This window comes from Momordica charantia (assembly GCF_013281855.1).
Source record: "Momordica charantia cultivar OHB3-1 chromosome 1 unlocalized genomic scaffold, Mcharantia_2.0 BLBB01000001.1, whole genome shotgun sequence".
Taxonomy (NCBI): Eukaryota; Viridiplantae; Streptophyta; class Magnoliopsida; order Cucurbitales; family Cucurbitaceae; genus Momordica; species Momordica charantia.
This window is the reverse complement of record NW_028275157.1, coordinates 14,892,219-15,023,353: the sequence shown is the minus strand read 5'-3', so window position 1 is coordinate 15,023,353 and position 131,135 is coordinate 14,892,219. Positions and strand designations below refer to the sequence as shown.

Genomic DNA, 131,135 nt, shown 5'->3' with positions numbered 1-131,135 from the left:
TTAAAATATACTCCAAATTACTGTTTACATTATACTAGATATCCGACTGTACTTGAAGGGTACAGTAATGCAAGTTGGATAACTAGTATGAAAAATTCAAAGTCAATAAGTGGATATACCTTTACACTCGGAAGTGGAGCTATATCCTAGAAATCTTCCAAGTAAACGTGTATAGCAAGGTCAACTATGGAATATGAATTCATAGCTTTGGACAAAACAGGGGAAGAAGCCGAATGGTTACGGAACTTTTTGGAAGATATTCCTAATTGGACGAAACCTGTACCTCCAATATGTATACATTGTGATAGTCAAGCCGCTATTGGAAGAGTGCAAAACTTAATGTATAATGGTAAGTCTCGACATATACATTGACGACATAATACCATAAGACAATTGCTCTATAATGGAATTATATCAATTGATTATGTGAAATCAAAGGATAACATTGTAGATCCGCTTACGAAAGCTTTGGCAAGAGAGCAAGTGAAATTGTCTTCAATAGAAATGGGTTTGAAGCCTATAATATAAGAGTTAACATAATGGTAACCCAACCTAGCTGACTGGAGATCCCAAGATCTAGGTTCAAAAGGGAAACAAATTTATGTATACAACTCAGAGGAGCACTAAGAAAATGAATTATAAATTCCTAACCGTTCTTATTATAAAAATTAGTGCTAACCTAGAAACGGATGAGGTTATGATATGCTTTTAATGATTCTTTAGCTCTTTTATAAAGGTGGGGTATTGCTACGATAATCTTTAAAAAAGTCATCTATGTAGGTGTGAAAGGGTCGCTTCTATGAGAATTTTCAAGGCTTAATTCTCTAAAAATACTCATGAAACCAGGCGGTATTCAGGGCCAAAATGAATACAAACATGAGAACCATTAGTATTTCGAAGAATATCTATGTAATTATTATGGACTTGATTTACTCTTAAAAAATTGACAGTTAAAAGTTTTTTAACTACTAATCGACTATGTAAACTCCATAGTTTTACTAAGGAAAGTTCAAAGTCTTAGACTACTTATCTTGATGTAGTTATTCTTTATGAGTAATCGTACACGTTTTTAAAAATAAATTTTATTCATGTGGGGGATTGTTGAAATTTTTTGAATAAAATTATTTTTGTTAAAATTGAAGAATCACAACTTTTCATGAACTAGTACCTCTTTAGATACGTGATTCTTCTCAGTTTTGCAACACAGAAAACTATCCCTCAAAATTCTCTCATTTCTCCTCTGTACGAGTACTTAAATACTTTTAGTTCGTTGAGTCCTGTGTATGGAGTGCTGCATTCACAGGTTGGTATATCCGTCCTATCCTGGAAGACAATTATTCATAAAACCTTGAACACCGTAGATGAAATGAAATTGTCTTAAGGAAACAACGCTACGTTGGGTTCGGATTATTTTATTTCATGTTTTCTTAAGTTTTCTATGCATATTTCTCCAACAGAAATTTAAACCTCTAATTTTTTGGACGAAAATATATGTCTAAACCAATCGAACTATGCATTATAGAGGTTCATATAAAAGCATGATCTATTTCTTTCTCATAAAGAATTGCTATGCATGAAAACTTATAGTTTAAATTTATTTTTTAGAACGGTAATAAAAAAAAAAATTCACCTCTTTCCATAACATCGTATTTATATTTTAGAAGAATAAAGGGACAAAACATTAAAAAAAAGAATTTGTTGTTCAAATATTTTTGGTAATATGGTATAATGATAGTGATGTTACAAAAGAAAAGGACTTTTTTGTTAGAAGGTTTTCCAGATTTTTAATTTTAAAATGCGAAATAGATAATAATTGAAAGGTAATATAAAATCTTCCTTTACCAGCTTTTGATTTTGTTGGATTTTTTTTGGTGTAAGTTGAACAAAATTAAAAAACTACACAAAAGTTTTACAGAGTACTAATTTTTGGCTATTTGAACAGCGCTCTTGATTTGATAATTTATTTATTTATTTAATTAAGATTTCGTGTTTGTCTATAATTTAGAAATACTTTTTAAAAAATCAAAATTACTCACACTAGTTTCTTCACCACACCAATGAATCTTTTACTCATCTATTTAAGGATCTCAATCTTAAAATGTTTTTTTGTTCTCTCTAAGTTTTTATTAAATTTTGTTTTGGTCTTTAGTTTTTATATTTAATATAAACTTAAATGACTTATTTCCTGATCTGAACTTATATATGTCAATGTGATTTAAAATATATATATGTTAAATGTACTGCATGGTAAAGATCAAAATGAGTTCATACACCATTAAAGTCGTGTCAAGACAGAAGATGGTAGAATATTTGAGATTTTTTATGTTAAAATAAAATTCAAACTTTTTTATTTATTTCCCGTTATTCGTTTACCCACTACCCATACATGAGAGGATGAAAAACCCTTTATTTAGTAGGGTGTCATTAATTTGTGGGCTATGAAGAGTTACTCTAGTTCACATGGTCTAAACTTGTAAAATCATAAATACATCATAGATCATGGATGTTTCTTTGATCTGGTTGAATTCTCGCCATCAATCGCTCTTCTAGGAAATTAAATTATTGCTCATAAACTTTCTAATAATTGTGTGAGTGAAATTGAATTTCAATATCATAAGATGAAAATGAGTTACGCGTTATAGGTAACAGGTAAACTTATTAAAAAAATAGACGTACGACACACTCACAACGATACGTACCAACTGAACGCTCTGAATGGAAGAGTAAGAAATAGACAACACGCATAATGTCTAACACCGGCCCATACACCCATTAGTTAAAAAGTAGACTCAAGCACATAGATAAGGTCGGTTCGATGAAAACCCATTTGATATAATCAATCGAGCAGTTAAAAAAGTTTCTTACTTTTCTAACATGATAGGGTCGGGTTCAACGTACGTCGATTTTTGTATGGAACATGATCCATCGATGAAGTAGGCCAATTTTTATATCAAACATGGTCCATCCAACCTTTTTAACCTTTTTCTTACATGGATGAAAGAGAAATCCCACAAAGAGAGGAACAAGAAAAAGAAAAAAAAAGCTCATCATTGTACTGTGAAAGCCCGTAAATTGTACAAGTTGGCCACGATAGGCTTAAATTTTTTTTTTTCATCGGAAACTTCTTGTTTCTTCGGGTGGGGTAACTACTGAGTTCAAATTTACGACTTTTTTATTGGAGTTACCTGTCTTTAACTAATTGAGCTATGTTCAGGTTGATTAGGTAACTATTGAATCACATCCTTGAAATTTTAATTCTAAAAAAGTGATAATAACATACATTTATTATACCAAGCTACATTTCGTTTACTCAAAGTAAATATATTGGTTATTTAATGGAAGTATTCGCAAATAAATTTGTTTCACTTTTAGGTTAAATGATAAGTTTTGCCCGTAAACTTTAAAAGTTATGTTCTAAATTTCTAATAGTTTTAACTTTCAGTTTTGTATTTAATAAGTTTCTGCATACAAAATTAAAAATTTAAAACTTATTAGACACTTTTTAAAGTTTAGATCTTTAGAGTACACATTTGAGTGGTTGGTAATTAAACATTTTTTTAATAATAATTATTATTAAATATTATTCTAAAAATAACAATAATTATTACGACTAAATATAGTGGTTTAGAAGTCACCAAAATTGTTCTTAGAACCACTTCCAGCTAAAGTAAGAAAATGAATTGAAAACTAAGACGTCACCACCTAATTGTAAATAAAAATTTGTTTTAATAGTTAAAAAATAAAGTCTAATATTTTATTTATTTATTTACAGGGATACAAGTGGAGCCAGGAGATTAAAAAATAATATAAAAAAATAGAAGCCAGTTGAGTAAAATTAACTAAAAAAATTAACTTATTTAAGTATGAATGGATACTTCAAATTAATCGATTCAATCATCAGTTAAATCTCAAAATAATTAAAAATTAAAAATTTTTATTATTACCATTATAAAACATATTTGTTCTCACGAAATTTTGACAAGTTACATTACACTAGCTAAAAAAAATACGAAGTTGAGTATAGTTTTAAAAACATTATTTTAATAACAACTTCTCCTATAAACTTTTTCTTTCATTATTTTCTATTATTACATTTTTACTCACGAATGGTATATCTACTTCGCTATGCTTGAATCGGCAGAGCATATAATTAATTGGCAAGACTTCAAGCACCGACAACATTAGATGTATTCCGTATTTTGAGGAGAGAAAACGGGTTATTATTACCGTCCATTAATTCGATGGTCAAAGGGCGAAAAGAAAATTTCTATATAGAAGTGTCAAAAGGTTGGTTGAAGTCTCTCCTTGGTTAACTGATTCACCATTTTAGGTACCAACACTATGAAAAGTTTGAGCTTGTATCATTTCAATTTCAATAGATCTAAAGTTGACACTATTTGTGAATAGGTAAATACAATTCTTTTTCTTTTCTTTTTTCTAGTCTTACATCATCACACTATTTGTAGAAACATTTATATAAATAATATAAAATAAATATATATTTTTAAATATAATATAGAGTTCAAAATTTTTTACATAAATAATATACAGATCAAACTCAAATGACTTACAATGTTACAAATGTTTTGTTGATCAAAATAATTATGAATAAGTGCTCTGAATAATAACGGTCAAAGAACCTAACATACCTAAGTTTAGGGATAGAGATAATTGAGCATGCTATGATACTCTTAGGCTAAGTGATTTACCACCAAGTACTTAAAAGTCGCTATCAATATCATTAATACAATTGGATAATATTATTACCAGGCTAATAAGGCCAATTTGACAATAGTGCAACATAAAACATATAATAGATAATGTATTAAATTTTCATCAATATGTCGATATTTCCATCGATATTTTTATATGTTTATAAATTCGATGTCCACATTTTGCCATTTTTCAAAAATAAAATTGAAATCTCAACATCTCCAAATATCAACTGGAACAAAGCAAATAGAGTTAAAACGTTTTCTCTAGGGCCAAAAGATCGAACTTTTTAGCCATGATCAACCAATTTACTTTCTTATATATATCAAGAGTATTAACGACACAATGAAATTCAAAAGTTAAGAATATAATTGAAAAATATGAAGAAAGTAAATGACCAATTTTTAAATATTAGAAATCAAATTAGAGAAAGAAAATTCAAAAAAATTCAAAAAAAAAAAGGAACCTGCAGGCTAAATGGGAAAAAAAATTCCACTTAAATTATATTAGACTACACCTCCCGACAAAGCCCAATCATCAGGTGATTGCCATGTGTTCTCATATATCAGCCGGCAGCGTACTTTTCCAACCCCAATAAAAATTTGATAACTCTTTATCTTTATCTTAAATAAAAAAGTGTATTTCTTTTCCTACACATTTTCAATCTTATTTGTCAAAAAAAGAAAGGCAAAAAATAGGTGCTGACGGAATAAAATACACTATTATTGATCTCAAAATATCTTCCCGTCACGCCCCTCAATTTTCCCTTCGCCGCCGCTCGATCAGCTGTTCCATCCCCCCACATCCCTCTAAACGACGACGTACATCCTACATCGTACCATCACCGTCGGTTTTTTACTCTTTATTAATTATTATTATTATTATTAATTTCCAAATTCCAGGCTGGCCCCACGGTCTGCACCGGGCGGCGCGGTCAAGTGGCCGAGCTGCCCGTGATCTGACGAGCGACGGACGACGTCGTATCGGCCGAATTAGCCTCCGGTGGGCCCGCCCCTTCCCGCTGTCTCTTCTCATACGCTTCGAAGAACTCCTTGTTCTCCTTCTCCAGCTCCTTCCACACTGGCAAATAAATATTTCAAAATCCCAAAAAAAAAAAAGAAAAGAAAAAAGGAGAGGAGTCCGTGCATGTCACGTGAGATGAAACGAAACGAACCAGTGGAGGTGATGAGGGGTCTGATATTTGCATGTTTGGACAGAGCTTCCATGCACTCTTCTTTGGTCATGTTGAAGATTATGCACTCCTCGATCAGGTGGTGCACCTACACGGTAACAATCATGCACCCGCACATCAGAAAGTCAAAGAAAATGTTAGAGATAGAGAGAGTACCATGTGGATGTATGAAGCGGCGGGGTCGTCGTCCATGGGGGGTGTTTGGCTGGCGAGAAAACGAGAGAAAGTGAGAGAGAAAATGTTGGGATCAGTGGGAAAGTGGAGGGGGCGGGGGGGATTTATGTTGTATATAATATTAAGGATGCGGTGGCTGGGCTTGATGGGGGAAGATTAAATTAATAGGAAAAAAAGGAAGAGCGAGAGAGAGAAGGGAGGGACGGCGTTGTATTGGGTTGGGGCCCACTGCCCACGTGGGAGGGCGGCGAGGATTGGTGGAGAGAGGATTAGAAGGGATTGTTTTTAGTAAACCAAAATCCTCCCTCCCATGTGTTTGTCGCTTACGTGGCTACAGTGTTGAACGTCCACGTGACACGTGGGGACGGATCATTCAGACCCCACATGGTCCCTTTTCGTGTGGGGCCCACTCCGATTGCACCCTGCCGTGGGTGGATGTGCCGCCCAGACTGCCACCTCTGCAAACGCCTCCATCCGACGATCATCTGCCGTTCTTTCCACGTCATACCATTTTCTTTTTATCATTTTCAGAACACTACAGTTCTTTTTTTTTTTTTGGTAGAGATTTATTTTGGACAAAACAAAACTCCTTTCTGTATTTTTACAGAATATAATAATTTAAATTTTAACCAGAAGTAAATACTTTTTTTTCTTTTTTTCTTTCGGGTTAAATTGGTATTTTCTTTGGTCCATTTTGACTTATTCTGTCTTTATTTTAGTTATTGTAATTACAAAACATTCATTTTAACTCTTGCATTTTAAAAGTAATTGTTTTAGGACTTTTTTTTCAATTATTGTTATAATAAATTTCTTTAAATACTATTATATTTTTTTATCAAAAGATAAGAATTTTGCAAATTATGACCCATAAATTGGTACCTCCTAAAAATATAAAATATATAAATTAAAATTGATATTTTGAAACTATATGAATCAAAATAGACAAAAGTTCACAGGACCACTATAAAATTTAAACAATTTTTTTAATTTTTAAATGTCCTATCTTTTTTTCAACTAGATGAAATTGTTACTCCTTTAGAATTAGGAATATTTGAAATTTCAGTAGAAAATATAATGAGCCTTTATAAGTTATCTTTTTTTTTCTCTTTTTAATAACTCTCTTGAATATTGTTTTAGAACATTCTTCAAATTCAAAAAGCTAGGAATTGTTTCGAAGGCAGGTTCAAAAGCAACATCCAATGATTGAAAGTAATTTTTGTAGAAAAAGTCTTTTTTTCTGTAGAAATTTTATTTAATAAATTAATTTTCAAAACCAATTTTCACAAAATAAATAAGAACCATGTTTATCTACTTTATTTTTTAATGAAGTAATTATTAATTTTAAATTTCCAATGAATAATAATTTAAAAAGCTACACAAAAAAATCAAAAGAATCCAGGAAAAAAAAAGTGGAAAGTGAACTGGACCTACCGACAACATTAATGTCTTATATTTCCCTAGCCACAAAATTATTATTGAAATTAAAAGGAAAAAAAAGAAAAAAAAAATCCAACAGGAAAAAGCCATTTTACTTTAAGATTTTACACCTGATTTTATTGGCATTTTCCTGTCATACTTTTTTCTTTTTTGTTAATACGTACGGTTTCATTTCCTCCAAGTTCTAGGAAAAAAAAACATTGCCTATTAGATTATAATTAAGTGTTAAATATATGCATAAAACACACGTTTCAAATATATATTTAGTGGTACCTCGAGTTTGATATTGACTTGTCTGCACATTTAAATATTATATTTTCTAGTCATTATCATTTTTTTTTATAACAATCCTTAGGTAAAAACGCTAGAAATATTTTACCGTATATATTACTCTTAGTTAAGTCATTTACTCCATTAAAATGACTTTCAATCCTGAGTTTAGTAACTACTTATTTAAAATGTTAAAATTTTGATAATTTCCTAACAATCTAGTATTTAAATAACTAGGCAATTTTCAAAAATCTCCCCCAATCTTAGCTCTATATACTTTTTGTGGTAACAAAATATAAATTAAGTACTATGATCTTTCTCTCTCTTTTGTTTAATTTAATTCTCCTACATTTTTTGATATCTAGTTTATGATGCTATTAGAGTACTCCGTGGTAGAAATGAATTATCTTCTCTTTTTAATATTATTTAATCTATTTTTTAACGTAATAAACGAGGTATAATCTATGCTTCGATCATAAATGACGAAACAATGATAATGACATTTGTCAAATTATATCCAGAGAATTGACATCTTCGTGTTACATTTTCCTATCGGACTGTTCTGGATAGAATTGACATATCGAAACAAAGTTACTTTCTATTTACCTATTTTTAGGTATCAAAATAGAGCTTACTTTCTATTTACCTATTTGATTCCACAAACTTCATGATTTGTATCGATAGAATACAATGCTCAATTATTAATGTTACTTTTGTTTTTAATATTGAGATGACAATGATTAAATCTCCACAATATTTTGTGTTTCTTTTTCTCGTGAGAATGATAAAAGTTTTTACCTTTCTTCGCAACTAATAATAATCATATTAACACCACATTATTTTTTCATTGTGCTTAACATCACTCAACAACAGTGTATTGCGAGAATTCATAACTTTTAAACTATATGCTAAAAAAATAATTAATAAGTTTAAGTATAAGTTGAAATAATATGCCAGAGTTATGAAAGATATAGTTTTTATTTCATATGATTGCCTTGCTAAAAATTATTTGCTAGATAGTTTTCAAATATATGTGTGTTATCGAAAGTGACAAACTTATAATAGTCCAACAAAAATATAATCATTCTGCCGAGTGTATCCCAATAAAGTGAGATTTGATTTTATTGATCCGTTGAATAAGGAATATAAAGCTTTTTGTCTTAAACTATTAATCCACTTTACATCACTTTCTTTTATGAAACCCTATTTGGGAAATTAGGAATTAGATGTACTCCAATAGGAGTTTGAATTTTCTTTCCCTTGCAACTGCTTAATTGCTCTAGACTCAATCATATCTCTTCTGAAATTTATTTATAACGTTTCCCGTTTGAGTTCAGGTGATGACGTTGTTGATGTTCATTTTAGATCTCGATCATAGATGAGATTTGCTTGTAATTTATTTTCATAATTAGGATGTTATTTTTTTTCTCGTTTTAGCGTAAGTTGTGTTTATTAGGTTATTTTAATTTTTTACTTTAGTTATATTGTTGTCTTTCTTATTACCTTGATTTCAAGTGATGAGATTTCATCTTTCTTCAATAATATACTTTTACCTTTGCAGGGAGGAAAAGGAAGAAAAAAAAAGTCTTTGGTTTATCAAAATCATAATCTTCACAATTGATCTTCAATCATAAATGTGGAAGTCATGGGAATTGGAATTAGAAAAATATGGAAAGGAGAGAATTTTATGTTAATTATTGATGTTTGATTGAGATTCAAATTTAAAACGACATGGGCCAATAGAAAAAGTAAATAGAAAAGAGGAAAAAAAATAGTGATGAAACCCATTAAAATGGAAGATGATAAATCCTACACTATATTACTAAATCTAATTTAGTAATTTTAGTACATTTAATAAACAATTATAATACAGACGGGAACGTTTGGCACCTCGATGTCGCCTCCTCTCCCGACTCAATACATGTAACGAAGCTTGAAACTTTTATAGGCATGACAATGTCAAGGAAAATGAGTTTGTTTTCGGTAAGAGTGAGCAGAAGGAGAACTGCTGTTGGTATTGGAAAATGTCGATCCCACAACTAAGATTGTCGCGCGCTAGAGGTTTTCAATACCCCTTTGTTCTAAATTCTCAGAGTCACTTGTCTTTATAATTTACCAAGTTGTCAATAGTATATATTTTCATTTATGAGTCTGAAAGGAGGTTGAAATCTTCACTCTCTTTCAAGTGCTCAACAAAGAATCTCATGGCAGAATAGATTTCATCCTTTTGGTGGTGATTCCTATCACCAGTCACAAAGACATTAACTTTGCTTCTGATCTCAATCCAACTGCAACCAGGAACCCTCTTCATCCCCTTCTCCTTCATTTCCCTTCTTAACGTCGATACACTTTGCCATTTCCCGGCAGCAGAATGCGCATTTGACATCATTACATACGACGAAACATCGCCCGGATCCAAAGCTAAAATTCTTTGAGCTGCAAGCTCACCAAGTTCCACGTTTGAGTGAATTTGGCAACCCCCGAGCAAAGCTTTCCAGAACCCGATCCCTGGATCGAAGGGTAGGTCGCGAATAAATTCCTCTGCTCGTCTGAATTGACCTGAACGTGAGAGTAAATCGACCAGACAAGCATAATGCTCCGGTTTCAGCATGTTGGGGTTGTCAAGTCTCGCTTGATTGAAATATGAATAACCTTCATCGACGAGCCCGGCGTGATTACAAGCCCATAACAAGCTAAGAAGTGTCACACCATTCGGTTTGACGCCTGCAGAACTCATCCTTTCATAGAAACCTATGGCTTCCTTTCCCCTGCCATTTTGAGCATAACCACATAGCACAGCATTCCATGAAACTATGTTCCTTTCAACAAGTTTATTGAAAATCACCAAACTATCTTCCATGCTTCCACATTTTGCGTAAAAGCTAATAAGGGAATTATTAACGAACACGTCGAGCTTGCCCAAGAACTTGACCGCACAAGCATGAAAACTCCTCCCTATCCCAAGTGATGCAATATTAGCAGCAGCACAAATAGCAGAAGGGAAAGTAGATTGGGTGGGCAAGAACCCTTCTCTAAGCATATCAATAAACAGATGCACAGCATCCTCATTGTGTCCCTTCTGGCTTAACCCACCAATCATTGCATTCCATGACACGATGTTTCGCTCGGGCATTTCATCGAACACCTGGAGAGCATCTTGAATCCTCTCCATTTTCAGGTACCCAGAAATCAAACTAGTGTAAGAAACCACATTTGGGATCTTGATGTCATCAAAAGCTCTTTGGACCTCCTCAATGACACTCAACTTAGCATACAAATCTAAAAGTGCACTGCCAACAAACACATTAGAGTGAAGGCCAATCTTCTTGGCACAAGCATGGATTTCCTTGCCAATATCAATGTCTCTAACCGCAGTTGCAGAGTGAATCACAGTTCCAAAAGTGAACTCGTTGGGCCTCAAATTTAACACAAACATTGCAGAAAAGAGGCATAATACCTCTTCGTGCTGGTTCTTCCTTGCGTGGCGCCCAATTACGGCGGTTGCTGAGACCACGTTTAACTGAGGCATTTTGTCGAACATTTGACTGGCATATAATTTACCGCGAGGAAATGGTACGTTACTGGATTTAAGAGGTAACGTTTCGATGGCGCCATGGCCATTGATCAATTGCCTACAGGATGAGGAGTAAGATTTTCTCCATATTGTTGTGGGTTTCATGTGGTAAACCGAAAGCACTTGGGTTCTGAACTTGACGGCCGAGCTCGTATCGCATATTATTTAGCGGCAAGGAGATTGGAGCTACTGTAAATTCTGAAGCTTAGATTAATGGGTCTTCCCTATCCCGTAATCGACTAAAGGATTCAGAAGATTCATGGCCTTCTATACCCCATTAATGGTGTTCATCGTTTCTTTGACGCTCAGATGAATGACCAGCAAATGAAAAGGGGTTTATTTTATCGTAATTAAATTATAAAAAATGCACATAAAGTTGTAAGGTGGGTTATAAAAACACTCTTAAAACTTTTAAAAATTCCATTTTCTCTTAAACTTTAAATTTAGTTTTAAATTTCCATTAAGAAAAAGTTTTAAGTTACTATTTCGTCAACTGTTAGGTGGTCGTGAAGTGACTTGTAAAATAGTGGTACATGTTAAAAGTTACCGATTTTATTAATGTTTGTGAACTTTAGGATATACTTCAATTATTTCTTAACCATGATTCAATGATTGGAGCTACCTATCCTTGGTGTAGGTAGTGATTATCAATTTTTTTATTTCTTAACCATATTTTCATGATCTCATGATCCCTCTCATTTAGATGTAGTACCGTTTTATTTGATCAGAAAAATAATCAAGCACGGAATCCTACTAGATCGAAACGAGAAGGACGATCTCGCTTACATTCCCGAAGAACCTGCAAAATAAGGTTAGCACTCCAACGAACAAGTCACTAGAAGTCCGATCTAAAGTGCAAATGGATTATGTACCTTGTATAAAGGACATGCATTCTTATTTATAAGGATGATTTCCAACAGGGGCCTCCCAACAACATAACGGCCATCTGACCGCCAGCAAAAAAAGCGACATGTTGTCGAGAATCGCACATTGTTTACACATTTGCGTTATGTTGGACAGGTTGGCTCATACTTGTTGGGTCAGTCGAATAAAGTGACGAATAGGGTCCGTTCGAACGTTACACTCTGAATTGGTGAAACTTGGATGAAAGTCATGGTTGTTTTAGATAGACTTGTCTCCTTAATTATTTGGCACGTGGCAGGCAGTGAATAGCCTCCAACACGGTTTGTCCATATACTCCTACCCTCTATTCGAACATCACAATTATGCTAGGGCATTTCTACCTCATTAATCTAGGTTCAAATTATCACCTCATATTTATGATATACTTTTATAAACAATTTTAAATTTTAATTATGCTATTTGGATATTTTTAATTTAATAAAATTAGAATTATCTAAAATTAAAATCATCAAACTATTTTCCCTCTAACTTTACACATCATCACCACCTAGGTTTGAAAGGATTTTTTCCATTCATTTTAATACATATTTAAAAAATAATGTAGGAAGAGAATGCCACTATACACCGATTGAAAAGAAAAAAAAAATGACGTCTACTCGAGTATCTTATCCTTTTTAAGAGATAATTTATAATAAAAAAAATACCCAAGATCGTATTTGTAAGAGATAATTTATGATAAAAAATGTTATAGATGGAACAAAAGACTGCCACGTGAACCACTCTTCTGCAAATAACCTCAACTCACACAGGTAGAATCATCTTTCACCAATTCTATAAAAGCTCGGCTTGGTAACTTAGAAAATACATTTGCCATTAGTGAAAGCACACTCCCAAAGCTTCCTTATAAAAGGCGGAGAACATCCTCTTTTAAGGATATGCAATTTCTTTGCAATTTAGTTTAAGCTTAGCTCAACACCAATTCGAACTGTGCACTAAAAGCTTTGGAGTACTCATATATGCGGTCAAGTGACAAGGTTTTGTTCACAAGTCATCATATCTGTTGACTAGACTCTTATTTTAGATTCAAAGTCGATTCGATACCCCGTCCAGAATCCTACATCAACCAAAGATATAAATAATTTTGTAAAGGAGGCAGAGTTTACTTTACATTTGGAACTAAAATTAACATTGAAACAAAAACCCCCTCATAGACAGAAACCCTGCCCACAAAATCTACAATATAGAACAAACACATTGTCAAATTTTTTTGCCAATTATTATGGAAGGATCATGATCATGGGACCAACGTTGTTTTTGAAGGACAAGATTGATACAAAGGAAGGATAATAATTCTTTTTCTTTTAAGTCTAGTACTTTCTAAATATTTATTTTGATTCTGGTACTATTTTGATCTCTTAATTTTACTTTTAGCATCATTTTTTCCATGCAATAACACTTTATATTAAAGGTTTCCATTATAGAATTTGTGTTAAATTTTGAAAATATGAATCAAAATAGTCACTTTTCAAAAAGTACCAGAATCAAAACCAACATTTTGAGAGTATAGAAATTGAAATAACAAAAATTAAAATATATAGATTAAAATAAACCTTTAAAAAATACAAAAAGACCAAAATGAACAAAAATTAAAAATACACCACTTTATTTTAACCATAAACGGTTTTCATATCAAATCTGCTCAGGCTGCCAGAAGTTGGGCCTAGAGGAGCAGGCCCAAATCGGGTCCAGTTTTCGGTCCAGGTCTTGTCTTTTGCGATTTGGGCCTGGCCATTTGCCACGCGCCGCCTCCTGAACAAGTACAATATTCCGGCCGTCTGGTTGCTTCGGCTTTACAGAGACCGAAGCGGGAAGTTTGTACTCTGACCACAGCGCAGCCATGGCCATAGCCGCCACCATTTCTCTTCCTCTTACCTCTCCATCTCGACGCTCTCTCGCCTCTATTCCTTCTCTTCGATCTTCTTTTTCTTCCAGAGTTCAACTGGATTTCCTTGGAAACAATCCCGCGCGGAGGAGAAGCCCTAGGCTATCCGTATCCGCCTCCTCCGCTGGCCTTGAAGTTACGGAGAAATCGTCGTCATTGTCTTTTCTCGACCGGAGGGAGAGTGGCCTCCTCCACTTCGTTAAGTACCACGGTCTCGGCAATGACTTCATCTTGGTAATGTTTCTCTTAGTTTACTGTAAATGAGTCTTGTTGTCTAAATCTGATCCGTTGGAGCTTTGGATTTGGAAGTTTGAAATCGGACCTTGTTATCACAACTTTGCATCGTTGACTGCAGTTGTTTTATTGGTAGATAACGATACGGCATATAGTGAGAAACTAATTTGAAAACAAAATTGCGCCAGTTATCTCTCCGTGCAGGAAAATAGTTTAATTTATTCTCAGCTAATCAGTCTGCATTTGGCTCTTAGGCTGATATTTATTGCAAGTGAGCTTGAATAGGTTGATAATCGCGACTCATCAGAGCCTAGGGTGACTCCAGAGCAAGCTGTGAAGTTATGTGATCGGAACTTTGGAATTGGTGCTGACGGAGTGATCTTTGCTATGCCCGGCGTTAATGGTACTGATTATACCATGAGAATATTCAATTCCGATGGCAGTGAACCGGAGGTAATTGTTTTTTCAGAAAGAATATCCTGTTCTTGAATTGTTCCTGTCAACTAGGTTTGATTCTGAATTTTCTTGTTTTTATATCTTATAGATGTGTGGTAATGGAGTACGATGCTTTGCCAGATTTATTGCGGAGCTTGAGAATTTGCAGGGAAGACATAGGTATGGTCTTGTTACTGTTTTATCTTGTGTGGCCATTTGTGCATATTTTCTTGCTGGATTACAGAGTAGTATTAGTATAGTCCTTTCAGCCAGGACACGTTTAAAATTAACCTTGCGCATTAATATTTCAGAGATGAAGGTTGCCTTATATTCGTGGTCCTGGGCTTAGAAAATCGGTTTCCATTTGTAGATGACTTTTAAAACTAATTAAACTACAAGAGCTTTGATTTTTTTTCTTCATGGTTATTTACTCATTAAAATTTCTGAACGGAGTGCATGTTTTCGATTCGTATGCTTGCAGTTTCACTGTTCATACTGGTGCTGGTCTTATTATTCCAGAACTTCAGGATGACGGACAGGTATATTTTAACTATGCTCAATTGGATATGTTGATGTGGCTTAATAAGAGCAGATGCTTCCGAAGTTTATATTACTTGATTTATGAAAGCTTTCCTAATCTACAGTCAATTTCTGTTTCAATTGTCAGAATTTGTGACATCCATTTCACGTTTTTACCATTTATTTTTAGCAGATTCAAGCTGTGCTCCTAGGAATCTGTGTCTTCTTTTTTTCTCATTTTCAAATGCAATGTGAGCTTCTAGCTTTCAGAGCCCATCTTAACATGCATGCAAATTCAGGTAAAAGTAGATATGGGTGAGCCAATTCTTAAAGCATCAGGCGTACCTACCAGATTGGCCCCAAATACAGATCAAGCTGTTGTTAAGTCAGACATAGAAGTAGATGAAGTTACATGGAGCGTGACCTGCGTCAGTATGGGAAACCCCCACTGTGTAACTTTTGGTAACAAAACCGAGCAGGTATCTATTTAGAAGAATAATTGCAACATGTCATTTAGTCTCCTAAATCTCCATAGAATTTCCGTAGTGGATTACTATGCCTTGCACTTTTGTTTTCTTTTCTATTACTTAAATATAATCCAGTTAGCAAGTTATACATGTGTACATGATGTAGTAGATTAGAGGCAATAAGCTACCCTCTAATATTTAGTAAATAATTTCTTTGAGTAATTTGTAGTCGTAGATACTAGGCTGCATAAGTACATAAATTGCATTTTTCGTAATTTTGTTTGATTGATTGAGATGTCTTTAATCCTGTAATGATGCATATTAGTGCATTTATAAACAAGGAGTACAATAATTATAAATTTTGTATATTTGTAAGTTATCCATTTTTACATTCCTTGAACTGTAGTTTCTGTTTGCCTTTTTTTTGTTAAATGAAAAAAAAAGTAATTTTTTCTTTTTAAAGAAGAAATACTAAGCTGTGAGGAAACCTCCAGTGATGGCTAAACTCCTCTGTCATTTAAATCGTTTCTTTTCTCCTTTTACCTCAAATAGATTGCAGCAGTTTAAGCTTCTTATAGTCTTGAGGCCTGAGGGTAATGCAACTTCTTAGAGTCTTGAGTTACATTTGAGTTCCTATAGTCATTCCATTGGAGTACCACTTTACCGTTCATTTACTATTTGTGCTAATTTTAGCATGGTCATGAACAGAGTCTGCAGGTCGATGATATAAATTTAGCTGCAATTGGTCCAAAATTTGAGCATCATGAGATGTTTCCAGCACGAACAAATACAGGTTAGTTTTTTAGGAAGTTTGGAGTCCCAACCTTTTCTGGTTGTAAGCAAATGTGATTCTTTTTAACCCTTCAAACGGTCTTCCATTACTTCCTTAAGAATGCTAATTATTGACTCTAATGTTCATTGAGATACATTTTTTACTCCGCTCATGCCTGTTTTCTTGATGTCATTGACAGAATTTGTACAAGTCGTTTCCCGTTCACACCTTAAAATGCGTGTTTGGGAGCGTGGTGCAGGTTTGAATTCAATATAATTTAAGATAACTTAAAGTCGTAAGTGCGTGAATAGTGAATCACTTCATAACTAACCTGCTGGCTGTACTTGTCAATAACACTGCAGGCGCCACACTTGCTTGTGGAACTGGAGCTTGTGCGGTTGTTGTTGCAGCAGTTCTTGAGGGTCGTGCTGGGCGGGTAAGCACACCGCGTCTGTCCTAAAAACAAGTGCTATAATTTGTTACTCTTATCAAAGTACATTAACAAAATTTCATGCAATTTGTAATCTTCTAACGCTGGATTCAAATGTCTTGAGACAGAGTTGCACCGTTGATCTGCCTGGAGGACCATTGCAGATAGAGTGGAGTGAGCAAGACAACCACGTATACATGACTGGACCAGCCGAAGTAGTGTTCTATGGATCGGTTCCCCTACAGTAAAATCAACATTTTCTGCTTCTTGGAGACCACCACCACTCCAAAGGATTCCGGGCGAAGCAATTATAAAATTTTGGCCTCTCAGACGCCATGGCTCCTCTAGCCCATCTCTTGCCATGATTGATATATAAAACCTCCAGATGGTAACTTATGAAATATATTGATGCTGCTTGTATCTTCTGTCTGTACTTTCATTACTTTGTATGCACAACATCTGTTTTGTATGAATTAATTGATGTGACTAACTGAAAACTTCCTTGCGATTGTAGTAGTAGAAATCTTTTCGTATGTATTCTGATGGATTGCCCCCATTATGGTGGCATGGAGCATCAAGTTTTCTGCACCACTGAGTTCCTGGTATGTTAATGAGTTTAATGGCCAGATTTCTCTATTCTTTGGCTTGTCAACGATTGTCCAGTGTAGAGGGCAGGTGAATCGCATATTTCTTGTCCAATCCCTCTTGGGTTGAAAGTTATATGGCTTAATTAGGCTGTATTTGAGACTGATTTTTACATACTTTTGCTATTTTCCTAAATTATTGGTATATTATTGTCAACTTGTAAGCAATTTTGGCTGGATCAAAATCATGATATTGTAATGTTGGACAATGATACGAGTGATTTTAGAAAATGACAAAAGTAATTTTTGCTAAGTTAAAATCACTCTCAACCATGTTTCCTTTAATCGTGCATTTGGGAGTGATTTTTAAAATTACTTTTGTCATTGCGAAAATTACTTCCATGGCAAATTAAAAATTGATTTTAAGAAAGTTTAAAATTATTTGAAGTCAGGTATCTTTTTTTTTTTAAATCACTCATCTTATGTCATTTTCAAATACACCTTAGGGCTAAGGATGCATGGGAGTGAATTCTAGGATGTATACGGGAGTGATAATGGTAGAATGAGTGATTTTGAAAAAATAGATTTAAGTATAATTGATTTTTCAATATCACAATTTAAATAATGCATTAAAAATTTTCCTAAAATTAATTTTCAAATTTACTGGAATGGAAAATAAATTTGACAATGAAAATAAATTTCATTATAAGTTCTCTTAGAAGATGACATTTTTCTTGGTTACTATACAAATAATTTCTTAGATTTCTATAATTTCTCGAATTTAGGTAGACAACCCATTCAGAAAATACACATGGACATGGGTTAAGTTATCTTATCAATTCTCAACATAGTACAATAAGAATCGAAACAAAAATGATTCCATGACATTTTGGTTCATATATTTCATCACCTACTAAAGTTGTCATGTTTCTCTAAAATCTAATTGTCAAAATGTCCATCTAATTTTAACCTTGAAAGTCAAATTAGGTGACCATCTCGATAGAGGTTTTGATCACCATTAAAAAGTAGTTTATTTTTCGAGATTCACCAAAATTTATCCACACCCCATTCTTTTTAAATTGGGGCATCAAATTCATATGACCTACAGGGGCAGGTCTCCACTGTAACAGGGAAGAAATATATTATTCGCCACACATTTTGCTACATAACAGTTTGTTTTTGTACTATATTTTGTTAATACATTCTCCTACAAATTGATCATGTTATGCCAAAAATACCGCTCTTCCAGCTTAATATTCTTATCAATTTTAAATTGGTGCAGTAACAATCGATTAATAAGATTTCCAAGATCCAATTATCGACCTTTAAAAATAATAGGTATTTTATCATTTAAAAATTTCAGAAATTAAATAGTTGTAATTGATAATTTATCCCAAAAAAGCAGCCCTTTTTTCCTCTCTTTTTCCCATGTGGGAAAGCATTAAAAAAAAAAGGAAAGAAAGAAAGAAAAAACTCAGGAAGCTTTTCGGAAATAAATCCCACCAATTGCAATTGCAGGCTCCGGGGGAGCCCCAGACATGATTTTTTGAATTCTTTCCCCGAGTGGGGCCCCCACCTTTCATTCAAATTTTATGAATCTAACGGCTACTTCGCCCTATATGTACTAGCACTGGACAGTAGCCGGTGACGCACGGACAACAAAAACGCCTCCTCCTTCTCCAATTCAATCAATCTTATCGAACAACAACACAATCTCAGCGCATCTTCAATTAAAGGTTTTTTTTTTTTTCTATTTTCTTCTTCCTTTTCCATTTCTGATTTTTGTCTCTTCGTTTCAAAGAGGGGGAATATAGTGAAAATGGAATCTGTTGTTAGGAGTTGTTTCGGTCCTGTTTAATTACAATATGTGATGATTTTCTGCTGATTTTTGTGCTCCGCGCATTTGATTTTAGAATCTGTGAAGCAAGAAAACAATGGTGCCGTTGACGCCTGATCAGTCTAAGAAGGCCGGAGTCGGGGTGACGGCATCTCCAGCTCCATTTCTGACTCCGCGTCCGGAACGGCGGCGCACTGATTCGAGAGGCTCTGATTCGAGTTCTAGCCATCATAATAGGGATAAAGAAGTTAGTGTACAGGTTGTGTTGAGATGCAGGTGAGTTTTCTTGTTTGTTACAGAAATAGTTAGGGAGTTAAGAGTGTTGGAGGTAGATCCACTGATTCTTTACATCCTTTGTTCCCAATTGCTTTGTTACAGGTTAATTAAGGCTTTCTCCTGCTTAGATTTTTATCTGAAATGGCTTTGAGAAGTATATACAAAGTAATAGGGTTTTTTGGACCATCTTTTACTGGAGTTCGCTCTGTTGTACTCTATTTGGTGAATTTCATGTGCCATCCTCAAGAAACTTGGATTTATTTCAAAATTATGTTTCTTTTGATGTCTGTATTGCTTATATAACCCAGCTTGGCGGATATACAGAAGTATTGGTGACTTCATTTCCTGGATTTCTACTTGTATTACCATGGCATTTTTGATGATCTAATATCTAGAAATGGAGTGATGATGATGACTTGCACAGTAGAATTTACCTCTACATTATCAGATTAATTATTAAGTGTGAAGAAGTATATGCATTTCTCTAAAATGGAACCATTATGTTGTATTTCAATGTTAGGCCATTAAATGATGATGAACAGCGATCACCACAAGTGATATCATGTAATGAACTAAGAAGAGAAGTTAGTGTCTTGCAAAGTGTGGCCAATAAGCAAGTAGATAGAATCTTCTCCTTTGACAAGGTATGTTTCTGAAACGTTAGCTTGATTAATTTCAGGACGTAGATAGTTTTATTTGGTTGTTTTAACTGACTATGAATAGTTTTAAGGTGTTCGGTCCGAAAGCGCAGCAAAGATCGATTTATGAACAAGCCATTGCCCCTATTGTTAGTGAAGTCCTTGAGGGATTCAACTGCACCGTCTTTGCCTATGGGCAAACAGGCACTGGTAAAACATATACAATGGAAGGTGGGATGAAAAACAAGGTACAGAGATGGTTAAACGATCCCTATTTTCTACTCTTAAGTTAATTTATTCTCGGTTTTCGACATAACTTTTACTTACCATCACGTGCAAATAGGGAAAGGATCTGCCTGCTGAGGCTGGTGTTATTCCGCGGGCTGTTCGTCAAATTTTCGACACGCTTGAAGAGCAAAATGTAGACTATAGCATGAAAGTGACATTCTTGGAGCTCTACAATGAAGAAATTACTGATTTGTTGGCTCAGGAAGATCAATCACGGTCAGTAGAAGAGAAGCAAAAGAAACCTATTTCCTTGATGGAGGATGGAAAGGGCGCAGTGGTTGTAAGGGGTCTTGAAGAAGAAGCAGTATATAGTTTAAATGAGATATACACTCTTTTGGAACGGGGATCGGCCAAACGACGTACATCAGAAACCTTGTTAAACAAGCGTAGCAGGTAAATTTTATAATATTATGTTCATGAAAAGATTCGAGTATTGGGAAAAAAGAATGGAAATCTCACATGTTTCATCCAATTTGATCTACTATTTGCAGCCGCTCTCATTCTATCTTTTCCATTACTCTCCACATTAAAGAATCGTCCGTTGGTGATGAGGAGCTGATCAAATGTGGAAAGCTTAATCTTGTTGATTTAGCGGGATCGGAGAATATATCTCGGTCAGGTGCACGAGAGGTAACAAATTTTGTGTATGCATAAACAAATTTGTAAACAGTTAATTGTGTTCATCATGTTATAACTTTTTATTTCCCCATCCAGTCAATTACATGATCTGCTAATTAAGTTCTATAAGATAGTGTCTGATCAGTATTGTATAAAAATGGAGCCAAAAGCCTTTTAGTTCAGCAGATATTTTGGTCAGATTTGAATCAATATACTACTTTTAACTTTCAGGCTCGAGCAAGAGAAGCAGGGGAAATTAATAAGAGCTTACTTACCCTGGGTCGTGTTATAAATGCATTGGTTGAACATTCTACTCATATACCTTACAGGTATATTCTGAAATCTAACAATCTTACAAGCTTTGTTTCTGTATCACTTTTTTTTAAACTATTATTTTTCTACTACTATTTTTTGTGGCTCATTTTGTCATGGAAAATTCTGTGCAGAGATAGTAAGCTTACGAGACTGTTGAGAGATTCTTTGGGAGGGAAGACAAAAACTTGTGTCATTGCCACAATTTCTCCTTCTGCTAATTGTTTGGAAGAGACTCTTAGTACTCTAGACTATGCCCATCGTGCTAAACATATCAAAAACAAACCTGAGGTTTACTCCTATGAACCTGTTCATCCTATTTAATTTTTACAGTTTTTCCCCAATGCTGACAAAGAAGTTTCATGACAGGCGAACCAAAAAATATCCAAAGCTGTGCTCCTCAAAGATTTGTATCTAGAAATAGAGAAGATGAAAGAAGGTTGGATTGCATTATTTAGTATATCTAGATTGACGTGTGTATTAATAATAGAGAAGTGAGTATCTTTTTTGCTTAGTATCTGTAAAAAAATGTTGCAGATATTCGAGCTGCAAGGGAAAAAAATGGTGTCTATATTCCACGTGAGAGATATGCTCAAGATGAAGCTGAAAAGAAGGTTGGTTGTTTTCTGTTAAAAATAATAAAATGTCTTAAAATTTTTCTCTCTTTTATGATTTTGTTTCTTACAGAGCATTAGTTTTGAAAACTAAGCATCATTTTCTTTCTAACCACATATTTTCGTTGCTAAGTAGTTGTGATGTGGAAGCCCTGAAAATTGGCTTAAACCTGAAAATCTCATACGGTAATTTTGTATCTCTAATTAGCTCCATCATATCTGCTCCACAGGCAAGATCTGAGAGGATTGAACAACTTGAAAATGATCTCAACCTTAGCGAGAAGGTCAGTTTTGCTCAACATTTAGGTTTGTTCTTTTCCATCTACATTCTTTATAATACTCTCCAATGTTGGCTTTTCTTAAAGCAAGTTGAAAGCTTCCGTGAGCTCTATCTGACTGAACAAAAAATGAAACTGGACGTGGAACAAGAGCTCAAGGATTGTATGGTATAAACCCATATGCACTTCAAGATTATTGTTGTTTCTTGTCTATCTCTATGTACAATGTCCTGATATATTGCTTCTTCTATACACGTTCGTTCAGGTAAATCTCAAAAGCCGGAACAAGGCATTGTCTGATCTACAGGATGAACATGGGTTAGCCATTTCAGCCTTGAAAGAGAAGGAGTCCATCATCTCCCAGCTGAAAACCTCAGGTTTGTTACTCAGTTATAAGATTTGTTCAAACGTTATGATAAACTCGAATAAAGTGGATAACTTTGGTACAAACAGAGAACTCTTTACTTCAACGTGCAAAGTCGTTGCGCATGGACTTGCAGAATGCCTCGGAGGATATAAGTTTATTATTTGAAAAGATAGGTATGAGATTGTGCAATTATGTTCATTGAAATGACATCATTGTCGACCACAACGTAGTTATATTATCTTAATGATTAATTTGGTTTCACCCTCCACAGATCAGAAAGACAGAATGGAAGCAGAAAATCAGAGCAGGGTCTTAACATTTGGTTCTAAGCTTGATCAGAACTTAAAAGATCTGCACAAGATCATCTTAGGATCTGTTACTCAACATCAAGAACAGCTAAGATACATGGAAGAACATGCACACACTTATCTTGCTAGTAAATCTGATGTAAGGAAAAGAAAGAGTTGTTGTTACCAAGTTTTTGTGCATCTGGGGCTTACATCTGATTAATTTCACATTCTTCTCATTTTCAGGCAACTCAAGTCCTGGAGACAAAAGTAGAGAAAATGGCTCAGACATACTCTTCAGGAGTAGCTGCCTTAAGACAGTTAATCAAGACACTGCAACAGAATGTTTCCACAGACCTTGAACAGATGAATGACACAGTTTCAACACAAGCAATCAGCGTCGAAAACGTATGAACTGAACAATGATTTTTTTTTCTATTCGTCTCAATCCAGAAAAGTTAGATTTGAAAATAGTTTGAGATTTTCGAGGTTTCTTGGGTTCCTCATAGGGATTGGAGGGCTATGGTGGAGGAAGTGTTTTTGTTTCCTCCTTTCCGAGAGAAAGGGAGGTTTTGTGGCAGGCTTGCTTCTTTGCAATTTTGTGGGGATTTGGTTGGGGAAGAACAACATAATTTTTAGCGGGGTGGAGAGAGATAGAGAGTTAGTTTGAGATCTCATTAGATTTAATGTGAGTTAGTTTGGGATCTCTTTATGGGGTTCTGTTTTGAGGGTGTAATCTACCCAGTTAGGTTCTATTATTTTGGATTGGAAGCCCTTTCTGCTACGCTTTTATTTTTGTATGCCATTTATATGTTTTCTGTTTTCATTTGTCTCACTGAATAGTTCAGTTTCATATAAAAAATGAAATACTGACAATTCAACGGGTGAAACTTTGTCCAGTTTTTGGTTAATGCAGTATTGGAAGCCAAGGAGGTTGTCAAGGAGATCCAGAGTTCTCTTGATGATCAAAAACAACTTCTTGCTCTCTCTATTCAACGCCAAGAGGAGGTAATGGGGTCATTATTTTGAGTACTACTGGCTCTGATGATTAGGAGTTTTAATAATACTTCTATTCTGTCAAGTTCAATCAATTTAATCCTTGGAAAAAACATATCAGGGATTGCAACATAGTTTGGTTTCGGCACGGAACATATCAAATGCAAGTATCAACTTTTTCAATGAACTTCATTCCCATGCATCCAAAGTCATGACGCTGCTCGAAGAAGGTCAAATCAAGAGGTCGAACCAATTAGTGAATTTTGAGAAGATGTTCAAGGTAGCTATTAAACCATGTTATTAGCAGCATTATCAAGGTAGTTGAAGTTTTTCATGGTTAACTGTCAATTTGACTTGTTTCCATTTGTTTGTGAAACAGGAGCAGGCAGAGAAAGAGGAGAAACAGGCTCTAGAGAGCATTGCAGCAATTATAGCAAATTTGACATCTAAGAAGGCTGATATGGTTGGTCAATAATGTGTTCTTTAATGTCATTGGCATTTTTAAAGACTTAAAAGAAGATATAATGTGGCTTGAATATTCAATATAGGTATCAGATGCTTCAAAGAACATTCAGGAGCTGAACCTACAAAGCAACAAAATATTGCAGCAAGAGATGTCCTGTATGCAGCAAGTATCAAATTGTGCCAAGAAGGGCATGAGCAAATATGTCGAAAATGCGGAATCTCATTTCACAGAAAGCATGATTTCAGCAAATGAATCAAAGACTGTATTCGAGAACCACATCGAGGAATGGTAAGTTTTATTTGAATCATCTGTTGTACTTGAAAAATAACCAATCACACAAATTGGATAAATGTAAAGTTATGACAAATAGTTTAGTATAAAGTTATTTTCTTGTGATATGCAGCTCAAAGAGGTTGGATCACTCTCAGAAACAATGGGAAGATGCGCAATTGTCGGTAATAAAATTGAGCAAGAATGGCGCTACAGAGATCGAATCTTCTGTAAAGTGAGTTTTTTTGGTTTCTTTCTCTGTAGATTGTTTGCTTTTTCTTTAGTTTTTCATTGACCTATAACTGCTTTTTCATTTTCATAAACAGGGCTAGTATTTGCAAAAATCATTTTGCACAAGAAGAATTTGCAACTGTTTCTTCAGCACTGGATGCTGATTTTGATGCTGAAATCAGTGGTGTATTGGCTGCAGTTAATGGTAATTCTAGATACCTTAAAATGTGTTTTCTTTTTCAAGAAATGCTTTGTTTCTCTGTGCTTACTTTGGGAAACTGCATGGCAGATTCTCTGAGATTAGACCAGGAAAATAAAAAGGAGTTGGACTCAATTTCGACCTCGTGCTCGGAAGAGCTCAAATCCACGCAAAATAACCATGGAAGAACCGTATCGAAAATCCGAGACCAAGCAGAGCAGTGCCTCATAAAAGATTATCTGGTTCACTTTTTTGCTTGACTGACTGATCATATTTAATGAGGCTTACATATTATCATCTATGCATAAATTTATATGACAATAACTTTTTGTTTCAATTTCAAACAGGTCGACCAGCACACGGACTCGACACCGAAGAAAAGAGTAATAGCTGTGCCAAGTTTAGCATCCATTGAGGAGTTGAGAACCCCTGCACATCATCTGAAAGAAGGCATTTCAACAGAAAACAAGTTGAAATGGGGTTTGTTAGAAGGCAAAACTCAAGATGCTAATGGAGCAGTGCTACCAATGAGAGCTCCCTTTACAAATGTCAACTGAAAAGAGAAGAGCACAATGGAAATGTCTAAAAAAGCTGTACTCTCCATGCTTGTGGAGCTGTGAAAAGGAAACAAAAAAAAGTGTTCATCTATCGATGGCCATCCTTTCATTTCATCCCGAGATCTCATTAAGGTCAATTTGATTAATGAAGATAGCCAAATGATGATGAAATTTACTCATCTTCTTCTTCACTATCTGTATGTATTGTTTTAGATTTAGTTTTCTTAAAGATGGATCAGATATTCTTCATTGAGCTGATTATATATATAATATTTTTAGTTTTCTTAAAGATGGACCAGACACTTTAGTTCGGGTAACGTGTTCGTGTTTGACACATTATTAGTCTTTTTAGACTGCTGTTCAAATCTCTTTCCAGCTTCTCCTCTTACTTACCTCTTCGACATCTATAAAAAAGCCTTGTTTTTTGAAGTTCCAAAATGTTGTCTTTGGATTTCCAACAAAGGAAAGTCCCTTTTTTTTTTAATGAGAGTTCCATGCTACTCACCACTCCTCGAGGTCAAAGACGGGATTGAGCCATCATTCCAAGATTTGTAGTCTGATATATTTCTGTTCAACTATAAATCAACCATAGTCATACTAATTGAATTCTCGAACATGCAGAATAGGATAAAAATGATAAGATTTGAGTGAAATTGATCAAAAGATTTTACTTGTATTAAAAATTGTATTTAATAGCGCGCATGTGATAGATTTTCAAAAAATAATGTGCTACGGTCCGTATCTACGTGTCCGTGCTTGTTTGTTTCTTCTTTCATTAGCTTGGTTTCTAAGTCGACACTTGAACAATTGTCCTTGAATTGAAACCAGTAGTGCCGGTTGGCGGTGCCCATTTATTCAAAGCCCAAAAGTGATGGAGAAGTTTCGGCCTCTTGAGACTCGAAAGTACCTTTTTCAGTGATTAGGAACCTTCTGTTGTTTTTTCCTTTGATATGTTTTCTCATATTCTTAAGTTCTTCTAGAATAACCTGAAAATTAATTCAAAAGAAAAATAATTTGAAAATTTTAAGGATGTATACTTAATTATTGAGTGGTAATTGTATATATAGCAACCTAAGTTCAATTAAATATGTAGACAATGTTATGGATTTGTAAATATAACAATTATTTATCATAGTTTACACCATTGATATAGTCTACAGTACTAAACGTCGATCAGTGATATAGTTTAATAAGTGATATACAAGGAATTACGTAAAAATATTTAAAAAGATAGGCAAAAAAATATAAAAATTTTATTATATTTACAAAATCATAATTCCGTATATTTGTAGATATCACACTTTGAATTCCTACCTTTGAACTCTCTAATTTACCCTTTAAAATTTTCAAAATTGAAAGGTTATATATTATTTAAAAAGTTAGAAGGTAAACATGTTTTGAATTACGTCAAAATTTCATATTCACATATCCTATATTAAATGTCATGAGAAAAATGTGATCCTCGTTATCCCCTACAAAATGAAAAAAAATTATTTAACCCATATTGATGGCTAATAATTAGATTTTAGTTTTGGTTTTTGAAAATTAAGTCTATAAAAAATATTTTCACCTACGAGTTTCTTCCCTTAATTTGTTTAAGAATTCGAACCTTTCTTTACATAATTAAAGAAATTGCGACTAAGCTAGCATAATTTTGGAAAATAAAAATGGTTATGTTAGTTATTTCAGTTTGATATAATTATATTGCAAAAGGGTATTGCATACACATATATTCAAAAATTTAGGTCAATGCTAAACTTGGACTAGAAAAAATTTGTTGCACTAATTTGAATGTTGGAAGATAAGTTAAGAAGAGGACGGCCAGCTGCCAACTCCTTTTTTTTTGTAGTTGATCTAAAAAGTGGTTGATTTGATTCATGAATCAACATCTTGATTAGGCCCCTTAATCTTTTTATTAAAAAAATCATACCCAATTATACAAATTTAATTGATATATGGTTAAATTATCCACATGGTTTAAACTTAATTTTTAATTATGATTTTATGAATTTATAAGATTTTATTTGGTTTTTGTGATATGAATTTAGTTTCCATTGATTTATATGGTTCGGTTAAATTACCTCTTTATTGTGTTGTCACATATTTATTTAATATAGTAATATTTTGCATCAACCTGACAGTTTGTAAAATTTAACCATATTATAAGGATCAAATTTAAAATTTTAAAAATATAGGGACTAAATTTAAACTAAGCCTAGATCATGAAGATCAAATTGAATCTTTTAAAATTATTAAGATCAATTAGAAATTTAACCTAAAAATAAACGGTACTCGTAAGGTTTATATTGAACCTTTTAAAACTACACGAAACAAATTGGAAAAACGTCTAAATTATAGGCACCAAATTGAAAGAGTTTAATCCATAAAGAGTTACGACGAAATTGAAACTAACCCAAAATTTATAATTCAATTTAAATAGTATCTATTCAAGTTTTTTAAAAAAGGAAAAGAAAAACATTTATTTTCAAAAAGTCAAATAGTATAGTAGCTTATAAAAACATGATTATTGAGGGGGTTTGTTTTTTTTTTCAATATACAAAAATCATGTTTCCATTATACACACGTGTGAAAAATACCCTATTTTGTCTTCCAACAATTCCTTTGGCAGTGTCTTCTGAAACTCAAACACTTCAATAATTAATCTTATAAACCCCAAAAAAGGGGAAAGTTTTTTTGTGAAAATATATGTAGAAAGTCAAATGTTGTCTACTTGTAATGTTGATTAGTTTATAAAGGATGGTTTGGATTTGAAGGTTCCATGGAAGGTGAGTCATTGCCAAATCTAGCTCGCCATACATGACCATTTATTTTTCCTACTTCCATCACCAACTTCACTTATTTTACACACCATTCATATTATGTCATCATTTTTTTTTTTTTGGATAAGGATTGTTGTAAGACATGTTGGATAAAAATTATCATAAATATTAGGTTCTTATAAAATTCAAAATTTTAGTTATATAAGATAGAAGGTTATTATTCGGTTTTGATCGTAAGTTAGAAATCCACTTGAGAATTGGGTTGTTAAGTAACTTCTTACTATGATTAATCTCGTTCTAGTAATTGAATTTTAAATTCTATTGGTCGGAGGTATATGTCAATTATCTCTGACACTTTGACACCATTTTAGTTTTTATTATTTATTTTTATTTTAAACTGTTTAATGGGATGTAGCTTCAAATATGCATGTTAACATGTCAACGTGAGCATCTACTCAAACCAAACCCTGTGAAAAACAAATATTTAGAAGAATAGTTATTTTTAGAATTTAGAAACTAAAATAAATATTTTAAAAGTCGAAGTAGAGTATTTATTTTAAAAATTCTAGACTGAAATGAGTAGTAAGATTTAAATATTAAAAAAGTAAATAAATAAAAACAGTGGGTAGTAGTTGCCTATTTGGATGAGATCCATGTCTCTCGTACGGCACGCCTTCCTTTTTCAATGCAAATAATTAATCAAAGTGAGCTTTTTCAATCACATGCCCAAATTACAAAGTCCAAATTTTGTAAACAAATCACAGCAGCCAAACAAACCAACAAAATTAAAATTAAAACTAAAAATTAACAACTCTGATTTTTCTTGGTCAAACGAAACGAATCAAACCCAACTCAGAATTCACCCATTAAATACTTCACCAATGCCTTCCAATTTCCAAATCCCATCTTTCAGCTCCCTTTTGAATTTTCCATTTTCCATTTTCCTCTGAAAATTCCCATAAAAAAAAAAACAGAGCTCTCAAAAATCTTGTTCTTGTTTTTCTTGTTAATCAATGGCGGCTAAGAGAATCAGAGAAGAATCCGAAGCCTCGGACATGGCCAAATCTCTAATGCTTCTCTCATACGGAATTGAGACGGCGAAGCCCAAAATTCAGGGCCAAAACGCCGCCGTTTTCGGGTGCAAGACCTGCAACCGGCAGTTCCCGTCGTTCCAGGCCCTCGGCGGCCACCGCGCCAGCCACAAGCGGCCGCGGACGGCGGCCGAGGAGCCCAAGGACCCGGCGGAGGTCGGAAGAGATCAGCTCAAGCAGAAAATGCACGAGTGCGCCACGTGCGGGCTGGAGTTCTCGTCCGGGCAGGCTCTCGGCGGCCACATGAGGCGGCACCGGGTGACGGTGAGCGGCGGCGGGTTTTCTCCGATGACGGCGGCGGAGAAGATTCCGGTGCTGAAGAGGTCTGGGAGTAACAGAGTTATGTGTTTGGACCTCAATTTGACGCCATTGGAGAATGATTTGAAGCTGCTGTTTGGAAAAATGCCTCCCAGAGTTGATCTTGTTCTTTGATTTTCAGTTCTTGCAAAAATATTGTTTTTTTTTTACTCTTACAAATTCTTTGATTTGTTCTCATGTATAATCACTTCTCATTTGTTTTCAATTATTTCTAAAGATAATTCGGATTAAATCAACAATTTTTATATTGGTTTCGGTTGCAACTATGGTTGCTTGTAATTCTATTGCTCTTTAATATTTATCCTTTTAGAGGATATTAAGTTGGGTGTCAGAAATATTTTCACATGATGTGGCATTTAGAGACTTTTAAAACGCTGTATCACGTTGTTTTGAGAGAGTTCGATTTAATTTAATGAATGGATTTTAACTTCTGAAATTTTCTTGTCAAATTAGTCGAGAACTACCACGGAATATATTGGTAACACACCACATAATACTTCATCCTCGTATCTTTCATGGTCCTCCACTTGTTTAGTTAGTCACCCTGAGCTCTCCACAATCATATAGTCAATGGAGTTTATAAGGTTGTAGATGGACTTTAGTATCTAGGCTCAATCGCCATATGGAGCTAAAACTTACTACAAATTCGTACCGCTCCCGCCTCCCACTATCAATCAACACCACTATTGGAACCACCCCTACATCTTGTATTTAAAAAAAAAAAACACCACTATTGGAGTATGGTTTGAACAAGGCAACATGTATGAAATAGGTACTCCTTTGATCCTCCAAGTTGTCCTACTTAGTGTATACTTAAAGCCCTCCCGATGACTAAGGATAAAAAACATGCAGTATTCTTCACTTCTGCCTCACTCTTCGAGTCACTCATGGACTCGTCTTCCTCTTCATCTTCATCACTCGTCTCTATTACTATCCTCCACCCTCAGGATCATGGTTCTCCTATTATGGCATTCTCGACTTATGTGTCTCATCCCATAGCATTTCCATATCCATCCACATTTCTTAATTAATATTTTCTCTAAACATTCACCTATTTCAAACTTATAAAATTCGTCAAAACAAATCATTCAACGAAAGCAGAAGCTGGTCCTCCTCAGGTTAATCGTTATCTTTGCATAACATTACAACATTCTTAACCTCCAACCCCAAAAACAAAAGAAAGAAAAAAACCAATGTTGTAATATTAGACAAAAATATGGAAAATTTGAAACCCAAGAAGTGTTTGTTACACTTGGTAGAGTACATTAGAGAGACATTGAAGGATGGGAAATTATTTAGAAAACTTTCAAAATATGCTTTCATTAATTATTTTTGCTCATTTTGTAGAGCAGAGGAATTAGATGCCTCAATTGTTAAACTTTCCATCTTATTGGCTTCAATTTCTCTTGTTTGTTTGGTGGGCAATTTCAGTTCTTCACTTGAGGAATTCCCATCTTTGTTTTTCCCCCAAACTACAAGGTACAGCCCCACAATTATCACACCAGCTCCAAGTATTCTGCAAAAAAAAAAAAAAAACATTAAAATGGAATGTAAAAGTTATTTAATATATTTTTTTAATACAACGTGGGAATAATGGAAAATTGAACTCACAAATTGGGGATATATGTCAGTTATGCTGAACTAGACTCATTTTGACAATAATTTCATATGTTGGACTCATATTTTTACAATATTTTAATATTAAGCATCGATTAAATCTAATTACCTTCCAAAATAAAGACGCTCGCCGAGAATGAACGAACTCATAATAGCCACGATAACCATACTCAATGGGCTAAAGGCAGTCACAAACACAGGTCCTTTGTCTTTCATAACAAGTCCTTGGATGTAATAAGCAAGTCCTGAACAGAATATCCCCTGCAAAAATTCCAAATTATTATTAATCTCTCTAAGTTTTTTTTTCTTTGGATTTTGAAATTGGAAAATAAATTTATATGTTTCAAGATCGCTAAAATAAATACCTTAATTAGATTTTAATTCTGACGTAATCATGATTAGAGCTAGAAATTTCACGATTTTATGTCTAAATCTTTTATATATACGATCTTTCAATTTTAAAAATTTACAGGATAAATTTCAAAATTTCCGACTTATATCTTAAATAAAAAAAAATTATAGTGTGATAATATTCTTTTCATATAAAAAAAAGTATTATCGCCTTCAACTCTATGATATTCTCTAATATCCAGTTTTATATCGCATATTAAAGATAATAGAATTATTTTCATTGGTCTAATTTTCAGGTGGGGTATTTTATTTTATTTTTCTCCAAAAAAAGGGCCATGTCCAAAAATTAGAGCATCTTTCAAATTATTACAACTAATTTCATATCTTAAAATTACTCTATATTAATATTAACACACCTTTACAAATATATATTAAAATAAAATATGTTACTGTGGTTATAAATATTTAAGTAATACTCTTAGATTCATTAAAATATTCAGGGTGGGGTTTTTTTAACAAAATAAAATTAAATTCAGGGATCTTATCTTATCCCCCAAGAATTTTTATCATCCTTAATTAAGTAACCTATAATTTGTATTGAAAATAAAATGAAACCAAAATTTAAAGAACAAATCAAAATAAACATAAAATTTTAAGAATCAAATAATAAAAGAAAAGAGAGTTCTTAGTTCTTAGTGTTCTTATTTTCCAAAAAATTAAAAAAATAAAAAAAAAATCTTAGTTCTTACACTATAAACAGCGGCGAGCAATTTAGTTCCCCAAGTAATGGACCAAACCGCGGCATTTCCCCTTTCCATCACCAAAGCCAACACGGTTCCCTCCGCGGTTCCCAGCAGGCAAATCCAAGCCGTAAGAGAAAGCTCAGCCGGGTAAGCTTTCAAAGTAATTGCCTGAAAATCCCAAATGATTGTTCAATTTTTTTTTTGTTAATTGAAGAATCCCAATATTTTCTTTCCCCAAAAGTGGTAGAAAAAGTCGATTCTGTCGTTTCTTTTTCTGTTAATTTCCACATGTTATTAAACTGAGTGATGGGAATAAAATCTTCTGATGGGGAATGAGCAAAAGGTTCCGTTATCAAAAAGGGTGGTATTGGGAATCTTTGTGAATTGCGAGGGAGGGAAAAGGGCACCTGAAGAATCATGAAGCAGGCCCAGCTGAAGCAGCCAATTGTGATCATAATGGAGCCTTTGATTGTATGTTGAAGGCTGATTTCACCCCTTTGTTGTTGATGGTTGGCTCTCTCTTTTACCCAAAATAGTTCCAAAATTGGGCCTTTTATTAGGGTCATTATCATGGCTCCTCCTACTGTTGCTATGGTTCCCACCAACTTGGCTTGGCTTCTGATGCTTTTGATTTTTACCTTCTCAAGCCTGAAAAATTATTTGTTGATTTATAGGAACTTCAGTTTATGTTGTTAAGAGAGATTTGGGCTTGGACTATATGGTTTGGTGACCAAAAAGGGATGTTCTTATGGACTATACCTGAGGATCCAAGCCATTACAAAGGTAATTGCAGGTAGAATATTGCACATGGCAGCTGCAAATGTTGCTGTTGTGTACTTCATTCCCAAGAAATACAAGTTCTGATCAATTACAGGCCTGCCAAAAAGGGAAGATATAAAATGTTATGTTGGTGGAAAGATTTACAAGGAGAAAGAGAAACCATTTGGGAAGAAGTTTTTGGGGGGGGCATACTCTAGCAAGCTGAGCACCATTAACTTGGCAAAGATTGGGATTGTCATCTTTGGTCTGACTTTCCTGGGAAAAGGAGAAACCTCAAATTTTAATATGTTGGTATCATCTAAGGGTCACTTCATGCATGCATGTAAACTGTTCGATAAAATGTTCAAATGAAGGGATCTGAGTGAAAGAGAGGAAAATACTTGTCAAAAATCAGAGCAAAAGGAGCTATAACAATTGTGGCAACTGCATGGCGGTAAACAACAAGAACATAATTGCTCATTCCTTGGTTCAGAGCTGCTTTAGACAGAATGTCCATTCCTGCAAGCCCAAACTGCAAGAACACCACAGCAAAAAATGGCTTGGCTGAGACACACCATTGGCTAATTTGGACGTTCATCCTGCTCAGGAATGCTGAAGCTGGGAGAGAACAGGTGTGTTGGTACAATTCTTTAATGGCATACTGGTTCTGCTTTTATAGAAAGTAAAATGGATAAAGCTTGGCACTTATTTCTCTCTGCATAACTTTCAAGCTCATGGGAATCTATTAGGTATAAAAACATGATTAGAATCGTAAACCCACTTAATAAATACATGTTTAAGGAGGAATAATAATGTGATTAAGAAACTAATGTTTAATTTGATAGTGCTTTCAATTATTCAATTATCTTTCTGTCATTAAGTGATCTTTGCTCTCATGCCGAATCACCCTCTTTGCCATTGAGCCAATTGTATGGGGCCCCAGGGCCAAAGCACCCCACTTGCTAAAAATAATATATACACAAATTAAAATCATATATTCCTTAAAGAATTTTATTTGCTTAACCATGTATTCGATTGTTTCACAAAATGAACTTTATTTAGTGCATGTCACCAAGAATTCTTTCCCACAAGCAATTTTTTCACAACGAAGTGGAATAATAACAAATTGAATCTTTACTTTTTGTTACCCTTAGTTTATCTGTCTTATTCTATTTTGAGAATGACTGTGTTTGCAGCAGAAGTCGTTCATCAAAAACAATGCACACAGCTAAATCTTCGTGCAGATTACTCTTTCAAGAAATTTCTTTTCCATGTCCTTCACGTGTGTGAACTAAGTTATGAGTTTTTCTTAATTCAAGATTGCCAAGAGCAAAGAAACTTTTCTCAGTGTTCCAATTTATAGATTGCATATAAAAGGTTTCTTTTTACTTCTAGGTATATATTTTGATAACCAACGCATCAGAAATCCTACTCTTTGCATTATGTTCATGGCCCATCTCTATTAATCCTTAGGTAGCCTTTGCCCACCCAAGACCAATTCCAAGAAACCACGAGGGGTTTAAACTATTAACTTTTCGACTCGGGGACTTGAACATAAGACCTTGGAGGATGTCTCCTAACATTCCGAGCCCTTACCATCGAAGCCACCCTAGGGGTCTTTTTCTGTTTGTTTTATCTTTGAATTGCCATTTAGATAATTGGGAGTAAACTAATCAACCATATTCTGTGAAAAATGGTTTATATTCTTTGATTTGTAGTTATAGCAATTAACTATTCCCAAGAATAAGTTATTGTGTGTCTGCGTGAACTTATATCTGATTTAACAATAGCTGCAGATAATGCATCAAAGATTGGAATACTAAAGTAAACCATTTTGTGATTAATTGGAATATCTATGACATATTTCTAACTATTATTTCCTTTAATCTCACTTTCCTGCTTGGATACTTAGTTCCTCGAATATCTTTTATTGTCCTTTCCTCTTCTTTTCCTCCTCCTTCCCAACGCATTACTTGTCGGCATATAAAGCGATGAGATTACATTACAAGATAGTGCATGCAAGCATATTCGTTTGCTTCAAAGCTTTCTCTTTCTCTCTCTCTCTTTTAATAGGATTGAAGTATGGGCTGTGGTACACTTTTTACGTTATTACCATTTCCTGCGTGAGCTTTTTGTTAGTAACATCATTTATCTCGTTTTGTCACCAGAGATTTTGAAACTGTAGGATAAGCTTTCGATATCCTACTTGTGTTAGCACATTTCATCCCTTTTGAAAACAAGACTGCCAAATTTGTTGTCACCATCATCTGATATCGAACTGGGACTTTTTAGTGCTTGATGGGTTTTCAATTTTGATCTTTGATCTACTCATTTTCATGCTGTTGAATGAAAAAAAAAATTGTACTGTTGACAGTCTGAGACTCGAGTCCCATCGATTAGGAGAGATGTGGATGTCTTTTCATCATGGATTTTTCTCAAAATGAAGTCTTTCAGAAGAGAGAGAAGCTTTCTTGTATGGTTAATAAACATCAATATAAAGTGCAGTGTTTTTTCTTGCACTCAAGACAACATCCTTTTGATAAAGGAGTGCTGCTGGCAATAAAAAGGTTTTTGACCACAACTTTTGAATTACTTTCTGTTTGCTGAGGGTTACATTTGCAATGGTTTAAGGAAAGGAAAGGAAAGGAAAACCTTTCATCTTTGTTCAACCTTTTTTCCTTTTTCTCATTTTTGATATGGGGATTGGAGAAAATGCCAAGTCTTTGGTCAATCCACACCCAATTATTTCAACTTTACAACTTTCTTTGATTTTACTTTAATAATGCATGAGGCACTGACTAGAATCAAAGTAATTGGCTTGATATTATATGGTTCAAACATAAAGGACCCTTGAGATCAACCAATAGCCCGTAGTTTAGAGCCTCTTGAACTAGTAATCTCATGATTCCCCCAAAAAAATCTCTCTCAATAGATTGAGATGGACTATCCTCTACTGTCAAATGCTGTGGTATTGGTCCCATTTATTTGACTGTTCAAACATATCAAATTAAGCAGTAATCAGTAAATTCATCTCCATAAACATAGGAATATCTCAGGATTTTAAGTGGAGTAAGTACGATCGGCCCCCACCGGCTGAAATCAAGGTACAATTAGTACAATTAGGGGTAAGAAGATTCAAATCTTCTGAATTAGAACTTCAAATCAATTAGATGTTATGGATTAAACCTCAAATCAGATGAGAAATTAACTGAAAGTCTAAGATGAAAGAAAACCTTCAAATGCCTCACTTTGCATTATTTTTTCACTTTGCTGATTTGTTTGATTGTGCTTTTGGTGTTGCCTCAGCCACTACTTATTACACAGATCCAACACCTTGATCTTTTATAAATCTGTGTAGGAATCCATATCCGATCTGTAACCCATTAGACTCTTTCTTTTTTAGATAATGGGTCTTTCATGGACCCATCCATAGGAAATGTAAATTTGTTGTCAAAAGATGGATATGTTTGCTTTGCTATATTATGTAACCTTTCACATGTCATACTCAGACAGCATTTTCTCTCTCTCTACCCAAGGAAAAAAAAACACCCAACAAAAGATTAAGAGAGAAATTAGTGGATATGTTAATGGTGGTTAGTGAGGTTAAAAATTCTATTCCATCTCTCTCTCTCTCTCTCTCTCTCTCTCTCTGTTTTGTTAATGGCAATTGAGCCATATGGCATTTTCTCTCTCTAAAAAGATTTGCAGGTTGGTGGAAGCTGAGCAAAGAAATTCAGATTCTATTACGTGGGAGGGTTGGATAATGCATCCTCCTTCTACGCTTTGTACTTGACAGGTTATTCCATGGGAAGGGAATATAATCCTCTGATTATTTTCTTTTTCTTTCTTACCAAACAAACAGATGTTGGGATTTTCTTCTATAATATTCACTTGATAGCCATTGGGGAAAAAAGAAGAAAAAAGAAATGCTCTTTTGGGTAATTTCCATGTCTCTTATTTGGTGGTTTCTTCTTCCCCTCAAGTTGTCATTCCTATGACATTTCTTAATCAAAATTGTATTTCTTATTCATTGCTTTTTCCTGCCCACTCGATTATTTTTTAATGTCATTTCTTCATTGTGATTATAATTTAAATTTTTGATCTCAAAATCTTGCTCATGAATCTAACTGGTAAATTGAGCAAAATGTGGTGACATGAGCATAACTCGAATTTTTGTCTTGTATGTCATGTGAAATTATTTAAGATGGGCATAAAATTCAACCAATAAAGTTACAAAATTAGATGAATTCAATTAAGAAATATATGGATCCAACCACAAGATTGATTGCTGTTTTAGTAAAAAACACGTTTGTTTTGCTTAATCACAAGAAGCCACGCCTAACTACAATTTCTTTTGGGAAAAAATGAAAAGTGATATTAATTTCACGATTTTATTTAAGTTTCAATTCAATTAAATCAAAAACTCACTCGTAAGTACAAGAAAAAAATAAAAAGCATCTTTTCCTTTTAAATGTAAACTATAAAGAATAAATCGGCTTAAGAAAACCCAATAATTAGTAACCACAATGAAATTATGAGTTCCCAATAAATATTTCTTTCCTAATAAAGAATCAACACTAAAAGCAACAACTTTATAAACTTTACTTAAAATTCACATTGATTGATTTAAAAATGGCTGCAAGAGCTTTTAAAACAACTAGTTATTAGATTAGAATTAAAAACTAAAGTCTTCTTTCTTTTATTATTATTATTTTTTTTTTCATTTCCTTTTTATTGACTACCGTGGACTAGTTTGTTAAAAAGCCTTCTAATTCTATTGTGAACTTTGTAGTTAATTAGATATTTTTGGGGGCTGAAAATTAAGAAGTTTAGAGCATTTCCACTGTTTTCTTATATCATATTATGTAACCGTAGGATTTAAAAAATAATACAACTAAAATGAGATTTAAACTTTTTTCAGTGAAGCTTGCGGCGTGGTTGGTTATGTGTCATGTAATGTAACAGAGAGAGTAAAGGAAAATAGATTATTTTAAAAAACAGAGATTTTGGTGATGTGTGATCTCACTTTCACTCCCACATATTTTGCTTTCCACTACTGATTTTTTTTTTTTTTTTGAGTGCTTTTAACCCTCTCACCAATTCAGGTTATTGGGTAATGTAATCAGCTTTCAATCATTCCTACTACCCTTTTGTTTAATCTTTGTTTTTTTATTATTACTTCTTGAAAAATTGAGTTGTAAGCTTTTTGGTGTAGATGATAAGAATTGAGGCTACATCTTTCTTACATTGTTATTTTATTGTGAAGATCCAATTATTGTTTGGATGTTTGTTTGGTTGATGCCAACACTCTTCTATAATTTTATTTTTGTTATGTATGATGTAACTTTTTTTTTTTTGTTCTTTGTGGGAGGGGACAATCATTTAAGTTGTTAAGATTACGCAAGGATGAATTGTGTTTTAAGATCAAATGAAATCGAACAGTATGTTGAAATATAAAGCAAGCAAGAACAATTTTTTTTTAAGTTTTTAAGACATATATTCAATAATTTTGCAAGGTAAATTCATCTTTCGCTGGTGTTTGAGATTAAACAAACGTTAACTTCTAAATTCTAATGCAGTTAGAATTTAGAGTGGCAGTTTTAGAGAAATTGGATTGCAGTTTTATTACTATAAAAAATTAGCTTCTGAAATTAAACTAAGATGGTCATTATTCAATGGTTAATATTTGAGGATAAAGTAAAAAATTATTATCTATTTATTTGATGAGCTAACAATTATGTCCAGTTGATGGTATTTTTTTAATTGCCACATGTTGTACTAAAAATAGAATGTATCTCCAACTTCACTTCACCTAATTGGTATTCTTAATTTAGTATAGTGGTTCAAATTAATCGGGTTGAATTATAATTTTAGCCCTCATTGTCATGACAACTTCTATATGATGTCACATTAATCTTCAATCATGAATTGAACGATGAAACTTGTGCTCACACATACGTACTAGAATAAAATGAAACAAATAAGATCACCGCAGCTAAAACATCAGAGTACGAATTGAAAGCATAAAGTATAGCCAAGTATGGTTACTAGTTCAATCAAATGGCTTGGACAGATTTGGGTAGTAATTCCAATTGGTGAACGCAAAGAACCTTCTATCTAATAGTGAACACAGACAGGACGTGATTTGAGAGTACAAACTAATCTAGCGAAATTTTTGCAACCTGTTGTCTTAATGAAATGATATGTCTTCTTCCCGAATGACTTGGATAATGTTTTATGAATTCAGCAATCCATTATGAAGATGCATTGATCCAATTCATCATGCTAATAAGAACAAACCAATTCACATAAACAGCAAAGGATCATTCTTATAATTAATTGGGAAAAATGGGAAGAACTTGACAGGGCCCAGCCAATTTATGGAGACAATTCCAGGCTATTCCATTCCAAAACCAGAAAGTGGGTGGGGTCCAGGATATTTTATATGGAAAGAGAAGAGATGGGATGGTAAATAGAACCTGCTATGGTGATGTGGACCACTTGCATTTGCCGGCAATCGTACGAGCCCGCCATTAGTATTATCTCAAAGGGCAGAGCTGCGAACAAGCTTAAGAACAGGTATTGACTAGGTAGCTAATAGATATCAATGTGTGAAGAAAACAGAGAGAAGACAGTAAAAATGGCTCATATTTAGGCTTACTCAAGGTGTGTTTCCCTTCCCACCAAGTCATCCAATCCAACAGATACCATCATTTCAAATATGGCTGCTATTTCTTTTCCAAGCTGGATCAAATTAAATTTTCATGGAGAATGAGGTAAAAAAGTGTGTGGAAAATCAACTAATATATAATTAATTTCTCAAATAAGGATATCTGTCTGTTGTCATTCACACTCAGATTAGCACTAGTTGGGAAAAAAATATGATAATGAGAACTGATACAAGCAGGCAGCAGTGATATAGTTGTAACAGGACCGATCGATAGTTTCCACAAATGGTTCCTTAAGAATGTACCCTTGAGATCCCATCGACATGGCTTGCTTAAGAACCACAGCATGCTGATTTTTGAGCAGCTTGAGCAGCCCCTGCCCCCTGGTCTGGTTGGTTAATCTTGATTGTCTGAGGCTGCAACATCCGAAAGTAGAATGCATATCAATCACATGGAAATAATTTCATTGAATCGAAGAATGTACTTATTATATTCATGGGTTCCATCTCAAAACTAATTGGCAATGAGAAGAGTAGTCCATCTCTATTATAAACCTATGTAAGGTCCCTTCTTTTATCAATGTGGAATCCTTGACATGCCCCCCAATATCGTAGCTCTTTTGACTCATCAATCTTAGTCGGATCCTTTTTTTTTTGGATCGGTTGCTCGTTTGAGCGTTTTGGGCTCTGATACCATATTAATATTCATGGGGTTCCATCTCAAAACCAATTGGCAATGAGAGAAGTAGGTCATGTCTATTATAAACATATGTAAGGTCATTTCTTTTATCAATGCTTAACAGTACTGTGCATACTTACACAAGGCACAACAAACTAATATAAATACCATGAAAGCAAAGAAATAAGTTATAAGATATTGTTAAACATATAAGACAAATTGGTGGCTTTCCAAGACATAAATTAGACTCGATATCATTAGAGAGCAAATGAAAAGGTGATGCAACTGGCAAAGATATTTTTTTTATATATAAACCAACAATTAAACTAGTAGCATACTTGGAACTTTTACATAAACTAGATGTTAGAATATTTATCTCTTACTTTTTATCCGACAAAAGATCTACATATTTGGATTCTAGGATTGCTTTTGCCCCCATGAACTTTAGATGAACAAGTTTCTTGTAATTTTATTCTCATTTAAGTTGAGGATTTCTCTCCGTACCTCGTCCAAACTTTAAACAACTTTATTCATTTCATTATGATCTTTGCTTTCTTTTTTTATGATCTTTGCTTTTTCTATCAAGATAATAAACAGATGATGTATAATAATTTCAAAAGTGCATGGTCGGTAAAGAAGTATACATGAAATTTAGCTACTGATTATTTAAAAGACCATACCTCTGCTTTTGAATCAGTATCTGCGAGTCTTTGTTTAATATCCCTAGCTATTGAGAAGAAAACTTCTTCCACATTTAAGTTCGTCTTAGCACTCTGTAAAACATAAGATCTTTAGAATAGAACGCCCAATAGGTATTTTATTATAGTTCTCAGAGCGAACATGCATAACTCACAGTCTCAAAAAACTTGATGCCATATTCATCTGCAAGAGCTTGACCCTTTGAGGTGGGGACAGCCTGAGAGAAGATTATTGTCAAAAAAATGTCAACTGACATGGAAAACACAGGCAGGAAGACACGTATGGAGAGAGAAGGAGAGAGGGCATACCCTTTTGCTCTCATCCATGTCAGCCTTGTTACCCACCAGTATTTTGTTAACATTGTCAGAAGCATGTTGTTCAATGTTACGAATCCAGTTCCTAATGTCTGCAGAAAGAAATCGGCTTAAGTCATAAAGCTAGGAGAAGCTAAGAAGATTATTGTCTACAAAAAAAGAACTCCAGTACATTCATTGGCACTGATAAAAGCATTGAAGGAATCTTCTCAAAATTGTGGTGAAGATTAATGGAAGATCGGGACTTAGAGACTCACAAATAGATGGTCACTAAAATACTGTGAAGCTAATAAGAAATATGGAAGGAGATAACATTACTGTTAAAGGAGGACTCATCAGTGACGTCGTACACAAGCAAAATACCCATGGCTCCACGATAATAAGCTGTAGAGGATAAAAAAGTGCAGAATTGGTGAAACTTGGGGGAAACTGAAAAAATCACCCCTGAACTACATGAGTTGTAACAATATTTTGGCAACTATACTCCTTCAATTTTATATTCAAGAATATTTGGAAACTAAAATATTGATTATGAAAATATCAATGATTGTAAAAGTTGTATTAAACTTAATAACTAAAATATTGATCATGAAAATATCATTGACAATTGGACAAATAAAATTATATTTAATGTGTATTACTTCCTCGAAAATAAATGATAATTTACCAAAGAAAAAAAATTGTAACATCAGAATATAGTTAATTGATTAGTTAATGAATTAAGGTCCCATCAGTGTGTGTTTCTGAATTGGCACTACCAACAATAATGTATAAGAGTGGTGTATAAAATCAGCGTCAATCATTGAGAAATAGGCAATCGAGAGAAAATAGGGTGGTTATCCACCACTATCATATTGGGTAACTTTCTGAACCACTCGGATGAAGAACATTAGTTGACTCTTACATAGGCCAAAAAGATAGCGTGAGAGAAAACGGTAGTTACATTATATGATCCAAGTAAAAAATGTTGGGATAAGGAAAGAGGCGTGTTATCAATGTTCAAATTGAGGTGACACCTTTTTTCTTGTTCAAAAATTTAATAAAATAAATTTATAAAAAAATGAAGCAACACCAATTAGCCTGGCTATAGTTTTTTCCATTTTTCTTTTATTTTTTTAACTAGGAGTCGGAGCTTTGCTCAATTATATTCAGGGACACCCTTGCCCGCCCCAAGGCCCAGGAGACATCAAGGGTTTTTGAAATTAAGCTCACTAAGAAGGTTGAAACCCGAGACCTCTAGCTAGTATGACTAAGAGACCCTAAGTCTTTGCCAACTAAGCTATCCTTGGAGGCAACTAGCTACAGTTGGAAGTTCAAAATATAATTATAGCAATCACTATAGTTCAAGGGTGATTTTTGCATTCTTATCTTAAACTTATAAGGTCAAATATTTATCTACTTATTTTGATGAAAATATTGGATGGACATTTATTTGAGTCCATATAACAAGTAACAATGGGATCTTGAAAACTAAAATTTGCTAGACAACAAGAAAGAAAGGTCTCAACATGAAAACTAATTAAAACATCTAAGAAATGATTTAGATTCAACATGGTCTTTGAATTCAAACAAATGGAGACTTGAACCTCTAACCTATGAATAAAGTTACTAATAAATTGATCAATTAAAATCATGCACAAGTTGGCAAATTCAATAAGTTTGATCCTATAACCTTAAAGATATCAAATACAATCAAAGATGTTGAGATCTTTTAGTCCAATCTATTACAGCACAACATAATATATTCAGCTTAAAAGCTAGACACTAACCAGTAGTAATTGTTCTAAACCGCTCCTGACCAGCAGTATCCCAAATTTGCAACTTGATCCTCTTTCCATCCAGCTCTATGGTCCTTATCTTAAAATCAATGCTGTCGAAGAACGTTCAGCCTACTCAAATCAAGAATAATGTGGGACAACCACATACTCAAAAAACTTGTAGCTTAACAAGCACCTACCCAATGGTTGTGATGAAACTTGTAGTAAAGGAACCATCCGAGAAACGCAAAAGAAGACAACTTTTTCCCACACCTGCAAAGGTGTATAGAACAGAACATGAGAAAAGACTAGATTCCAGACTTAAACTTAAACATATGCAGCATATGCTCTAGCAAAGAAATGCAAGCACGATGCGGATTCAAAAACATTACAGCAGCCTCATCTTATGCAATCTTACATGATAAGACTAATAACCATGATTACAACCTATTTTAAATGTAATCCAACAGTAGCTATCTTATATTGAGCCAAGGTCCCTACCTAAGGAGCCCTAGAAAAAGCCAGCAAAATGCGTTATGCTATGAAGCAAATACCAAGTTAACAAGAAGTACATTCCATATATTCCAAGAAATGCCAGGCTCGTAAACTAGAATACGAAGAAAAACAGGTACTAAAATGCACATTTCACCCTGCATCTAGAAAACCATTGATAATGGTCACGAATTAAAAAATAGAAATTAAACAAATAACATTCTATACTCGCAATGACTAGCTGGACCGAGGATTAGGAACACCAAATCGTGAAGATCAAATAAAACATCGAAAACATCAGGAACCGAGATAGAAATGGAATAATGAGGTGGAAGAGTGAATAATTCACATACCACTATCACCGATCAGGAGGAGCTTTATGAGGTAATCATAATCGGCTCGAGCTCTTGCAGGTGGAGCAGCCATCGATGGAACAAAATCGCACAGGACTAGAAACAAACCCTAGAGAGAAATACTAGAAAAGAAGGAAAAGAAAAAGTGAAAGATCGCACCAAAGAAAAGGAAACAAATCTAAGAACAGAAACCAAACAGAAATTGATTTCGTTTTATTTATATAATTTTTCTTTTCGGAAATTAAAATTACCGGATCAAAGAGGATGGATGAATTTAAGATCTGAGGCAAAGTAGAGAGAGAGAGCGCGAGGAGGGAAAGCGTCGCGTGTAACGCCAGCACTGGACGGCCGTTGAAAATTTAGACCCGGAAAGCGTTTCTATGCGGCCGCGTGCACGCATCATACGGTGGACGAAGTCTCTTGGCCGTTGGATTATAATAACAGTAAGATCTCGGTTAATCCAACGGATGCTGATGAGAAGGCGGTAGAAATGAACTTGAAAAACGACACCGTTTCGTTAGAAACTTCAATTTTCTCGCAAATGGTAGCGAAATCGCGGTCGTATGCGCGTGTCAACTTCACATAATCATTTTTTTTTATTATGATTTCTTGTTTAGTTTTTAAAAAATATTAAACAGGTAATTTGGAAGGAAAAAAAAAATTAGAGAGAGCCATAGCCATGGGAGACTTCTTCCATCCAATTATCAATTAGGATAATAATAAAAGAGGCATTGTTTATTTTCAAACGTGTCATTTGACCAAACAAAAAATATCTGGAAAGAAAATATCTAAATTTACATTTTACCTTTTTAGCTATTGAATTAACACATGACACGTAGTAGTTATAAGTTTATAAGGTAGAAATTGAGACCAGCTTATAAAAAAAAATATTAATATCATATATAAACTTTATCTGATTTATTTCCCTCTCTTCATACATTTTTTACAGTGGTTCATAAATTCAACCATCTAAAATTAAAACTTTACTAGTCCAACCAAATTTAAGTTCAGCTAAATTATAAGAGTTTCTTTAGATTAGTTTGAATTCAAATAAATTGAACTTTTAGAGTTTTCTAAAAATCGGTTTAGAATTGATCAAAGTTAGAGTGTTCATTAATTTAAATTATCTCAATCTCACCTCGTAGAGATATTTTTAGGATACGAAAAATCCTCAAGAGGGCTTAAGAATTTCTATTAAAAAGAGGTGAAAGGGGTAGGTAGTTGATATTAAAAAACTAGTGGGATTTGTATTTTATATATATATATATATAACTTAGAAAACTAATAATTTAATGGTTGAGTCTAGGTGGACAAATTTATTGACTAACCATCCTATTAAAAACATGGATTTTGTGTTAGGGATACAACTGGATAAGGATTATGGGTTTTTAGGTAGGTTTTGGTAGTGAACCATTCTAATTCAATAGTGGTAATTGGCATATATCTTCGAGGTTTTGAGTTCGATCTCCTGCCTCACATATTGTATTAAAAAAGAAAAGTCTAGCTCCAAAAAATAATAAATAAATAAGTATTTAACTCATTTGAGAAAACATCATATCAACTCTTCATCATTTGTTTTAACAATAAAACAAACAACATTCATTTAAATGAAAAATATGTATTAAAATCTAAATAATTGAATGAGATTTTTTCCAGTGCAGCAAGTGTATAGCAGAGATTCTAACTATAAACCTTCAAGATGTTATTGAAGTGCCTTATCTACTTCAATTGTGTTAAAATTTGATAAATTGAAAATTTTAAATAATATAAATAAAATCGTTAAAAAATGAGACCCTATAGGAGATGTAAGAATTCAATTACGACTAAGATTTGTTCAACCTAGTTTAAATTACTATACTATTAAATCTATCAAAATTATGTCAATGCAAGCATAATTTCAATTGATTAAGACATTGGTTGAAGTTAAAATTTCATTTCAATATGATGTTGAATATATATATATATATATGCACTAATGTTAAATTAGAACATTAGTTTACTTTTCCAGTTTAGATCATAATTATTTCAATAATGTTATTATAACTAGTGATTGAGGCTGATTCCTGATTTTAATATTCTATTTTTCAAAATTAAGTTAATTTTAATTAAAAATAAATAAATTTTGTTTTAAATGCTTTGGAATTCCTATAAAAATTTAAAAAATAAAAAGAGGTATGTAAAAGCTATTTTTATTTTTAAAATTTAACCAGGAGAAGGTAGGTTATCCAACAGTCTTTAAAAGAGATCATTTGAGAAAATAGGCAATATTTTAATTTTTAAGACAGATGGTTTTGATTTTAGTTTGTGTAGGTCATGATAGGAATGTTAAGAGAGAAATGGAAAATAATTTCATATCCCACCAAGAATGTGTAACTGCAATTTTATTAATGGAATAAATATTTAGGTTTTACAAAATCTTCGAAGTTAAAGAAAAGAGTAGAAATCGCTATGTTAATCATGTCACCCAATATTTATCAAAATACATCATATTTATTTAGTCAAAAAGAGTTAATTAAAAGGTTATATAAAAATTAAATTCGTCAGATCTTCATGATTTCCCTTTTTGGATTGTCCAAAAGGTGACATTTGATTTTTCAAATCTTTAGCCCACGAGGCTTGTTAGTTCGAATGAAATTTTGTTTAAAAAAAAACTTGAAATTTTTTATATTTAGAACCAAAATAGTTGTAATTATTATCATCTGATAAAATTCGCACCAATTTTCTAAAATAAAAGAAATCAATAAAATCCGTAAAATAGAAGAGTATTAAAGACCAGTATGGCTCATACAGGTTCTAATGTTAGGTCAGAATCGAAGTGGTCAGAGTATAGAGAATAGGGTATTTTGGCATAGCAAATAGTAGAAACTTTGTAGCGTATCTTTATGATTTGGTTTACCTCCCTATAGAAGTTAAATCATGGACCTAATTTTGAATCGAGGGTCGAGACAAGGTAAATTCGAGTCGGGCTGCATAGTTGGGAGAAAACCATCAAAGTTCTCGGCCATGGGGTCGAGAACTCCTCGATATCGAGAAGGTCTCGACGCTGAGGCCTGGTCGGCTATAGCCGGCCTGAGTCGCCGGGTTTCAGCCTTCTTACCTAATATCGTGAGCCTGTTACTCTCTCGGCCAAACTTATGTTTTCCGTTGGTTAATCTGATCTCGTTTTATCTTCCTATAACAATTACCGTTTAAATATTTAAGGTTTAAATACTATTTTGGTCTTTATACTTTCGACTTTGGTTTATTTTTGTCATATACCTTTAAAACGTCTGTTTTGGTCATTGTACTCTTAAAAAAGTGATTGTTTTTCAATAATAAGTTTAGCACGATACCTCACTCACAAAATTTCTTGAAATCTCGTCAGTTTCGATTATGCATAAAATTTTGTAAAGAGTGATCAAATTGGTCACTTTTTAAAAGTATAAATACCAAAATAGATATGTTAGAAGTATAATGATTAAAATGAATAAAAGTTTGAAGTCTAGGGACCAAAATGTAAAAAGTAGAATGACCAAACTAGTATGTAAATTAATAGGTTGTATAATTTTATTTATGAATAATGATTTATATATTATATTTAATTATTGTAATCAATGGCTTATTAGCTCAGTTGGTTAGAGCGTCGTGCTAATAACGCGAAAGTCGCAGGTTCGAAACTTGCATAGGCCAATTTTTAGAATTTTTTCCCTATTTTCTGCTGCCTAATAAATCTTGTCACCGCTCACCGGCTGTGAATTTGACGGGATCCGGTCCCATTCTCCGCGGTTACGACCCATTCCGACAACGCCGGCGTCCACATTAGTCGAATTTCAAACCGACGCATCGATTACCCGGTCGTCGTCTTCTGGAAGCTCCCATTACTAATCAAACTTTATTGTTCTTTTCAATTAATATTTATTTGAGAGATTGACGAAATAATTACTGAATGTGAATATGTCTCCAAAAAAAAAAAAGAAAATTACTGAATGTGAAAGTTTTAATTTCCAAAGCGATATTATTTAGAAATAATTACAAACTACACCTACATGATCTGCGAAGTAAGCAAATGATTATGCTGCAGATTTAAAATCCTCATATTAATTATATATAATCTCAAACTTTTTTTTTTGTTTTTTTGGAAATTGCGAGTTTCAGAAACTTTAGATCTAAAGTTAGACCTTATACTCCCTTTATTTTTTAGTCCTTTTTGTTGTTTCATATAGGTAAAGTATAATAAGACCGGATTTTTTTAGTACAATATGTAGAAGTAGGGGTTCAAACTCATAAGCTCTTGATCAAAGATACATATTTTAATCATTTGAGCTATGCTCGATTTGGTTAAGAGAGGATGTAGTTGATCTTGAATTGGTTATTTTATCAATTAACTATGAGGAGGGTGAGATATTAAAAGTTATAATTTACAAATATATATATATATATATTTTTTTTTTTTTTGGTGAGATATACTTTGTCTTTAAAGTTTGGTTAAATTCTAGTTGGTCTATGAGTTTAAAAATCATCACTTTCCATTCTTTAAGTGTTTTTAATTTTGTTTTCTATTTAGTCTTAAAGGTTAAAAAATAACATGTTTAGTCTCTAAAGTTTAAATTTAATTTTTAATTGGTCCTTAAGTCGTTGACTTAACAAATGATGACGTGCCAGTTAATGTATATTGACTTGACAACGAGAGATCTCTCAAATGACTGAATATTAACATGGATGAATCTAGTTGGTTGTCGAGAAACGTGCTTATTCACATTGTAAATTAGCAAACCTAGTCAATTTCAATATTAAGCTGGAGATGAACCAAGAGAAAGGATAGCGGTATTGTTGGAAGAGTGGAAGAAAGGAAAGAGAAGAGAAGGGAGGGAGGGAGGAAGCGAAGGGAGAGAAATATATCACTTAGGTAAAAGATAAAATAATAAAATTTGTCGATCATTCAAAAAATACACATCATCAAAACCTAGTCGACATATGTTAGCTACCATATCATCATTCTGTTAGGTCAATTTAACTTTGGGATCAATTAGAAATCAAATTAAAACCCTCACGGACCAATTAAAAACTACATTTAGATTTCAAGGACCATGCATGTCACTTTTGAAACTTGATAAAACTAAATTTAAATTTCAAAGATAAAAAATGATGGATTTTTTAAATTCAGTGACCAAATAGAAACTAAATCCAAACTTGATGTATAAAAAATATATTTTACCAAACTTGTCTCGAGACAATCCCATGGCCAACACCTTTTCACTTATCTTCAATAAATAACAAAACCTTCTTGCTAAAGAGATCAACTTCCGAAAATATCTCCACTTGCATTCTTCAATAGTCTAGTAATTTTCAAAGAATCTAATTCCACCTTTAATTAATTAAGCTCCTCCTCCCTAAAAAATTTCAAAGTCCAACCACAATTGGGCCAAAGCTTCCAATACCTTATTATCCAGTAAGAATATGAATCATTTCTTTCCCATTGCAAAGAACTCATTCTAACACCACTATTTGATCCTCCAAACAACATTTGCATTAGGGCACAAATATAGATTTGGTATACTAAGTCAAAAGTGGTTAACAATAGTTTATTAATTTGATCGATGAGGATATATAATAAGGTTAGAGAGCGTACCTACTCCTTAAGATATAATGTGTTGAAAGTGAGTTTGAGATAACTTTTGAGAATAATACTTTTGAATACGTCACTAAGTACTATGAAATGTACGTAATATCTTTACTTGCAATGATTTTAAGTATTTTTAGATTTATATTATACTTGACTATATAAACAAATACGATTAAAATTTTAAAAAGTAATTTGAATAACTAAAATAATTTTCACCTCTTCAAATGTCATGCCAAATTTACTCTTAGTTAAGGAAACCAATTCTCTAGCTCATCATTGCAAATTCACAAATCCAAGTTTTTTCTCTATAGATCCAAGTAAATCATTTCCCTAATTAATCTTAATTTTCTATTAATGTTTAGGCCAATCAATAGACCTACTTTTGTGTTGTACACCCCACTAAATCCAAGAGTAAAAAGATTTTTTTTTTTCCTTTTTCTTTCTTTTAAGAAACCAATAAAATATATTGATGGGATGTAACCAATATTGAATAAAATTAGGACAACGTTTACCCAATCAGAAGAAATATCATTATTTTTGTTTGGTATGTAACTTGTAAGATAAATTATTTGATGGGATGTAACCATCAATTTTCATATCCTCCAAAGGAGATCAAATCCAACATGTGCTTTGATGAGCTTTAGCTTTGGCAAGCAGCGTAAAGAGCAAGCAAATAATATGTTAAAGTTTCTATGCTCTAACTTTGGTAGGTAATTACCAATTCTAGCTTATTTTAAATGGATAAAATAACTATTATCATTTTTCGATATGATCTTCCATCCACATAAATTATTGTGCTGCAAAAAAATTACTACATTAATTTTGTTTGATGTACGCTTTCTCTCTATAATCGCTTTACATCGATGTTATTTCTCCCTCACCAAAAATATATACTCATACACACACGATGTAATTTTTTGCTAATTTGTTATCCACGGACACTTTCAATTAATAAATCTTCCTCGGTGCATGCATGTTTTCTATTCATAATTAACTTTCCTCTAAGTGATAATATACTTCCCTTTTTGTTTCTCATCTTTGATAGCTTTTGTTTTTTTAGAAAAATTTGAAAAAAAAAATCTCTTTCTAATTCAATTACATTTCTCTCTTAGTTGTCAAAATCTTAATAATGGTGATCAACAGAGAAGTATATTATTCTCCAAATATGCTTTCTTACTATCTCTTTACACGTATATAATTTCTTAGGACAAATGATCGTGATCTCCATCGTGAGGGTCAACTAACTTCAAAAAAATTGTAGGATTGAACATATTGATATCTCCGTATTTTGTTTACCTTTTCTTCTATAATTCACCTCATTTGTAAGGTAAATAGATGAACTCAATAATCTAACTATGACATTTGTTTCACTGGTTCATTTACAACTAATTTTTATCTTAAATATACTCATTTTTTCCAGTAAATTAAATTTCTCTTTACTGTTAACGACTCCACATACAATGATTTATAATAAACATGAGATACTTCTCTCATAGTCAATTGATTTTGATATGAAACTCCATGAATATTAATATGGTATCAGAGCCCAAAAGCTCAAACGAGCCTCCGATCAAAAAATGAGATCCAGCCAAGATTGATGAGCCAAAATAGCAACGATCTTGAGGGGTATGTTAAGGATCTGTGAATATTAATATTTACTACGCTTTATTTCAATTTTACAAAATCTCTTGTTGACTTCCTTCGCTAACTAATCTCTCTCAAATACATAAGCAATAACGATATTATTTCTATCAGAAATTTCTTTTTACATCTTTTATCTCACTCGTGTCTTTTTTAAATTGATCTCTCTCCATGTATACATGATACATGGACACATTTTTCTGTATGAAAATTTTCTATCTACATAATTCTACTTGCACTTTCACTAATTCATTTTCTCCATTCACTCATCATATATTGCATTAATCAACTTCTTTATAATGACTATATTCTTTTTATAGGTATAGAAGCTCCCTATCATTATAAATTATTTTCTTTACGTCTATTTTCTCTATACACACTTTCTTTTATCATTGTTACATTGAAAAATAAGTAAAAAATATACTCTTCAAAATTTTTTCCTTATACATGTATTAAACAGCTAGCAATTTTTAGTAATTTTCATCCCAATAAGAGGATTGTAATGCAACATAATCATAAATACCATTCGCGGTAAGTTTTCACAGATTAAAGTTACTAGAGATTAGAGTTAAATTTACAAATGACTTTTAATTATATGATTTACATAATTAAGACATCTCATATGTACATGTATAAATATATACATCAAGGAGGAAAATAAAAAGGAAGAAGAATTCAGCGTAGAGTATTGAATTGTAAAGTTTGAAAAGGATTCACGTGGAGAAAATTCAATTATTTTAAAAACTAAATTGTTCTCGTTAAAAAAAGTGGAGGAGACGTCAGTTGTCGCCTAACTAACGGCCGATCGCCAGATATTTTTCTATGCGTGCGAATGTACCATTGCACACGAGTAGTAACCGTACCAACCTCTGAAGCACCGACGGGGATATTTTATATATTTTTATTAATTATTTTTTATTATGAAATAATGTAGAGGTTAAATAAACTACATATTTCTGTTTAGCTAAATTAAAAAAAAAACCCATAAACTTTGTCTCTCTTTTTTTAATACTCCTATGTTTTAAAAGTTTCAAATACTACTTTTGACTTTGTAAACGTTTCAAAAATATTATTGAAACAAACATCTATTGATATTTTGAACGAAAAGTTGACATAATCTAGAACAACGTGACAATTAACGTGGAATCATGTATGGATTGTGTTGATGCAAGATTTCGTCGAACTACTGAAGTCGGCCACGTGGCAACTAGATGAGCTGGCGAGGTGCGACCTTAAGCAAGATAGGATCTGCGAAAAGGAAACAAACACTTAGGCATGATCCTAAGTAGGTCGTTATTGGAGTAGAATTGCGTACCTGAATGAGTAGTGGAGTGTCCCTTTCATAAACAGCGAGCTGGGAGGGAAGGACAAGACCGTTGGAGTCACTTCGACTGATGGTCGGGGGTTGTTGGGATCTAAGTCGACTATCGGGTTTGAGGTTAGAGTCCTCAGGTCGGTCAAGGAGAACTTGATTTATTCTCTAGTTGGTTTTTGGGTGTTTATCTCGATCCTAAGGGTAGGTCGGTCTTCTCCATTAAAATAAGTGGATGGATCTAACTTGGTTGGTCCATGTGTCATGTTGTCTTTTTCCCTCAAATAGATTGTCTACCTAAATTGTGCTCAGAAAGTCTTCTTCCTTCCACTGTCAACATAGTTTGCTTCTCCATATTTTCTACTCAATTTTGCCATAATCCCATTTTAAAAATGATAGCTTCTTTCACATTTCCTCTCTTTTTATATTTAATCGAAGTAAACTTTTATATTAATTACACATTATTTTAAATTCTACGATGTCAAATTTTCGTTTAATGTATGAGCATATATTTATTAAAATTTTTGAAATGTTTATGAAATGTTAATGATAGTATTAAAACTTTTGAAAGAGTAGGACATTTTTTATAATTTAATCTTTGTATTTTGAATGTTTCATATATTTTACTTTATAACGTGTATCCATAAATTTTGAATTATAATTAATTTTAGGTTCTATCATTAATACTCACTAACGTAGTATTGAGGTGAAACTCCATTTATTGAAGTTTCTGACATAGTTTAACAACCAAACCGATGAAGTATAAATGAATTGAGATTAATACAAGAGCTTAATAAGATTTAAAAAATTTGATAAGAAAAGTAATTATGTCGGATAATTGGGTTAAAATTATGAATAAAGTGTAGTTATTATTATTATTATTATTTTTGAGTTTAACGAAGAGAGAGGATTAACTCGGATCGTTTAACTCGCTGAACAATATTTATATCGATTCATTCATAAAAAAAATTAACCTTTTAAATATGAATATTGTAAAAACATGAGTGAAACCGATATTAACTAAATGAGAAAATTTTATAAAATATATAATTATATCATTATATGTTCATTTTTATTTATACTTCATCTAAATTTTCAAGAAATTTATAAAAACAAAGCAGGATCATCCATAGTTTTCATTATTTTTGGTACTAAAAAAAGAATTTTCATTATTTTTTAAATCAATTTTTAGAAATATTTTAAAAATTTCAGCAATTAAATTGAAAATTAAGGGAAAAAAATAGACGAAAAAAAAAAGGTCAAGAGGAAATGGGAAAAGGAAAACCATGCTGCTTTAGGAATTCCCAACCAAACACGTAATAAAGACTCCGTACCGTCTTAGCTTAGCTTAGCTAACGCTGACGCTAACGGTAACGGTAACGGCTTTAGATCAAACCGCACCGCAGGACCGTTAAAGAAAAACTCCGTCACCGTCAAAGTGGGTCCCAGTCCACTCGCTGGACCGAAACGACGCGTATCGCCTCGACTCAAGTCACAACAACTGTATCCTGGAGCCAACGCCAGTCTCGCTTCCCCGAATATACGCATTTTATTTACTTATTTTTCTTTTTCCTTTTTTATTTTTATTTTTTGAATGCGCTGAAACTGGAGAATTTTCGCTTTTGTCTGCTCTCTCTCTCTTCTTTCGCTCCCTTTAAAATGGTGTAAGAGGAAGAGAGCGGGAACGTGTAGCGTACAGCTCTGCTTTCTCTCGTGTAGAGGCTTTCTGTCATCGCTTCCTTCACGCTCAATCTCTCTCAAAGGCATTGAGATCTGCGCTCCAGTTTTTCGCTTCCATTTCTCGTCTGAAGCTTCAGGTTCGATTTCTGAGCCGTAGATCTTCAATCTCACGAGTTTTAGTTTCGGTTTATTGTCTGTTATTCCGCTCTTGCTTCTGAATGTCGCTGTGCTCATGGAGATCAACTGTGAAGTTAGTTTTGAATCGTTTTTGTTGTATTTTGTCTGTTTGCTATCTGCCTTCTTGTGGTGTGTGTTTGTCTTTGATGTTTTGGAGTTTTTGTCTTTTTTTTTTTTGGCGTTTGTGGAGCGGATGAATGATTTTTACTGTGCTCGAGCTATCTTGTGATTGATGGAGTACATTTTCTTTGAAATATCTGTCGCCATTCTGCTTCATTTGCATGGAAGATGCTGGAATGGTAGATCCAGGAGATCGTTGTTCGTGTGGTTTCTTTTGCTCTAATTTATTGCCGGTTATCTGCTTACGTATGCGTTTTGAATCTGTGGTTATAAGAAGCGTTGTGTTGTGTTGAAACGTTGATAACTGTTACTCTGCTTACATGGCTACCGGAATAAAGAAGCAGAGATGCGGAATATACAGGGAAACCGAGGAGATAACAGAAAAGAGAGACATGAGAGAAAATATAGGGAAGAGAGAAAGAATTCATACTCGAATGCTAGACAGAAATTTACCTGAAAGTTATGAATGATGATATGGAAAGTTGGACACATTATTCTAGTCAAGAAGCATGCGGTATTTGGATCTATCATTTCTAAATCTACGTAAAATCAACATCGGAGACTTTTTCTTTTATACCTTAGGGCAGTGTCAATTGTCACATGTGTTCTGTTAAAAACCTATGGAGTTTATGGGAAGTTATTGAGGTTTTGGTTATCGTTCATTGAAAATAGTTAAGATGCTCATAGATTTACGAATCTGAACCATCTGTGTCCGTATTTGTGAATGTTTACGATCTAGGAAGATGTCAACTGCGTACTCTCCGTTGCTTTTAAATACTCCTGCCTGGATTTTCGTTTTGGTTGCTCTAATCACAATTATAGATCCTGATTTCTTAGTTGTAAAAGTGCAAGATGATGTGCAAGATATGGTAATCCTCTGTCTTCTTCCATGATGTCTAGTATGTTGACTGGCTGACTCTGATAAACAGGTGAAAGAGTGACAAATATGGTGCTAATGCTATTATCTTTAATTTCTAAAGGTGTAAAGGTTGCATGAGCTTTTAGATATGTTTTTCTGTTAAATGTTTTAAATATGGATTTGTGATTATGTTTTTTGAGAGGAAGTTCCATGCACGTATTAAAAATTGAGCTTTTCCTCGTACTACTTCTTTCATATGCCAATCAGTAAATTCTCAAATATCAGTCTAATTGTGAACTTCATTCATTTATCCATTTGTGATAAGGTTCAGTATAAACTTGATGGCTTAAGGCACTTGTTACATCCTTGGGACATATAAATTTATATATCTTGGTCAAATTCCAATTTTTGGTAATACTGCCCAGATAAAGTACCTGATGTGAAATTATGTTGAAAGATTTGGTCCTTGAATAATGTGCTTGTAAATATATACTTTATTGAGTATCTCAAGGTACATCCTTGAATTTAACCTTCTTTTGAAAGTAAATGTACTGATTTGGTGCTTACACTTCCAGCTTGCTGTTATGGCTCCTTCAAATGGAACATCAAACAATTCTCATCCTTCCCCACACGCACCACTCAATGAGAGAATACTTTCATCAATGACCAGGAGGTCTGTTGCTGCACACCCTTGGCATGATCTTGAGATAGGTATGTTGTATACCTCACTGGTAATTTATTGTACATTTTTCAGCGGTGAGATTTTATAATTCTAATAATCTACTAATAAACAAACTTATAATTCTATTTCAGGACCTGGGGCTCCAACGGTTTTCAATTGTGTAAGGATACTGATCTGAATTCCATAATTTCATATATGGTGTTGCTTAAAATGATTGTATTAGTATGTGATACAGTTCTTCCCAGATAATCGAGCACTGCTTGTGTTATAGTACATTAACAATTGCACATTATAATTTCGTGAGAATGCCATGAGGCTTGAAATAACAACTTTATAGTAGGAATATCGATGTTATTCCAATGGTGGCTCACCATTCTAAATTGTTATCCTGTTTTCTTCTTCTTATATTAGCTGCTTGACTTTTGAATTTCCACAGAAGTTTTCTGATGAATATTGATAAAAAAGTTCGAGCTTGATGAATTTCCATCATGCAGGTGGTTGAAATAGGAAAAGGAAGCAAAGTGAAGTATGAACTTGACAAAAGAACTGGTTTGATCAAGGTAGTATTAATTTCATCACTTGTATTTTCAGTGGATTTTATCTTTCATCAGTCGGATGAAACGGTCCATGTTTATTCAGGTTGATAGGATTCTTTACTCCTCTGTCGTGTACCCACACAATTATGGCTTCATTCCTCGGACTCTTTGTGAGGACAATGACCCCATTGATGTCTTAGTCATCATGCAGGTACAAACACGATTTCTTTAATGAAAGTAACACTTGTAATAACATGGGTGCATATCTTAACTGATGTCACTCTGAAATATTTCCAGGAGCCAGTTCTTCCTGGATGTTTTCTGAGGGCGAAAGCTATAGGCGTTATGCCTATGATTGACCAGGTACCTTTTCCTCGAATAACTATTATCTTGTGTTCTTAAATAAGAGAGAAATCTAATCATAATAAATACAGGGTGAAAAAGATGACAAGATTATAGCTGTTTGTGCTGATGATCCTGAATACCGTCACTACAATGACATTAAGGAGCTCCCACCGCATCGATTGGCCGAGATTCGCCGCTTCTTTGAAGACTGTATCCTAAAATTAATTTGATAGTTTTTAACATCACCGGCGAGAACCAACTTGCAGTGGTTTTTTCTCATCTTGTGATTTTTCCTTGACAAACCATTCAGACAAGAAGAATGAGAACAAGGAGGTAGCTGTGAATGACTTTCTGCCAGCCACTGATGCCTTCAAGGCCATCCAACACTCAATGTAAGCAAATGGTCTCCCTGCAAATTGTCGCTTGTTTGTAATTGTAATTTTCTAGTACCAGTAGCAGCTTCAATCCGATGATTCTTTGTTTTCAAGATCCATGAGTGTCCGAGCCAAATTGGATCCAATGATGATTGTATTATTCTCCTTTATGCAGGGACCTCTATGCAGATTACATAGTGGAGAGCTTGAGGCGGTAGTCCTCTAAGAAATTTGGTAATCGCAATTCCATTCATCATGCATTGGAAGGCCTACACTGTCTCAAAGGAAAGATGTTCTTGTCTCTATGTTTTGTTAATATGCTTTCATACTTGATTTCACACTACGTTTTGTTAGGAAAAGAAATTATGCGTATAAATGTTTGTATCAAGGACTGAATCAAAATATTACACAGCGATCATACTAGTCTAAGATCAATGGCTATATTTTTTATTTTTTATTTTTTGAAAAGCCTATTGTAATGAATCTGCACTTCAACTCTACTACTTGTCTTGTTGGGTTCCATGATCATTGTGCCTTCCCGGTCTTGATTTGATTTTTTTTTTAAAGTTTTTTTTTTAATATTATAATGATGAAGTAGAGAGACTGTTTGCCAATGTGCCAATGTCCGTACGCTTGGAAATAGGTGTGCGTGAATTTTTATTTTTGTATAAAAAAATAATAATCAGGAATTAGGGATTAAATTTAAAACTCAAGGGATTACCAAAGTCGGATCCTATATACTCATTTATTCGTTGTTTTTAGAAATTTCTATTCCATATTTTTAAATCTCATCACTTTTTGAACCTAATTTTGTTTCCATGGGGTGTTGGACAAAATTTTGAGTGGTTTACAATTTTTTTTTTCTTGCGGTGTTGTTTGTTTTCTGAAAAGTATCCCAAAAAAAAAGTGAAAGACAAGTAACCAATAACTAGTACATTAAATAGTCGGCTTGTGATTCTATTTTTTTTACAATTAATTTTATTTAAATTTAATAAACGAGGCCCACTTTTACGGTTTTACCGTCTGCTTGCCAGTTAAAAAAAAATGGTTAAGCAATTTTATCTGAAGGCATTAGAAATAAATGGTTATTGACAAGGAATTAATATTAGTTCTTGTTTTCGTGTAACTGTTAGGTTAAATTGTATTTTTAACCCTACATTATAACTTTTGTTTCAATTTGGTCTTATACTTCTTACTTTGACCTTGGATTAATAAATATTCCTACTACCATACCAGTGACAGAATAAAAGAAATCTAATCTGACAAATTATTCTTGTTTACACTTCATAAAGAAATTGTAAAAATCTAGCCAATATTTGTTAATTGCATTTCTCATTGAATATCTCGTTTATTAAAATTTCTGATACTCTCTCTTCTCAAGAAGAACGTTGCTCCCTATGTTCATAAAAAAAAAAATCACCACTTACCACGCCAAATATTGGTCGATGGATTGCCTTTATTTTACTTTTATGAAATTCAAAACAGATGTACTTATTTATGCCACTTGTAGAAAAGTCCTGTTGGTTTGCAAAAAAAGGAAGGAAAAAAGGAAAAAAAAAAAAAAAGGAAGCTCCATTGAGCAGCTTTTTGTGTTAGGAAGTTAGGTTGACTGGAAGTTACCAAAAAATATGAAAATGGACAAACAAATTCCCAATTTTATCTACATAAATTGAAGATTCCATTTCTAGAGAGAGAAGACAAAATCATTTTCCTTCCCCACACTTTTCTCTCTCGTGGACCCATCAAAGTGATATTTTTATGTGTCTCAGTTCTAGTTTTCAAAATTCTCTCTAAAAAAAAAAAAAAATCTCTCTAAACATCTCCACCCTTCAAATCATGAGACATCAAAAGAAAATCACATGAGTTGTAGAAGATGTGAAGATTCAGAAAAGGGTTATAAATCTTACATCATAATTCAACTGAGCTGTGAGTTGTGAGAACAGTCCTACAATGTAAAGGCACAAACAGAGAGAAGTGGTCCTAAGCATGAAGATTACAGCTAAGAAAATTAGGTACAAAATGAGAATTCAAGTGGGGCATACGAGAAGTTAGGCCTTCTTGGGGGACTTGGTGCCCTTGGATGGGGACTTGGGTTCCTTCCCTGCTGCTGCCCTCTCTGATTTCTTTGGAAGAAGAACTGGGTTGATGTTCGGAAGCACCCCGCCATGAGCAATCGTCACTCCGGCAAGAAGCTTACCGAGCTCCTCGTCGTTCCTCACTGCCAAAAGCACGTGCCTTGGGATAATCCTGTTCTTCTTGTTGTCTCTCGCAGCATTCCCAGCCAATTCCAAAACCTACATCACATTATTGATCATTACCCAAAAGTACTTTATACTGATAGATTATGGAATACTTAGTCTTTCGTAGGTATAGTCTTTTGTAGGTATTCTTAACATTCCACTTCACTCGAGCTTGGAAATTTACACAAGGCCCGACAAATGATGGGGGAAACGAAAAACGAAATTAAGGTTCGAATGCAGGATATCACTACTAAACCCAAAAATTTAAGCTTTAATTTGTTATGAATATTCTTCTTTTTTTTTTTTTCAATTAAAAAAATAACCAATAGTTCATTTCATTAGGTTGTGATTGTCATTTGGGCTATATGTAAATTAAGGATCTCCCTCCCAACCCATAAGTAATAGCCAAACAGGAAAATCTTTTATAGGTATTCTTAATACAAGATAATCCAACCCCTTAGTATATGATATCACTTATTGTATTATCATCAAAATGGTTAGGTTTATCTTAATCAAAACAGCTATTTAAACAAAACTATAAAATATCCAAAAAATAATATAACTTAAAAGCTCAATCTTAGAATTGATGTCTTTATTAACTAAAATTTGAAAAAATAATTGGAATCTAATTCTAATGGTACAAAAAATCAGCCAGGATAAATCCAGCATGCACAACTCCAACTTACACAACTCTACATTTTAAATACAAACTTCACAACTCTACACCCAAGCACAAACTAAACAAGTCCATGCCAATTAACTATCCCGATTAAACAAATCCACTCTTAGGTCAAACATCCTCTCTAAATGTGCGTGGATGTATTTGTGTAAGATTCCATCTGGGAATAAAATAATTCTACTAAACTTCACTGGATGATTAAAATTTCTCTCTTGATAGAAAACAGAGAACAGAAGAAGTTCTATTTCAGAATGGACTTAAAAAAGGTGATATATGTTTCCATTTTTTGTATTTTTATTTCTATTTTTAAAAAAGGATCTCCAAGGTGCATGGTGGAAAAACCATCATGGAATCACCTAGTAATCAATAATGGTCAATGAAAATAGCAAATGGCTTAGAGAGAATGAGTTCAAATCATGGTGACCATCTACCTAGGATTTAATATCCTAAGAGCTACATTGTCAACCAAATGTAGTAGGGTCAGGTGGTTGGCCCGCATAAACTGGCCCGGACACACGGATTTCAGGAAAAAAAAATGTAGGGTGGAAAGAATCAACATTACCGACTATTCAAACACTTTTTTTTAAATGCTAAACAATCTCACATTAGCCCTTTGCTTTTAGCATTCAAAAGTTGTTTCCATAAAGCATTAGAATCAGAACCTAAAGGACGAGACATAAAAGCAAGCGTTTGGTAACGTTCCCATTTTTTGTTTCTCCGTTTCCAATTTCTTAAGAAATCTAAAAATTTTACAACTCGTTTGGTAATGTTTTTATTTCCTCGTTTTTAATAAAGAAAAATGAATTGCATGGTCCAACATTCATAATTCAAGTATCATAAAACAATATTTTTATTTATGTATTAGAACAAATTGGAAATGGTAACTAGAAAGAAAGTTTTGGTAGTTTCCAAAATTTCAATACAATTTAGAGAATGTTGCAAAAAAAAAAAAACAACAACAAGAAACATAGTTAGTTGTAAAATGCTTAAATTTCTTAAGAAAATTGGAACCTTACCAAAGGGGCACCAAGTGGAAACAATCAAAACAAGTTTCTTTTTTTTGGTTTCCATTTCCACTTTGTTCCAAAAATTGTTTAAGTGAATTGTGGGAATTGTGACTATGCAATTCATTTTTCTTTATAAAAAATAAAGAAACTGAAACAAGAAATAATAACCTTACCAAACGAGTCTAAAAACCCTAGGTATTTTTAGCTTATAAAAATTGTACTTCTATTTAAAATTTCACTAAAAATTTATATGTGTTTAAACGAATGATGAAAAATATACCAAATCAATGGAGAAGTAAGCATAATTCTTAAAAACAAAAAACTAAAATAAAATCGTCATGAAAAGAGCCTAAAATTTTCCAATATTTTCAGTTCATACTTTCGAAATGGTTTACAAAATCAAAGTTGAAATATTACCCAAAAAAAAAAAGTTAAAAAATATATTTAAAACTAATTAAGAAAAAACATCCATATGTGAATTTAAATTTCTAAAAACAGAAAACCAACAACATAATCTTCACCAAAGGTTCTTCTTTCAAACTTAGAAGGGACTTCTTCTACACGTACAAATACAAAAACAGAGAGAAATCAGAGAATAGAAATGACGAAAAAGCACCTAATTCAAATTGGGGATTAAATCTCCTAAAAAAGGGCAAGAAAATCAAATTCTAAACCAGCTACAAAAGGAAAAGAAAAAATGCACTTCAAATTCATGACATTCAAAACGTGTAATCCTCCGATAGAAGTTAAAGAAGAAGAAAAAAACCCTAAATTAAGAGAGCGAGTGGTGGAATCGAAAGTGAGTAGAAATTCACCTCTGCAGCCAGGTACTCGAGCACGGCGGCGAGGTAAACCGGAGCGCCGGTTCCGACTCGCTGAGAGTAGCGGCCGTTCTTCAGGTAGCGGCCGATTCTGCCGACCGGAAACTGCAGGCCGGCTTTGACAGACCGAGAGACCGGCTTCTTCTTAGGACCGCCGCCCCTTCTACCGGCCGCGCCTTTCTTCGCCTTGCCGCCGGAATCCATCGCCGAAAAGAAGACAAAATGATTGGATTGGATTTTCTGTCTCTTTTTCTCGAGAAACAAACAGAAAAATGAGAGGGGGTTTAGGGAGGGGTATTCAACGGAGATGACATTGAAACGAATAAATGAAAAGCGAATGAGAAGTAGCTTATACCATACTCTTATCTTTATCCCTAATATATATATATATTACTTATGTTTTGTTGTCACATTGCAATTTTTATTTTTTTTATTAGAAAATTTGTCAATTTTTACTCTCAACTTGGTGGTGTATCGATTTATATATTAAACAATCAATTTATTAGATTGCACCAAATTTAAAAAAATACGGCAACCGTTTTTGTTTGAAAGAGGTATTTTCACGTGCGTTCGATAACTTATGAAATGGATATGATTCGAACGAAAAATAGTCTTTTTTTTTTTTGGTTAAATTTGGTTTGTTTTGACGAAGCTATTCAATGGTTGATTTAGTGCAATAATCAAAATTAATTTTGTGGGTGTTTCTGTGTTTTTTTTTCTTTTTTTTTATAGTTAAAATGAATGAATGAATTAACCTAAATTAAATAGAAGGTCCACTTTGATAAAATTAACTTACCATGAAATTAATAGAACTTGCGAGTTCAAAGGTACAAATTGATTTTCTTTTCCTAATATTTTGTTTCTCTAAATATCCTATGGTTTAAATTTCCTTTTAGTTAAACTTTTAAATATACATTTTGATCTCAAAACCTTAAAAAAGATTTAGCGTCCTTTGATTGGTGATCTAAAAATAGCAATATGTATCCAAATATGTGTTTCGTTCTACATGAGTAACTTCACTTTTTTTTTGATGTTTTTAATTCGCTTACCGATTTTAATGGGGGGCGGAGATTGGAATCATTTTTTTAATTTAAATTTTAATATATTTGAAATACCATTAATATTTAGTTTTTTTTAATCATTGATTGTAAAATTTTTCCATCTAAACCGAATTTATTATTAAAATAAATTATGAGGGAGAATAAATTAATTATAAAGAATGATAGATGAGAGAAAAAAAAAGTTTTGGATGAGAGATTAAAAAGATCTTAAATTTAAAATTTGAACTCTAATCATAATAAAAATTAGAAATGATTAAAATTAACGAGATTGAACGAACGAAAAATCTTTTGGATCTTGATTATTTGCTAATATTTTGAAATCAAATTGTTTCAAAATTTATTTATTTATTTTGTAATTTGTAATCTAAAAAACGAAAAACGAAATCCTAACATTTTGGAATCGGTATTTCTTAATCTTCGCCTCATATCGAATTAAAAAAATTGGATTACCTTACTCTCTCTTCTCGAGTAAGGGAAAGAATACAAAACAGAAGAGAGAGGAAGGGAAAGTAGGGAAAAAATATGTATATTTTAGTTTGGGAAAATTTGAAGCGGGAGAAAGAAAGTTTAAAATCCATAGAAAAAGAAGACGAGAATGGGAAAGTAAAAAATTTAAGTCAAAAGTGGTGGAATGATAGTGATGGTCATTTGGTTTGTTTGAAGGTTAGAAAACATAAATTTTAAGGGTTGGGACATATATCAAATTGGGTATAGGAAAGAGCTATTTAGCTCAAAAATCCTAGTAATTGCCTAGCTCACCGATCTAATAATATTCATTTATTTATTAACATATATGTTATAAATTTTGTAAAATTATTATTTTACAATCTTATAGAATTTATAATATATTATATTTTACATTTTACATATTTTAATTTTAACAAAAATAAAATGGATTTATAATATAAAATGATATATTTATCAAAATTTTTATATTCATCATTTTTAAGTTTTAAATTCAAAATCTCAAAACAGATCACAAGTTTTCAAAACCTAATATAACTCATCATTGAATCAATTTGATTGGGTAAATCTAAATTACACACTAACCCTTCTAGCTTAAATACTTACTTATCCTTACTTCTAGTGTTGGCTGCATTTTAATTCCTCTACTTTGCATTCTTATTCATTCTAGTCTATATACTATTAAAAAATATATATTTTGGTTCATGAACGTTTTAAAAAATGACCATTCTCATCTCTATTTGTAAAATTTTAACATAAATTATACACACATTTATGACTACATCTCACAAAATTTACTGAGTGAGAAATCATGCTAAAAATTTGATCGAAATAAATAAGATAAAAATAAAAATAAAGAAACCAAAATAGTCACGTTTTTAAGAGCACACAAGCAAAAAAAAAAAAAAGAAAAAAGAAAAAAAAATGATAGTTACAAAATTACATGGACTAAAATGAACCAAAGTTGAAAATATAAAGACCAAAATAAACTTTTTGAAAATACAGCAGCTAAAATGAACTAAAACAGAGTTTAAATCAAAATTTAGAGACCAAAATAAACTATTCATAAAACAGGTAATGTCAGTAAATAAGTGAAAAACTTATTTCCCCTTCATACATTCCTAGTAAGTATAACAAGAACCTTTTTCTAGCAGTTTTAATTTGAGGGTTCCTTATGGTGTTGTCTCATAAAACTTATCTGTAGCATCCATGGACTGATGGATATGCATCAGTATCAAACTTGTGCAATTGGAAATTTTAAAAAATGATATGAGATTTCATAGATTTTGCAAGAAATCTTATCAACCACACCAACCAATTGTCTTGTTTGTTCTGATACCAAATTCAGAGGTCTCAGATTGAGGCTGTGGAGGAGGCCTAGGCTCTCTGGGTTTGGCAGGATCAACAAAAATAACCCATCCATCCAGAAACTTGGCATTCATTCCCTCTCTAGCTTTCTCAGCGTCTTCTATTGTGGCGTACGTTACAAAACCGAATCCCTTTGATCTTCCCGTTGCCCTATCGGTTATAACTTTCGCTGTACAAATGTCGAGGCAATGTCAATATGTTGCAGTCCACAACAAATGTCTACAGAATTGTACATTTGAGAGAGAGAAAGAGAGAGTTCAACCTTCTACGAGCTGACCAAAGGAAGAAAAGGCTTCCTGGAGCTTCTCATCTGTGGTTAATCTTGAAAGACCTGTTCATTATTTTATAAGAATGAGACATTCACCACGCATTTTCAAGCCAAAACTCACAAGAGATGCAGCAAAAATGATAATCTCCTCTATTTGTCAAGATCAAGGACGAGTGGTATCTATAACCCACTGTAAAATAAAAAAACTTAACTTACAATATCAACTTAGCAATAAGTAACCAACTAATAGAAAATGAACTCAAATGACAGTATTAACTAAAAATAATTAGTGAACAAGAACAGATCAAACAGTACATCTCCATAGTTCACCAACTGACCAACCTTATGCTGATGACAGTTATCAATTTCTACTACTCTTAGATTCACAAAGAATATTAGATTAAGAAAAACATCATATAAAGATCATTCAATATCAACTGAAACGAGATGAAAAATACAAATATGGAAATGATAAGGTTTATCAATGTTTTTCGTTTGGGTGGGGGTGGATTTGTTTTCCATGAATAGGATTTACCATCGAACTTACATCAATTTCACAAGTCTGGTTTTTTTTTAAAAAAAAAAATAAAGAACAAGCAGCAAGAATATGATCCTTACAGACAATACATTCTTTGGAAGGCATGTCAGCCAAATTGCAAAGCTTCAAACTCACAGGGCATGTCGGGGCGCATAAAATGAGCTAAGAAATGAACTAAAAGCTTTACTTGGAACTTTCCAATGCAGAAATTTCTCAACGCATCTATTAACCACACAAATCAACGTCTTGATAGCACAATCGAGATTGGAATCGACTTCAAATTTCAGGGGCTAAAACAAACCCCACCACTTACAGAAGAGTGAACTAAATTTACAGGTGCAAAACAAAGGGCAAAAAAGCAACAGAACAACAGTTCATCGTTGATTAACAATACCCCATTTGGCGCAAGGGAGAAAGGATGAGCAAAACGGCAGCATCCAAACAAAAATATCAAAATTTCCACGCTATTTTCGATAACCCAGATGGGTAAAATCAAGAAACGAACGAAAAAATGGCGACACAAGGGGATTGATTTTGTATACAAGACGTACCACTGATGAAGAGCTTCGGCGAGGTGAGAGTTGAACTGAGACGAAGGGTAGTCCACTGCGATTTAAGAATGGAGGAAGCAGCTGAAGAAGAAGATCCATTAAGAACGCGCCTTACACTGGAGAGGAAAGCCATCTGATTCCACCGATCGATAAGAAAGAAATAGGAGCCAAGAGGGTTTATTGGGAATTAGGGTTTTGGTAATGATGGAAATGTTTTAGTTCTCGCATTTTTTTTTTTTTTTGCAACTTTATATTTTCAAAAGTGTGCCCTTTATATTTTAAGAGGAGAATCAACAAGAGCCTGGCAGAGAATTCAGATCATCTCTTGTTTTCATATTCACCAAATCAAGAATTTAATGAATCTGCTTGATCGAGTGTTCGAAAACTATTTTTGAATTATATAATACAAATACTAGAAATTCTGAAAATATTTTTTTTATATATTTTCTATTTTCAAATTTTAAATCTAAAACTTAAAAAGATAAAACTTTGATAAATATAATATTTCAAGTTATAAATTCATTTCATCTCGTTAAAACTAAAATATATAAAATATAATATATTATAAGTTATATAATATTGTAAAATACTAATTTTATTCTAACAAAATTTAACATTTATGTTAATAAATAAATTAATAATGCTTTTAGATTAAACTAAATATTTAGTGGGTAACAATGACTTATCGATTCAATTTCAAATCTGCTACCAAATACAAAACGACGAATGCAAGTTGTTTTCATTGAATTCCTTATTTTCATATTTTTGTCACTAACCAAATCCAATAAAGAAAATTTCATCCTATAAAAAAAAAAAGAAAAAGAGAAAAGATAATGAAAATTTCATCCATTTTAAATTTGGGATTCACTTTTCTTAAGATTGGTAATCTCTTTTTTTTTTCCCTATGATCTCATTTTCATTCTTAGTTCAGCACATTTTCAATAATTGCTTTATAATTTTTATCATTTATCTATCCTCTATCCATGAATGTTTAAATTTTATGAGTTGTTGTGACTTTATTATATATATTATAATCTTCTATTTAATTTTTCCTTATTATATTAATTGTTAAAAGTGTTAAAATAGAATCCATTGTTATTAAAATAATTCGACTCAACTCAAGGTCAAAACAAGTTTAGAAATTTTTTTTGATGGTAATTTGACTCACAGCTTAAATTAATCTAAATCCTTTAAATAAAAACAAATGAGAGATCAAATTTAGTACCCAAATGAGTCCAAATTCACCAGGTAATCATCTAAACCAAGTCTAAGACTGCAAAACTTGAAAATTCAACATCGAAAACAAGTATTCTTGTTGAGTCGAGCTCACATTCAAGAGAAAGAATCAAATAACATATATTAGAAATTGTACTTACTACACAAAGTTAATACAAAATCAAGTTCGACTTTGTGAATTAATTTTTTTTTTCCAAAAAAACTCTCGCATGAATATAAAGAGGTTAAAATTGACGTTTTGAAAATATAGAAACCAAAATATGATGTAAATTACAAAACAAAGTTATTTACCATTTTAGTTTCTATTCTTTAGGTTTAATTTCAATTTGCTTCCTATAATTTAAAAGGTTACATTATGGTTCGTGGAAAAAAAAAGTTATGCTATAATCTCTATAGTTTGGTTAAACCTTTCAAAACATCATTATTGTTACTAGTGATATCAAGTATATGAGAAAGTTAACGGTGCGTTTGGTTAGTGGTCAGAAAATAGAAATCTCAATTTAAAAAATTGTTAAGTGTATCTTTAGTAATATATTTGTAAACTTAGAGGAGTTACAAACTAAATATTTAATTTAATCTAAAGTTATATTGATTAATTTATTAACTTTATTTTTATGAATTTTGTATAATTATTATTTTACATGCATAAAATAAGTTTATAATATAAAATAATATATCTATCAAATAATTCTGTTAAAAATTTTCAAATTCTAAATCTAAAAATATTGAAAACATAAAATAGTCATTTTCAGAATTTATACTGAATTACGAGTCGAAAACAGTTTTAAAAAACGAATCTCGCAAATCCTACAAACGCCTATTCATTATAAAAATTTTGAAAATCAAAAATAGAATCCGAATTTCCAACCAAAACAGCTCTAATTGATTTAATTGATTTATGATGACTTTTGAAAAAACGTACTTTTAAATAAAGTTTTTTTTTTCCGGTTAAACACCTGTCTTGTAATCAAATTTGTAATTACGTGTTTGTTTGACATACGGATTAAAAGTAAGTGTTTTCAAGTGAAACACTTATTATATAAATATTTTTTAAAGGAAATTAGTTAGATTCTTCGTATAAAAATTAATTAAGTACTTTTGTCTATTTTTATAATTTATCAAATTACGCTATTGATTAACAAAAATTCTAAAAGCATTATTAATGGGTCAAAAACACTTTTTACCTTTCTTTAAAATTTTAATACAACGCTACAAATTTTTAAAAAAGTACTGGTTGAAGGTGAAATTTCAGCTAATCACTAAATGTCATGTCACAAAATTAAAAATATATTTATGACCAATGATAAAATTAAATGTGTCCTAAATTAATTTTAAATCGACGAATCAAATTGTGTCATGTGTCTCTCTCACGACCGTCTGATAAAATTAATTAATTGGATCAAAAGTGATGAATAGATTGGGTTCAAACCCATGACCCATATAAGATCCACCAAGACCCTAGAGGGGATCACCCTCATTTGAGGAAGGATTCGAGAAGAGATCCAGAAGAATTGGAATTTCATAATTATTCCATCAAACTGCAAAGTCTTCGTCAAATTGGTCGAAGCTGCAAAGTCGAAACACTTCACAAGCTGCAAAGCCGAAGAACTTCATTAGTGCAAATCGAAGAACTTCACGAGCGCAAAGTCGAAGACTTCACAAAGTCTTCATCAAGCTACAAGTCAAATAACTTCATCAACAAGTCAAAGTTTTCAAACAAGCTCAAAGTCGAAGACTTCAAAGATCCTTCGTCAAGCAAGAAGCTGAAGGCACCAACCATTCAAGAACAAGCTCACGAGCCCTTGAATTAAAGTTTACATTTGAGAGAATTAATCAGAGGGTTTTACATTAGAGATTGTAACACTACATTCCTTCAATACGAATACAAGTTCATAAATTCGAGTTTTCTCTTATTAAATTTCTCATCGAAAGGTCGTCCATCCTAAACGTTATGTCAAACATTTTTTAGTGTTTATATAATTTTTAAAATAACTTTTGATTACCTAATCAGATACTATAAACATTTGAAAATTACTTTTTGATGGATTAGATTTTTTTTTATGTTTTATATTTACAAAAGTCATTCCAAACTCAACTTCGAAACTCAACTTCGTCTATTAAACTAATTCTATTAGAGTTCAACTTCGTCTATTAGACTAATTCTATTAGAGTTCGAATCATATAAGTTTTATGTAAGGAGGGAATGCATTTTGGTTATAAAATGAGTGGATCTTGTCACACCCTTCAAGAATCCTAATCCCAAACCTCACCTTTTACTTATTCCAAATTATTAACCTTGTTCTTGAAGATTTAATCAAATTATAAATAAAAATTTTTAAATTTTAGAAATTAAAATATCTAAATTGAATTAGGGGAAATTAATATCACTAAGCCATTAGCTTTTAATAAAATTCAAAATTAAGGGTATTAATTTTACTACTTTAATTGGATGAAATTAAAATTTTAAGCTCAAATTTTGACTCATTAAGCCAACATATGATAATTAGGTTAATAATGGGGGAGCACTTCAAAATTCTAAAATTTGAAATTATTTAAAAATAATAATTAAATATAAAGGGGATAGCGTTGGATTGACGCGGCGATACAACCTGAGTGGACCCCACTGGAGCCGTATATTATTTCTCAATTAATTTACCTTTTTCAAAATTCTCTAACTAATTAAATAATAAATTATATTTATAGTCGCAGCAAGTTTCCAAAATTTCTGCCAATTTAATATTGTCAACGCCCAAAATATCTACACCGGCGCGTGAGCCACGGCTCAGCTGGCTCAGCAGCTCATTCGGCTCAACCCAACCATACATTAACCACAATCTAAAAAAATTTAAATTAAATTAACATCCTCATGAAAAATCAGTTTTGGAACATCTTTTATGGTAAAGGAAGAGAAAATAATAACCATTATAATTTAAAGGCTACATTACCAATTCCATCGACTTTGATCCGTATAATTGAGTTTCACTTTGATTTCTATTATTTTATAAATTTTGACTTAGATTTCTATAATTAGGTTAAACTTCACAAATTGTCTTCATAATATGATACCTACTCAAAAGCCTACGTTTTTCTTTTATTTTTTACTATAACTCTAAACGTTGTTTTTTTAATACACCAAGTGGGAGTAGAGATTTGAACTAATTATCTTTTGGTCCGAGATAAATGTCTTAATCAGTTGACTTGAGACATAGTTAAGCTAGCATACTCAACCAATTTTAAAAACCTCATTTATTGCAACATATATAGAATACGTTGACACAACAACTTGCAACAAGATGAATAATTTTCGAGTTGTAACTAAATTGAAACTTTTAATACTATAAAGAGAAATTCAAACCAACTTAAAAAAAATTATATAGACCAAATTGAAAATTAATCCCAACCCTGGGCAAAATAACTCAATTAGTTAAAAGAAATATATTATCTAATCAAACAATGAATAATAACAACTTAAAGAGGGATTTACAATTGCAATTTGAAAATTGAATTTATATACATTTATTTACTAATTTAGACTTCTATTTACTCTCTCTGGTTTGGCTTTTGCTTGAAGCCAACTTAAAGGAAATGCAATCAGCTCATCATCGTTTTCAACAGTGTTTACACGCTCCGCTCCTCTCTGGTATTTGAATCCACTGGCCACCGTAATTAGCACTCTCAACCACTGAATTTAATCCACCATTTCCTTCAACTTCCTCTTCTCTGCATCCTCCTCGCCGGAGAACCCCTTTTTCTCTCCGATTTCTCTGTTCCACCGTCGTCCTCGAACCAGCCAAGCACAAAAATGGTAATCCCTCGATTCATTTGCTTCGTTTTTAGCTTCTGGAGTTTTTTATTACATGATCCGTTTGGTCCCGGCGGAGGCTGAGGGAAATTACTGCTGCTGCTGCAGATGGGTTTGCGGTCATTTGCCTTAATTCTCCCGATTTCCTGAGGGGAAATGTGTTTTTATTGTTTAGCTTTTCTTTTTGGTTCAACTTTGTGTTTGATATGTCTGTGATGTTTATGTGCTGAATCTGACTCGTCTGCTATTATTTGAATATGTCTGGATTTATGAATTGTTTTGGAGTGTAGTTTTAGTTCTGAGATCTGATCTGGTTTGTGTTGGAGTGGAGATTTAGTTTTTTGATTGATTGAGCAGAGAAATTTCCAATTTCAATTGTAGTTTACCTCTATCTAGATTATCGCTTGTGATGAAAAGGGGTCCTTTCGCTTTCTTTTGATGAGCATATATCCAACTCTGGGGCCGACTAGTAGTATTATACTTGTTCCCTCTCTAAGATCGAATCTCCTTTTCAGAATTGTATGGTTTTTGTTGCAATAATCTGTGTTTTTGAACTGAGAAATGCTACTGAATTCAGTATTTATCGTGGATATGGTTTACTAAATATTTTCTGGCATCTTACGAATTCAGAAATAATTTCCATTTTCAATACTAGAGGATAATTTTCATCACTTCCCTATCTTCTGTAAGGATAGAGGTTAAATCATTTCCCACATTTCTTTCTTTGTTTGTAACTAAGTCAGAAGCCAAATGGAGAGCTACGGGGTACTGTTTTTGGTGTCAGTCAGCCCCTCATTTTTTATTTCAAAGTCATGTTTTGAAGTTATGAGAAGATACTTTGAGGAGATAGAACGTTACAAACTTAGCTTGACTATATATAGATCAGTCAAGTGCTTGGGCGTAACCGAAAATGTGTCGATAATAATGCTCCTCGATGAATCTTACAGGCCAATGCAGCATCAGGAATTGCGGTGAATGATGAATGCAAGTTAAAGTTTTTGGAACTCAAGTCAAAAAGAACTCATCGTTTCATTGTCTTTAAGATCGAGGAGAAGCAGAAGCAGGTAGTGGTGGAGAAACTTGGCGAGCCTGCCCAAAGTTATGAGGATTTTGCTGCAAGTCTCCCTGCCGATGAGTGCCGTTATGCTGTTTATGATTTTGACTTTGTCACAGAAGAAAACTGCCAAAAAAGCAGGATTTTCTTCATTGCATGGTAATGCCAATTCTTTAGTTTCTCCACTTATATTATACAATCTTTGCATACTTTTCATCTGATCTCTGGTTAAGTTGTTAAATGAAGGTCTCCAGACACTTCAAGGGTCAGAAGCAAGATGATATATGCAAGCTCCAAGGACAGATTTAAGAGAGAGCTTGATGGAATTCAAATAGAGCTGCAGGCAACCGATCCGACCGAGATGGGCCTTGACGTCATTCGAAGCCGTGCCAACTGAACGCGGAAACACTGGCCTAAAACGAGTCCGAATGTTTAAAATTTGTGAGATGTGGGGACTCAGATTTCACTGGAAATCTTCTGTTCTCCTTGAACAAGTATGCAACTGTGTGTCATGGTCTTTTTCCCTTCTTCAACTTCATATTTTGCAGCCCCTTTTTTTCTTGTCTTGAGTGACTGTCTAGAGTCTGATACCTATAAAGCTAATATAATATACCTATTAGCTAATTTCAAATTTGTTTTACAGTTCTACTTTTGGATTGCTGCTTTTTAAAGTGAATGCTGTATTTAATAACATTACATTCGTTCTTTAACCAACAGTGCATCTCTTTTTATCCTCTCTATTTTTGGGTTATCTTCATTTGCTTTTGCAGTAAGATGAAAAGTGCTTGCTTGAATCTTTCTTTTATGCTAGTGCCAATTATGACTACACCCATCGAGCAAGTAGCATTCATTATTGCTGTGAGATAGGTGTCTTAACTGATTGAGCTATGCTTGTTGTATTATGGTTTTAAATTTTAGCTTATAAACATTGCATCTTTCTAAACGTGTTTTCTTGCTTTTTTATCTACTTTTTAAGCATACTTTCAAAGTTTAAAAAGCTAAACAGTAGTAATTCTAAAAAACTTGTATTTATTTTCGAAACTGGGTTAAAAGAGCATGAATGTGTCTAAAGAAGGGTGAAAATATATCAAATAAAATTCAAAATCATAATCATTACTAATTTTTCTTTAATCTTATATTTAAGCTGGTTTACTTGTGATGTTATTAGGGTAGATTCAAACCAGCAAAGTTCATAAATGACTTTCATACAGTGAAGCTATTTCTATCATCATCACAAAATAACTAAAATTACTTGAATAGCTTTAGATATATATTTGACAGAGTTCTTTTTTACTTTTCTGAGATAAAGTTGAAATTTCTTATTAATAATATTATGTCTACCTTAGTATTCTAAAGTATATGTGGATTTATTCTATATGGATTTTAAAGTTTATTTTCGTCCTTAACGATTAAAGCTTCCAAAAATTTTCTTCTCGTTAGTCAAAATAATACTAAAGTTATTTTGCGCCAAAGCGAACATAGTTTAACGGTAATTGGTATATACCTCCAACCAAGAAGTTGTGAGTTCAAATCCCCTCACTATTATGTTGTATTTAAAAAAAAAAATACAAAAGTTATTTGCTTACCTTTCCACTAAAATAATATATTAAAACTCAACATAAATGCATATTCTTCAACCAATATGACTTGTCACACCCACAAATTATTAAACTAAAATGTCATATTATAGAGTTGATTTTAGTATCCATAAATAACTTCCCATATTCATAAAAAAAAAAAATCCCTATATTAGATTTATTTTGTTCTTTCACTAATAATGAGCTAATCTAGCCTAGCTTAACTACTTAATGCATATATCATAGAGTAAAAGGTTGAAAACTCGAATATCGGCAACAAAGACATTTGATAAAATTAATCAAATTTAAGGTACACCAACAAATTTTTTACAAATATAGGATCAGATTGAAATTAAGGTTAAATATCCCCATTTGGTACATATAATATTCTAACAAATATTTTTTTTTTTAGTACAGTAAATGTGAGATGAGAGATTGAACTTCAGCCTTCTATATGTCAATTACCGTTTGTGCTCGCTTTGACAATAAATATTGATGTTACTAATAAACCTGAGGTAACAAATAACTTCAATTTTTGTTCCTAATGAATAAAAATATGTTTAAAAAGTTTTCAATGCTGAGGTACTTTTCAATTTAGCCCTAATTATTTAAAAATTTCAATCTAATTTCTTTTATGTTTTAGTATTTTTCTCTATACAATTTCCATTAGTATAAGGTAAAATAGGCTAATAACAAGTTTACATGAGATGATATAGAAGTTTAAGAACAAAATAACCCATCTAAGAGAAACATTTGAAAATTATAAGTTTTATCTTTGAAGATGGTCTAATTCATTTTCTAAATTCGCCAGTTTAAATTTAATTTCGCAGTAATTGATATGACATATAATGTAAGTTTACTATTAATTTGAGAAATGGTAAAAAAAAAAAAAAAGAAAGAAAGAAATTCGCAGAATGGCAATGGGGTCGGGAGATATTTTGCCCTAAAAAATCAATAGGGAAATGCAAGCAAAATGAAGCTCAAGGTTGTGAATTTATCCAACGTTATCGTGTTCGTCGATCTCTCTCAGACTCGCTGTGTCATCTTCTCTAAGATTCAATTGGAATTCGCCGGCGAATGTTCATTTCTTCTCTCCTCTCCGGTCGCTTCACGATTGCCGCGGTAACGGTGAAACCTCTACACAATCTTCCTGCACTCTACGTGTTTGTTGAATTGACCCAATGGCTTTCACTTGTGTAAAATGTTATCCATGGTCTCTCCCGCACGCTCCCCTCTCTTTTTCCTCTAAACCCATATCCAATTCCTCCATCTTCTTCTCTACATCAGTCTCCGACCAGCTCGCCTCCTCTTATTCTTCGAATTTGGCTTCGTCTTCCCCGAATCTTCATCTCCCTCCAGACTTCACTCCGAAGCAGCTTCTCGAGACCCTTCGCCGCCAGACTGATGAAGTGTCGGCGCTTCGCGTCTTCAATTGGGCTTCCAAGCAGCCCAATTTCGTACCCAATTCCTCGGTTTATGAGGAGATTCTTCGCAAGCTTGGAAAGGCTGGGTCATTCGAGTGCATGAGGCGCGTCCTCGAGGAGATTAAGCTCTCCGGCTGTGATGTTGATAGAGGTATTTTCTTGATTTTCGTTGAGAGCTATGCCAAATTCGAGTTGTATGATGAAGTTATGGACATTGTTAAAGTAATGGAGTATGAATATAGGATAAAGCCGGATACCCGTTTCTATAATGTGTTGTTGAATGTTCTTGTTGATGCGAATAAGCTCAAACTTGTCGAATCTGCACATTCGAGCATGGTTAGAAGACGAATTAGGCATGATGTTTCGACGTTTAACATTTTGATAAAGGCCCTTTGCAAGGCTCATCAGATTAGGCCTGCAATTTTGATGATGGAGGAGATGCCGAATTATGGCTTGTCTCCAGATGAGACCACATTCACAACTCTGATGCAAGGATACATTGAGGAGGGGAATTTGGATGGTGCTCTGAGAATCAAAGAACAAATGGTAGAATATGGGTGCCCCTGTACTGATGTCACCGTTAATGTCTTAATTAATGGGTTTTGCAAACAGGGTAGAATTGATCAAGCCTTGAGTTTCATTCAAGAAGCAGCAAACGAAGGGTTTCGTCCTGACCAGTTTACGTATAATACTCTTGTGAATGGTTTGTGCAAGGTTGGTCATGCTAAGCACGCAATGGAAGTTGTAGATGCAATGCTTTTAGGAGGATTTGATCCAGATATATACACATATAACTCTCTGATTTCTGGACTTTGTAAGCTGGGTGAGATTGAGGAGGCGGTGAAGATTCTGGATCAGATGGTTTCGAGGGACTGCTCTCCAAACGCCGTCACCTATAATACTATAATCAGCTCCTTGTGTAAGGAGAACCGAGTTGAAGAGGCCACTGAAATAGCTCGTCTTCTCACAAGCAAGGGAATTTTACCAGATGTCTGTACATTCAATTCTTTGATACAGGGTCTTTGCTTGTCCGGCAATCACAGGAATGCTATGGAGCTTTTTGAGGAAATGAAAGGTAAAGGATGTCACCCAGATGAGTTTACATACAACATGTTGATTGACAGTCTTTGTTCAAGTAGGAGACTGGAGGAGGCTTTAAATCTGTTGAAAGAAATGGAGTCGAGTGGCTGTGCACGGAACGTAGTTATCTATAATACATTGATCGATGGGTTTTGTAAGAACAAGAGGATTGAAGAAGCAGAGGAGATATTTGACGAGATGGAACTTCAAGGGGTTTCAAGGGATTCAGTAACATACAACACCCTTATTGATGGTCTTTGTAAAAGCAGGAGGGTGGAAGATGCTGCTCATTTAATGGACCAGATGATAATGGAGGGCTTGAAGCCTGACAAATTCACCTATAATTCACTTCTTACTCACTTTTGCAAGGCTGGGGACATTCAAAAGGCAGCAGATATAGTTCAAACTATGACCTCAAGTGGATGTAATCCCGATATTGTCACCTATGGAACCCTTATTGGCGGTCTCTGTAGGGCGGGAAGACTTCAGGTTGCGAGTCGGCTTCTCCGATCAATCCAGATGAAAGGGATGGTCCTAACACCACAGGCCTATAATCCCATTATCCAAGCATTGTTCAAACGGAACAGAAATCACGAAGCCATGAGACTTTTCAGAGAGATGTTGGAGAAGGCCGATCCCCCAGATGCAGTAACATACAAGATTGTTTACCGGGGACTTTGCAATGGTGGAGGGCCGATTGGAGAAGCTGTGGACTTCACGGTCGAGATGATCGAGAGAGGAAAAATACCAGAATTCTCATCATTTGCTATGCTGGCTGAAGGGCTCTGTACCTTAGCCATGGATGATACCCTTGTGAAGCTTGTCGACATGATAATGGAGAAAGCCAACTTTTCAGAGAGCGAGATTTCAACGATAAGGGGTTTCCTTAAAATCCGAAAATTTCAAGATGCATTGTCCACTCTTGAAGGTATCTTGGATAGCATATATCCCAGAAAATCTTATCGAGGAAGATGGGGATGAAGACCGAACCGTTGTCTTTTATTACTCTGGGGGTATTTTGTACGAAATAAGAACATGATGTTTCTGTAAATGTAATGGAGATCAGCAAGGAATCTAGAGGTCCATTTCTGCAGCAATGTGGCTATCCTTATTTCTTATCTTCTGATATAGGAGGGAAGGATTTAAATATCTAATCAACAAAAATATACAAAAGTTAACACGTTTGACTTTATACATGGCTTGAAGCTTCATCAGTTGCCAATGGCTGTTTAGTATTATCTGATTGTGCTATTTAACAACTAGAGTTTCTTCTGCATGAGCTTATCCTTTATACTGTTGAACTACCAGTACTGAAGATACTATTCCCCAGTTCGACTCGGCCAATATACCGCCTATCGGCCCCAACTCGGTGTGCTCTGCTGGGCGGTCCGCTAGTTTAGGCACCACGGTCGATGGAAACTGACCCCTTCCCACCACGATTAGATCGTAACTGCCTTCCTGTCCGATGGTTACCACCCCTTCAACGATGTCGTGGGCCTCCTTCTCTATGTACTCAACAGCTCCACCCCATTTGGTTTTGAATTCTGCCATTGCTATGTCATCTAGCTCCTGTTTTTCAGTCATAAATAACAAAAGCTAATGAAAAACATAAAGTTTAGAGACAAGAAATGACAGTTTCAAAGTTTCCAAATGGCTGAGCATATTTAAAATTAAATTTTACGGAGTTATAGCTGCTGTCTCCGAGTCCGGATTCTGAAGGCATTGGTTGCAAAATGACATTATGACCCTCCACCCCTTCCACCGGCCGAAACCTGACCACCGTCACCTTGACCGCCGGATGCGCCGCCATTCGCCGGCCAAGCTCTAGGGCCTCACGATCGTCGGGCCCACCACAAAAGATGACACAAATCTGTTGGGCCAGATTGAAAATGGGCCCAGTAGCATGGGCCCCAAATCCACGGTCCACAAGAACCGCGACTGAACAGGGCGCGTTCTCCAACACCCTCTGGTTCACCACTCGCCAGCCATGGCCCATATCCTCCGGCGCCGCCGCGTCCCCGCCGGCAGCCCTCCAATTCTTGTGGAACGGCAAGAGGATCAAGGCCACTCTCTTATCTTCCGCCACGTGGTAGACATCTTCGTGCATGGAGGATAGGGAAGAGATGGTGGTAGTGGGTCGGACCCTGACCCGACCCAATTGGCTATAGGACTGAAACGCAGCGACCATTTGGGCGTGCCATTCGCCTTTGCGAAAGCGGAACCAAGGGAACCCATTCTTGCGAGCTCGGTGGACCATAATAATGGAGGAGGGCCGCTCGGTGAGCTCCACGAGGTGCACGGCGAAAAGCTTGAGCGAACAGTTTTTGGTGCTGCGAGTTGAATCGATTAAGTTGATTAATGAGGGTACATTCCCGGGTCCATGGACGCAACCCAAGATTCGGAGTTCGTCCACCTTGCAGCCGTCGGCGGCGGCGGAGGAGGAGAGGTCGCAGAGCTTCCGGTGGGTTCGGGTGGAGACGCCGTGGGCCGGCTTGTAAACCGCCATGACAGAAGGGGTGGTGATGAAAGTATTGAAGAGCGCCATTAGCACTAAAATGGCGAATACTTCATCATTCAGAACCTGTTTGTTTTTGCAACAAGCAAGAAAACAATGTCACTTCTAACTAACATTACTTTCTCGTGTGTCTGTTCATTTTTTATAATGGAAAATAGATTACATGATCCCAATATTTGAGTGACAAATCAATCGAATTTGTTTTAGCCGTTTTTAACATTTCTATACAATAGAATGTTCCTAAAAAAAAAATAAAAAACATATATTATTTGCAAAATGTTTGGATTTCTTAAGAAAATTAGAAACAATAAACAAAAAACGGAAACGTTACCGAGCCATTCACTTTTCATTTCATACTTTGTATTTTAATTTAGGTTAAGTTATAATTTTAGTTGTTTTTTTTTTTACTTTCTGTTATGTATATTCTTAAAAAAAAAAAAACCATAGTTTGAGAACTAGAATAAATATGTTTTAGAAATTTATTTCTATTAAAAAAAGGTAAAAATATATAGTGTAATATCGCAAGGAAGCCAACATAATTTTATTAAATTCAGCTTAAATTTTTAGGATTATATCTATATTTGAACAAGAAGTGTCTAATAATTCTCAAAATTTTCAAATTGTATCTAAAAGTTCTTGAAGGTATCCAATGAGGTTTTGAAAGTCTAGAGAATTATTAGGCATTTTTTTTCTAAAAAAAATTAGAGATCTATTAGATATGACTAGATTAACCATTAATGAATTGTCAAAATTGGTTAATGATAAATTTACCCGACATAATATTTAGTTAATTAAAAAAAAAAAATTGGGGAGGAATTTGAAAATTTCTCTCTTAGATTACTTTTTTCCTCCTCTAAATTCTCACTATTTTACTTCCTTCTAGGAAAAAAAAACTCAGCTACCTCACTGATTATTATGTTATGGAAGTTTAGCAATTTATCGAAAAAGAGAGACTAAATTAAAAAATGTTAAAAACACAAGGAACTAAATTAAAAATTTTAAAACAATAGATACTAAATGGAAATAATACTGCTGCTCCCTACTTATTGTACTAAAAAAAAATACTCAAAGGAGACTAAAAGATGTAATTAAACGTAATATTTAATTGATTAATATTGTACGGGTGATAAAGTGGTGACTAAAATATTTAACGGCAAGTCCACTAAAATGCAGTGTGTAAAGGTAAAGAATAACATAACATGCCATTATGACTTTAAAAAGGAAAGAAAGAAAAGAAAAAACCAAGTGGAAGGAAGGGGATATGTTTGAAAATTTTAAATTAGAAAATGGAGAAAATAATATTTAATAAAGCCCCAATTGTTAGTGTATATAAAAGAATAACTTAATTAATGTGGTAAATTAAATACTTTAACATTACACCAACTGTAATGGCAAAGTGGGAAGTGGAACCACCAATCATGGTCCTAATCCTAGGACTCCAATCCAATTGGAGTTGAATCATATCTTACCTAATAAAGAGGAAATCTTTCAAAATTGTAAAATGATTGATGGGAGTGGAGAACTATCCAAATCGATACCCAAATTATATATATAATATATATTAATGCTATAATAGTATTCTTCTAAAATTCTTCTTTATTTTATTCTTTCTTCTTTTTAGAGATTAAAATTCAACTTAAATTATAAACTCTGAACTTTTAAGATTTGTCAATACAAAAATTTTGATTTTTAAAAATTATCTAACATACATTTAAACTTTCAAATTTGTGTCGAGTAGGTCATAATGTCTAATAGATGTTTAAATTTTTTATTTTGCGTTTAATATGTCATTGAGCTATCGAATATTTTAAAAAAAATGTAAGGATCAATTTAACAAATACCAATTAAGCACAAAATCGAAAGTTCAAGATTGTAATAGATAAGACGTCAAATTTAATTGTATGTCTAATAAACCCGCGAGTTTAAAAAAAATGTTGGAAATATCACTGACTTACGCAAAATAAAAAATTTAAGAATTTATTAAGCATATGTCGCCTAACTTGTCTGAAAATAAGTTATAAACAGAAATTATAAAATATACCCGATACAATCTTTGAAAATTTGAAGAATAAACTTGTAATTCAACTTGCATCTAAACATGGATGATAAAAGAAAAGTTTTATTTTATAACATAAATTTATTATATATCTTTAAATTTATCTCAACTTTTTATTCTTTTTCTTAAATGTAAATAAGTGTGACCTTTTTTTTTTGGGTGGTTTGTATGTTACCTTTGAATTTAAGTTAATTTGAATTATGATATTTTTATAAAATTTCAAATGTTGAGCTTTATTTGAAATTACATATTAATTTTCTATTATACCTTCATTAAAAATAATGAATTAAATGACTAATTAAATTATTATAGTTTTAATTTGATTTCTATCATTTTAATCATTTTAATTTTGTCAAACGTTAAATTCCTATTTAATAACTATTTCATTTTTTTGTTATTTATTTTTAAAGTTATACTTAGATTTCTCAAACATGTTTTCAGAATCTTGGTCCGAATTCAAAAAAAATAATAATAATAAATTTTTAAATTAGATTTTAAAACAATTTATAATAGTAACAAACAAAATTAGAACTCTTAAATTACTTTTTTAAAAAATCAAATGAACCGAATAATAAAACTGAAAAAAAGAATTAGTGGAGATTTGAACTGACCTTCTTCTCCTTGCCGATATTGAGGACGATGAGTTCCACCAAGCCCTTTGTGTTCATAAGGAGGCCCAATGTCAGCGATTCTCTCGCCGGCATCAGAAACGCCATCGCCACCGCAAATGTCGCCAGAATCTTTCCGGCGCAGGCCGTCAACGTCACCAGCGCCACCAGCCCCCACGCCCTCCCGCCGCGGATCTTCGCTATGTCCGTCTTCAACCCGCTCGATGCGAAGTACAGCGGAAGAAGCAGATCCGAAACGAAATCCTCAATCCTCCCAATCAATCTCTCCGCGAACCTCCCACCTTTCGGAATCGTCAACCCGAATATGAACCCTCCGAAAATCGAATGGATTCCGATCAGATCCGTCACGAAACCCGAAACCATAACTCCGATTAGGGTCAAACAAATATAGGCATCGTCGGCGGAGTTGTGCCCGTGCGAGCAGCGTCGGGCGACCCGGTCCATCGCGGGTCGGATCGCTACCATCATGAAAACCACAAACCCGGCTCCCGAAAGTAGGACCCACGCGGAAACCAACAGGCTCCCTTGGGCCCCACTGCCTCCTCCGCCTCCGCCAGTGAGCGCGACGGCGAGGGCGAGTAGAATCCAGGCGGCGACGTCGTTGAAAGCGGCGGCGGCGACGGCGGTCTCTCCGACGTGAGTGGTGAGGAGTTTGAGCTCGGCGAGAATGCGGGCGAGGACGGGGAAGGCGGTGATGGAGAGAGCGACGCCCATGAAGACGAGCAACTGGCCGTAGCCGACCTGATCGGCGCCGTCGACGGTGCTGCGGAAGACGGAGGTGATGCCGACGCCAGCGAGGAAGGTGACGGAAATGCCGGCGAAGGCTATGCCGAAAGCCCTCCTTCCGCCGCGGCGAATGGAGGAGAAATCGAGTTCGAGGCCGACGAGAAACAGAAAGAAGAGCAAACCGATGCTGGCGACGGATTCGAGAATCGGAGTGCTCCACGGAGGAAAAACGAGATCCAAATACGCCTTGCTCCTTCCAGAAGCGGACGGCCCCAGCAGAATCCCGCCCTGAAATTAATCAACGGACAATTAATAATCCGATTGATTAGACAATGAAAATGAACCACAATTAATGGATGAAATGAGAAATTAGAGTACGAGAATTTCAGCGGTGACTTTGGGCTGGCGAAGGGGTTTGAGGAGGAGAGTGAGGAATCGGGTGACGAGGAGGATCAAAGTGGACTGAAGAATTAAGAGAGGGAAGGCGAAATGGAGAGGGTTATCGCCTTGCCAGACGCCATCGGAGGCGGTTTTAATGGAGGTTATGTTCACGCCCATGCCCGTCATCGATCGGATTCGTAAGGTTTTATTATATTATATTTATTCTCTCTGCAAATTCAAACTCTGTTACCAACAAACTCACTCTTCCTTCTTTGAACTGGAAACTGGAGAGTGGAGAGTGGAGAGTGGAGCGCGGACGAGGGAAGACAAAGCAGATGGACCATTTATAGGACAATCCAGACCAACCCCTCACTCGTGGACAAATTATTGCATGCTCCAGCAAAATCAAATCATACACGTGGCCCTCTCGCCTTGCAACAGCTGTCCAACATTACCCGGAAATGAGGTGATATAATGTCAATTTTGTTAGCAAGGGATCTTACTTTGAATAGAAGTTTCGTGTGTTTATCAATGCTTCTCGCATGAACCACTATGCTGGTTTGCTCTATAACATCAGCAAAAATCCTAAAAAAGAAACAAATTTGGCCACATGGTTTATAATTGGTGCGACACTTAATGAAGTATTGGTTGGACTATTAAATAGGACAAAATTAAAAGGGTAAAAAGTTTAAAAAGGAAAAGAAAAAATTGAAGAGAAACGACAGTGCCCTCTGCCTTTTGGCCTTCGATTTCACCCCTCAAGAAAAAAGAAAAATCAATAAAACTTATAGAATTGAAAACAAAAGGAATTGCATTCGTTGGGTTCAAGTTGGGGTTGGATTATTCCATTGAAAAGTTGGCATCTGCCTCAGAATCAAGTTCCAAAATGGAATCAGGCATTGGTGTGGTGGAAATTGGTTTATTAATATTTAATATTAATGCGATATGGCTATGGTGGGTTTTCGAATGGTATCGAAGGCGACGAGGCGGAGGTATCACAAATTCCTCTCGCTCCTCAATCGCCGGTGGAACAAAATGGCAGTGTTTCTGCTTCACTTTTTTTTTTCCAACTTTTCCCATTTAATTCTTCAAAATTTTCATATTAGATCTTTTAGTCAATAATGCCTTAATTAGTGAGTAATTACGTGCCAAATAATCTTTTTAAGAAATGACAAGTTAGTCATTCCATTAGCTACTCAAACATCTTTAAACTTTGAAAGATTATAATTATATATCTGAATTTTTTACTTAAGAAAGAATAAGTGTGTGTTTATTTCACCTATTGACTAGAATATAAAATGATGATGGCAAAGCAAAATAGAATAAGACATGGTAAGCAAGAATAAACCAACTAGATAAAATGCCAATTAGAAATGTCCAAAAATTCCAGCTTAATCAACACTTTCCAACTTGGAAAAAAAAAAACTCTTATTTTATCCAAGAATCATATCTTGATGTTGTGTTATATAAAGATATATTATAATCAAAATAAAAAATTGAGATACAATTTGAAATATTTTGAAGTTTAGAGACCAAATAAACACCCTAATCAAAATTTCATATACTGAATTTTTAATTTAACCTAATATTGTCAACCATGTTAAATAACTTTCTCCTGGAGCTATTAATGTCTAAATTCAGAAACTAATTTTGACCGAAAAAACCGAAAAAAGCAGTGGAAGATCTCTCTATACCCAATTATTTTTAATGGAAAAAAACTTGACCCCTAAGAAGGAAACACCTTGACTATTTGACAACTTATTATTTCTTTTATAATTTTTAAATGGTATTTATTAAAAGCCAAGTTTTTCCCTTTTTCTCAGTGGGAGTGAAAACTCAAAATAACTTCAGCAAAAGTCACAAATTCTAAATATACAAAAAAAAAAAAACTTTATTTTCTAAAAATCCTATCAGTTTCATACCGGATATAGATTTTATGATTTTATGATTAATCGAACAGATTGTTTGAATGAAAAATATGTCATGTAAAAATTACAACATTTATTCAAATTGAAGAAAAAAAAATTACAATTCTATTTAAAGTTTAGGATAAAAATTTAGGAGAAAAACTTAAAAAAAAAATCAATTTATTCTAATTGACCCACTAATTCTAACTCATAAATAATCATCTATAAAACTCACAAATTTCCATGAAATTAAACTTGGCACAAAATTTAGTTTGATTAATGTACAAAATCGATTGTGTTGATGGAATTTTTGGGGATTCCGGGTCGGGTCGACCGAATCGAGTTATCCGAGAAATCGACCGTCGGTTGATGGAAGGAAGATTGGATTCGTAGAGTGGTAGAGTGGATTTACAACATGAGAGAAGATAAAGAGAATAAACACCGGTGTGGTGTCAGCCAACCACACTCCAATGCTTAAGTCAGTTGATAAGCTTAAGAGGAGAAGGGAGGAAATGAGCAAGTCTTGGGTTGAATTGCTTAAGAGATAATGACGTACCTTATTTCTATTTATAGCTTTTGATGGCAGTGTGAATGAGCGTTGGAAAGTCAATGGAGTCGGTCAAAGTCAAATTCCACACTATATCCCCCTCTATAGAAGTACCAATGGATGCACAAAAAGGGTGAGTCCTCGTGTCTGAAATTCGCACTATGGCGAAGCATAAAGTGGTACCATATTGATAGTGGCTAAAAAAAGCGCTTAGAAAAGAGTTGGCGATCCACTGCAAAAAATGTGGGCCCTCATTTTGTGTGGCCCATTGGGTCGCCAACTCTTTTCTAAGTACTTTTTTAGCCACTACCAATAGGGATTAATAGACTATTTAGACAGTATAATTACATAAAAGAATTGAATGATATAAAATTTACACTTTCGTCATGAAACAATTTCATTTAAGATGTTACCCATCACTCAATTTAATAATATATCTTTTTTATCTCACCTCAATATTAATTAATTTTTAAAATCTAAAATTGAGGTTACATTCTAAATCCCCAAAATCCTCCATTATGGAAAAAATTCGAAAACCTCCTCCTCCCACTTTTCTTCTTCCTTTGTTGTTATGTTTCTGTTCATTCATTCATCTCTGGCCGTCCATTGTTTCCGTCTGTTTATCTCGAGGTTTCTTTTTTGTCACTGGTCGCCTGTCAACCATTCGAGCCTTCCGTTTATCCCGACCATTGTCTAGTCGCAGACCAAAAGGTTTGTAGGTTATTTGCTTTGTTTGTTAATTGTAGAGGGATATAATCGTATATACTTTATTGCCAAATATAGGTTATATCTCCATATAAAGTGTATGTTATAATGACTATAGTTTATATCAAGTGTATGTTGCTTAAGTTTATAGCCGGATATAATTTATATTTTCATATAAATGAAAAGGTAGCCGGATATAGTTTATATCTACATATATATATGTGTGTATGTTATAATGATTATATTATTGAAATTTGGCCAAAAAAAATTGTAATGAAATGAAAAAATATTTTGTAATAAATTTCATTATTTAATAGAGTATATTAAGGAGTAAATTTAGGGATTATGAGAATAATTGAATATTTTGTAATAAATTTCATTTTTCAGTAGAATATATATTCTTTAGTATAATATGTTAAAGGAGTAAATTGGGGAATTATGTTTACAAAATCAAATTTAGAATATGAATCTTTTGCATTTAAATAAAAGATTAATTATAATAAATATAAACGACAGGCAAATTTGACATTTGAAAAAAATCTTAAATCTAGAAATCTAAAACTGTAAAATTTGTAAATTTGGACATTATCTCCTATCCTTATGGTACCACTTTAGGCTTGGCCATAGTGCGAATTTCAGACACGGGGGACCCACTTGCCATTTTTGTGCAGCTATTGGTCTATAGAGAGGGATATTGTGTGGAATTTGACTTTGACTGCCTCCATTAACTTTCCAAGAGCCCATCCCATTCATACTGCCGTCAAAAGCTATAAATAGAAATGAGTATGAGCAATTTGACCAAGACTTGCTCATTTCATCTCTTCTCCTCTTACAACATCAGAGTGTGGTTCGTTGATACCAGACTGGTGTTTATTCTTTTATCTTCTCTCTTGTTGCAGATCCCAACTCTACCAATCTACAGATCCAATCTTCATTCCATCAACCTTCTTGGATAACTCGACTGGGTCGACCCGACCTTTGACCCAATACGAGTTTCCCAAAAATTACACCAACAGATTGTAACTCTAATCGATCGATTAAACCTATGAGAATAGTTTTATTTTAAATAACTCTTCGAACGAAAAAGAAAAAATTACTATTAGGTAAAAATCGAATAGTTGTCTCTTGCTAATTTGGGATAAATTTTGATTTATTTTCTACCGAAAACTTCTATAACCCGACCACACAAATATATACACCAAACACCACCAATTTTTTCAACCTACTTCGACATCTATTTTGAATTGCACATGTGCCCCCCATTTTATGTGTAATTCTCAAAATGAAAAACATTATTATTATCTTTTCTATAAGAAACATAAAATATATATATATTAAACTAATTTTTGTTTTGTTAAAAGGAAAAATCAGTCAATTGGAATGACCAGTTGATGATCCCAAAGCACATAGATATCTTCTCCATTTAAAGTTTCAACCACTCAATGCGTCAACAAAGCTCAGTCAAAACCAAATCCATCGTCTCTCTCTCTCAATCTCTCGCCTGTAAGTAATTATTTAGCTCATCTATGAAACCAAATCTCTACTTACCTCACCACAAATTTCCAATCGGAATCCTCAGTCGCAGAAGCCGTTCCTCAAGAAATGCTCCGATTTCTGTTCAGGCGTCTCAGATCGCGGTGGCCGCTGCTCGTCTACTCCGCCTCCTGGACGATTCTCCTCACGCTGACGGTCGCCGTTGCCTCCTTCGCGCCGGAGCTCGCCTTTGCGTCGGCGATTTCGCCGTCGTCGTCGTTTGCTGCACAGTGCAAGGCCGGAGTCGGAGGCGGAGGCGGAGGCCTCGTTAGGGTTCCGATGGATTTGCCGGGAGACGTGCTTTGCGTGCCGGACCTTCTCTTTAGGAAATCCAGGATTGATCTGATCGTTCCCCCGATTTTCGCTGCGGTTGTAGTGGCCGGGTCCGCTTGCGTTGTTAGGGCCTTCGGCCTATGGGCCGACGATGATGTAATCTAATGGGCCGATATTGGGCCTCAATGTATGTAAGCCCAACCCACTATATACATACGGAATTATGAATTTGCAAACGTTTTTTCTTTCTTTTAACCCTTCTACTCCACCTGTTATTTTCATAGACAATTTAACACCATCCAATTTCTTAAATTTCATTTCTGTCCCTTGCGGCTGCGGGTCTGTGAGCAAATAAAACAAATCTAAGGAATTCTCTTTTGTTATCAGAAAATTGGCTGAATCCGTAACAATTTAATCCTTTATTTTAAAATTTTCAACGTTTCGAGCTTAGTATGTAATAATAACAGTCCTCTTAGAGTTAAAATTTGTATCGATCATGTTGTAAAAATTTTCGTTGAAGGTATAATAGAAGCTACGAAGTTGAAGGCTAAAATTGATACTTTACCTAGATGAGATTTCTTCCGTGGACATTAAATTATTACAAAATTTTAACTATAAAGGATACAATATTACAAAAATTAAAGTATAGTTAAGAACACGAGATATGGATTTGTTTTTAAAGATGCCGGAAGTATTATTAAGATCATGTATTGAACTATGATCGAAGCACCTTTTTTTTTTTACGACTATTTTCTATGGGATATACGACTGAATTGATCCAATTAACTGCCAAATCCTAATGTATCACTTGAAATATGTACCAAAGTTGAACACTTGCGATTTTATACATGACTTGAAGCTTCATCGGCTGACAATGGCTGCTTATTCTCATTTGCTTGTGCTATCTTTAAAACTGGAGTTTCTTCTGAATGAGTAGCTCCTCCATGTTGTTGAATTACTAGTACTGAAGATACTATTCCCCTGCCGGAGCTGGCCAATATGTCCCCTACCGGCCCCAACTCGGCGTGCTCCGCTTGGCGGTCTGCTAGTTTCGCCACCATGGTCGATGGAACACGACCCTTCCCGACCACGATAAGATCGTAACCGCCTTCCTTTCCGATAGCCACCACTCCTTCAACGATGTTGCTGCTCGGCTTCTCTGTGTACTCAACTGTTTCTCCCCATTTGCCTCTGAATTCTGCCATTGCTGTGTCATCTAGCTCCTGTTTTGCATTTGTTTGAGAACAGCAAATGAGTAAAAGTCGTTGGATCATATCAATTTGCGTTCTAATTTTCTTCTAACAATTTAGATTTTATTACTCAATCTAGCTAGTTTTCAAGGCAATGTTGCATCCTCGTAAATCTTAGGTTAAATTACAACTTTAATCTCTACACTTTCAAGATTGTATTTAATAAGTATTGAACTTTAAAAAGGGTACGTCCAAAAGACTCATCAACTTGGAACTTTGTGTTTAAAAGGTTTATAAATTAAAAGAAAATGTCAAATAAAATAAAAGATGGGAGATTTTGTTTGACACTTTCAATAATGACCTACCAAATACAAGTTGGAGGGGACTCAAAATAGTGAAGGATATTCCTATTAGTAATGAAAAAAGGGGTTGAGGGGGTCCGTATATGTTGTTCAGGTCGATCAGAAGGCGCGGAAATAGCTAGAACTGAATGCGGAAAGTATGGAAAAACATCTCGTAATGTATTTAACCAGAAAATCGATTATGCTCCTGCGGAAGTATGGAATCTAACTCATAAAGTATATGTCAATTACAGTTGAGTTATACTCACTTTAGCGTTAGAAATTTATGAGCTAGACTTGTTCTTTTAACATAAATTTTAAGCTACATCAAACTAATTTTTACATGTTAAAATTCAAATATAAATGGTTGTTTAAATAAAGGTAACGGACCACATAGGTCTTTTTAATTCTTTTTTTTTTAATAAATAACAGATGGACTCTTCAGTCTTAAGAACTTATTTGATAAAAAAATAAAAGTTAAAAATATATTTAAAACAAAAAATTTACGAGTTTAACTAATTTTAAAATATAGGGCACAAAATTCAAAAAATGTACCTTCTCTTTTTCCCGGTTGATTGGAGCTGCAGAGAAGCTGTAGTGGTTGTCGCCGGATTTGGAAGGCATCGGTCGCAAAATGACATTATTACCCTCCCCACCCTCCGCCGGCCGAAACCTCACCACCGTCACCTTCACCGCCGGGTGCTCCGCCATCCGGCCCCCCAACTCCAGCGCCTCGCGGTCGTCGGGCCCACCAAAAAACACCACACAAATCCGCTGGCCCACATTCATGGTTGGCCCCGGCGTGTGGGCCCCACTCGCTCCAAATCCACGGTCAACCAGAACCGCCACCGAGCAAGGCGCATTCTTCAGCACCCTCTGGTTCACCACCCTCCACCCATGCCCCAAATTCTCCACCGCCTCCTCGCCGTCGCCGTCGCCGTCGCCGCCACCGCCGTTCCTCCAATTCTTATGAAACGGCAAGATAATCATGGTCACCCTCTTATCTTCGGCCACGTGGCGGATATCCTCGTGCATGGTGGCCAAAGAAGAGACCGCCGTGGTGGGTCGGACCTTGACCCGACCCAGCTGGCTGTAGGCTTGGAACGCCCCGGCCAGCTGGTCGTGCCACTCGCCCTTGCGGAACCTGGCGAAGAAAGGGAACCCATTTCTGCGGGCCCGCTGGACCATGATGATGGACGAGGACCGCTCGGTGAGCTCCACCAGGTGCATCACGAAGAGTTTGAGGGAAGAATTTTTTGTGCTCCGAGTTGACTCGGTCAGGGTGATGAGCGACGGGACGTTTCCGGACGAGTGGACGCAGGCCAGGATTCGGAGCTCATCGGCGACGGAGTCGTCGGCGGCGTCGGCGGAGAGGTCGCGGAGTTTGCGGTGGATGCGGGTGGAGCCGCCGCGGGCTGGCTTGTACACGGCCATCACGGTGGGGGTGGTGATGAATGTGGTGAAGAGCGCCATTAGTACTAAAATGGCGAATACTTCGTCGTTTAGAACCTGTTTTGTGGAGTAAATTGGAAAAGTTTCATACAGTTGTGATAGTTTTTTTACAACAGTTTCTACGTGTTGAATACAATTATTCTAAATTTAAATGTTTTGTGAGTAAAGTTTTTTAATGATTTGCTAAATAATTGAATCAAATGATACACTCATAAATTTGGAATCAGAAAGTAGAGGGGAGAATTTGTTCATTTTGGTACTTACTTTGTTCAAACTTGTTGCACAAATCCTACATATTTCATAAACCATTTAATATAAAATAATAATTACATTTAAATTCCTTACCGAGGATGATTGTGCTCCTTATCCTCATGTGGTTTTATAAAAAACAAGAAAACAAGATAAGTGTTGGTTGTTACTTTTTTTTTAAAATTATTTTATTAAATCTTATAATTTCATCCAAATCTCCCCAAATCTCTTTGCATTGTGTTTAAGCCTCCGTCTAAAATTAGAAGATAGTAAGGCACGGAAGAAAACGATGGAAGAGAAATGTTATGCAATTTAAACATCTGGATAAATATTCGTGGAGATTCATTTTTCATTCGATAAACTTGAGTGGCATAAAGTTAAAAACAAGTTGGAGATGAAGAAAATTAAAAAAAAAAAAAAAAAAAAAAGAGAGAGAGATTACACTACTCTTTCAAGTTGAGAAGAGAAGAAAATGAAGAAGATGAGAGAAAATTAAAGGGAGCAAAATTGGAGGGGAAAAAAAAGACTTTAAAACTACATTTTTATATATTCTTCTTAATTATCTCAGTTTGGCATTTTGTCGTTGAGGTTAGTACTATGATCTCAAGACACCGTAAGTATGAGCCACATTTTAGGGTTTCAAAAACAAGTTTGTTCAAAGCCTCAATGAAGAACATGTGTGTGTCTCCCTTGTGGTTTATTTTGTTTTTTTTTTTTTTTTTGCTTTGTATATATAGGACTATATTTAACATTGTTCGTTTTAGGCCCCACGCCACACAATACATGGACTTTTATTACAAGTTTAGTTAGAATTTGGGTATAAAATAAAATATTTGGATGTATTTTACTTGTAAGAAAGTTTCGGAAGCCAATTGGTTGGATTGTGTTGACTGACATCTAATTCAACCGACTTACAGGAAAAACAAGTCAACAAAAGCCTCCTCAACTCAATTATTTGTATTACATTCTTCTAATTTTCTTCAGAATTTTAATTTTCATGTCCATCACTTTCTTCCTGCTCCCTTATTATTTGTTTACATTCGTCAAAATTATTGTTATTATCTTTTATATATATATATATATATTAAATAAGAAGACGTTTTTAAAGTTTTCACGTTTTGTTCCTCTCTTACTTTAAGCTTAATATCACATCATTTGTAGCTATTTTTGAGGTTCTGATCATCTTTATGGTTGACAAATTGGTTTTTATATATATTTTCCACGGGATAAAGGTTTCAAATTCTCATCCTCACCCATTGATCTAAGAAAAATTAATAAAAGCTTGAGAATTTGTTTACAATAATTTTTAGATAAAAAAAAACTCTAATTATGTATTTTCTTTTTCTTGAATGTAAAGTAATTTCGAAAATTTTCAAAGATGGTCCAAACATCTTAAAAGTGGGAATATATCTAACTATATAATTTTTTTTAGTACAACAAATTTAGAGATTTGAGATTCAACTTCTAACTTTTTTAAGATGCTTTAACTAGTGAGCTATGAGAATTAGTAAATTTATCTGAGACACTTTTTAAAATTTAGAAACTTATTAAACATCACGATCAAAATTTAGGGATAAACTTGCCATTTAATCATTTAACAACAACATAAGCATTTATTTTTTTGTTATAAGAATTATAATAATGTAGTAATTATTTTCTTTATCTTGTAATCATTTAAGGGAAAAAAACGAACAATTTTCTCTTAAAAAATAGTTACAAAATTACAAATTCTATAAACCAAAAATAGTTAAAAGAAAAACCATAAAAACATATCTTTAAGAATCAAAACTTGAGGCAAAAAAATTACTTCTAAACAAGTACAAATTTTAATCGAAAAAATATATATATAAAACCAAACAATAATAAAAAATTTATGAAATGGATTTTACCAATAAATGGGAAACCGACCTTTTTCTCCTTGCCGATGTTGAGCACGATGAGCTCCACCAAGCCCTTGGTGTTCATGAGGAGGCCCAAGGCGAGGGCCTCCCGCGGCGGCATGAGAAACGCCATCGCCACCGCGAACGTGGCCAGAATCTTGCCGGCGCATGCCGTGGATACGACCAGCGCCAGCAGCCCCCACGCCCTTCCGCCGCGGATCTTGGCCACGTCCGTCTTCAACCCGCTCGACGCGAAGTACAGCGGCAGTAGCAGACCCGACACGAAATCCTCAATCCTCTCAATCAATCTCTCCGCGAACCTCCCCCCCTTCGGAATCGTCAATCCGAATATGAATCCGCCGAAAATCGAGTGGATTCCGATCAGATCCGTCACGAATCCCGAAACCAGCACTCCGACGAGTGTCAAACAGATGTACGCCTCGCCCACGGCGTCATGCTCGTACGAGCACCGCCGGGCCACCCATTTCATCGCGGGTCGGGTCGCCACCATCATTAACCCCACAAACCCGGCCCCCGAGAGTAGGACCCACACGGAAACCAACGGGCTCTTGTGGGCCCCGCCTTCGGTGCCGCTACCTGCCAGCGCGACCGCCAGTGCGAGGAGAATCCACGCGGCAACGTCGTTGAAGGCGGCGGCGGCCATGGCGGTCTCGCCGACCTCCGTCGTGAGGAGCTTGAGCTCGGCCAAAATGCGGGCGAGGACGGGGAAGGCGGTGATGGAGAGGGCGACTCCCATGAACACCAGGAACTGGCCGAAGCCGACCTTATCGGCGCCGTCGACGGTGCTCCGGAGGACGAAGGCGACGCCGATTCCGCAGAGGAAGGGGACGGAGATTCCGGCGAAGGCTATACCGAAAGCCCTCCGCCCGCTGCGGCGGATCGAGGACAAATCGAGTTCCAGCCCAACCAGGAACAGGAAGAACAGTAGACCGATACTGGCGACAGATTCCAGAATCGGAGTGCTCCATTGAGGGAAAATCCGGTGCAAATAGGATTTGTTTCTGCCAAAAGCCGATGGACCCAACAGAATCCCGCCCTGCAAATCAGAAATCTCCAATCAATCGAATCGAATCAAAATCAAAATCAAGCAACAGTAAACACAACACAACAAAAACGATTAGAAAATAGACGTACGACGATTTCGGCAATGACTTTGGGCTGGCGGAGGGGTTTGAGGAGGAGGGCGAGGAAGCGGGAGACGACGAGGATTAAAATGGTCTGAAGGATTAAGAGAGGGAAGGCGAAATCGAGAGGGTTGTCCCCTTGCCAGACGCCATTGGAGGCGGTTTTGATGGAGGTTATGTTCACAGTCATCGTTTTTTTTTTTCTCTTCTCTGGAAATTATCTTTGGTTTCTTATGAGGAAGAAGTTTTAGTCATTATCTTGGAGTGAATCTCAGGAACGAGAGAGGGAGAGAGCAAATTAAATGGCGCCATTTATAGAAGAAAATGAAGCTCATTTAGTTTTCTTCTCTGACCCTCCAATTGCCTGTGTTTTCTTTTCTTTTTCTGAAAATGAACTCGTCGTCGTGGCTTTTTTTATTTTTTTATTTTAACCATAAAAATATATCTTTTTTTTTCTATTTTATTTTATTTCCTACTTTGCAAAATTTTAATGATAGTAAACAAAAGATGAGTGTCAATAGAGAAAATGCTCCGTGATGACTTTGAAGCCATAAGATGAGAAGATGGAACATTGAATGAGCTCTAAAAAATTTCAATCATGTTATTATTACAATATTTTCATATTCTTTTTCACCGCTATGTGATTAAAGTCTATATTATCAATTAAAAAAGGTTAGAGTTTTGAATATTCAGCCAAATAACTCATGTTCACGTTATTTTTCACTGCTATAAACATAGTTTAACGGATTAAAGTTTATAATATCAATTAAAAAGGGTTAGAGTTTTAAATATTGAGTCGAATAATTGAAAATTGTTGATGAGATTTTCTTAAAGGTATAATAATAAAATAAAAAATAAGTTAACGCTATTAAATTATTATTTAATATGACAGGTTGATTAGTCATGATCTAACATACAGAAAAAATTTGCCAACTAAATACAATAATGGTTGGTGGGCTAAAAATTGGGCGAGCATAAATATTGCACGAACATATCTTGCAAATGTTTGAAACCAAAAGAAGATTTTAAAATAGTTTTTTTTAATCTCATTTTTAAGAAAATATATATTTTCTTTTTGTTTTGTTTTTAATAAATTAATAATATAATTTGAGTATTTATATTAATATATTGATGTGAGCATGATCAATATTGGATAAAGAGATATTAGATGACAAAATAATACAACATTGACTTAAATGACTTAAATGATCTATTTTTAAGTTTATGAACTAAAATAGATATTTTAAAACTTTTGAAAGCAAAATATAATTTAAGTTTAATTCTTTGGATACAACGTTAAAAGACTAAAATAAAATATTTTGAAATTTGAAAAATTAAAATAGAATATATGAAGGTTGAGAAGCAACCTAAACATAACCCGATATATCCCTAACATTTTGTATAAGTGAGGAGAATAGGTCCAATAAACTCTCCCGAGGCCAACCGGCAAAATCACAGACGAAGTTTTGTGGTATTTTTTTTTTATTATTGGAAAAGGAGGGTGCCTACCTAGATATGTTCTCGAAAGGAAAGGTAGAGGTACGTAGGAGTAGGAATCCCCATCATCATATTTGTAATGCTAAATTCTACCCAAATAATAATAATAGTAGGTAAAAAAAATTGGCTAAAATAGCATTTAGCGCCTTTTATTTATACCCAAATTTTATTTTCCATGTAATTTTAGATTTTGAATATAAATAAGTTGTATAAAATTAATATGACATATATATATATATATGAGAGAGGTCTGAACTTATATATATTTAAATACACAATTACTATTAAATTATGTTAGGTTCACGTTGGCAACGTAATGCACATTTTAGTATAGCAAACAAATCGAAAAAAATTAATAACAATAAATTACATTATCTCGATGGATTGAACTTTGACCCTTCTCATTTACTAAAATAAAAAAAGTTTCTTCATTTTGTTTTCTATAATTGGACAAAAATGAAAAAGATTTTCACATGTTTAGAGGGGTGGAGAAATCATAATTTGCTAAGAAGAGTTACATTAAAAAAATTACCTGTTAAATATAAAATGCTAAACTATACATAATTCCTTTAAAGAGATTGAAAATGACATCATTTTCTTTATGTCACCAAATGAGCTGGGATGCAAATGTGTACATAGGCAATCAACACTTGTTGCCTCCACAAAAAATCAATTATTTCAAATAAAAATGCAAATATTATTTAAATATTTATATAAAACTTAATATTGATTCATTAAGTTTAATTAGTAAAAAATAGTTTAATAAGTAGTAACCAAATAATAATATAAGATAATATAAATATTAATTATAAGTGTGTACTGATTGAAATTTATTAGTGATTTTTTTCTAAGCTTTATTTAATGAATTGAATATTAAGTGTAATAATATATATAAGCGATTACAATGTATGGTTTACAAGAATAGAACATTCGTGTATGATAAATTTTTTTTTCCTTTCTTGGTTGGTGAGATCCAAATTAATTAACAAATATTGATGGTTTCTGTTCCTAGAAGTGATTAGAAGAGTTCACATGCATGCATGGAAAGAAAACTTGGAGAAATACAATTGCCTTTTAGAGAAAGGGAGAGATCAAATTTTTGGTGCATAGGTATTTCATTGATCACAAGAAGCTTGCAAAAAGTTTGACTTTTTATATTCATTAATATAATTATTAAAAAAGATGAATATCTCTTTCTCTTGTATATTTTTGATCTCTGAAATTTGTGATATAATTCTTTCTCGTTCTAAATTTCAAAATTTTGCACAGTAAAGTTTAGGAAATACTTCGTTTTAGTCTTTTTAACTATTAATGAATAATAAAATAGATGACGAGATGATGTTTATTTTGAAAATAGGTGACGTGGCGGTTGGAAAGATGGAAAACCAGCTAAAGAACTAATACCCTATTGACTTAAGGTCACTTTACTGTTACATTAACTAATGGTTAAAGGAATAAAATGAAGTATTTCTCAAACCTTGGGAATGAAGATGTCAAATTTTGAAAGGCTTGGCAGTTTGTCATACATTTTTTTCAATATATAATATCAAAAATATGAAAATGAAGACCCGAACTTACAAGATTTGAAATACCTTACCTGTCGAATAATGTTGAGGTTGGCAAGTATAATATTGTTTAAAGGGGCAATATGATCAATTTGGTCATCTTGAGAACGATGGATGGGCATAGAGATGTTTGTGAATTTTGTTTGGTTCAATTAATTTCCACCGAATTATTACAATATTTATCCCTTTTTTGAAGAATAAAAATAAAAACTTTCAAGTGTCAATTACAACTAATTTTGTGACGGAATATCTAATTAGTAGAAATTATGTTATTATTTTTCGTTGCAAATACAAAATTAAAATTCAACCAACATTACTATATTAATACTCAGTTCTTCTCTCCTACTATCGGTATATTCTGGTTTTCTTCATTTTTCTTTTTAGAATTTCTTTGACAATAATGTGTGCCAAAAAAGGTTAACTTAAATAAGTTCCCAATTAAAATTAAACAACAAAAAATGATATATTTTTGCAATCAATGATCATAAATAGTCTTTGTTTCGCAGCAATAAAAGCTTTTTCTTGAAAGAAAAGTGGCCAAAAGTTGAGTGAAGATCATGTGGTTAGCCATTGGCAATATGTGGTGCGGTGGCAAAGAGGATTTTGGTGCCTTCAATTTCATTTTCCAACACTGTTCCTCCAACTTGCTTTATTAGTTGTAAAGTTAGCCTGTAATGTGTGTAAGTCCTAAGAAACAACTCTGACTCTCCCAAAATTAAGGATGGATTTTTCGGACAAGTTAGAATTTTTCAACAATGGACTAATTTCTTTTGTCCAATTCACTTTTCTTTCCATGTCCCTTTTTCTTCTTCTCCTTTTCCGTTTGTTTCTTACAATGATGTTTGCACGACTCACTTGTTTTGAAAATTCAACACGTGAAATGTTATTATTGAATGTACTATGTTTATTCAACAAAAAGAAAAATATTAATGTATAAATTATGAGTAATTATCATATATTGACTCAAAAAAAAAAAAAAGAAAGAACATGCATCAAGTAGATTACGTATTTCTAATTTGATAACATGTCTAAAAAAAGAAAAAAAAATTTGATAACTAGTGAATAGCTTAATTAGACGTGTATCACGTGTAATAATTTAATTAAAAACTAACTAACTATAAAAAAAGAAAAAAATCTATATAAATAAAAGACTTGACAAAATACATAAATGTTTTAAACCATTTTTATAATATATTAGTTATGATTTATAAAACCAATAAATGATGAGATGTCAATTCAAGTATTACTCAGTTGATAAAATACTAATAAAGTCGACCCACCCTTTAATTATATTTATATTGTCCAACTAAATAGTTCATATTGACACATTTTGTTATATAACAATTAACTAAAAATTTTTATCTGATTAACTGTGTTAGTGGATTGGATTAAGGTTTGGTCTAAGTAAATTTGTGAAATTGGTGGATTTTTTGGATGGATAAAGGATAGTTTAGAAAAGATTTGTGAGGTTTTAAACTCAAACTATAAACACTATTAAAAAATTTAAAACTATAAAACTAAATTGAAAATATAAAACTAAATTGGAAATATGTAATTTTTAAATTTAGTTTAGATAATTTTCATTCCATTGTTTATAGAAAATGTTACCTTATATTATATGAGATTCAAATCAATGCTCCATAAAGAAGACATTCATTGCATATAATCACATTATCTATATACATTAAATTTGGTCTACAAGCTCTTTTTGTAGAAAGTAAGCTATATACATTAAATTATCATGAAATAAATTTTCACTTATGTTTTAAATCTTATTTATGTCATGAATTTTCAAACTATTTATTTTAGTTTCTAAAATTTTATAAAACTACTATTCTGATTCTTGAATTTTTGCAATACCTATTTTATTTACTCGTATTTAAAAAAGTATTCATTTTGCTTCTTATTATATCATTTTGCCACCTAATTAGATTCATCGGTCCGATACTCATTTTTTTACTAATGTGGTTTAGATACATGCTTACATTAACTAATTAGTATACATGATGATACGGTAAAAGTTCAAGGGTTAAAATAGTCATTCTTTGATTCTTTTTCTAGGATTGAAATAGACATTTTAAAAACTTATAATCAAATTAAAATAAAATGATGACGAAAATAGAATTTAAAGGGTAGGTAAGAGCATATTTGGTATGCAATTTAAATTCCACATTGAAATGAATTTAGTGAATATGTGTTTTTATGTTTTACTATTTTTAAATTTTAAATTTGAAACTATAAAATACATAATTACATTGAAGAGATAAAAACTTTGATAAATATATTATTTCAGGTTATAAATTCATAAAACTAAAACATAGAAAATATAAAGTATTATAAATTATATAATATTGTAGAATGCAAAAATTGAAATGTTGATATATTAATAAATATTATTTTAGAATAAACTAAATATGTAATTTGTAACAAGCCCGAGTAATTTACAAATATATTACTAAATATACATTAAACCATTTTTAAAATTAAGATCCAATTTCTAAATTTGACACCAAACATATATCCAAAAACGTTAAAAACAAAGAATATAACTATATTTTTCATTAAATCACTGGTTTTAGATGCAGATCACTGACCAAACGAAACCTAATTTCTTTTTTTCCTCTGACTTTGGTGGAGAGTTTTGAGTCCAAAGTTTCTAATTTTGAATCAGCATGTGAGTTAGAAGTCAATATTACCTTTTTCTTTTTCTATGCCACTAAACAAATGATCAAAAAACAATGCAAGGGGTCTGTGAGCCAAATCATCTACTTAAAAAAGTACACATGACTCTCATGCCATGTGATTGGTTCTTTCCATTATAACTAAATAGCTTTTCTTTTTTTCTTTTTCCTAAACCTCCACACCTAATTTTCCATTACTCACAATAATGAAAATTTTCAGCTTGCATAAAAATTAGTAAAATTTTCTTTGTTTTTAAATTTACTTTCAATCAAATTATTAGCAATATGAAGAGATATATACGAATATTAACATGGACAATTACAAAAAAAAAAAAAAAAATAGTAAAATTACCAAATTAGCAACCTGTTTCAAATATAGCAATTTCTTTTTTAAGAATGGAGGTCCAATTTTGAAACGACAACTTTACCCAAATGATATACATCTGTAATATTTCTACAATATACCTGTAATATATATGACTACTGATATATTTATGTGATATACATCTGGTATACTGTTATATGTTATATGAGTGTCAAATATACTCGCAATATGTATGTGATATACATCTAATATACTACTGATATAAGCGTGTGATGTAAATATCTGATAAACTACTAATATAAATAAAAATATTTATTATATTTAAAATTTTTAAAAATAGGTGATATATTTAAAGATTCATGAAAGATTTTGGCCTCACTGTGGTAAATTTTTACTCTTCGATTAACAAACCACGCACACGTTTGACTTCTAAATTGGCCCCGTACGTTGAATATTTCCCAACAATTAACATTAGAAAATTTGACTGAGAACATCAAATTCTACATGTATTTATAATGAGGATAAGGAAGAAAAAAAAATTATCATTGTGCCTTTTCATTTTGTTTCTATGTTTTCAACATTTTTCAACAAAGACAGTCTTTTTATTTCAACAATAAATATGAAAGGAATATGGAAAAGAGAAAAATGAGAGTAACTTCTTTTTAGCAAAATATATACCATAATCTTCAATCTCGATCATTTTCAATTTGGACATTCATCTTTTAAAATTCTCTATTTTTCTTTTAATGTATTAAAAACTCTCAACTAGATTATCCCTAAAGGGAGAAAAAAAAATCTGTCAAGAAAAGGTTGATTAAGCATATCGTATTGGACCTTGCAAATATGTCACTCTATACTATTTGACATATGATATCCAACTGTAGCCATCCTCAAAATCCGACCTACCCATTAAATTTTTTTTCAAAATGCTATGTCATACGTGTTCAAACTATGTTAATAAAAAAAATAATTTAATGAGATACATAACCTTTTTTGTCCATAAATTTTATCAAATATTTTTTTAAAAAATAACCTTATTTTGAGAATTTTAAAGATTAAATATAATTATTTAAAAAATGAGAGATCATGTGATATATTTATTTATTTATTTTTAGTTAGCAAATTTACAAAATAAGTCTAATTTAAATGTGGTCATGGTCTTAAATGTGCACCTTCAATTCCTAGCCTCCTCTTTTTGTGCCCTCCAAACGTGGCCTAACTTATGATGCCATCAACATATTTTAATACCATCAACTTTCCTTCATTTCTTTTCCAAATAATTAATTATGAAATTCAAATTTAGAAGAAAAAAGCAAAAAAGAAAAAATTCCTCCTACTATGCCTTCTATCTACCGACCTACTAAATAAATTAACGTGTCAATAGAAAATATTTAATTAAAAAAAATTACTCCCAATTTTAATAAGTTTAAAAGATTATAAAGTTTGAGCTTTAATTATAATTTGAATTTAAATTCTACACATTACTAAGTTATAGAAAATTGAATTTTTGTAACTTTGTATTTGATTTATGGGTTTATAATTTGTAAAAGTCATTGTATACCCTAAAACGAGCAAATTTTATAATTTGTGATTTATAAATAAATTTTAGACTAATAAACTTGTAACGACGAATAAGCAAACGCATGTACCAAATATAAGTTTGGCTTCTTATTATTGAGTTACACAAACACCTAACTAATGAAGCCAAACACAGTACTCTTAAAGACTTGATGCAAATATAAAAGTAAAAATGTTCATTTGCATATATGGCAAAACGAGTCTAAAATTTGTAAAAATAACAATAACATTCTAAATTTAAAAATATAGAAAAAAAATGTCAAACCCAAACTCCCTCACGAAAAATATTAAATAACCTCAAAGCATCTCTATCAGTCTATCAATGATATAGTCTTATTAGTGGAGTAACAGAAATGAGTGATATATGAGGATAAAAGAAAACTATGTTAAAATGTCCAAATAAAAGCGTGAAGTTTTTTTTTTTTTTAATTATCATATTTGCAAAATCATAATCTTATTATAGTCAGAGTGAAAAATATTGATTCCTGTTTAAAGAAAAAGAGATAAATATATTTACACATATGACTGTAAATTGTAAATTGTATATGTATGTATCTGTATATGTATGTATGTATAGGGTAAAATGGGGAGGTTATGGATTTGATTGTTTTATTACAACATCAATTATTTAATAGACAGTGATATGACTTTAAATACACATACTAAGTATGTGCTAACATGGCATATAATTTATTGAGGTAAGTATGAAGTGGGCAAATATAATTACGACAAATTAGAGGTGTGAATCAAAATAATTATTTTTAAAAAAAAATCAAATACTACATTAAAATGGATATTTTAAATTTATTACAATAGAAGAAACTTCCTAACTTGGGTCAAAAAAAAAAAAAAAAACAAAACAAAACAAATTTTCGAATATTACTCCAAAAAATCCAACATCTAATTACTCTCAGACTTTGCCCATATCGCGTGGAATTCAAATAAAGTAGGAATGACTGAATCTGGACAGCTGGTAGAATGGGCAAATTAAAGTAAAAAAAAAAAGTGGATGCTGATTGGCTGCATAGAAAATTAAAGATTTTCCAGGAACATAATAAAACAGTGTTTTCGATAATTGCCATTTTCTGAAGATGAGAGACGTGTAATGTTATCTGTATGATCTCTTAGCTAGCTTCATCGATTTAATGTGTACTAAAAGGGAATTAATTTATATCATATAATAAAGTAATATTATGATAATTAACTGTTCTAATCCGATACGAAATCAACATTGAAATTGAAGATCTAGGTTGGATTGATTAAGAAATTATTGGTTGGAAATGGATTCGAAAAGATTGATCCTTTGAGCCTTTGAAGAATTAGGGATATTTTAAAAGTTAGAAATAATAGAAGAATTAAGTTTTTGCTCCTTTTAAGTTTGAGTTTAGAGATTACTCAAATTTCAAAAGATATGTCAATCTATGATGTTTATGATAAGTTCATTTTTACCATTAATGGAGTCGTGAAAGAATGGTGTAGTGATTATATTTCCTAACTTAACAAAATATATATGAACCTAATATTATTTTCTCTCTTCCCCATCCTCTATCTCTACGACAAGCTTGATTGTAAGAAAAGACGGAATGTCCCATTGTCTAGATGTTCAAACCGTGTCAGGGATAGCACAATATAAGTGTCGTAGCACGCTTTGTTTGATCACAAATTTGACAAAGCTGCAAACCTCCGTTTGGACGTGTCGACTGGATGGGCAACTTACAAAACAGGAAACACTCCGATGTCAAAGTCGGTAAGAATCCAAGTTGCTTTTCAAAAAGAAAAGTGATATTCGCATACTTGAAACAGAGTGAATGGATTCTATTTATAGGCGACTTCCCTGACAATATTCCCGATAAGGCTTCAACGACTCTTTAAGGTGGTCATGAATCACAGCGTGTTGTCGTGAATCCTATCGGAGACTTGAGCTGAGCCGAGATGAAGCTAATTTGTTCAACAACCAAATGAGAACACGTTTTTATGAAGCTTGGTCGGCTCGGTGATGAAGCACAAGACCGAGGTGATGAAATTTGAAGCTTATTAATGAAAGCCACGTGCATCACCTATCACCCAATCAGTACGTGCCACGTGTATGGAGAGAACATAAAATATAGTAATATTTATTTTAACTTTATTCCGTTCAAGAATTCTTTATATATTATTTATTCGCCAACAACCTGAAATAATAACTTTTTAAATTTTTGGAGGATAATTTTTCACTAAAAAATATTTCAACCTGATGCGTGGATACCCTAATCTGAACAATGATATTAATTTAAAGCAGTAAAATAAGGTCAATTTAAATCTATTTTCGGCATATGAGAAACTTTTCTGTATAATTAAATATTGTAGGTACCATTATGACTGAATTCGGCCCATTTAACTATATTACTAGAATAAAAGATGTATAAAATAAATTGGCGTCGCCCGGACTCGAACCGGAGACCTTCAGTGTGTTAGACTGACGTGATAACCAACTACACCACAACACCTTAATGCTAAGGAGATAAAAAACAATGATTCTGTTCATCAACTTAGGCCCGGCCCGAGTTTTGGTTTAACTTTTGTGGGCCTTGAAACAGGTCCGTTGTATTTATGTGGGCCGAGATTTCAGTCGTCTCTTTATAAGCAAACAAGATCTGAGCGAAGAATTCCCCATTTTCACTCGTGAAAGGAAATCGAGAGGAACATCGCACAGAGTCGAAGGAAGATGAAGCAGTTCGATCCATGGCCGGTGTTTTTCAGGCGAGAATGGAAGAGGAACTGGCCCTTCCTTGTAGGTTTCGCCATAACCGGGACTCTTATAACCAAGATGACCGCCGGACTATCTGGTATCATGATCGATTATCATTCTTTATACTTTTTTCTTCTTGATTCCGCCTTTTGTTTCTTGGGTTTGATTCGACTCATTCACTTATGCCTGTATTAATTCTTTCGTCGACTGCTTCTCAGAGGAAGAAGTGAAGAACTCTCCTTTCGTCCAGAGGCACAATCGGTAATTTCCCGGAACCCTAATTGACTGATTCCCACTCGGCGCACATTTTTTCGCATATGCATTTAATATAGTGTCCCGATTTGATTTTATTAGCCTGAAAGTACGAATGCATTCAAGAGAATTGTTCAGTTTATTTGTTTTCTGTTCTTTGAAGTGGGGCTTCTGCATTTACCTGATTGTGTTGCGATGGGAGTAAATTCTATAGCATAAATTATTATTGTGTGCCCTGCTTATCGAGATTTGTAGTTGTGGGTGTGGGTTGGTTGATTATTGTTGTGGTGGAAAATTCTCGTGGATTTTGAATCTTCTTGAGTTTCCTGTATTTCATTGGAAGGTGGCTTAAGGGAAGGGCTAAAAACCCACCATATATGACCCGAAATCATCTGTAGGGAAAAATGGGAGGAGGATAACCCAATTTTGACATTGATCTGAAAGTTATCTGGAGTTGTAACACTTATTTTCATCCCTAACATTTGTTCCAATTCTTGTGGGAGTAGAGGCCTTTTCTCTATATGTTATGACACAATCAAAACTTTTGTGTATGTTCATGTTCCAAAAATTTGTATTTTGGTATTTGTTAATTTCCTACAGTTGAGTCATATAACTTGATTATATTATGCTTAGGAAGATAGGGGAATGTGGCTGACAAGTTAATGCTCTGGCTGCTGCAGGTGAATCCTTGAAGGGCTTTGGTGTCATTGCCAATGAGATGTCTTGTTTGTGCAAAATAACAGATGCTGCGCTTAGTTTTCAAGCCATTTAAAGCAAGTTTTATGGTACTTCTCAGTATGTATCGAACTTGAAGGATTTTTCTGATGTTTACTTTCTGTATGAACAAGAATTTTTTTTCGTAGCATCAAATTGGTTGAAAACTTTGAACAACTGGTTGCCCTGCTTAATTCGAAATGGTTGAACTCTTGTTTACAGACTGACTCCTACATGTCATATAAACATGTGTACATCAACGTTTTTTTTTCCTTTTGTTGTTATACTTGACTGGTTGGGTTGAACTTTGACGGACCTCAGTAATCGCACACCTTTTGAAATGTAATGTTCAGAAACTGACATGTTCTCAAACTGTTTAGCCCCCAATTTTGATTTGTTAATCAAAAGATCAGTTACTTACGAGTGTGACATTATATTTTGAACTAAACAAATTATAACTATTGTATAGTTGAAAAAACACAGCATCTATGATGTATTATACAATGATTTCTTACTCAATTTTTTTATGGATTACTTTTTCTTTTTTTTTTTACATAGTAATATTATTAGGATAAAGCAATCTTGAAGTAACCAATACTCATTCATCATCCACTTCTAAATTAACATTTGATTACTTTTCTTAAATTTTGTTCCTCTCAACTCAGAAAATATTATGAAACAAACACGTTCCTCTAATCCTCCGGCATAATCTATTTAGAACGCAAACAAACGTTATATTTGAATGTTTAGAAAGCAACTAATTTTAAACATTGAACCCGGAAAAAAAAAAAACATAATATATGCATGTAAAATGATATATTGTATTGGTCTAATCCTCCGGCATCGGCAGGCCTTCCTGAATTCCTCTAATCCTCCGATCCTAAACCAATGAAAAGAAACAGAATCGTATGTAATAACTAAACAAAACAGATAAAAATGAAAACCACAGCACTAACCGCATCGTAAACAGGTAATTGGTTGCGCCAAAATTCCATCGCCGGCAGAAGTAATCTCCCTGCAATTCCATCATCAACATCATCATCATCATATGCAATTTCTTTGTTTTCAGAATCAATATGTTGCTCTCACCTGATCGAGATCGCCCATAACTCAAACTTTCTGGAGATTTAATGCAGATTTTCTCCTCCCTTTGCCTTTGCCTTTGCCTAATACCACTTCCCTGAAACAATCCCCCTTCTATAACCACCTCAAACATAACCAAAATACACTCTACAATTACGCATTTAACTTAGTCAAACTAGAGGTATATATTATCCTCGGCTAAAAGGTTGGAGGTTCAAATCCCCACCCCACATATCCTTAAACTAATAAAAAAACGGGTTTTTGATTCAATCTGTGTCATCCTGAGAAAGATCTAGCTTAGCAGGAACAACAATACTCCTATTGCTTTGAAATCGTGAAGAGACTCAACAAACTCATAAGAAAATTCAATACCAGACATCTGGAAATTTAAGGGAAGCGATGGATACACATCTTGAGTTGCAGAAATGACTTACAGGTGAAATGAAGAGAATTTTCCTCTTGGCTTGCTTGCAACAATCTTGCTCTCCTTTTCTTTTGTTTTCAATTTCTTCACCTTGAATATTAGCACCAGTTTTATGGGGTGAACCAACCAGATTTTTGAGAGGCACAGCAGTTTTAGTTGCACTTGCATTCTGCATCACATCTTGGGCCATAGTATCTCCATGATCCAATTCTTGTCTTGCATCATTTTCCACTGGACTACCATCTGCTACATAGCTATCTTGCTTATTCACTAGACTTCCGAAGGATGAGTGGTTCTCATTTTAGTAACATAAAGAAGCACAAACACGAACATGAGACGTGAGCACGACATTATATAAACACTAGAAATGTCAGTTATAGTTGATGCCAACAACACAACAACTCTATAAGGACACGTTATTTAAATATACATTCTATTTTTATATCAAAGTGAACATTTTTATAGATTTCAGTGATTTTCAAGTGAGAACTTTGTGTTACTTCCTTACATTTATGTCAAAAAGACAATGTAGAAGAAGTATTCAAAACCAAACTAACTTTCTTCTATGTGATTCAACATCTAAAACATGTATTCACGATTTTCAACTTACTTGGACAATTTTCACACAAAGGAGAATTGATATTGGTGAAAGTACAGTTGTTTATGCAAGCGTCTGCAGCCCATTCAAAGAATCAAAGTGAAAGAAAGATGTAGAAGTAGGTGTTAGGTTAGGTACAGAACTTCAAAGAACTCAGTTTCAATGATATGCAAAAACTGAAGCATTTTAAAGCATGACACAGACAAGACACAATAAGGACACAATGGCACGTAGTTTTTTAAAAATTTAGGGCATGTTATATGGTAAGGACACGTTTACTAAAATATACCGTTCAATTATTCACATGTCAAAAATTTAATGTTTTTCGCTCTCAAAAATTTATTATTTCTGTCCTATATTTCTTATTTCCATCCATTTACAAATTAAGTAAAAGTTTGAAAAATTCAGTTTCGTGTCCAACAATTGTTTAACATAGGTTTGTGAGGGTCTAATGTGTGGCTCTTGTATTTAACATAGTGTTCGACACATACAATTATTGGATCATATTGAAATTTTCATGTCTAGCACATATTTATTTTGCCTATGTATTGTGCTTAACAATGTGTCCAGCAAATATAGAAGTCTCAGATTGTCCGAGAGGAAGAGTAGTTTGAAATGTCATCAAAATGCACTTACTTTTCGATTTACATAGCAAATTGTCTGTATCAGAAATATTTCCCGCAGCAGAAGCACTATCAAAAGCTTCTCCCTCAAAGTAATTCTCCGCATAAGTTTCCCAGTTAGGAGGAAACCCAAACACAAAATGCTTAAAAACCTGTTTATTGTGAAAGTTATACAAAACCCAAATTAGAAACCAACAAATTACACAAAGGAGAAAAACATAGCCATTTTATAAAAAATCCTGTATGAAATTTATAGTTTTGAACTCAGATACAAACCTCATCTGTGAACCCATTATCAGTAGTACGGAGTTTGTTTATGAAACCCTTAATAACAACACAGATTCCATCCGCAGTCTCGAGAGTGAAAACATCGTACCTCTTAACAATCGGCGCAGAAGAAAATACTCGAACAGGTTGTTCCCTAAAACCAACAAATTATAAAATCCCAAATCAAATTCACGAATTGCTGCTCGATCTGCAACAGATTGAAGCAAATTGTGGAAGAAAACAGAAATAGCGAGAGAGGGAAGGGGATTACGGTCTGGAAGTGAGCCCAGCGACGGCTAGCGTTTTTCGATTGAAGTCATTTTCAGCTCTAATTAACCACCAATCGTGCAAACAGACCTTGTTTTTGGATCAATAAGAGACAGAATCAGAACAGTAGAAGAATTTTGAAAGGAACCTGGGATTTTTCGCTTCGAGGGAGGGCTTACTGTTTTCTGGAAGTAAGAAGCTGCGGCGCCGCCGCGGGTTTTGGGGTCGCCGTTGGGGGTTGTAGTTTGATGAGATTGTGGAGTAGAAGCCATGATCTTTTGAGAAATCCGGGTGCGATTTTAGCAGCGATTTCTTTGCATTAAGTTTTTCGCTCTTTTTCCCTCTGGATGATTTGAAATCGTTCGAGGAGATGACACCGGCGCGGGAACGCTTGCTTCGTATTTCGACGCTTCGATGTGATATTCATATTTATTTCGGAATTACTTAAGAAATTTTTTCTCTTCCCAAATCTCCGCTTATCGGCTACTCGATCGAGATTTATTTAAAGTTCAAGTATATATTTTAGTCTCTAATATTAATTAATTTTTAATATTTTAATATTCTTTAATTTAGTATAGTTGATACTTGATAGTAAATTTATATCACATAAACGTAGTGAACTCTCTAATTCTTCTTATAAATTTTTAAAAAATTGATAAAAATTTTGAGTTTTATTTTTTGTGATCTTTTTTCTACTTTAAAATTTTGCCAATTTACTAAGTATTATGTCATATAAATTTAATAATTTATCATCAACCATGAATGACAAAATTAAAAAAATTTTATAGCATAAGACACTAAATAAAAACTTTATAAAAATAGATACTAAATTTTAAACAAATGAAAGAAAAAAAAAACCTCTCTTACAGACTAAAACATATCTTTTATTCAAAATTAAAATACCTTTTATATGTTAACTTCCTTAGTTAATGATTACTTCATCAAAGACTTAAACATGTTTGAAATCAGCCTATCATTTATTCCTTCCAAAACATAAATAATATTTTTGACATGTAATGTAAGTATTAAACTAAAAAAGTTGATGCCAAATATTTATCAACTATAAAATTGAAAGCTTCAAAATTTATTAAAAATATAAAAAAAAATTTGAAAGTTCAAGACTTATTAAAAAAATTTAAGTAAAAAGCTAATAAACTCAACTTGAAAGTTAAAATATAAGATTTATAACTAAACCTTCTTTTTATCACACGTATAGGATTGGATTTTTTCCCCCTTTTTTCCTTTTAGGATATAGCATTACAAATATAGCTCTCATACTTTTCAATATAGTAATTTAGTCATGATAATTTAATAAATATATCAATTAGATTTTTAATATTAAAAATATCACCTGCAAACGATTTATGTTATAGAGTTCGATAGTTGAACCACAAGATCGGTTGAGATAGGTGAAATTTAACCGAAAAGGAAACTATGGTAAAGGATGTATGATGTGTAAAGGATAATGTCGGAAGAATATCAAATATGAATACATAAATTAGGAGTGACATTAAAATATTAAGTCGAAGACAATAATACATAGCACTTGAACTTTTCATTACAACAAACTGCCAAAATGGCTTTGGCTTGAATATCACAACCACCAAAATAACTTTATAATATATTGGCATCAACTTCAACTCAAATGTTGGTCAAAGAAAGAAAATAAGTTATCGTATAGAGAAAATTAATGAAACAAAAAGACAACCTTAAAATATGTCTTGGTGGAAGTGTCCTGAAACAGATTGTGCCCTCTGCAGATGGAGATTTAAAGTGTAGTTTCTTACCTGCACAACAACAATTCATAGCAACATGAGAATTTGTAGCTTTTATAACAAGAGTAATTTTTTCAGAATCGTTTCTCTTAAGACTGCATCTAGAATCAAGGAACAGAGGACGATATCAACGACTATTCTGATTTGGTCTAACTTCTCTTAATCTTGCACTGAGTCAGGGTATAAGATCCGACACAAGCCCCGATAAACAAGAACACGACCACTGAGACAAGTCGTGTCATTCTAATTTGAATAACATCGCAGATACCGAATCAATAGACACACCAAATATAGTGTCATAGAATCAATACCAAAAATATGACCAGGACAGCCAAGTCTAGAAACAAAAGATATTGCAGTAATAGCTGATATGGGTGAAAATAATGAATGAATATAAAAGTCAAACTATCACAAGGATTTAGGCACATAACATGATAACTGTAAGCAATCTGCATACCTCTAAACTTTGAATTTGTTCTTGATACTGGCATAAGACGTGCTTTAACTGATGAACTTCTTTTGTCTTCTCTTCTTGCTCGAGATTGCGCTCGTGCTGAATGGCTACAGCTCTCTTTAAAATTTGGTTGTCGTTTACCAAGTTTTGCAAATGCTCCTTCAAAGAAGCATGTTTTAACTGCAATACAATGTGGAAGGAAACATAAACTTCACCTCTTGACACTTCATCAAAAGGAGATTAAAAAGTCTAATGGAAAATGCTTCTACACTACCTCCTCTGATTCTCTTGAAAACGCAGTTACGTTATGTTCGAAAGCTTCTAAAATCCTTCCAGCTCGAGTTCTAGCATCGTCAAGATCTATTGCATTCGTCATCTCTTGCACAAACATATCCACCCACTTGGACCCATGCATTGCATTTCCTTCAGCAACGGCTGAACTAACGTCTTTATCTTTTTCAACCTTCTCGTGTGACATTTGACTGCCTGATTACAGAAATCCAAAAAAAAAAAAAAAAACTCATTCTTTTAGAAGATATCCAAGCCAAGTATATCTACTTTTTCAGCCTTTGAACTAGTTTAAACCAATGTCGAACAATATGGAATTATAATAACAACTTACATGTAGCTGCTCTCTCATCAGGAACTGTAGAACAATTTCCGATTGTTGCAGAATCGACACGAGCATTAAAGTCGTCAAAGGAAGGCACCTGTAGAACATCAATTGCATCTTCAATCTTGTTGTGATTCATAAGAACAGTTTTGACCCGCTAAATGTGCAGAAAAAGAACAATCAGATCTCCCAAGAGCTTTCATTTATGACAAATTAAATGATTATGATTCCTACGGATATCTTGATATCAAACCATCTTTATGCAATTCCTTTCTGATAACATGTCGAAGCATCACTTATAAACAGATATCCAAGACAGAATCAATAACATGGAGCAGAAGTAATGCTCCCTAAAAGTGAAATTCATATAGCTTCCTCATACCCTGAATCAGAAATGAAACATAAACGTGCCATCGTTCCAAGTAAAAACAAAAATGAAAAATTCACGCAACAAACCTCGGCACCGACTCCCGGAAACATTTGAAGCAGAACCGAAGCAGAATCCTCAGGTCCGGACCCGAACTCCGATCGGGTCGGGGATCCGAAACTGGACCACCGGGACCTCTTTGCCGAAGAACAGGCCGTCGGAGAAGAAGATCCGAAGATCTCCTCAAACCCCACCCGCTTTCCACATACTCCAGCCGACATAGCCTCCTCCTCCTTAAACCCCCAAAAATTTCTCGGGTCAAAAACCCTAGAACGAAATCCCCAGAAATCAGAAATCAGAATCAAAATCCTCTCGACCCAAAACAGAGATCCTTAGAGGGATTTCGCGTGCTGCGAAATGGCCGCAACCCACGAATCAATCTGTTGAAAAACGTGAAACAGATTGAGGAAAATGCCGAGGGAATTGGGGGAATAGGGTTTGATGAAGGGAAGAGAAGGAGCAGGTTGAAAGAGGTGAGATGAGATGAGGCGAGATTTTGGCGTTTAATGGGGCTTCGAATCTTTAGATATTTCAACCATTGAAGTTTACAGTTACGGTAGATGCAAGAAAAAGATAAAGTATCTGAACAGAAGACAGTAGAGAAAAACAAAAACAAAATCAAAAGTTGGTATTAAATATTGATGAAAACTTCTACACATAATTTAGTGTTGTAATTCGAGATTAATAATAACTAATCTCTACTCAACAATATTTAAAATTTGATCTTTTGGGAAAGTGATTTTGCAAATCAAAAGTGTAAATGGCTTTTGCACATGCTAACATTACTACTTGTTGTGAAACAAGTTGCACCAAATAAAGAAAAAGGTTAATAGTGATCAGGAGAAGAGACTTGAAAATAAAATACAATTATTGCAATAAAGTAAACTTGCACAAATCAAGATATATTAGGTGTATAATAAGTGTATCGCATGATTTTGCACTGCTTAGACCATATACTTTCTGTATATATATCACTAAGTGTTTGATTTCTGTGGTCAATTTATTGTGTCTGGTGAGCATTTATTTGTGTTGAGAGTTCTTGCAGATTCATATGAATGGATGGATTCTCCAGTTTCAGCAGTTGAAGCACTTCTTTCTCCATCACCATTGTTTCTCTCATCAGACACTCCATACAGAACCCAACTGAACTCAAACACAGTGTCATTTGGCCTTTCAGATTTGCCTCGCCTTCATCATTTGTGTAAACTTTGCTCAATATTTCATTTGCATTTTGACGGAAGGAACCCACAATTTTCTCAACTTCTTCTTCACTGAGACCAAGAGCTCTGCATCCATCATTTTGAGACTTCCCCATCTCCATTTCATCGCTCTGGTTCTGGTTTTTGTTCTGCAATTGCTTTAGGGACTTTACTAGACTCGCCTTCTCCATGAATTTCAGAGAACGTTGAACTTTTATGCTGAAAAGCTCCATATCCTCACTTAAACTATCATGGAGCTCCTTCACAACATGCCCATATCTATTGAGTTCTAGAGACAGAAGCCTCATTTCATGAACCAGAAACTGTAAGATATCCACTGTTTTCTGAAGAGATTTCAGAAGCTTATCATAGCAGCTACCTTGGAAAGGGGTGAACCAGAAGTTAGGTTCATACCCAGCTTCTACAATGAACTTCTCCAATTGGGCAACATGAGATTTCAGAAATTTGTGCTGCTCTATCAGCTCAAGTAAAATGGAAGATTCATTATTCAAGTTCTTTTGGGGGATAAGGATTACCCTTCTGATGCAATCTTGAAGGGCGCGCAAACTTTTTGAGAACTCAGCTTTGGCCAGAGTTGCTGATCTCGTTGGGTTGAAGACAACCTCCACTGTCACAAAACAAAGCAATCCAATGCAAGCTTCAGTGATTCTAGCATTAGCAAATTCAGACGGAATCCCATAATTCTTCCTCCCAAGAACCAACAATGCACCTAATGCTGATGATATTCCACCACCTTGACCATACATTCTACTGTGGACTAGAAAACTGGTAAAAGCAACCCAAGGGATAAGAGGTAAGATCCATAAATACTCATATTTTTGCAAAATAAAACAGCATATGACACCATAGATTGACCCGATTGCCGTCCCCTGCGCTCGAGCGTTAGCAACAGTGAATGTTGCTTGTCTCTCAGTTGCAAAGCTGATGGCAACCGTCAATCCTGACCAATACCCATTCGGCTTTGTGTAAACCAGACCCAGAAACACAGCCAGACCCAAAGTAATCGAGCATTTCAGCGCAAAACGCAAACTCTGATTCGTCGGCAACATGTTCGACAAAATGGCCCGACGAGTATTTTTGGTACCATGCTCTCCCAAATCGATTGCTTCCTCCCCATTGGCTCTCCGACCGTTTTCCACCCGGTAGACGAGAGTCCGGGCGGCGGCTGTTGAGTCGTACAGAAGGATTTTGACGCAACGCAAGAAGAAAGAAGGGGGCATATTCTGAGGGATAATGGGAGAACTACCAAGCGGCCAAGTGTCTGGAAACAAACCCTTCGTCTCCGGCGCGGTTGTGGCACTAGCCGGCACAGAGCACTTGAGCTGCTGTAGCTTTAAGATCAGTCTGGGTTTGAGATTTTTGGGCAAATTGCAGAGCTCTTCGTCCATTGTTTCAAAGGCAAAGGAAGGGGAAGTTAAGGCGAATTCCATCCCTCTCACTGCTACTTCAAATTCTTCCAACTTCTCCGCAACGGCCACGCGATTGAGCCTTCCATGGCCGATCCGTGGTCTTTCCCAATCCATTCCCCGCTGCTCACGAGAGAAAAACCACAGCAATTATATAATTAAACATAATGACATTTAAAATTTTAAAAAAAGAAATTCAATTGATCTCGAACAATCTAATCATACAATTACTGGTTCATCTAAATACTATGACACAATATAATAGCATTATTCCATTGAACTTTTGTTGATAAGAGACGAGAATCGAAATCGAAGTTGGGTTACGAACTTACCATATTTGTTTTGATCATGTGGAGAAGCTTTGTTCCCATGGTGGATAGAGACTTGACTTCAGCGATTGACGTAGCTGCTTCTGCTTTGCTCTTCGCACCAAATACTTGTACCAGAATCCCAACTCTCTCGCACACATTTTCCCTATAAACTTTACCCAATGTCTTCATCTGCCACCAAAAATCGTTAAGCTATGTTCTTGATTATTTTTCATATTCAAAGTATGCAATTTAGGTTTTTTTTATACCTTAATTTTAATTTGTGAACTGTATTTTTTTTATGAAATTTAATTTAATTATCAAAATATTAACAAATATATTACATTTAGTTATCTAATTTGTAGACAGTTTTACTAATTTTATCATTTTTTCTGTTTTATTCTTTAAATTTGTTTTACTTTTTCTTGACATTAAATGCAGATGAAAATTGATGAGTTTTTTTCTAAATAATTTAAAATACTGCTATCGCAAGAACCTCAACAAAATGAGTAACATACCTCAGCGTTATGCTGGTATTGACGATTTATGACCTTCGAGTATAAGAGTAGGAGTAAAATATTCCTCTTCCAATCTTAGGAAAGATGAATGTTTTTTATGCTCTTTGAAAAATGAAGATCAGACTGTTAAATTTTTAGCGATGGTAAATAGCAAATTGGGTGTTGAATTTTTCAATAAAATATTTTAACGTTGAATTATACTCATGTAAAGGAAGAATAAATACAACTATTTGTAGTGTTAATTTTTCATGTAATAAAAATTATAGAATTTTGGTGGGACTCACGTATTCTAGGAAGGGAATGGAAATTACCAAACCCAACAGATTGCCGAGTTTCAAACACCAGATTGAAGAGTCCAAATTCGTAAAGATGACAGGCAAAAATTCTCACGGAGGGTCCACATGCCCCATTCCAAATTTAGGGGAAATCTCCATTTTTAAATGGATCCGACTCCGACACGAAACAAAATTAAACGTTTATGAATATTTCTAAAATTAGTTTCGTTTAAACTTCATTAATTCTTCCATCCAAACGTAACTTAGTATATAAGACATTTAATGTCAAAACGAGTATAGTTATTCAGTGATTTGCATATATCTCCAATTAAGAGGTTTCAAATTCGATTTCCCACTCTACATGTTGTCCTTAAAAGAAAATAAAAGACACATGATACCATTTCAAATGTCAATAATTCGATCTATAGTCTAGAATGGTTGAAGTAATCAAAAAATCTATAAAACTATATTGTTTAGTTAAGTTAGTGCATGGGTACAGCTACTTTCATATATAACTTCATTTCTTTCGATTAAATTTTCAAGTTTTTTTATTTTACTTTTCAAAAAGTTTTTTAAATATAATATTCTAACGATAAATTAAACTTAGTTGAATTAGGTTTTAAAAGTACATTGATTGAGCGATGATGCTTGTATAATTATTAAATTATATATATATACACATACATATACATACATAGTTTTATCGTAACGGTGTACATATATAATTTTATCTAAATTTTTAATGGGTCTAAAATGAGCTTTTTCTGTTTTTTTGAAAGCCTTCATAAAATCCACTAAAATTAATATATTGTTTATCAACAATCAAGTTGAAATTTAAAATTGAGGATATTTTTTATGGAGCTTGTTCTTTTATAGTTGTGTTAGCAATTTTTCTTAATATTATAGAATCATAATTGCGAGCTTTTTCTTTCCCCTCGTACTACTTGATTTTATATATAGTTGGGTTGGAAAGTATTTTTTTTAACTGTATTTGGACACGTTTTATGGTGGTAGTATTATTTTATATGTTTTTTTTTTCATGCGCTAAATTATATACAAAAGGGTCCCTAATTTTTTTTAAGTATTTCTTAATTTTATTTTTGATGTTTTCGATTTTTCAATTCTACCTTTAATATATTTAAAATCTTTAATTAAGTAATTTGATTGAAAAGATTCATTAAATTATGGTAAAAATATCGATCCAATATACTGTTAAATTATTATTTTGTTATCATGATTTGACATAAAATATAGTTTGCTATTTGACATGTCTGAATTTTGTTAATTGGTGGATTCAGTTTCATAAGTAGTATCCAAGTAACAATTTTATCCATTCTCCATCACTAATTTTTTTACAATTAGTTACTTTTTTTTTTTTTGCAAAAATATATATGTTACAAATTTGAATGGATGGTTGTTTGGGGAAAAAAAAGAGCTGTGGGTGAATTATCAATATTAAGAACAAAATATCCATTGGCACCTCGACATTTTCATCCACATATTTATAAGTTCGACATCGATATGAGGAGTAAATCGATATTTCCATCATAGTACAAGAAATTCGACAAAATATGAAAAATATCAACAAAATGTCACTAATATATACAATATCATGGTTTATTATTTTTAACTAATTTAGAAATAGAAAAATGTTTATTTGTTCATTTAAATATTTTTTACGATTTTTTTTATTTTTTTAACTATTACAGAAATATCCATCGATATCGATATTTTATCGATATTTCGATGTCGATAGTTTTATTGACATTGACATTATGAAATTAAGTACTATTTTCATATTTTGAACATTTTTTATTTTTCTTTTATTCAGTGTTAATTTCCTGCAGTAAAAACAAAACTAAAGAGGAGAAATAGAGGAAGGCACAGTTAATTATTGATGGTTCTAAATTTAATTACCTGACAGGAGGAGAGCCGAGGGTACGGAATGATCATGGCGACGGCGGCGGCGATAGCTCCGGCCGCCGTACTCGACGCAACCCGAAGTGGGTGCATAAAAAAACTCGTCTCACCGCCGTTAATCACCGTCCCCACGTACACAATCACCAGCTGTCCAAACGCGATTCGCTTCGTGAGCAAGTGGGCCCGCTCCAGCAGCGCCACCACGAACCCACTCACCGCCACCGCCAACGACGCCGCCCAACGGTCGAACCGCGCCGGTCCGATCAGCCACAGGCACGGCACGGACGACACTAAAACGAGGGCCACAGCGCATGCCACGTGGAACCCAGCTCTGACGGCGTGGCCGAACGTAACGGCGTCGGATAACACTGTCGAAATGGCGGTGACGTAAGAGAAAGCCGAGAACGTCAGCATTTGCCTCACCGGCGCTGGCCCGAAAAGCGTCACGCCGCCCACTATGCTGCATGCCACAGCCGCTCGCACCGCCGAGCCCAGCCGGATCCGCCACAGCACCGCCGTGGCCGCCGCCATGTATTTTTTTTGTCTGTACTGTCTCTGAAAGGAAAATTAGAGACCGTGAAAAAAATTCTAGTCTTTAGTGATTTTTCGCTCTCTCTTCCCCATTTTTGGTAAGACTTCGATTCAATATATAAGGCAAAGTTTGGTATAATTGGAATATTTTAACCAGGAATTTTATTGTGACATTTTTTCATGTTGAAGAATAATATATATATTGACTGTACGAATATTATTTGCCATTCGTTATGGATTAAAATAAACAATGATAAAGGAGAGAAAGACCAAGACTTAGACAAAACAAATTTAATTGTTTAACCACACCTTAATTTAGACAAGTATTTTGTTCATTTACTTAATAGATAAAGTTTTACGGGATCGATGTCAAAAATTATGAGTCAGGAAGAGGGGCAAAGAAAAAAGATTCCCTTTAGTTATTTCGAGGACGAAGACATGGAACAAATTTCTCTGCCCAACCAAACCATTCATGTCATACAAAAATGTCCGGTTTAATACTACAAATACTAATTTTGTCTCATATATATATATATATATATATATATAGCTTTAATATATTAATTTGTTGATGTTTAATTAATTTTTTACTAAAAATAAAATAAAAAAATGAAGTTTTACCGAGGGAAATTACATCATTGAGTCAAATTAAGCATAGTTCAACTGGTAAAAGCATCTATCTTCTACCAAAACAGTAGTTCGATTCTCACCCCCACATGTTGTATAAGTACATGCATGCTTTAACCATTGAGATATATATATTCACTTTAGCGATTATTTGAATAAGTTTTTGGTCTAATACTTTTAAAACATCCATTTTGATCCCTATATTTTTAAAATGTGACCATTTTGATCTATATTTATAAAATTTTAACACAAGTTGTTGTAAATATACGCACCTATGAATTTATAGCTAAATTCTAAAAATAAAAATGAAGTGACCAAAAATGGACGTTTTAAAAGTATATAGACTAAAATGAACAAAAGTTAAAAGTATATAGAGAGATTAAAATAGTTGTTTTGAAAGTATATGGACTAAAATAAATAAAAACATAATTGACTAAAATAGTATTTAAACCTAAATTATATAAAATTAAACCAAGAAGACATTGAAAAGTACATGTCAAAATTAATGCTCAAATCTAATTAGGAAAATACTTGAACCTAAATCATAGAACGTCAAAATAAAAAGGAATACAAAATTCGTTATTGTTGTTAAAGTTATCTGATAATTATTTTTTACAAAAGTATTTAGCAATCTGTTCGATGCTAGTAAATACTTAATATTTTTGTAAATTTATTTTATATTTACTTTATAGGTTTAAATTCTATCATACTCTCTAAACTTTCAAAATAGGTATTTTGATTTATGAACTTAAACAAAATTATTTTAGTATTAAACTTTTCTTATAGCACAACAGTAGCCAAAAAAAAATTATTTTTTATAATAATAATTTCATTAAAATAATTAGATAGTATAGAAATTTCATTGATGTAATATAGTTTTATTGATTAACAAATACTTTGTTCCAATACCTTATTGTCAATTTACATTTACTTTCTAGAATTCAAACAACAAACATGAGTAGATATCGAACATTCGACTTTAAAGTAGGTTATAAGTTCATTATCTACTTGAGCTAGGTTCAATTTGACCATTTAAATTTAACTATCGATCCTGATCAATTATATGTATTGATAAATAAAACATCAATAATATGTCACCGAATTTTATGATTAATGTATAAAATATTTGAAATTTTTGCATTAAGTTCAACTAGTTGAAGAACGCGTTAGCTAAGCTAAGTTCTCTTGAGATTGTAGATTAAAAAAGGGTTTAAAAAAAGTCTGAGAATTGCTGCTTTACTTTGACTCGCAGGAGATGTGATTAAATATTAATATACGGCTGTAATTTAAACAGGATGAAAAACGACAAGTCGCATTTCTTAGAGCGCAGTATCGTTTTCAGTCAAAAAAGTTACGTAACTCAAAATAAATGAGAACGCATCCCATATCCAAAATTTAATGATTTAATACTAAAATAAAGCCAGTTTCTGGTAAAAAAAAAAATGATAAACTAGTATTGAGAATTATTGAAATTAATACTGAGAATTAGGTTGAGACACGAGTATCTCATCCTCTTTTAAGGAGATTTAAGCGTTCTACAGTGTATATTTCTTTATCTACCATCGAGAGAGTAGGTCTTGTATAGTTTTTTTCTACTCAAGTTACAACAATCCACAATTGAAATGCCACTTTACACTGGGTCCAAAACTCTATAACAAAAACACTCATCTTTTTAGCCAATTACTCTGAAAATAACAAAAGAGAGAAAATAGAAAAAGTAGAGAAGATAGAGTATGATGTATAAGTTGTATGAGTTATGAAAATGTTGGTAGGGGATTATTTATACGAATTTTTACTTCGAGTAACTTAACAGAAAAATTAATGAATTTTTGTTAATCTCTATTTTCCAAATAAAAAATCAAATATGTTTCTCTAATAAATAAATAAAAATCTCTCGATTAAAAGTCAAAACAATATTCAATAATAAATATTAAAAATGTAACAATAATTAGCATGAATCAAAATCCAAATACTGAAAAAGAGATATAGTTCTTAAAGAATTTAAACGTGAAAAATAAGTAGGCTCAACTAAAAGACGGAGAGGAGAGGAGAATGGTTTCTGTTCATGAATCCTCTTTCATTTTGGTGTGACAAAAATATAGTATTTAGTCTTCGTTGAATAATTGTCGCTGATTTCAATTTCAATTACTTTTAATTTACTTTGGATTAAGTTTAGGAGATTTGTAATAGGTACCATATAAGTTTTCTATATTTAACAAAATAGCATGCTTTTTTTATATTTTCAGATATAGTATTTTTTTGAAAATCCTGATTTTAAAATTTTCAATATTCCCAAATTACCCTTTTCAGTTATCGCTTCGTTATTATATATCACATATATATCAGGAGTATATTTGACAACATTGGTATATCATAAGTAAATCAATAGTATATCAAAAGTCAATCAGTTCTATATTAGTTGTATAATAGTAAATCACTATTTTACCTGCTTTAACCTTTTGTCTTGTATTTTTTTGATCAATTAGAAATTAGTAGGTATTGGCATGCATGGAAAATGAGAAAAAAATTTGATACTTACTGAAAATGAGAAAGAAAAACTTGAAAGGAACGTGAATGTGAACGTCAATGGTGATTTTCGAAATTACTATGAATGAAAAATCAATTAGAAATTAGAGGTAAATAGAAATTTAGGGTTTTTCTGTATATCAATAATATATCAGCGATATATCAAGTATACATTGTGATATATACAATTAAGTTTTATTTAAAGTTTTAAAGATCAAAATGAAAGTAGCAACAATGTCATTTTTAAAAGGTTTAAATATCATTCTTGGATATCAACATCAACATCAAATCAGCAGCAAAGTCCTTCAACCAAAAAACTTAAAGGTTTAAACATCAAAACGAACCAGTAGCATAAACCAAAAGTAGACTAACAATGTCATTCTTAAAATTCTATAAAAGAAGAAGCATAAGTTCCAGAAGCATAAGTTCCAACAGTCTAGAAAAGCGTAAGTTTCATTCTTGTATAATCTCTAGGTAAAAGCTTGAGACATCAATCTTCGTTCTTGGTGATTGTCGTGTTTTCGGAGATACTATCTTTAAAGCTTTCTGTTTTTCCATAAACAACACTTTTGGCGTTGGTTTATGTTGTCTTTTGGGACGAACGACATCAACATTTTCGACGATGTTTTTTTATTCATTTTTCGTGTTTGTACCATTGCTTTTATCTGAAAAAAAATTATTTCATATATTAATATATCATAAAACATATATTAGAAGTAATATGTTCGAAATAATTGGTAGATATCATAGTTATATAAGAAGTAAATCAATTTCATATCATATGTATATCAAACATATATCACATATATATCAAGAGTATATATGTTAATCATAGTTATATCAGAAGTAACTCAATAGTATATAAGAAGTCAATCAGTTCTATATCACCTATAGTAGTCGATATCATAGTTATATCAGAAGTAAATCAATTTCATATCATATGTATATCAAACATGTATCACATATATATGAGGAGTATATCTGTCAATCATAGTTATATCATAAGTAAATCAATAGTATATCAAAAGTCAATCAGTTCTATATCACCTATAGTAGTATATATCATAGTTATATCAGAAGTAAATCAATTTCATATCAAATACATATGAAACATATATCGCATATATATCAGGAGTATATCTGTCAATCATAGTTATATCATAAGTAAATCAATAGTATATCATAAGTCAATCAATTCTATGTCACCTATAGCAGTAGATTTCATAGTTATATCAGAAGTAAATCAATTTCATACTATATGTATGTCAAACATATATCACTGATATATATCAGGAGTATATCTGTCAATCATTAGTATATCAGAAGTCAATCAGAAGTAATTTATTGTTGGTTCGGGCCTACATGGTATATTTGTAATTTAGAACGTGGGCCTCCGTTTTTTTACCCAAAAAATACTATATTTGAAAAACTGAAACCTTGTTGCTATTTTGCTTATTTTCCTAACTTTTTTTTGTCATATCTCAAGTTGCCCCTTAATTTTACTATAATTATTTTAAACTATTTAAGGATAATAAGAACCGAGTATAACTAAACAGTAATTGACATATATTTTTAATTTTAGTCGAAGTTATTATATATATATATAGACACACACACGCATTCCAAAAACTTGGAGCTCAACCTACAAGGAGAGGTGTTTGATACAAGATTACTCTATTCTTTCTTTGTCTTTTGATATGACATAGACAAGGTACTGATAAATAATCTTGATTAGTTATTCTTTTGAGTTGTGAGTTCTAATCAATTTAATCTATATTATGAAAACAAACTAGGGCTCAAACATCTAATGATTGAATCAGATTCTGCCCAAGCTCTCAATCTGGTTGAAGATTATTCAGAAGACAATGGCTGAAGCTGGTACTTGGCTTGCTGCAAAGGCAGATGGAAACCTGGAGAAGGGTTATTCCTTCATGGTTAGCTTAGATTAGTTGGGGAGAGACTTATCAATAGACTAAACTTGCACAAATCAAGATTAAAGATATATTAGGTACAGTAAGTCACTTGCCCTGTTTTTATTTAAAAAACAAATCAGGCATTTAAATCCTTCAATTCTTTGTTAATTGGAATTTGCACAGATCTCATGCTTTTGCACTACTCAGGCCAGAAATTTCGGCCTGATTGCTGCAAAGCAAACTAAGTATATCTATATAAAAATATCACAAAGTGTTTAATGTGTGCTCAGTTTATTATTTACACTGAGCATTTACTGTTGTTGAAAGTTCTTGCAGATTCATATGAATGGATGGATTCTCCAGTTTCAACAGTTGAAGCACTTCTTTCTCCATCACCATTGTTTCTCTCATCAGACACTCCATACAGAACCCAATTGAACCCAAACACAGTGTCATTTGGCCTTTCAGATTTGCCTCGCCTTCATCATTTGTGTAAACTTTGCTCAATATTTCATTTGCATTTTGACAGAAGGAACCCACAATTTTCTCAACATCTTCTTCACTGAGACCAAGAGCTCTGCATCCATCATTTTGAGACTTCCCCATCTCCATTTCATCACACAGGTTCTGGTTTTTGTTCTGCAATTCCTTTAGGGACTTTACTAGACTCACCTTCTCCATGAATTTCAGAGAACATCCAACTTTTTTGTTGAAAAGCTCCATATCTTCACTTAAACTATCATGCAGCTCCTTCACAACAAGCCCTGATCTATTAAGTTCTAGAGATAGAAACTTCATTTCATGAACCAGAAACTGTAAGATATCCACTGTTTTCTGAAGAGATTTCAGAAGCTTGTCATAGCAGCCACCTTGAAAAGGGGTGAACCAGAAATTGGGCTCATACCCAGCTTCTATGATGAACTTCTCTAATTGACCAACATGAGATTTCAGAATTTTGTGCTTTTCTATCAACTGGATGAAAATGGAAGATTCATTATTCAAGTTCTTTTGGGGAATGAGGATTACCCTTTCGATGCAATCCTGAAGGGCGCGCAAACTTTTTGAGAACTCAGCTTTTGCCAGAGTTGCTGCTCTAGTTGGGTTGAAGACAACCTCCACTGTCAAAACAAAGCAATCCAATGCAAGCTTCTGTGATTCTAGCATTTGCAAACTCGGATGGAATCCCATAATTCTTCCTCCCAAGAACCAGCAACGCGCCTAATGCTGATGCTATTCCACCAGATTGACCATACATTCTACTATGGATTAGAAAGCTGGTAAAAACAACCCAAGGGAGAAGAGGTAAGAGCCATAGATACTCATATTTCTGCAAAATAAAACAGCATATGACACCATAGATTGACCCGATTGCAGTCCCCTGAGCTCGAGCGTTTGCAACAGTAAAAATTGCTTGCCTCTCAGTTGCAAAGCTGATGGCAACCGTCAACCCAGACCAATACCCATTGGGTTTTGTATAAGTCAGACCCAGAAACACAGCCAGGCCCAAAGTAACCGAGCACTTCAGCGCAAAATACAAACTCTGATTCGTCGGCAACATGTTCGACAAAATGCCCCAACGAGTACTTTTGGTACCATGGCCCCCCAAATCGATTGCTTCCTCCCCGTTGGCTCTCTGGCCGTTTTCGACGCTGGGGACGAGATTCCGGGCGGCGGCGGCGGCGGTGGAGTCATACAGAATGATTTCCATACAACGCAAGAAGAAAGAAGGCGGCAGATTGTGAGGGGCAATGGGAGAAATGGGGGTCGAAAACACGGCCTTCGTCTCGGGCGCAGTCGTGGCATTAGGAGGAATGGAGATTTTGAGTTGCTGTAGCTTTGTGATGGCTTTGGGTTTGAGATTTTTGGGCAAATTGCAGAGCTGTTCGTCCATTGTTCCGAAGGCAAATGAAGGGGAAGTTAAGGCGGCTTCCATCCCTCTCATTGCCACTTCAAATTCTTCCAACTTTCCTGCAATGTCCATGCGGCGATCGGGCTTCACGAGGCTGATCCGCGGCCTCTCCCAATTCATCCCCACCTGTTCGCAAGAACAAGACTCGCTTAAACACCAGAAATCGCTTAATCATAGTCATTACATAAGATCATCTCTTGTACCATAGGGCTTCATTCTCATGCATGATTAAAATATAACGGCACTAAAGTGGATGAAAATGAGAGTATAATGTTCCACTAAAAGTTAAAAAAGTACAGTAACCGAAATCAACTAAGTGCATATGATGTAGAATATTTGAATTCTAATTTTCAACGACAGAATGAAATTTGAACCTTCGATATTTTAATATTTATAATATATGTGTTGAGGATTTAAACTTTTGACGTTTGGATGAATGATATATATTCACCCAGTTGAGTTATATTAAGATTGGCAGTTGACATAAGTACATGAATTAAATTATCATCAAATAAAAATTCACAAAGGTTGAAAAACATTTTTTTGCCAGTATACTTTGATTAGAGTAACAATAATTTAGTCCTTCAACTCATCAACAATAATAATAATACTTCATCAAACTTAAATTAAAAATTACCTATTAACTAGCCAATAAATCATACAAAATTCAACTAACAAAACACCTAAAATCATGTGATAAAAATGTATTTGAAATTTATCCACGAAGTCAAGTAGATAAATATCGAACGCTATTAAAAGAAATAATATCGTATTTCAATAACTAGCTCACGAATATCAAAATAAAAATTAATTAAGTTATTAATCCCATCATGTATTCAAAGAGGTGATATAATTAAAAACTTAAAGTTGAAATTGGCTCACTCATTTTAAAACCCATAATTAAATTTTAGACCTTTTTTTCAACAAAAATTTAAATTCACGTTAACTTAACTCATAATCAAGAGGTCATGAGTTCGATCTCTCTCATTTATTATATTAAAAAAACAATTGAAACATGATCCAAATTCAAGAAAAAACTTCCTAGCACTCTGTCAAAATTCAAATCTTCCGATAAAAATCGCAATTTTTTCTAGAACAATCTCAAACTAGCCCAATTTTCAGCACTCACATTATGGCAGAGAGTTTCCCCAAATTCAATCCCTTTCTCAAGTATTAATTGTTCTCTATTCCTACACGAAAAGTTGTCGTATCTATTGGAACCATTATTATTTTCATACCATATAATAGCATTTTTATCCCAAAAAATAATAATAATAATAAAAAATAAAAAACAAGCTTTTGGTTGACGAAAATTGAAGCTGAAGTAGGCTTACCAGAATTATCTTGATGCTTCGAAGAAGCTTTGTTGCAGTCGCTGATAGAGACTTTGCTTCGGCAATTGACGGAATTGCCCCTGCCTTATTCTTCGCACCGAACCCTTCCACCATTGCCCCCACCCTCTCGCAACCATTCTCACAATAGCCTCTACAAAGTTTCCTTATCTGCCCCCACACAAAAAACAAAATTATTATACATAAATATTCTAATTTTATTTAGACTAAACTATATTAAATTAAGTATTGTTCTTAAATATAATAATTGCTATCAGTTTTAGCTCTGGGTGTTTTAAAAATTTTGATTTTAGTCTCCATATAGATACTTTATTATTAATTTTTTTTTTGTAATTTAACTTTTTAGAGAATTAGAGATAAAATTTATGTCCATTGAAGCCAAATAAATTATATAAAATGTCTTGTAATGTTGAGGGTAAAAGTAAAACTTTCAAAGTGATTGAAGGCAAAATTAAAATCAACCATAGGAGCATTTCGTATAATTCAATATTTAAATTATTTAAGATCCATCATTGATTTTGGAACTTCATATTCACAGCAATTATACAATTTGGTGGGCCAATATATTCTAAGAATGGCATATAATTTTACTCGAATTTTCATACACACATCTTATAAATCAATCTAACTTTCAACATTTTTAATTCCTTTTTATTCAGAAGTGAATAAAACCGTTCACTTACAACTAATAATTTTGAGAATATGTACTGAAAAAAACAATAATAATTTTGAGAATATGTTGTTCTTAAAAATATTTATGAAAAAAAAAAGATCGCCTTTTGCCATTACACTTGGCTGCGTGAATCAAAATTTACTTTAAATATATAAAAAAACAATTAATTAAACTTTTGTCGGTATATCATTTTTGTGAGTCTTGATTTATATAATTATTTATAGATTTATTTTTTTCAATAAAATTTAGACATTTTTAGTGATCATATTGTCTTTTTTATGTTTTATTGCTTAGATTTTAGTACTTTTTTCTTTATCCAATGCATCTCATAGTTGAAATGGAAATTAATTACCGCTTTTTAACTTTTAATATTTTGTTCAATTTATCATAAATTGAACAAATAAGCATCTCAAATAATTAAAGCAACAGCATTAATTTGTATATAGTTTGAAGGTTAAAATCTTTACTCCATATTTATAATATATAATATTTTAAAAAATAAATTTTCATTGTTATTTTCATCCACATTAAAAAAATTACTAGTTAAAGTGGTAAAGTGACCAAGTTAGGCCAGCAACTCAGTATCAAAGCCCAAAGAAAAATATTTTCTTCAATTTGTTTTTATTTTTCTTAAAAGTACATTTAAATTTTTAGACAAATTTTTTTAAAAAAAAACAACGTCAAATATTTTAAAACTACCTTTTTAATTTTCAAAATTTTTTAAAAAGTAGATAAAAAAATAAAGAAATGAATAGGTGAAAATATATTTACATGGTTATTTTAAAAAGGTAAAAATGATTGTCAAGAAAATTTTGAAATTTGCGTTTTACCCTGCCCTTAAATTTTAAAGATTTAAAATATTAATGTGTAAAAAAATTAGAAGGTAAAATTTTGAACTTTCTATGAAATTTTTTGCCTTGTGTCTCTGAACGATCGTTTTACCTGGCAGGAGGAAAGGCGTGGGTACGGAATCATCATGGCAACGGCGGCGGCGAGAGCTCCGGCCGCCGTACTCGACGCAACGCGAAGTGGGTGCATAAAAAAACTCGTCTCACCGCCGTGAATCGCCGTCCCCACGTACACAATCACCAGCTGTCCAAACGCGATGCGCTTCGTCAGCAAATGGGCCCGCTCCGACAGCGCCACCACAAAGGCGCTGACGGCCACCGCCGCCGCCGCCGCTACACTGTTGAACCGCGCCGTTCCGATCAGCCACAAGCACGGCACGGACGTGACTAAAACCGACGTCACAGCCCAAGCCACGTGGCAACAACCTCTGACAGCGTGGCCGAGGGAAACGGCGTCGGAAAGTACTATCGAAACGGTGGTGACGTAAGAGAAAGCCGAGAACGTGAGCATGTGACGCACCGGCGCCGGCCCGAAGAGCGTGACCGCGCCGACTATGCTGCATGCCAAAGCCGCTCGTAAAGCCGAGCCGAGCCGGATCCGCCACAGCGCCGCCGTCGCCACCGCCATTATTATTGAACAATAGAATCGGAAGTGGGTTGAGAGAGAGAGAGAGAAGCAAAGAGCAAAGAAGTAAGTAACTAAAGCAAAGTGTGTAAAAAGATCGAGTCTTGTCTTTGTTCCAATTTTTTTGTTTTTAACTTTGCATTTAATATATAAGCCAATGTTTGGTGGTGCACAGTGGAATTGGGAATACTTTAGCATTAATTTTTGTAAAATTACATGTTGGGAGAATAATAATGGCACTCCAATATATTTAACATTTTGTTTCAAATCATAAGATAAATCAATGTCAACCAGAGAAGATCAATACTTAGAAAAAAATATTAAAAAAAATCATTACATTATTGTTTCAATCCCTATACTTTAGTAATTGTGTTGATCGATCTCAATTTGATACACTTAATTAGTTGAGTAGCTTTACAATATATTTTTATTGAAAAGATGAGTATTGTTCGATAGTTGGGTCATCTCTCATAAGATTTATCTGTAGTATTTTATTCTAAAATATTCTTATAAATTATCTATAATTTATTTATACAACTTTATTAACGTTGATTAATTACTGTGAATTATAATTTTATTTAAATACAATTTTGAACTTTTAAAGAGATCATTGTTCTCCCTCTATTATACTCATAAAGTATTGTCAAGCGCCTGTGTGAATATTATTATTTTTTCTTTATACTTTACCAAAGTAGACATAGTTCAGTGATAATTGATATATATCTCTTTTATGAGTTCGATCTCTCATTTTTATGTACTCAAAAAAATGATTATCTTGAAACAATATCTAATACGTCTGTAAACGTCTAATGACCATAAACGTATAATTTATCTATATTTTAATATAATATAAAATATAATTGCAAAAATTTGCAACCAACGTGATATGGTATATATGAATGGAGAAGCAAAATTGATTACCAATTAATTATATCAATTTGACCAAAATCCAAGGAGTATAATTGGTGTTATTTAAGTTCACCAACATGGAAAATATGTGGTCAGTATCGTCTCCTAATAAGTGGCCAATGGCGTTTATTTTATAAGGTATTTTATTTATTTAAAATTTTATTTTTTAATTCAAAAAATATAGACGAAAAATAAAAATTTGAACCTCTAGAGTCGTAGAAAGTAAAGAATTACTTTATACCTTAATATCTTAAATTATGTTTAGAATTTTGAATGAAGTTTAGTCCTTTTTAACACGAGTTGTTATTGGATGAAATATCTAACATAAAAATCTTGATTTACTTCAATAATCTATATCTATTATTACATGTGTCCCATATGAAAACAGTATTATCACTCATTTTTTATTTTGGATATATATTGTTTTCCATTTTTTCTTAGTACTTCGATTTATTCCTCATTTAACGTAATAGATAGCTCCTTGGCAAGTTACAATAAATTTAATAAATAATATCTTTTTTTATTTACGTTAAACAAATTTGATATTTGAATTTTCAATATTGTATCTAATAAGTCATTGAATTTTTTTTTAGTACAAGAACATGAGAATATGGGTGATCGAGGGAATGAGTACATGTCAATTAGAGCTAGGTTCATGTTGGTATGAGTAACTGAACTTTAAAAAGTATTTTATAGGTTTTCTAAATTTTCGATATCGTGTATCTACTTGATCATTGAATAAAAGGTTCCAATGATATTGTCAAAAGTGTTTTTTTAACCTAGATTCTAGAGTTTCTAAATTTTTCATTGTGTGTTTAATAGATATCAATGATATATAAGACATTTTTTTTAATATAAGGAATATATTTAACATAAATTCAAGGTTAAAAAGGTCTCTGTACTTATGCTAAGATAACGATTTTGTCCTTTAACTTTAGTTTGTAACGATTTAGTCCATATACCTTCTAAATTGATAACAATTTAGTCCTCAAATTTTAATATGTAATAATTTAGTCATTTTAAGTTAAAGTTTGTAACGATTTATTCCTCATCGTAAAACTTTTTTGTTAAGTTTATTATATATATCGATTGATAAACCAATGGAAGACCAAAATATGTTTATAAATTAAAAATATTAAATTGTTATATGATAAAACTTGACACTTAATTTTAATAAGATTTTTTACGATAGGAACTAAATTAGTACAAATTTTA

At 33.4% G+C, this 131,135-nt stretch overlaps 20 protein-coding genes, 1 long non-coding RNA gene and 2 other non-coding genes across 32 annotated transcripts; 10 read left to right on the top strand and 13 right to left on the bottom strand.

Annotated features, from left to right (window-relative positions):
* Window positions 1–5,084: 5,084 nt before the first annotated feature.
* On the bottom strand, window positions 5,085–6,220 carry LOC148213329 (uncharacterized). Its single transcript, XM_088125540.1, has 3 exons — window positions 6,062–6,220; window positions 5,888–5,993; window positions 5,085–5,793 (listed from the first exon to the last, which is right to left on the bottom strand). The coding sequence occupies exons 1-3, from the start codon at window positions 6,095–6,097 to the stop codon at window positions 5,648–5,650; spliced, it is 288 nt and encodes a 95-aa protein (XP_087981666.1). The 5' UTR covers window positions 6,098–6,220; the 3' UTR covers window positions 5,085–5,647.
* Window positions 6,221–9,550: 3,330 nt separating this feature from the next.
* LOC111013558 (Pentatricopeptide repeat (PPR) superfamily protein) lies at window positions 9,551–11,716 on the bottom strand. Its single transcript, XM_022288026.2, has one exon. It carries the CDS (start codon window positions 11,463–11,465, stop codon window positions 9,930–9,932), a length of 1,536 nt encoding a protein of 511 aa, XP_022143718.1. The 5' UTR covers window positions 11,466–11,716; the 3' UTR covers window positions 9,551–9,929.
* Window positions 11,717–14,058: 2,342 nt separating this feature from the next.
* Window positions 14,059–17,611, top strand: LOC111013709 (diaminopimelate epimerase family protein). 2 transcript variants are annotated; one of them, XR_002601748.2, is made up of 10 exons: window positions 14,059–14,400; window positions 14,686–14,853; window positions 14,945–15,015; window positions 15,317–15,374; window positions 15,654–15,833; window positions 16,530–16,614; window positions 16,793–16,852; window positions 16,956–17,029; window positions 17,152–17,411; window positions 17,538–17,611. XR_002601748.2 is itself a non-coding variant. In XM_022288215.2 (9 exons), the coding sequence occupies exons 1-9, from the start codon at window positions 14,122–14,124 to the stop codon at window positions 17,269–17,271; spliced, it is 1,095 nt and encodes a 364-aa protein (XP_022143907.1). In that variant the 5' UTR covers window positions 14,059–14,121; the 3' UTR covers window positions 17,272–17,611. The 2 variants fall into 2 exon arrangements, 1 of the variants encoding a protein (XP_022143907.1); XM_022288215.2 differs by having other exon boundaries at window positions 17,152–17,611.
* Window positions 17,612–19,150: 1,539 nt separating this feature from the next.
* Window positions 19,151–26,130, top strand: LOC111013671 (ATP binding microtubule motor family protein). Its single transcript, XM_022288167.2, has 24 exons — window positions 19,151–19,343; window positions 19,521–19,720; window positions 20,241–20,364; window positions 20,451–20,606; window positions 20,702–21,039; window positions 21,138–21,276; window positions 21,496–21,593; window positions 21,711–21,867; window positions 21,946–22,015; window positions 22,114–22,190; window positions 22,421–22,474; window positions 22,556–22,636; window positions 22,734–22,845; window positions 22,922–23,008; window positions 23,107–23,282; window positions 23,369–23,530; window positions 24,023–24,130; window positions 24,240–24,398; window positions 24,498–24,581; window positions 24,667–24,872; window positions 24,988–25,089; window positions 25,181–25,290; window positions 25,375–25,526; window positions 25,632–26,130. The coding sequence occupies exons 2-24, from the start codon at window positions 19,542–19,544 to the stop codon at window positions 25,839–25,841; spliced, it is 3,141 nt and encodes a 1,046-aa protein (XP_022143859.1). The 5' UTR covers window positions 19,151–19,343; window positions 19,521–19,541; the 3' UTR covers window positions 25,842–26,130.
* Window positions 26,131–29,415: 3,285 nt separating this feature from the next.
* Window positions 29,416–30,283, top strand: LOC148213328 (zinc finger protein ZAT11-like). The gene has a single exon (XM_088120237.1). The coding sequence runs from the start codon at window positions 29,635–29,637 to the stop codon at window positions 30,142–30,144; it is 510 nt and encodes a 169-aa protein (XP_087976363.1). The 5' UTR covers window positions 29,416–29,634; the 3' UTR covers window positions 30,145–30,283.
* An 834-nt stretch (window positions 30,284–31,117) lies between these two features.
* Window positions 31,118–34,256, bottom strand: LOC111013601 (WAT1-related protein At2g37460). The gene is made up of 7 exons (XM_022288076.2): window positions 33,902–34,256; window positions 33,714–33,776; window positions 33,501–33,617; window positions 33,149–33,389; window positions 32,748–32,909; window positions 31,757–31,908; window positions 31,118–31,546 (listed from the first exon to the last, which is right to left on the bottom strand). The coding sequence occupies exons 1-7, from the start codon at window positions 34,096–34,098 to the stop codon at window positions 31,357–31,359; spliced, it is 1,122 nt and encodes a 373-aa protein (XP_022143768.1). The 5' UTR covers window positions 34,099–34,256; the 3' UTR covers window positions 31,118–31,356.
* On the top strand, window positions 33,991–37,530 carry LOC111013602 (uncharacterized). Of its 2 annotated transcripts, none has more exons than XR_002601727.2 (2): window positions 33,991–34,132; window positions 34,700–37,530. It is a non-coding gene; the product is annotated as an uncharacterized LOC111013602 (long non-coding RNA). The 2 variants fall into 2 exon arrangements; XR_002601726.2 differs by having other exon boundaries at window positions 33,992–34,132; window positions 34,697–37,530.
* Window positions 37,531–40,289: 2,759 nt separating this feature from the next.
* LOC111013648 (ras-related protein RABE1a) lies at window positions 40,290–44,823 on the bottom strand. Of its 2 annotated transcripts, XM_022288140.2 has the most exons (9): window positions 44,713–44,822; window positions 44,462–44,583; window positions 43,817–43,889; window positions 43,629–43,729; window positions 42,178–42,243; window positions 41,854–41,951; window positions 41,700–41,762; window positions 41,527–41,619; window positions 40,290–40,584 (listed from the first exon to the last, which is right to left on the bottom strand). In XM_022288140.2, exons 2-9 carry the CDS (start codon window positions 44,532–44,534, stop codon window positions 40,501–40,503), a joined length of 651 nt encoding a protein of 216 aa, XP_022143832.1. In that variant the 5' UTR covers window positions 44,535–44,583; window positions 44,713–44,822; the 3' UTR covers window positions 40,290–40,500. The 2 variants fall into 2 exon arrangements, with proteins under 2 accessions (XP_022143832.1, XP_087977255.1); XM_088121129.1 differs by lacking the exon at window positions 42,178–42,243 and having other exon boundaries at window positions 44,713–44,823.
* A 3,233-nt stretch (window positions 44,824–48,056) lies between these two features.
* On the top strand, window positions 48,057–48,130 carry TRNAI-AAU (transfer RNA isoleucine (anticodon AAU)). The gene has a single exon. It is a non-coding gene; the product is annotated as a tRNA-Ile (tRNA).
* A 6,476-nt stretch (window positions 48,131–54,606) lies between these two features.
* On the top strand, window positions 54,607–58,289 carry PPA4 (pyrophosphorylase 4). 2 transcript variants are annotated; one of them, XM_022288120.2, is made up of 9 exons: window positions 54,607–54,833; window positions 56,428–56,563; window positions 56,666–56,694; window positions 57,029–57,094; window positions 57,174–57,281; window positions 57,368–57,433; window positions 57,505–57,625; window positions 57,726–57,807; window positions 57,965–58,289. In XM_022288120.2, exons 2-9 carry the CDS (start codon window positions 56,437–56,439, stop codon window positions 58,005–58,007), a joined length of 642 nt encoding a protein of 213 aa, XP_022143812.1. In that variant the 5' UTR covers window positions 54,607–54,833; window positions 56,428–56,436; the 3' UTR covers window positions 58,008–58,289. The 2 variants fall into 2 exon arrangements, with proteins under 2 accessions (XP_022143812.1, XP_087975429.1); XM_088119303.1 differs by lacking the exon at window positions 54,607–54,833 and adding an exon at window positions 55,816–55,922.
* A 1,364-nt stretch (window positions 58,290–59,653) lies between these two features.
* Window positions 59,654–62,891, bottom strand: LOC111013553 (histone H2A). Its single transcript, XM_022288019.2, has 2 exons — window positions 62,531–62,891; window positions 59,654–60,083 (listed from the first exon to the last, which is right to left on the bottom strand). Exons 1-2 carry the CDS (start codon window positions 62,738–62,740, stop codon window positions 59,838–59,840), a joined length of 456 nt encoding a protein of 151 aa, XP_022143711.1. The 5' UTR covers window positions 62,741–62,891; the 3' UTR covers window positions 59,654–59,837.
* Window positions 62,892–65,091: 2,200 nt separating this feature from the next.
* Window positions 65,092–67,041, bottom strand: LOC111013559 (organelle RRM domain-containing protein 2, mitochondrial). The gene is made up of 3 exons (XM_022288027.2): window positions 66,788–67,041; window positions 65,693–65,761; window positions 65,092–65,599 (listed from the first exon to the last, which is right to left on the bottom strand). Exons 1-3 carry the CDS (start codon window positions 66,918–66,920, stop codon window positions 65,364–65,366), a joined length of 438 nt encoding a protein of 145 aa, XP_022143719.1. The 5' UTR covers window positions 66,921–67,041; the 3' UTR covers window positions 65,092–65,363.
* Window positions 67,042–71,615: 4,574 nt separating this feature from the next.
* LOC111013669 (actin-depolymerizing factor 1) lies at window positions 71,616–73,619 on the top strand. The gene is made up of 3 exons (XM_022288165.2): window positions 71,616–71,828; window positions 72,773–73,038; window positions 73,126–73,619. The coding sequence occupies exons 1-3, from the start codon at window positions 71,826–71,828 to the stop codon at window positions 73,274–73,276; spliced, it is 420 nt and encodes a 139-aa protein (XP_022143857.1). The 5' UTR covers window positions 71,616–71,825; the 3' UTR covers window positions 73,277–73,619.
* A 1,745-nt stretch (window positions 73,620–75,364) lies between these two features.
* Window positions 75,365–78,057, top strand: MEE40 (Pentatricopeptide repeat (PPR) superfamily protein). Its single transcript, XM_022288163.2, has one exon. It carries the CDS (start codon window positions 75,638–75,640, stop codon window positions 77,939–77,941), a length of 2,304 nt encoding a protein of 767 aa, XP_022143855.1. The 5' UTR covers window positions 75,365–75,637; the 3' UTR covers window positions 77,942–78,057.
* A 184-nt stretch (window positions 78,058–78,241) lies between these two features.
* LOC111013745 (cation/H(+) antiporter 20) lies at window positions 78,242–83,742 on the bottom strand. The gene is made up of 4 exons (XM_088122216.1): window positions 83,265–83,742; window positions 82,143–83,174; window positions 78,642–79,541; window positions 78,242–78,529 (listed from the first exon to the last, which is right to left on the bottom strand). Exons 1-4 carry the CDS (start codon window positions 83,451–83,453, stop codon window positions 78,242–78,244), a joined length of 2,409 nt encoding a protein of 802 aa, XP_087978342.1. The 5' UTR covers window positions 83,454–83,742.
* A 4,067-nt stretch (window positions 83,743–87,809) lies between these two features.
* Window positions 87,810–88,487, top strand: LOC111013670 (forkhead box protein G1). The gene has a single exon (XM_022288166.2). It carries the CDS (start codon window positions 88,029–88,031, stop codon window positions 88,395–88,397), a length of 369 nt encoding a protein of 122 aa, XP_022143858.1. The 5' UTR covers window positions 87,810–88,028; the 3' UTR covers window positions 88,398–88,487.
* A 290-nt stretch (window positions 88,488–88,777) lies between these two features.
* Window positions 88,778–94,842, bottom strand: LOC111013668 (cation/H(+) antiporter 20). The gene is made up of 4 exons (XM_088122213.1): window positions 94,500–94,842; window positions 93,373–94,401; window positions 90,319–91,272; window positions 88,778–89,455 (listed from the first exon to the last, which is right to left on the bottom strand). The coding sequence occupies exons 1-4, from the start codon at window positions 94,677–94,679 to the stop codon at window positions 89,075–89,077; spliced, it is 2,544 nt and encodes an 847-aa protein (XP_087978339.1). The 5' UTR covers window positions 94,680–94,842; the 3' UTR covers window positions 88,778–89,074.
* A 9,705-nt stretch (window positions 94,843–104,547) lies between these two features.
* TRNAV-AAC (transfer RNA valine (anticodon AAC)) lies at window positions 104,548–104,621 on the bottom strand. Its single transcript has one exon. It is a non-coding gene; the product is annotated as a tRNA-Val (tRNA).
* A 146-nt stretch (window positions 104,622–104,767) lies between these two features.
* LOC111013549 (ATP synthase small subunit 6, mitochondrial-like) lies at window positions 104,768–106,048 on the top strand. 2 transcript variants are annotated; one of them, XM_088126399.1, is made up of 3 exons: window positions 104,772–104,960; window positions 105,082–105,124; window positions 105,796–106,048. In XM_088126399.1, the coding sequence occupies exons 1-3, from the start codon at window positions 104,840–104,842 to the stop codon at window positions 105,797–105,799; spliced, it is 168 nt and encodes a 55-aa protein (XP_087982525.1). In that variant the 5' UTR covers window positions 104,772–104,839; the 3' UTR covers window positions 105,800–106,048. The 2 variants fall into 2 exon arrangements, with proteins under 2 accessions (XP_022143707.1, XP_087982525.1); XM_022288015.2 differs by lacking the exon at window positions 105,796–106,048 and having other exon boundaries at window positions 104,768–104,960; window positions 105,082–105,128.
* A 468-nt stretch (window positions 106,049–106,516) lies between these two features.
* On the bottom strand, window positions 106,517–109,567 carry LOC111013765 (kinetochore-associated protein KNL-2 homolog). 4 transcript variants are annotated; one of them, XM_022288289.2, is made up of 9 exons: window positions 109,271–109,567; window positions 109,096–109,181; window positions 108,834–108,978; window positions 108,571–108,709; window positions 107,947–108,009; window positions 107,347–107,606; window positions 106,919–107,009; window positions 106,786–106,844; window positions 106,517–106,709 (listed from the first exon to the last, which is right to left on the bottom strand). In XM_022288289.2, the coding sequence occupies exons 1-9, from the start codon at window positions 109,361–109,363 to the stop codon at window positions 106,659–106,661; spliced, it is 987 nt and encodes a 328-aa protein (XP_022143981.1). In that variant the 5' UTR covers window positions 109,364–109,567; the 3' UTR covers window positions 106,517–106,658. The 4 variants fall into 4 exon arrangements, with proteins under 4 accessions (XP_022143981.1, XP_022143982.1, XP_022143983.1 ...); XM_022288290.2 differs by having other exon boundaries at window positions 107,347–107,579; XM_022288291.2 differs by lacking the exon at window positions 107,947–108,009.
* A 1,010-nt stretch (window positions 109,568–110,577) lies between these two features.
* LOC111013683 (uncharacterized) lies at window positions 110,578–112,890 on the bottom strand. Of its 2 annotated transcripts, none has more exons than XM_022288183.2 (5): window positions 112,390–112,890; window positions 111,943–112,090; window positions 111,595–111,806; window positions 111,324–111,500; window positions 110,578–110,878 (listed from the first exon to the last, which is right to left on the bottom strand). In XM_022288183.2, the coding sequence occupies exons 1-5, from the start codon at window positions 112,579–112,581 to the stop codon at window positions 110,801–110,803; spliced, it is 807 nt and encodes a 268-aa protein (XP_022143875.1). In that variant the 5' UTR covers window positions 112,582–112,890; the 3' UTR covers window positions 110,578–110,800. The 2 variants fall into 2 exon arrangements, with proteins under 2 accessions (XP_022143875.1, XP_022143877.1); XM_022288185.2 differs by having other exon boundaries at window positions 111,943–112,030; window positions 112,390–112,879.
* A 225-nt stretch (window positions 112,891–113,115) lies between these two features.
* On the bottom strand, window positions 113,116–118,636 carry LOC111013682 (uncharacterized). Its single transcript, XM_022288182.2, has 3 exons — window positions 118,005–118,636; window positions 115,319–115,486; window positions 113,116–115,109 (listed from the first exon to the last, which is right to left on the bottom strand). The coding sequence occupies exons 1-3, from the start codon at window positions 118,536–118,538 to the stop codon at window positions 113,361–113,363; spliced, it is 2,451 nt and encodes an 816-aa protein (XP_022143874.1). The 5' UTR covers window positions 118,539–118,636; the 3' UTR covers window positions 113,116–113,360.
* Window positions 118,637–123,700: 5,064 nt separating this feature from the next.
* On the bottom strand, window positions 123,701–129,118 carry LOC111013575 (uncharacterized). Its single transcript, XM_022288039.2, is given in 4 exon segments — window positions 123,701–124,718; window positions 124,720–125,639; window positions 126,848–127,015; window positions 128,481–129,118. Coding segments are annotated over 4 exon segments (2,442 nt in total). The 5' UTR covers window positions 129,015–129,118; the 3' UTR covers window positions 123,701–123,898.
* Window positions 129,119–131,135: the final 2,017 nt, after the last annotated feature.

What these genes read in the sequence shown, in the direction of transcription:
- LOC148213329 (XM_088125540.1), bottom strand. Translation starts at nt 6,097, where the DNA reads ATGGACGACGACCCCGCCGCTTCATACATCCACATG. An exon ending in CCGCTTCATACATCCACATG is followed by an intron (nt 5,994 to 6,061) that starts GTACTCTCTCTA and finishes GTTACCGTGTAG; the next exon opens with GTGCACCACCTGATCGAGGA. An exon ending in ACCCCTCATCACCTCCACTG is followed by an intron (nt 5,794 to 5,887) that starts GTTCGTTTCGTT and finishes TTTATTTGCCAG; the next exon opens with TGTGGAAGGAGCTGGAGAAG.
- LOC111013558 (XM_022288026.2), bottom strand. Translation starts at nt 11,465, where the DNA reads ATGAAACCCACAACAATATGGAGAAAATCTTACTCCTCATCCTGTAGG.
- LOC111013709 (XM_022288215.2), top strand. Translation starts at nt 14,122, where the DNA reads ATGGCCATAGCCGCCACCATTTCTCTTCCTCTTACCTCTCCATCTCGA. An exon ending in TCGGCAATGACTTCATCTTG is followed by an intron (nt 14,401 to 14,685) that starts GTAATGTTTCTC and finishes GAGCTTGAATAG; the next exon opens with GTTGATAATCGCGACTCATC. An exon ending in TGTTTGGGAGCGTGGTGCAG is followed by an intron (nt 16,853 to 16,955) that starts GTTTGAATTCAA and finishes ATAACACTGCAG; the next exon opens with GCGCCACACTTGCTTGTGGA.
- LOC111013671 (XM_022288167.2), top strand. Translation starts at nt 19,542, where the DNA reads ATGGTGCCGTTGACGCCTGATCAGTCTAAGAAGGCCGGAGTCGGGGTG. An exon ending in CAGGTTGTGTTGAGATGCAG is followed by an intron (nt 19,721 to 20,240) that starts GTGAGTTTTCTT and finishes TTTCAATGTTAG; the next exon opens with GCCATTAAATGATGATGAAC. An exon ending in CTCGGTCAGGTGCACGAGAG is followed by an intron (nt 21,277 to 21,495) that starts GTAACAAATTTT and finishes TTTAACTTTCAG; the next exon opens with GCTCGAGCAAGAGAAGCAGG.
- LOC148213328 (XM_088120237.1), top strand. Translation starts at nt 29,635, where the DNA reads ATGGCGGCTAAGAGAATCAGAGAAGAATCCGAAGCCTCGGACATGGCC.
- LOC111013601 (XM_022288076.2), bottom strand. Translation starts at nt 34,098, where the DNA reads ATGAACGTCCAAATTAGCCAATGGTGTGTCTCAGCCAAGCCATTTTTT. An exon ending in CCTGCTTCATGATTCTTCAG is followed by an intron (nt 32,910 to 33,148) that starts GTGCCCTTTTCC and finishes TGGGATTTTCAG; the next exon opens with GCAATTACTTTGAAAGCTTA. An exon ending in TGCTCGCCGCTGTTTATAGT is followed by an intron (nt 31,909 to 32,747) that starts GTAAGAACTAAG and finishes GAATTTTTGCAG; the next exon opens with GGGATATTCTGTTCAGGACT.
- LOC111013648 (XM_022288140.2), bottom strand. Translation starts at nt 44,534, where the DNA reads ATGGCTGCTCCACCTGCAAGAGCTCGAGCCGATTATGATTACCTCATA. An exon ending in AGTTTCATCACAACCATTGG is followed by an intron (nt 43,730 to 43,816) that starts GTAGGTGCTTGT and finishes GTTCTTCGACAG; the next exon opens with CATTGATTTTAAGATAAGGA. An exon ending in ACATGGATGAGAGCAAAAGG is followed by an intron (nt 41,763 to 41,853) that starts GTATGCCCTCTC and finishes ATCTTCTCTCAG; the next exon opens with GCTGTCCCCACCTCAAAGGG.
- PPA4 (XM_022288120.2), top strand. Translation starts at nt 56,437, where the DNA reads ATGGCTCCTTCAAATGGAACATCAAACAATTCTCATCCTTCCCCACAC. An exon ending in AAAGAACTGGTTTGATCAAG is followed by an intron (nt 57,095 to 57,173) that starts GTAGTATTAATT and finishes ATGTTTATTCAG; the next exon opens with GTTGATAGGATTCTTTACTC. An exon ending in TCGCCGCTTCTTTGAAGACT is followed by an intron (nt 57,626 to 57,725) that starts GTATCCTAAAAT and finishes CAAACCATTCAG; the next exon opens with ACAAGAAGAATGAGAACAAG.
- LOC111013553 (XM_022288019.2), bottom strand. Translation starts at nt 62,740, where the DNA reads ATGGATTCCGGCGGCAAGGCGAAGAAAGGCGCGGCCGGTAGAAGGGGC. An exon ending in TCGAGTACCTGGCTGCAGAG is followed by an intron (nt 60,084 to 62,530) that starts GTGAATTTCTAC and finishes AATGTGATGTAG; the next exon opens with GTTTTGGAATTGGCTGGGAA.
- LOC111013559 (XM_022288027.2), bottom strand. Translation starts at nt 66,920, where the DNA reads ATGGCTTTCCTCTCCAGTGTAAGGCGCGTTCTTAATGGATCTTCTTCT. An exon ending in GCCGAAGCTCTTCATCAGTG is followed by an intron (nt 65,762 to 66,787) that starts GTACGTCTTGTA and finishes AATAATGAACAG; the next exon opens with GTCTTTCAAGATTAACCACA. An exon ending in CTTTGGTCAGCTCGTAGAAG is followed by an intron (nt 65,600 to 65,692) that starts GTTGAACTCTCT and finishes ACATTTGTACAG; the next exon opens with CGAAAGTTATAACCGATAGG.
- LOC111013669 (XM_022288165.2), top strand. An exon ending in AGGATTTTCTTCATTGCATG is followed by an intron (nt 73,039 to 73,125) that starts GTAATGCCAATT and finishes TGTTAAATGAAG; the next exon opens with GTCTCCAGACACTTCAAGGG.
- MEE40 (XM_022288163.2), top strand. Translation starts at nt 75,638, where the DNA reads ATGGCTTTCACTTGTGTAAAATGTTATCCATGGTCTCTCCCGCACGCT.
- LOC111013745 (XM_088122216.1), bottom strand. Translation starts at nt 83,453, where the DNA reads ATGACGGGCATGGGCGTGAACATAACCTCCATTAAAACCGCCTCCGAT. An exon ending in AAGTCACCGCTGAAATTCTC is followed by an intron (nt 83,175 to 83,264) that starts GTACTCTAATTT and finishes GATTAATTTCAG; the next exon opens with GGCGGGATTCTGCTGGGGCC. An exon ending in ATATCGGCAAGGAGAAGAAG is followed by an intron (nt 79,542 to 82,142) that starts GTCAGTTCAAAT and finishes AAAAACAAACAG; the next exon opens with GTTCTGAATGATGAAGTATT.
- LOC111013670 (XM_022288166.2), top strand. Translation starts at nt 88,029, where the DNA reads ATGCTCCGATTTCTGTTCAGGCGTCTCAGATCGCGGTGGCCGCTGCTC.
- LOC111013668 (XM_088122213.1), bottom strand. Translation starts at nt 94,679, where the DNA reads ATGACTGTGAACATAACCTCCATCAAAACCGCCTCCAATGGCGTCTGG. An exon ending in ACATCGGCAAGGAGAAAAAG is followed by an intron (nt 91,273 to 93,372) that starts GTCGGTTTCCCA and finishes TCCACAAAACAG; the next exon opens with GTTCTAAACGACGAAGTATT. An exon ending in TCAACCGGGAAAAAGAGAAG is followed by an intron (nt 89,456 to 90,318) that starts GTACATTTTTTG and finishes AATGCAAAACAG; the next exon opens with GAGCTAGATGACACAGCAAT.
- LOC111013549 (XM_088126399.1), top strand. Translation starts at nt 104,840, where the DNA reads ATGAAGCAGTTCGATCCATGGCCGGTGTTTTTCAGGCGAGAATGGAAG. An exon ending in GATGACCGCCGGACTATCTG is followed by an intron (nt 104,961 to 105,081) that starts GTATCATGATCG and finishes ACTGCTTCTCAG; the next exon opens with AGGAAGAAGTGAAGAACTCT.
- LOC111013765 (XM_022288289.2), bottom strand. Translation starts at nt 109,363, where the DNA reads ATGGCTTCTACTCCACAATCTCATCAAACTACAACCCCCAACGGCGAC. An exon ending in GCTGGGCTCACTTCCAGACC is followed by an intron (nt 108,979 to 109,095) that starts GTAATCCCCTTC and finishes TGTTGGTTTTAG; the next exon opens with GGAACAACCTGTTCGAGTAT. An exon ending in AAATTCTCTTCATTTCACCT is followed by an intron (nt 107,010 to 107,346) that starts GTAAGTCATTTC and finishes GGATTGTTTCAG; the next exon opens with GGAAGTGGTATTAGGCAAAG.
- LOC111013683 (XM_022288183.2), bottom strand. Translation starts at nt 112,581, where the DNA reads ATGTCGGCTGGAGTATGTGGAAAGCGGGTGGGGTTTGAGGAGATCTTC. An exon ending in TTTCAAGAGAATCAGAGGAG is followed by an intron (nt 111,501 to 111,594) that starts GTAGTGTAGAAG and finishes ATTGTATTGCAG; the next exon opens with TTAAAACATGCTTCTTTGAA. An exon ending in AACAAATTCAAAGTTTAGAG is followed by an intron (nt 110,879 to 111,323) that starts GTATGCAGATTG and finishes GTTGTTGTGCAG; the next exon opens with GTAAGAAACTACACTTTAAA.
- LOC111013682 (XM_022288182.2), bottom strand. Translation starts at nt 118,538, where the DNA reads ATGGCGGCGGCCACGGCGGTGCTGTGGCGGATCCGGCTGGGCTCGGCG. An exon ending in CTCGGCTCTCCTCCTGTCAG is followed by an intron (nt 115,487 to 118,004) that starts GTAATTAAATTT and finishes TTTTGGTGGCAG; the next exon opens with ATGAAGACATTGGGTAAAGT. An exon ending in ACATGATCAAAACAAATATG is followed by an intron (nt 115,110 to 115,318) that starts GTAAGTTCGTAA and finishes TCTCGTGAGCAG; the next exon opens with CGGGGAATGGATTGGGAAAG.